The 143,392-nt window shown below is 41.8% G+C and overlaps 5 protein-coding genes across 5 annotated transcripts; 2 read left to right on the top strand and 3 right to left on the bottom strand.

Annotated features, from left to right (window-relative positions):
• Positions 1-644: 644 nt before the first annotated feature.
• Positions 645-7,919, top strand: ATP1B4 (ATPase Na+/K+ transporting family member beta 4). Its single transcript, XM_054169785.1, has 7 exons — positions 645-853; positions 3,777-3,905; positions 4,650-4,754; positions 5,018-5,214; positions 5,833-5,889; positions 6,570-6,665; positions 7,563-7,919. Exons 1-7 carry the CDS (start codon positions 754-756, stop codon positions 7,722-7,724), a joined length of 846 nt encoding a protein of 281 aa, XP_054025760.1. The 5' UTR covers positions 645-753; the 3' UTR covers positions 7,725-7,919.
• Positions 7,920-11,123: 3,204 nt separating this feature from the next.
• On the bottom strand, positions 11,124-23,750 carry LAMP2 (lysosomal associated membrane protein 2). The gene is made up of 9 exons (XM_054169802.1): positions 23,554-23,750; positions 22,573-22,702; positions 21,861-22,074; positions 21,099-21,260; positions 20,077-20,279; positions 19,465-19,584; positions 19,126-19,204; positions 18,224-18,391; positions 11,124-12,242 (listed from the first exon to the last, which is right to left on the bottom strand). The coding sequence occupies exons 1-9, from the start codon at positions 23,748-23,750 to the stop codon at positions 12,100-12,102; spliced, it is 1,416 nt and encodes a 471-aa protein (XP_054025777.1). The 3' UTR covers positions 11,124-12,099.
• An 8,168-nt stretch (positions 23,751-31,918) lies between these two features.
• Positions 31,919-56,248, bottom strand: CUL4B (cullin 4B). The gene is made up of 20 exons (XM_009901550.2): positions 55,082-56,248; positions 52,405-52,520; positions 47,547-47,650; positions 47,052-47,121; positions 46,512-46,585; positions 45,416-45,578; positions 45,230-45,319; positions 44,863-44,945; positions 43,728-43,795; positions 42,578-42,696; positions 41,506-41,698; positions 40,351-40,455; positions 39,940-40,050; positions 39,138-39,223; positions 38,219-38,326; positions 37,846-37,959; positions 36,817-36,922; positions 36,570-36,742; positions 35,914-36,066; positions 31,919-34,843 (listed from the first exon to the last, which is right to left on the bottom strand). The coding sequence occupies exons 1-20, from the start codon at positions 55,608-55,610 to the stop codon at positions 34,748-34,750; spliced, it is 2,661 nt and encodes an 886-aa protein (XP_009899852.2). The 5' UTR covers positions 55,611-56,248; the 3' UTR covers positions 31,919-34,747.
• A 5,888-nt stretch (positions 56,249-62,136) lies between these two features.
• MCTS1 (MCTS1 re-initiation and release factor) lies at positions 62,137-69,632 on the top strand. Its single transcript, XM_054169685.1, has 6 exons — positions 62,137-62,284; positions 63,202-63,354; positions 64,063-64,160; positions 65,234-65,367; positions 66,384-66,451; positions 68,477-69,632. Exons 1-6 carry the CDS (start codon positions 62,274-62,276, stop codon positions 68,556-68,558), a joined length of 546 nt encoding a protein of 181 aa, XP_054025660.1. The 5' UTR covers positions 62,137-62,273; the 3' UTR covers positions 68,559-69,632.
• Positions 69,633-71,579: 1,947 nt separating this feature from the next.
• Positions 71,580-73,346, bottom strand: C1GALT1C1 (C1GALT1 specific chaperone 1). The gene is made up of 2 exons (XM_054169584.1): positions 73,241-73,346; positions 71,580-72,650 (listed from the first exon to the last, which is right to left on the bottom strand). Exon 2 carries the CDS (start codon positions 72,642-72,644, stop codon positions 71,688-71,690), a length of 957 nt encoding a protein of 318 aa, XP_054025559.1. The 5' UTR covers positions 72,645-72,650; positions 73,241-73,346; the 3' UTR covers positions 71,580-71,687.
• Between the last annotated feature and the right edge of the window lie 70,046 nt (positions 73,347-143,392).

The raw sequence follows: 143,392 nt of genomic DNA on the forward strand, positions 1-143,392 counted from the left end.
GGTCTGCACCCTCTCCCACCTCACTGCCTGCTCTTGGAGATGCAGGGCCTGCCTAGATGCAAGGAGGATTAGGGACAGCTGCTGTGTCTCATCTCAAGCAGCTCTTGTCTAGGCGCAAGGACAGAGAGATTTGTGTTGCCAAGATCAGACAAATGAGTTTTCACTGCTGAGGCAAAAAGCAATTTCCCTGCCTGGAGAGATGCTTTTCCCTGAAACTCATTATAATTAAAAAAATAACAACCCAGGGATTTCTCCAAAGACTACACACTTGCTCACACGCCAAGAAAAACAAACTGGATGACCTCTTAAATAATGCCACCTGCTGTCAGCTGTGGTAGCACAGAAAATGTGCAGTTGAGCCCAGAGATGTTGCAGAAGCGTGGGAACAACCCTGACCCTCACAGCTCACAGGTTTTCTTTGGTCATGGTCGCACAGGTGGTAACAGATGAGTTTCTGTAAATGCCAGAACAAGGAGACAGTACCCAGTGTGCCACGGTGACGTACATGTTATGGAAAAATGGATGCTTGGATCTAAGAAATCTCAAGTCAGAACAGTCTCTCTAACTCAAGAGTGATGATGGGAAAATGGAAATTTGAACCATTTCCAGCTATTAAGTGCTTTTGTATTTATTTTTGGCCAATGAAATGTCCAGCTTGCATGTGGGGGTTGTGCTCTGTAACTCCTCCAGGAAAATAAGCATGAGGAGAAGGTCCAGAATCCCGACAGAGGGGAGAACGAGACCAAAGCAAACATGGGGAGCAAAACCTGGGCAGACCTGGCTGGGGAGATGAAGATGTTCCTTTGGAACCCAGAGGAGAGAACGTGCCTGGGGAGAACAGCCAAGAGCTGGGGTAGGTCCTTACTTGAGCCCTGCTTTAGGAATCGCTGCCTTTTCTCCTTCACAATGGATGTACTTGCCTGGGAACATCTTTGATAGCTTGGACTGACCACTACTGTCCCATGTTTTCAGGGTAGATGTTTCTAACCATCACAATAAAGGACTAGTGAGGAGGAAACGTTGGGAAAGTTGCCCTTGGTCTGGATGTTAATGTTTACTGAGAATGGCAAGCCAAAGATTTCAGGCTGCCTAGATTGTGTACTGGGCAGAAATTCAGAGCCCTAGCAAGTGCAGGGACTGCAGGTTGGGCTGCTGCAGACACCTATCTTTGCTGCTGCCAGCAACCCTGCTCTTAACCTGTACATGTTAGGAGCCCATGGGGAGGTGGCTTTGGTGGGGAAAAGAATGCCCAACTTGCGAGGCAGGCGTTTTGGGGAGGGTGCACGCCATGGGGCTCAGCAGCCCTCCTTGCCTGCATGTGTCCTGGCTCTGGGAGGGGAGAGGTTGGTCAGCACAATCACCTTGTGGCTTCCTGGAGTGTGACATGGTGCCCACAACTGAGCCTGCATGTGCTGTCAGGGCTGAAGTGAGCCAATAAGGGATTTGAGCACTGTCACTATTTCATCTGTATCCATGTGGTCTTCAAAAATCATCACTGAGCCTGGTGGTGCCCCAGATGGTTAAGAGCATGGCTCACAGCTCTAGGGCAAGCACTGCTGCAGGTTCAGTCTGAGACCAAGGTACATCATGTGATGCCATCTACCCTTGCAGTTCTGCACTCCTGACAGCTCACAGCCCCCACAGTGAGGTGAAAACCCCCAACTTTAGCACAGCATCACATGTGCATCTGCACCAGTGAAAGGCTGTGAATCGTTGGAGGCTGCTGCTCTGCTCATGAGCACCAGAGGATTATGAAAACCTGCAAGCATGAGTCTGGGCCAGGCCTTGAAATCCATAGTTGCTCCCCCATGCACTCTGCCAGCCATGGAGTCAGCCTGGTTTTGGTCCTTTGCTGGATGGGAAGGGGTAGACTGGAGTGTGGGAGCAGTATAGGGGTGACAGTCCCTAGAGATGTGGGTTTGGGTTTCTGGAGGCTCTTCCAAGTACTGTGAAAATCCTTGTGAGAGGACTTGCTCAGGTTTGTGTGGAAATTGTCCTGGCTGGCTACTGCTGGAAGTAATTTATTTACAGCCTTGGGGAGGGCGCAGTGTCCTCCTGCACCCCAGGAGCATCATGGTGTGTGCTCTTTGGACCCACAGCCCAGCACACACACGTACCCCTGGCTGCACAGGCTCATGTGCTGACATGCCCATACAGTGGGGCAGGAGAGAGTCACTGAAAATAATGGAACCATAGAATGGTTTGGATTGAAATGGACTTTACAGATCACCTAGCTCCACCCCCCTCTGCCATAGGCAGGCACACCTTACACAAGACAAAGCTGTTCATCTAGCCTGGCCTTGGACACCTCAAGGGAGGGTGTAACCGTAACTTCTTTGAGCAGTGTGTTCCAGTGTCTTACCACCTTCACAGTAAAGAATTTCTTCCTAATGCATAATCTAAATCTGCACATTTTAAGTTTAAAACTGTTACCCTTCATGGTATCACTACAGTCCCTGATAATGATCCCCTTCCCATCTTTCCTGTAGTCCCCTTTTAAGTACTGGAAAGCTGCTGTAAGGGCTCCCTGGAGCTGCCTCTTCTCCAGGCTGAACAACCCCACCTCTCTCAGCCTGTCCTCACAGGGATATTTTAAAATGAGAGCATTTGGAGGTGAATGGAGCTGAACTTTTCCCCTCTCATCTCATGGGTGAGAGTTTGTCCAACCTGGGGCTGCCCTTTCTCACTGGCCTCAAAGGTATTCCCTAGGGACAGGGAGCTCAGGATACCTGCCCTGCCAGAATGCAAGGAGCCTACTGGCCACAGGCTCAGTACTGGAGCCCCAGCCCCTGGGAAAGGCTCCACACCCAGCTCTGCTGGTGACAACATTTCCTGCTGCATTGCAGGAAAGAATGGGCACCATGTCCCAACAAGCATTAGCTCAGCACCCTGGCAGCAAATCTATCCCTGTCAGGATGGTGTAGAGGCACTGTCCCAGCATCATCATGGCAGGGCAGGATATTGTCCCTGCTGTGCCACCAGCAGCAGTGATGGTCCCACCTACCCTGGCTTGGCCTGCAGCAGGACATGGCCCCGCAGTGCTTCCCAGCCCCGTGAGCACAGCAGGAGCACACATCTGTGTTCCCAGGGCTCACTCCAAGCTGCCGGCACATTTCTCCTGGGAAATGTTTGCGTTAGGGCTTCACTTTGCTTTCTGAGCTGCTGGGTTTTATTCATAGGCCATGGCCTCTGGAGACATCCTCAACCATCAGCCTGGTCCGGAGGAAAACAAACCCTAGATGTCAGAGATACGCAACAGCCAACACACAACCCCTGAGTGATGCCACTGACTTCAGCCCCAGCACTGGGGTCACTGCTGTGCAGGTGACAGGAGTTGGGGCAGGAGCACCATCCCACAGCCCCCACTGGGAGTTTGGATGGTCTGAAGCCACTGAGTAACTTCATGTGTTGCCACATCAAGAGGACATGGGAAGGGCAAGAGCCAAGGTCAGGTCTGTCTGTTGGAAAGAACCGAGGCAGGTAGACACACAGACCTGGTCTTGACCCAGCTCTGGGAAGGGCCACAGAGCAAAAGGGGTTCAGAGTCAAACAGCAACTTCCTCACCCCTGTGGCTGGGCAGGGAGTGTGTCTGGCTGAGTCCTGCACCCCAAAATCATCAGGGTTTGTGTGCAGAGGGGGCTGCGAGCTCCCACCTCCACAATGGACTCAGACTGCAGAGGACGCCATGCTGAACACGGCTGTGCGTCCCTGTGAGACACAGCCCATGGGACATGCTCTGATTGCATTAACAGCAACATGCCCTCTCCCTTTGCAGGCCTGATCTTTCTGTTTTACTTCATTTTCTATACGTGCCTGGCGGGAATGTTTGCCTTCTGCCTCTACGTGATGCTGCTCACACTGAGCCCCTACACGCCCAGGCACCGCGACCGCGTGTCTCCACCAGGTATGTACCCCAGCCAGCCTGGTCCTGGGTGCCTCTGCCTGCACTTGCCTGGCAAAGTGCTACTGAAATGTGGTGGCAGGGACCTCAAGTAGAGCCCCACTGGAGCTGTATGCTCAGCCAGGCCTCCACAGCACTACTTGCCTCAGGGCACTGACAGTGCTGCAGGCGCACTACAGAGGATCAGTCATTTTAAACAGCCCCATGTGAAGCATTCATTCTAATTATACTAATTGTTGTTCTAATTTTGCTAATTATTAGGCTAAATATTCTCAAGGTACATGAGCAAGTTCAGGTATTTCATAGGTGATGCCCATTCATTTACACTACATATCTTCAAAATAGAATGCAAACCAAGAGTCCCTTCTACACATTATTAATTGGGAGAGTCCTGGCAAGGTAATGCTCAAAACCACCTTTCCCTATGACAAAAGTTTGCATGTCGGTGGGAAACACAAGGCCCCCTCACCCTGCTCCCTGACTGGATCTGGCTACATGGCTGAGAACATAGGAGACCCCTCAGCCTCTGTGTGCAGCCCAAAACTCATTTTTTTCCTTGCAGTGTTGCTGAGACCCTCCAGGTGTCCCATGTTTTGGGAGATATTTTGATGTGTGCATTGTTCTCTGAGTCTGAAATGGAGATGAGGCATCAGACCCAAGCCTGGTAACAGTGCAGCCAGAAACCAGCCTCAAGCCTGTGGCCAGTCTACCCATGTTGACTCTAACAGGGTCTGTTTCCTTCTCCAGGAGTCATGATCAGACCATACTTGAATGGGTTCACCATTGCCTTCAATGTCTCTCAGCCTAGCACGTGGCAACCCTATGTGGATAGCATGCATCGCTTCCTAGAAGGTAAGCTCTTAGACACCCCAGGAGTCATGTTGGCAAGTTGTTTGCATCCAGGCACACACTGCAGGGGTCTCCAGATAAGCCATTGACATCTCATGACCCCCATCTAGAAAGAAAGTCTCATAAGGTGGTCATGGGAGCTTCTGTGGGAGGGATCCTTGCCTTTCCAGGTGGGTCTTTCTAACTCCCTTGACATGCAGATGTACTGAGAGTATGGGTCTGTGCAGGCCTCAAGAAATGTTAACACGTTTCTTGGTCCCCACCAGCTTATGATGACAAAGTTCAAGAGGAGAAGAATATTGTGTGTGTCTCAGGACACTACTTCATCCAAGGGGGCAATGAAAGTGAGGAGAAGAAAGCCTGCCAGTTCAAGCGCTCGCTGCTGCAGAACTGCTCTGGCATCGAGGATTCAACATTTGGCTACTCTAAAGGCCAGCCCTGCATCCTGCTGAAGATGAACCGGGTACAGACAACACAAGTCATCCTTACTCCTTCCTTTGTTGCATCCCAGTGTGGAAAAGACCATGCAGGGACTGAAACTCCTCCACTTCTCAGGCCCAGGGAAAGAGGGAACTAGAATCCCCAAACCTGCTGGCTAATCAAAAATGAAAAAAGAAACACTACAAAACTTGCTTGATTTGATTTGATGAGGCTTGAGTGCTTGGAGGATCTTGTGCCAGGCCTCTGCACAGAAGGAACTAAGCTTTAGGGCTACACTCCAGACCCCTGTCTCGTTATCACAGAATTTCCATTGAAGTTTTATTTGAAATCTTCTAATAGCATGGAGTCTGGAAAAATAAGTCTGGGGGGGATGTAAACTGTGTGGGGAAGTGGCTATGTTATTCCAGGAGGTTTGGGCTTTCTGGGGTTCTCTGCTCTGCCTTGGCTCTCAGGCAATAATCCTGCACTTGGGCACAGACAAATTGCACTGCACAAGGTGGCAGACCCTGCTTCCAGGGGCATGTGACTCCTGTCCTGAGCAACATGGCCTGCATACAGAAGAACTTAAGCCCTGGGGGAGGGAGGCAGCATGCGTTTGACACTGCACTTCATAAAGGATGGATGTCTTTTGGTTTTGCAGATCATAGGCTACCGTCCTGGTGCTGGGGTTCCCGTGAGTGTGGACTGCAAAGTGCTGGTACCGCTTTCATTCATTCTGGGCAGAGTGGTGTATTGAAGGCCAAATGTCTCCCCCTGATGGACCCTACCAACGTCGATCCTTGTTTTAGCCCCAAACACTCATAGGCCCCACATGCCTCTGAACATAAAGGAAACCAGCCTGCTGAGGATCACAGAGGCCACTAGTCTTGCTTCCCACCTTGGTTCTTGCCCTCCAAGCTGTTAGCTCCTGCCATCCTCACCAGAACTGCTCTGCTTAGCCTTTGAGGGCAGGCCCACAGGGCTGGGTGCTGGGGTGCAGCTAGGCCTGGAGCTGAAGGTAAAGAGGCAGGAGCTGCTCACATCCAGCCCCACAGGCTCTGCAAGACTGGTCCTGGGGAGTAACCTGCAAGCCAGTAGCCGCAGGGTGGTCAAAGGGCTCCTGCAGCTTGGGCAGCAGCTGCCTCATATACTTAGACAGCAGTAAAGCAATAGGAAGCACAGAGAGGGACTGACTGGCAGCAAATTCACTGCCCCTCACTGGTGCCTTCATAGCACTGTTACCTTCTGGCTTGCTGCAGCACCAGCTGGTTCCCACAGTTCAGACCCCACTCAGATTTGCAGATGTTGGTATTCAAGCTCTCTCACTTACTCTGAAGGCAGCTGCATTTTGTGTCCCATATGCTAGGTACCTCCCTTTATTTTTTTTCCCAACCACAGAAAGGCAACGAGAGTGATCTCCGATCAGTGGACTTCTATCCTGGAAATGGGACATTCGATCTCATGTATTATCCCTACTATGGCAAGTTCACTCATGTAAGTAAGGAGTCATTTGTTATGCTTCCTTGGGAAGGGCAGGAGCTGCAGAGCACAGATGTGCTTTCTGGCTATTTTGAGTGGATGTGGGCAGCAGAGAGGCTATGGGCACCGGGATTACAGAGCTCTATTTCTGTCTCCAGCAAACTGCAGAAAATCCTTAGGGACTCCGGTTCCCTCTTGCCAGCAATGAGAATGATTACATATAGCAACTGGAGACCAAGACTAGGTTTGCTAACTCCCAGAGAATGTCTCAACACCAGCATTTTCCCAGGAGTTAGGCAAGTCAGAAGTTAGGTGATGCAAGGATGAGGCTTCTGTCAAAGCTATGAAAAAACACTTTTATGCTGGGTGGCTCAAACCAGCAGCAGTCCAGCACTGGGTGGCTATTTCTGAATATGCCAGCAAGCATGCTTTGATCTGTGTTGGGCTATACAGCATTAGGAGATAAAGACCCTTCACAAGAAAAGTGGAAATGGAAGATGAGACTGACACCTATAGTCATGCTGCTGCTGGCTGAGGATGAGCAACAGCCCTAGACAGCAGGTCTTGCATGTCTTTTGAGCACACAGACCTGAGGAACAGCAGGGATTCCTTATTACAAGCCACAGACTGTTTTTCTAGAATAGCAGAAAGTATTTGAGAGTCCCCTTATCCAGTGTCCTTGCTAATCAACCCAAGAGGCACAGTGGAGTGGAAAATTCTGAACATGATCCCATCCCTCTGAGGCCCAGGCACAGAAAAGCTCAGTTTCAGCAGCCCAAGGGACCAGGGTGGACATCAGGCAAATACACCTGGGAACCAGGAACCAATTACTGATGATTTTTACTGAACATGAAAACACTGCCTGCTTTTCTGCTCCCTCAGAAATTACAGTTAAATCTCCCTTCTTTTCAGGTGAACTATACATCCCCATTGGTGGCTATGCACTTTACAGATGTGAGGAGGAATTATTTGGTCCCCATTCAGTGCAGACTGAATGGGAAAGGTATTATCAATGACCTTAACAGCGACCGCTTCCTGGGCCGAATCATCTTCACACTCAACATTGGAAAGTAGCCACCACAAACACTGGGCACTTAGGTTAAGTCAATCAGAGGCTTTTTTTTTCCTTTTTAAAGCATAAAGTCAGTGTTTTTTCCCTGCTAGGAATAACAAGCACATGGAGATTACTGCTAATTTATTTTTGTTCATAGTTAGGAAACAGATGAGATGTAGGGGAGGGGGGAACCACATTTTCCATCACCTGCTGTCAATCATTATTAGTAAAAATTATCTCCTGGGCAGAGAACCTGCAGAAGCATTTCAGTTTTGATTAAAAAAAACACACCAAAACCTCTGGTATTTGATCACCAGTTTCATAAGGTCTTTTATGAGTGACCCTGTTAGACTGTTGTTTTCCTGACTAAATTTTAATCTCAAACATAGGTTTATGTGTATTTCTCGGGCAAAAGCATACAAGAAAGTAGTTTATTAACAGCATTCTTGTTAAAATAATAAACAGCAACATTTTTTGATTATGCTTGAAATGTCACAGCTAAAAAGCAAAAATGGCAGCTCTGAAAGCATCTCCCAGAATTTCCACACCAGGAGCACCTTGACTGCAGCATTCCACAGTTTGTTCAGCACACCCAAGGAATCAGAGCAAAGGCCAGGCACAAAATAATTTGTCCTTGAACCTTTCCAACTGTTCCTTTCTGAAAGGGCAGGATGAATGCATTTCTCCCTCCATCTCCTCACCCCAGTACTTCTCCCTGCCCTGGGAATCAAGTCTGAAAGGCAGGGATGAGTGAAAGCAGCTTTCCTCTCATCACGGTTTTCAGGTTGAGAGCTCCCCCTTCCCCTCTTCTGGCACAGAAGTGCCAGAGAAAGACGCTGGACCCTTCTAAATATTTCTGGCCTGTCCTTCCCTGATCCAGAGGTCACAGAGAGGTAATGCTGCAGAGAACTGCAGGGAAACACTCCATCGTTTCATTGTTAAGGTGTCAGTGCTGGTGTTACTGAAGTCAAAGGCCTGTGAAGCACACTTGCCCTTCTCAGCAGGGTGCTGCCAACCTGAGCAACCTCTGCCGTGTGTCAGCCAGACCCTCCCCAGCCTGTGAGCAGCAGCATACAGGCTTTGTACACGACAGAGTGTCTTACAAGCAGTAAGAACACAGCAGGAGAGGACACCTTAGGATAATGCACTAGTTGGAAAGCACACTTACTAAAATTACTGACTGAACAAGAGCATTATGGTATGTTTGTCCTACATCCTAGTCCAGGTACTTAATCTACCATAATTTCCTGATCTATAATAAGCCTCTAAGAAGTCATTTTTGTATTAAAATAAAGTGACTACAGAAAAATTAGCTCTGTGGTATGGCTCTTAAAACACTGGTGTAAGAGATGTGATTTGTGACTGTGCTGGGCAGCTTGGGTCTGAATCTCAAAGCAGCACGTAATGGGATCCTTGAATTCTGAGCACTTGGACTTTCTAAGGCCACAGAGTTCTGAAGCCCAGTACACTAAGACTCAAAATGTGCTGAGTATCACAACCAACTAACAGGCAAAAACTACTTCAGAACTGTTAAAAAAAAAAAAGGAACTGGAAGTAGTTAGGAACTAGTTTTGCTCAGATGTGGTTTTCATATGATAACAATAGAGCTAAGGCAACAATTATTCTGTCCGCACAGCTTATCTGAAGGAGCATTTTCTGATCAACATAAACCAGCTTCTGCCAAGGAAGACGCTGCTGTGGCAGTAGCTCTTCCTCTGACATCAGAAAAGTTAAACTCACAAATGCTTCCCTGCCTGCCAATTGCTTCAACACATCTATATTTCTGTAAAATACTAAAAGTAATCCAAACCCTCTGGGCTTCAAGCTACAAAACAACAGCTCTCCAGCTAGCACCAGGACAAAATTCTAGTTATAGCTATTTCCTAACTTCCTATTGAAAGGATTAATGAAACAGCTGCTCATTTAGCAGACATTGGACCCATGCTTTGATCCAATCAGCAAGGAAGATCAACAAATCGGGATGCAATTATGCAAACAGCCGAGAAGCTAAAATTCCGGTTTCTCCACCAACACCCAGATCCAGGCACACTGACAATCCCCTTGGAAAAGCTCTCAGAAATAGCATACATGTGTACTTACACTAAAACAAAGCTTTAAAAACACCACAGTTAACTTTATTTTCCATACACATATTCTGCTTTCAGCGTATTTGTACAGTCATACAAAGAGCTGGAGAATTGCACAGACCACTCTTCATGCTACAACCACCTTAAAGTGCTGGCTTTATTTTTTTCACTTCTATTGAAGGCCAGAATAATACTTCACATGTATCTATAAATAGATGCATGCATATATATATATATATGCATGCATCTAGGAAATTGCCACATTTTCCTAAAATAACCTAGCAAAAGTGATGCAACGTACTTTGCTCTGCAGTCTGAGCATGAAACCATGGATGGAATCCATCTGCTGGCAGCAGAGAAACAACACACTCTGAGAAGCAGCTGTTACTCAGAAATTGCCAGTTTCAGAATAATTCACTCTTTCCCACTCTGCAGGGAAAACAAGTATTGTGGGAGCAGAGGTACAGCACAAAAGCCCAAGACAACCAAAACCAAAAGCACATAGTGCAACTCAGCAGCATTAAATTACACTCCTAAAAGGACGGACCATTTAGTTCAAGAGCCCATTTTCAGTACAAAAGGAATTTCTGTCAGATTCAGGTAAAGCTTATCTTTGGTCAACGTGAGGACATACAGGTGTTTTTCTAACATGAAAATTAACTCTCCAGAAATCTCCCTTCCCTGGATATACAGCTACTGTGAGTTACTTAGTATTGACTGTCTCCTTTGTGCAGGTGAATAACTGACAGGTGCTTTCCATACAACACAGAGGCTCAATGTATATAGTGATTAAATACTAAAGTAGCTTTAGCAAACGCTTGCTGCAGAGGACAGAAACTTTATAGAGTGCTGTCAGTAGCTCTCTGCAGACCTGGCAGCTGAGCTGTCCCACAGTTGGAAACCAGGGTTCACTTGAGCTGTAAAAGGCTTTTTTACCAAGATGGATCAAAGAAGCTGAAAGAGCAAGAGGCTTCTTTCATCTCACCAATATGAACCGGACGGGAACAAAGTAGAACACAACCACAAACAACTAGCTTCTATTTTGGTACAGTTTAGATATAGAGCATAAAATTGCTAAGGGTATGGCACTAACACCACAAACAAGTCAGATGCTCTCCAATTGCTTTGGAAGTCACTTTCTTCACCATATATTAGTTGCTGCTTTATCATCAGCGTTTCTCATACTAGAAATTTTGTCCTCTCACTCTTCCAATGTTATTTGACAGAAATAATTGGGAAGTTAAATGCAGATTAATCCTATCAAAACAGGCTGGCTTTGTATCATCAGTTGCATTCCTAGATCACAGATTTTCAGTGATTCTGTTGACCTGTAAAAAACATCCAAAGGAACTGCAGGAGTCACTGAACAACCTGTGTTCTAAGAGTTTTTGAGGGCTCTCAAAATACTCTTGAGCCTCACACGGGCCAGTGCTGAAAGGCTGTGTAGTTTCTTTTATGTGCCCAGAATCAAAGCTGAGACAAACTACAGCTGGTGAAACTACAACCTCCCGCCCTCATTTCACAATTGAGCTCCGAACAAAAGAGAAAACACAGACAAACAAAAAAGCACAGGACATTTCCTTTAGCAGACTGTTGCCTTTTCTGAGTAGTGAAAGCTCCCTAGGACTCGGCCTTATCTTAATGAATAAAGACATGACAGACAAAGCAAAGCTGTTTAACATACATTAGCAGTCAACTCCTCCATACTGATTAACTTACTGGAAGAATGGGATGTTCTTCTTGTATTATGTTAGTTTATTGGTGAAATCAGGTACTACCTTTACATCCAGAAAGAACAGGAAATTCAGACGGATTCACAAGAACAAGCTGCTAATGGAAAAAGTCAACAGCCATACGCCAAGTTGCCAGTGGAAGCCCGGAAATAATTTGGTGTTTGTTTTCCCACAGCAGGTACAGTCCCTTTCGACATAGCAGCCACACCTTTAGTTGTGGTTTTAGCTTTAGCACTCTCCAAGATGGACACAGCTAGAAATTTTCTTGTATAAAAACATTAAACAACAAAGTTTGTTTTCTTTACTCAAAATAATCACATTTCTCACATGGACACACATCGACCTGGTCCTCAGAACACCTACTTTCTCCCAAAGCATACAGCAGCTTCAAATGATTCTGCAACTCATCTTCAGGCTCATGGCATGTTCCCCTGTCATGTTTTGCTGTTTGTTTGGTTTTTTTAAGTGAAGAAAATATGAATCAATTTTTATTTCTTCTTTTATAAGGAGCATGTCAGGGAATCTGGGAAAAGGAGAAGAGCAGGAAAGGTGGCAACAGAGATGGAATTAAGAGATTATACAGATTGATAGCCAGTACGACTTTTTCTTCTTCCAATGATGTAAGATATAAAGACAAGAATGATAAGGAAGCCAAGTGCCATGCCCACTACGATTGGAATAAGAAAGTTCAGGTCAGAATCAGCAAAGCATTCTTCAGCTGCAGAAAAAGGAAAAACAGAAGCAAGGGAGAATAAATTAGTAAAGGAAATTAAATGTTAGAAACAAAAGAAAGTAAGGAGCAAGCACTTTCAAGAACTTATACTGTATGAGATACAGTAATACATCTAAAGTGAAGTCAGTATTGAATAAAGAATTTATGAAAACATTAATTTCTTCACACATATACTACACCTGTCATTTGTATTGGCAATATACTACTTCCATTTGTATGTTTTAACTTCATCTTTCTCTACCAAGCAGTCCACCCAGATTAGAAGTGAGGAGAAAATGGCAGTCTGCACATATATCATCTGATCACTGCTCAGCTAACAGCAATACAGCAGCAAAGACAGGCAGACAGGTATATTACTGCCTTGTCCAAGTGATTTCCCAAACCCTCAAGTCACCAGCACTTCTCTAGGTTCTAGACATGAAGAGAAATGATAGTAAACCAAGTAACAAAGTAGGAAAACTACAAGATGGCCGAGATACATATGCTGAAAGCACAGAAACACCGAAAGACTGTCGTTGAGTAACTTCATTTTCAATTCAAATAAAGGGTTATGAATGTCAGCTCAGAGCTATGCAGATCTTACCCAAATCAACGGGGGGGGGGGAGAAAAAAAAAAGAGAGGCAGCTGTAATGCTACAGTGGATTTTAATAAACAGGTTGTGCAGTACGTGATGAACTCCTTGCTGATACAAACACTCATGCAAGGATTAGCAAACAACTCTGTGAAGTGACTCCAAACTCAGTGATACACCTTAGAGATGGAGGCAGGGCTCAGCCTTCCTCCTGTTTGTAAGGAAAGAAGAGCTCCAGTTGTGTGGTGCCAAGGTAAGATGTTTAGTGAGATATGCAGTTGTGTATACTGCTTCAACACTGCAAGGGTGCTGGGCTTACATGCCTGTAGTAAAGCTGAGCTCCCTATAAAACTTCTTTGCTTGAGCTTGTATCATAGGAGAGCAGAGCAAGCGCAGAGGACACATTCAGTGTTTTAACAAAAGCTATCTACTGTTTCAAGTGAGTATTCAAACCACTTGAGCCTCCAACTGAATCAGCCTTACTTAGGGGAAATTTACTGTTTTGATTTAGCTCACCATAGTCCAGTACACACTTGCCACTGCCCCTTCACAAAAGGCTATACAAAGCCTTTGGCTAAAAGGAAAGAAAACAACATGCAGAGGTTCAGCTGTTGAATACATTAAATTCAGACAATTTGAAGGCACCCACTGCTAAGTAGAGCTACAGTTATAAGGAAAATAAAGAGGAACTACATACCTTACACAGAGGAAGTGAGCTATTTCAAAATATTCTGACTGCCCAGAAACTATCTGAGAGCAGCAGCATTTGATATTTAGGTATCTGTTCACCAAAGATCAACGTACGCAACTGAACTACGTGCTGGGTAAGGGGCATTAATACTAAACATCAGTGGATTTGCCAAGGATGAAAGGTGCCCAGCAGGCAACAGAAATTCCCTTCCTCTCTTTGTTCAAGGAAGGAGATTGCTGCTGTACACACCACACTATAGCACTGTTACATGGAATTCCCAGGGTAAAAAGCACTTGACGTTTCATACCAGGAGCATTCCATCCTTTACCTCTGTCCAGTTTGTGACTGGTGCTGGCACAGATCTATCCAGGTATTGTCCTTGTACAATGGTTAGAAGCTTCAGAGAAGCGTCTTCAAATGCAGAATCGGGTCACTGTACACCACAACAAGCAGACTCCGTGTTCAGGCCAAAAGGAACAGCTTTTCTGACATACTGGGTTGAATGCATCTCCATTCAAAGATCACCAGAAATTTTGACCCCTGACATTTTTAGTCCCAGTATAAAAATCTATCTTCCCTTCTAGTTCAAATCAGGAGATGCAACTGACAGCCTAGAACTGTGTGGGTTTATTGGTGTATGCTACACATCAGAGAACACTGTGGTGAAGAATTTTTTTAGAAAAGCCCAGACAGGATCAACACAGCATCTCCCATAGAGGATGAAGCTACTACCCTATTCCCAGAAGGCTCTCTAATGATAGTCCACTTTTGCTGAATGCAGAGACTGATTTAGTTTTCCAGGAAGACTGCAAGAAGAAACTGAACTGTTCACAGCTGTACATCAATTTAAGATGGCTTGCAAAATCAACCATAAAACACGTCTGGATTTGGCTATGACTGGCAAAAAAGGCTTAGAAGAAAATTGCTACCAATGAACCAGATCTAAAGCATCTCTGTTAGCTCCCCAGCAACCTTTGCTGGCAGACTGTACCCAAGAACACTTCAGAATGTGCTGCAAAACAAAGCATTAAGACATAGACAGAAGCCTCTTCGAGGAACACTTCTACCTGCTATATAAGAGACTCTCAGATATAGACTGATGGAAGTTGACCTTAGTCATTTAGTTTATTTTCTTACAAAAAAAAAAAGGTACAAGATGTCTGTTTTCAAATCAGTTAAAAAATGTGAACAAGCTTCCTTAAGAAATAGAACAATCTTTATTATTTAAAGCACATTGAACAGGTTGACAGTTCCCTATGGAGCAATACATACAGGAAAATTAGTGGTTTTGTAAGAATAGGCAGTCAGGTGAAACGTGGATGTTTTTTGAACCAGTTACCTGCACACCAGTCTAGAAGTACTTCCATCTGGGCCAACATGGCTGCAAATGAAGATTAAGTTGCAGGTTTTTCCAAAAGTATTTCCAGTATTGTTCTGTTTTGGGAACAGTTTGTACTGATCTTCTCCACATTCACTTGGAAACCGTGCATAGCTCGAAAATCAGCATGGTCAGACGGATACAGCATGGCAACTACTCCCGAACAGAACTGCACTTGTAACTGGTGCCACTAAACATCGGTCAAGAAAATGCTAAGAATCTTTATGAACTTGTGCATTTGAGGATCTATTAATATGAAAGTCATTAGAGCAATTTATTAATAAAAATGGAAAGTCCTGAAGCCTGTTTCAGCATTAAACGTCTAGTGGTTCCCCACTGCCATTAAAATAAAATTTCAGGAATTGATGCAAAATTCAAGCTGTACACTACAATCTGTAGTAAGCATTACCCACCCATACTTGCTTCCTTGGCTAATGTCAAGATTAAAAAAAAAAATTAAAAAAAAATTACTGAAAGAAGTGTATTTTCTGATTTGTATACAAACATGCCACAGATCTCTACAACCCTAGAAAACACTAATAAAACACTAAACCAGCTTTGACACAGGTTAAACTTATTCTAAAGGGGGAGACAATGTTATATTCATTAAATAACTACCTTAGGCAGCTCATGTTATGCCATATGCAAAAAGCCACACTAACCTAAAAGTCTAAAAGACTTTTTTTTTTCCCCCCATGCAGTAAGAAATATGTATTACAGCACAAGGAAGTCAGAGAAAGTTGTGCAGCAAGGGTTAGTATCTACAGAGCTGCAGTTCAGGAACAGTCCAGTTGCACTGTAGTTTTTTAAGCTAATTATCCTTTCCATACAGCAAGGAAAGATAGGTGGTGTGGGTCCATCTCGGGCTTGTTTGGCTTTTGCATTCTTAAGACTAATAAATGCTACACAGCAATCAAACACAAAGTACATTAAACATTCAGAATGCCAATGGCAGGCGGTTCTAATGTGAATTTTGGTTGGCAGAGACCTATTCAAGATGAAGATTTAAAGACAGCTCAAGCTGCAACAATAGATACTGGCTCATTAAATGGAAGCATCTTTAAACAATGGCCATTCAAAGTAACAAGACAGACCAGTTCTGTGCAGAGATGGATATAAAGTTAAGTGCACTTTAAGATTCTGGAATATTCAGAAAGGTTATTCCCTTTAAACTGATGTCAGAAAAAAAGCTTGCATCAATTTAGCAGAACTCTGCCTCAGCTGAGTATTTCAGATGATTGCCAAAGTATAACAAGTGATGAAGAATTCAATGCCTAACAGTAATTTATTATTTTTTCTTTTTGCATGTGTGAAACTGCACTGTAGTCTTCCTACATATCCACCATTTGGCAAGTACAGGTTATCCACCTTCTTTGTACGGCCAGGATATAGGAATGATTCCTGCAACCACATCAAGGCAGGAGTAAACTACTCAAATGCTGCCAAAGCTAAGTTACTGCTGCCACTTCAAAAGATCACTTAATCACCAGCCTAAAGTTAATTCTATGAAAAACAAAGTTGTTACTGGGCATTGTACAATCCTTGTTAAATATGAGTCAACGTAGTGACTAATGCTGCCAGCTTAACCCACAGTTATGACAACAACTAAGGAACGCAGAGGAGAGAAGCACGTACAAATTCTATGCTATTGTGGGAGTTGCCCAATGCACATCAGTTTAGAATGTGTTCTTGTTTCAGGCTGCAATTTGTAAAAAGCAGAATGTAAATCCTAAATACTTTAGAGTTTTTGCAAGATGAAATCCTTAGCCTAGCAATTCATCCAAGATCTGACATCTTCAGAAAAGGTATGAAACCCACGTCGTCTTCTTACAGCAGGAAAACTAAAACCGTAGTTCTGCTTCATCTGAGATAAACATTCTCTGTTTCTCAGCTTCAATTAGCTGTGGCTAGTAATTACTCCTAAGTTTTAGGTCTTTTTTGGACTTCAGAACTTGCACTTGCTTTTAGAGTGAAATCAGAACAGGAATCACATCTAGATTCACAACGTTTGATATCCAGCATAACTTTTTCTTCTGCCAATTATGTAAGCAACCACTATGATGGCAATCAAGCCAGCAAGTGCAGCACCAACTATAATTGGGATTAGAATGCTGTCATCATCCACCGAACACTCCAGGGCTGTAGATGAAAAAAAGGTTGCAACAAGGAATAAATAAAGACAGAATACTTGCCAAGTGTGGTATTAAAATCTGTTTTCCTTAATATGGTGCTCAAAAATCAGGTATTGTTACATATTTCAACTAGAGACAGAGAACTGCAGAGGTCTCATTGGTACATCTAGCACACACTAAGCATTACAATCACTTGGAACATTTGATTAACTACAGTAACCTAAGGGTGTACAAGACTGTCAGTGCACAAGATCTGTACTAGACAAGGGAGAAGCCAGTCTTTCTTTTAAGACAGAACAAAGCTTATCTATTTCATGCTTAAAGCAAGTCTAGTGTTCTTACTCATTAAGAATAAAGTGACCTAGATTTGGTATCAAGAACCTATCCAGACTGGAGACATGTTACAGATATGCAGTAACTCTTAACAAGAAGGAAGGTAGCTGTAACTTGAACTATGGAGTGAAATGAGACAACTGTTTAGAGCCTATTATGATAAATCCTGATTACTCTGTATACATCTGGGGAGTTAACATACTGCTGCCTAAAAGAAAGTTCAAAAATCTGCACTCAATCTATTTGTAAACAGATTTTCTTGGTAAGACCATGCTGCAAATATTACCATGAAGTACACCAACCAGCTTGCACTAAAGATTAAGAGAAAGGTCATTTAAGCTGTTTCAGTTTTCCCCGGACAAGACCAGGATAATGCAGCAAACAAACATTTTGTAAACTTTCCTTACTTCTGGGTATTCAAGACCATTTCATAAAGAAGTTATGTTAGTTCATTTCCCCCTCAACACTCCTATTCTTTAGGCTGATAGGCAAAAAAGAAATGAAACACCTGATGGTATTACCGAAGTCCACTTCTGCTTCAGTTTTGTCCCATTTTCTTATACATTCAAGCTATAAAATGCTGTATATCAAGATGGTATCAACTTCTAACCTATTCTGCAAGGCAACGCTCAAGTACCTCTTCAGTGGCTCTAGCTAATTCAAGTTTAAAGAAGGAAAAACAATGTATCCAACAGACATTTTCTAAGTGAGAACAAAACTCCACTTGAACTTCAATGTCAGTCTGGGAACTTCATTTCACATGTAAATTAAAAATGAAGTGCTTGTTCCCTACACTGGTGCTTTTTAGCACGTAAGAATTTTTCAAGCATTAGAAGAATAAACAAAAAAAGAACTCTTACCTGCAGAGAACTTATTCTCTTTTACAAGGAATGGCTGAACCCAGAGATTGAAAGTATTTATTTGAAATTCTTCATTAATCTCAAGAGTTTGCTCTTTCCGGCACATGTACGAACTGCCAAGGAAAGCATCCCAATTGCTGAAATTGTTGTTATCTGCATGTGAAATGACTAAACAAAGAGGGGGAAAAACAAGAGTATTGTTAATACAATCATAAGGCTAAGGAGTTGAATCTACAAGGGCTAACTTTTCTACAGTGACAACTCTGAAAAACAAATTAGTCCAAAGTGTGATTGATCTGCTTAACCAAAAGAAGTTATTACTGTACTTAGCAGTAACCTATTCGCCACACACATGCCACACAGAGCTTTCCTTGTACCTACACTCAAACCAACACTGCAGAGTTGCAAGCAGTTTAGTTTTAGTGCCCTTTTAACCTCAATAGCTGTGGCAAAACTTTAAAAACAATCCTATACTCTTGATTTGGAAGGAAGAGTACTTCAGTTTTTGAAGGTGTGGTCTCTTTTCCCAGCAAGAGTTAAGTAACATCTTCAATCCAAGACAACAATGGTCTTAGGAAAACCAAAAAGCTCCAGAGTTGGTTCAATTGTATTTCACACTTCAAAAAAATGCTACTGAAAACACTTACAAAGAAGGCCTCTTTATTTATGTGTTTATCACAGAGACCTCATTACCAGAAGCTTCAGGGAATAAAAAAAACCCCAAACCAACACAATTCCACACTATTGTTTTCAGTGACTCTTACAGCCATTTCTGCTTATTACTTTTGTTCCTACCAACTTAAAGCAGGAAGTAACAGTGAGCATGAACAGCACTGAAAAATAGTCAGAAGTACTGAATACAGGCATTGAATAAAAGCCTTAAGGCAGATATTATTACTTACCAGAACCATTCAGATGGTTGAGCAGTGTAACATTCACTTCTTTCAGGTAAAATTTTTGTCCACCTCCACTTGCATTTTTCTGTTTAAGAAGCAATCAACTGTCAATGTGCAATTCTGCACTTTTACTATCAAGAACACACACTCTACAAAGGCTAAGGCATTTACCACAGTCATATTTTCTACAACTTTAACCCAGTTCTCCATTTGCCCTGAGGCAGCCCAGCTGGCCAGTTCAACTTTCCACATGGGAACAGCCTACCACCAGAAAGTGAAAGTACTATGGCTGATCATCATTCAATGCTGTTAAAGTGAAAACTTAGTATAAAGTAAGTTACTTACAACTACAAATGTGAAACCAATCAATGTGCTATTTCCATCATTCAGTTTCAGAGTAGCTGTTGTGTTACCACATGTACCATCTGCAACAGTTGTTTTTGGATTGATGTTGATCAGAAGAGGCTGAAATACAGACATGCCACATTAAAGACATTCAGCTGCCATTAGGAATCCGAATCAGTAGCAGTCTCAGGCTAGAAGAGCTTGTTATAAAATTGGCAGCAGAAAGACTAAGCCTGGCTACTATTACACCAAGGCTACCCGAGTTATACTGCTAGTTATACTGAAGCAAACATACTGCCCAGTGAAGTCTTATTTTGTTGATCTAATACAAAGTTAGCTTTGGCTCCCTCTATGGGGAAAGACAGGATCTGCAGGGACCAACAGCCTTAGCTACGAAAGTTCCAGGCTTTTAGAGATACTACACTCTGTAATGAGTTATGTTGAATCCATGTAAAGTTCTGAAGCTACGTATTATGTCACAAAACTATTCTGATGTCAGAGAGGTGCTACATATAATATTTAGAAACAGTTCTAGAGAGCCAGCAAATAACCCTGCACTCACTTTACATACTAAGTAACTACAACATTTCTACTCTTCTAAAATAGAACCACCTTGTCCTGGGAAACATTCAGCTGCAGCCCCACAGTAGCCAGAAGACAAGTTTTATTTCCACTTTTAAGAGAGTAGTTTCCGGTCTCTGGATTCTCCACAGGCTTGGGAGTGGTGGTTGGACCAGGTGATAAAGTGGTGGTAGAAGCAGTAGTAGGCAGAATAGTAGGTGCAGAAGTAGGCATATCCGCAGCACATCTAGACTCTGAAAAGAAACGTTGACCGCCATTTCAGTTCCGAAGCTTTATTAAAGCCTAATGACTCAGAGGTCAGCTCAATATCTGTTGAAACATGGGCTGATTTGGAGTCCGGTAATCACCCGGTCAGAAGTCTCAAACCAGCTCAATGGCACAGTGTTCCAAACTATTTACAGCTGCTACTTGTTCTCAAATTCTGCCCCAAATCAAATGCCCAGTCTTAAATCCACGTAGCATATGCAGTACTTGCCTCCAACACACAGAAGTGAAACACAAGGACAAAGATCACTAAGTGGTGTCATGGTTTAACCCCAGTTAACTCTGTCCCAGCCAAAACTGGCACAAGTGGTTATAAAAGCATGGTGTGGATTTGCTGTAGACAACATTAAGCAGCCCTGCTGAGCTTGTGTAGCAAGATAACATAGTCATCTTTTGAGTAGTTTTGAGACCAGACAACAAGCTCTGGACTATTTAAATTAAAAAGCAGAGGCTACCCCTGAAAACAGAAGGCAGTCAGTGAAAAACTATGAAGCTGAAATGATCTAATTAACAACAGCATTTCTGAAGCACTTATTTCTAATATTCCAATTACTGGAATATACTACTAGATGACTGCTTTGGCATGGAAAAATCTACTTTGCTATATACTACTAAATCAATTCTACTAATCTATTTTTCCAGCAACAAGGAAGGACATAATAAAGGATATTTACATGAACATTTTTCAGCATAGCCCATCTTAGAACCGGCGGGTTCTTCATTATGGGCCTTTACTCTGGCAGTGAGGTGTAACACAAAAAAGCTCATTCACAAACTGAAATGCTTACCTTTTTTACTGATTGTGCCATTCTGAACAAAAGCCTGCACAGTAACATTCCAGAAAATCTGTGTTACATTTTCTGCTTCAAGAAAGTCAGCATTATGACACACAAAGACGTTATTCAGTTGAACTGGTCGCATAGCATCCTTTACAACAATGGTAACTGGTCCTACAAACAAGCACAAATATTTCAACTCCTTATGAACTACAAAAACATTTATAGGTACTTATGTTTTCTATTAATTCCATAAGATGAAGCCTAAGAGGTAATTAAGTTTAACCCTAGTTTCTTTTGAATGTTTCACTTGTGTGTCCTGACTTAAGTGTTAAAGTAAAATCAAGGTACTAGAACCAGAGAAGCCATTAAAAAGGTGAATCCTTTTACTTAAGCTTTTATTTAAAGGGAAAAAAAACTCCAACACATCTATTATTAGTAGGTATGAGTACATGGAAAGCCTAACACTGTATTGTTTTGCTTGGTGGAAGGTCACTAAAATTAATCTTCCATATGCCTGTTGTCTTATTAGCAGCCCCTCTCTGAGCACAGCTGTTCAAACAGTTAACCTTCCCCTTCTGTTCCACTTAAAGGAATTACAAATTCAGTGAAGCTAACTAGTCTGTACTCTTATCTGGCAGACAGGCACGATGACCGGTTAGGCAGCATATGGCACAGTCCTAACTTTGAAAAAGCCAACCAAGGTCAGGCACACGAGATCCAACACCAGTGGCCAGGACTGTTTTGTAAGTAGGGCTCTGCGTTGAACATTACCTTTTCTTCTAGCGTCAGGAAATACAGCGGTGTCATTCGTGTTGTAGGTAAACGTGATGGAGTCCCCCTGGTAAGTTTCGTTGGTTTTTGTAAAGTTAATGCTCCAAGAGTGTCCTTCTCCAAACTGTACCGCCACAAGTGCAGCTTGTGTGTCATTGCCACAGATGCTTCCATTGTGTGTCACGTTAGGAGACAGATTCAAAGTTGTGTTTTTCTACAAGAAAAAGGTAATCTTAAATAGTTCCACAAATGGCAGCTCTCCCCCGTGACACTGTCATAATGCTGTTGGAGTTAGTTGGAACCTTGTAGGATGATAATGAGATTATTTCAGGTTATTCTACAAAATTATGAAAAAGGCTCCTTCATGTCTGACTTTTAAAGGACTCAAGTACAACAGCAGAAATCTAACTCGGCTGCAAAGCTGTAAATCTTGACCGTGCCGACCATTTACTATTTGGGCTAAGAACATTACTACACTGACACACAAAAGGCTGACCAGTATGCCACTTAAGTGCAACAGGCCACTATTTGTGCAATAGGCAGCTATTTGTATTATTAATTGAGGAACTTAGTTTTAAAATTAGGATTTAGAAATAATAACAACTGAGCTAGTAAGAACAAACACACAGAGTAAACTTGAGGTAAGAATATACTTAAACTTTTATCCAGGACAAAACACAGTTCTCAACAAATGCTATCTCCAAATACTCACATAATCGCTGCTGTTTGTTTCATAATTTATCAAGAAACTCATCATCCATTTTGCATACAGGCACGTAACATTAGAGGCATCCTTTACATCTACTTCCACGGCATATGACTGGAAAAAACCTACAAGATATGATTATTAGTCGTTAAGGCATCGCTTTTATTTAATTTTCTAGAACCACTTAAGAAGACAGCTCATTACAAAGCAGTAAATTATTTCAGGATTGGATTTGATTTGCCAGACACTGAAAGCATAGCTAGATTTCTAAAAAGCACTGGAACTAGGAAGCACAATGAGGTTATTGAAGCTAGATGAAAATTGAGAGAATGCTTTATAGTGCATTTACCTGACAAAAAATAGTCATCGTAGAATGGCTTGGGTTGGAAGGCATGTTGACAATCATCTAGTTCCAACTCCACTGCCAAGGGCAGGGACACTTTCCACTAGATCAGAATGCTCAAAGCCCCATCTGACCTGGCCCTGAACATTTCCACAACTTGTCTGCGCAACCTGTTCCAGTGTCTCACCACCCTTACAGTGACAACTTTCTCACAGCTATCTAATATAAATTTACCCCCTAGATTTAAATGGACATTTGCTCTCTGGTGAAAAACTGAGTAAGCTGAATTGCATGAGCATAGCACTTAACACACAGCCGAGTCTTCTGGCTCAGAAGACATGCATGCTGCATTCCCTCTAGGTATTTATAGACCTTTTTATAGTTCGACTGCTTAACCCAGTGACTTTCAACATAGACTTTCCCGCGAGGCCAGCCTGGATTTACATTGCTGTGACCGCTGACCCCACAAGGTGAGCAGGACTGAAAGGCCCCAGACGCACAAGTAACCCACTGCCCGGGAGCCTCGCTCAGGTGAGCCAGCAGCCGGCGGGCAGCCCTGACCAGCGGCGACACACCCTCGTCAGCCGCCTGGCTTCTGCCCCGGCCTGGAGAGGGCGCCCGGCCGGACACCACCACCCCTCTACCCCGGCAGCACCAACAGGGCCAGCGCGACGCACCCGGGCCCCGCTCCCCATCTGCGGGTGACAGCGCGGCGGCTTGCAGCACAGCACCGCCTCCGCCGCAGGCAAGCCGCCACCGGGCTGAGGCGGCCCCGGGCCTGGAGGTGCTGGGCGGCCCTGCAGCACCCCTGCGCGCGACCGCCCGTTGCCCAACGCCGCATCACGTGGGGAGGGGGGGGAAGGGGGGGGGCAGGGAGAACAGACCTGCCTGCTTCCCCCCACCCCCTCGGCACCAGCCGCCCGCAGGCCCTGGCACAGACACCGCTTCACTCACCGGAGGCGCCAAGGAGCAGCAGGAAGAGGAGGCAGGGGGCAGAGCAGCGCGGCCCCATGCTCGCGGCGGCCCCGAAAGACGGCGGGCAGCAAGCGGGCGAGGCGAGCTGCCGCGAGCGCAACCTCGCCATCGGTCATGTGAGGGGCGGGGCGGCGGCGCCCGCGCGCCGCCAATCGCCGCGCGGGAGTTCGATTCGATGTCTCGCGGATAGAGCGCGCGCCGGGAACCGCCTCGGGCGGGCGGCTGTCCCCACCTGCTCCGGGGCTCTGGGGGGTGGCACAGGGCCACCTGCCGCGGCTTTGCGAGGGCACTGCGGGCCTCTGCAGGAGTGGAGCACCGGTCGCTTGACTTGGTCCTTTGCGGTCTCTACTGGAGCTGCTGAATTTTGAAGAGGAAGCTGAGAGGAGGTATACGTCCAAAGAAATTTGATCTAGAAGTTTTCAGTTCCACAAAGTCAAGAACTGTGGTATTTTCCATGCTTACAGGAAATACAAAGGGAGAGAGGTGGCCCAAACTGACAATACTGAATACAAAGGTAGAGGCGCTGCTCTGGGTTACAGTGCAGGGTCATGGGGACCTCACAGGCCTGCCCTCAGCTCTCTAGCGCGGGGGCGGGCTTTGGGGTCTGACGGTGTCCCTCCGGGCTGACACGGCTGTCGCTGCCTCTGTTACCCAGAGCCGGCCGGAGGTGTGCTCGGGCTCTCTGGGGACTGTGCCGGTACAGTGACGGGGCTGAAGCTGTGCCAGTGATGTCTGCTGTAGAGCAGGGATGGACTGGCACCTGCACCCAGCTGTATCAGCTGGAACCTTTGCTTCAGGACATGTAGTTTTATGTATAAACATTGCTATGTTCAAAACACCCTCGTGCCCTGAGTGAAGAATCTTGAATATTTTGATTTCTTGCTTGCACATAGGAAATAGACTGTAAAATGACTAGATGTGAGATGGTCTGCATATATAAAAAGAAGACTGATTACCTTGCTTCCTTTATGCCAATTCATTGAAGCTTGAAATTAAATCAAGTGGTAGCTATCATAAAAATCAAATCAGTTTCTGTTTAATAGCAGAATAAAAGTAGCAGCCACTGTGGGATTAAAAGAACAGTATAGTTTATATAATTTGGCATCATTAAAAGTGTATTGTTTTGCAACAGAAATACCATAAGTAACATCAGAACACAGAAACACAGATTATTCTCTCTCTGTGTGCACCTGATTGTTTTGCCCTCCCTGTATCTCTACCCTGCCATACAGCTGTCCTTCAGGGGCACTTTGTGATATTACATCATTTACTGTGATCTCAGCAGGTGCACTTTACATTCAGAGGTTTACTTCTTGTTTGTTTTATCAGTCAAGATAAAGAAGACAGTTCCTCCCTGGGAGCTATGGCAAAACAATGCTTGAGCCAATCCTGCATTCAGTTCAGCCAATGCCAAACTGGCTGTAGGAGCAGCTTTTTCACAAGAAAGCTGAAGCTGTATGAACTTGGAGACTATGAACTCGTAGTTTATTGTGGTGTATGTCAAGGCTGACCCTACCAACAACATGGGAGACTATGAAGCAGCCACAAAGGCTGGCCAAAGGGTTCCTGTCCTTGTGTTGAGTCAAATTCCACCTGCAGGGAGCTGGTACTGGCACCTCACATTCATGTACAGGATGAAGTCTGACCAGCAAAACCCACATGCTCCAGCCATTTGAATGTATTAAAAGGTTGTTGAAAGCCATGTGCTCTTGCATTAGCACAGTGATAATCTCCTCTTGCCCAGCCAACTAACAGAAGCTTGCTTTTGGCCCTATTCTCCCTACATGGAGAATTGAGGGGTTCCCAAAACCTGTTGCCTGTCTCCTGTCTGTAGCGCTAGAAGGAGCAAGTGAAACTCCATTCCTCTTTTGTTCAACAAATCCTTTATCTTGGGGTCAGATGCTGTCCCATTACTCTTAAATTCCATGAAAAGCTAATATGGTCAGTACTTGTAGGATTCAACTTTTCACAAGTATCTGCTGCACCTTATTTATCATGAGTAATTAGTTTGTTGATTGTGGCAGCCTTAAAGAACAGTGACATCTATTTGATAGTCAGGTTTCAGTGACATAAGATCAAACTCATATGATCACCTGCTTTCCTTTAATGAGAGAAATGTGAATGATTATTACTGTGTCATGGAGAAAATGCCTTACCTTTTTGCTTCTGAGAAGGAAATAATTTTGCAGTTGGCATGATTTTGGGAGCCACTGATGGATGGCAGGCTGATACTGTTTTTTTCTAAGGCATTCCTTAGGTTTATTGCTGGATGTGATGAGGACTGTAATGTTTCTGTATGGCATCACATTTTTACTACATGTTTTATTTAGTCTCTTGTTTTAGCCTCTTAGTTTTAAGAAGGTATTGACATGTACTGAGAACAAATATGAAAATCCCTATGGTTTCTTTTTGAAGCTTTGTTTCATCAAGGAATACAAATTCAGGCCTAATTTCAAGTGTTCTGTGGCTTTCATTCACATCATCTTCTTGATGTCCAGCATGTGCCTAATCCTTTGCAAATCCTTTAGCAGCTTTAGCTGGTTAGATATGATGTATGTAATCAAACTTTCCTTAACCCCGTGACTTGCAAAAATTGCTGGATGCATGTGGTCAGAAGCTAAGTGTGCACTGTTTCATGAAACACCAAGTGACTTCATGTTTCTGATTTCTGGTGCAGAAGACACAGCTTGCGGTGAAATGAATAAAGAGGTAATACCCAGAACATGGAATAATCACTACCTTTCCCTGATGTGTTTTTATGAATTCCTTTAGATGTCTCTTTAAAGAAGAGGGCATTTTCTGTATTTGTTTGTTTGTTTGTTTTCTTTCCAGGGACAGGATTGCAGCAGACCAATTATTTCTTTCCAGGAGACAGAGGAACGATCTGGTACATTTCACATGGAAGGGGTGGAAAAAGACGGACATTAATGCTAGACAGAGAGATTCACCTAGTAGAGGCAGATGAGCCACAGGGACCTTCTTGGAACCATGCCAGCGACTGAGAGTTGCAGCTCTTCACAGAAGTTTTCCTTCTCACGCAGCCCCCTTGTCGCCTGGGGAATACAGATTTGCTGTTGACCTAGACACTGTAACGAAGACCATGCTTTGTCCAGCGTGGTGTGACATCTGCAGTGCTGCGGGTGCCAGCCTGCCCAGCGGTAGGAAAGGGATGGCTCCCGAGAGCTCTGCTGTGCTAGAGCTGAAAAAATTGCGGATGATCTAAGAGGTGCGAAAGCTGCGGTTTGCGCTGCTGTGAGCAGATGGCAGCGCTTGGGAGTTGTCAGGTTTCTGGAGGAGGTGGTGGTAGGAAACCAAACCATTAAAGTGCTGCGGGAAACTGCTGAGTCAAGACCGGGGCAATCACGTGAAACGCCAGAAAAAGAAACCTCGGTGGGGAGGTGAAGAGATCAGAGAACAGGTTGCAGCAGGCAGCTGCAAAACTTCCTGCCAAAGCTCCCTGTGATCTCCTGTTGTGACACAGCTGGAAAAACACCTCCCCGATTCAGCAGGAAGGCGGCACAGGCTCCGTCACCAGCCTGTTACACAAAAAGCTAGGTTACGTGCAGCCTGCTTCAATTACATACTGGCTGCACGGGAAGGCGAAGGCGAGCTGCGCTTTGACATGGTGCCCTCCCACCACGGGCATCCGTGATGCGGCGGGACGCAGGATGAGGTGCCGTTGGTGTTGGAGTGCCCACTCGTGCTTCAGCTGCTGCTGGATGGGACTAGAGTACAAGCATCTGGGTTAACATGTGGCAGCTGATGAGATTTATGTATTTTGTGAGTCATGCAAACTACTTCTAGCTGGGGATCTGTTTGATGTGGAAAAAATAATTCGCTGACAGCTCAAAATACTGCTTGGGCTTCTAACAGCAAAGTAGAAAAAAGTCAGTACTCTCACTTGTGTTTTTATCCACATACATTGCTAACTTGCTGAGGCTACAGCTGTCAGCTTCAGAGCAGAAATGACTTTGTGAAAATCTCTGTCTCTGCCTTTGAGGCACCTCCCACTTCCAACTCTTATGAAAGATGTGTTGACTGTAACTTTTCCTGAGAGATTTCAGCAGGAAAGGAAGTTGCATCTAAAACATGGTGTGGGAAGGAATACAGTCATGTTCATAGCTGCATATTTTAACTGCAGGACATCAGCACTACAAGATTCCTTGTGACCTAGGAGTAACATTATACCTCTTCTGCAGAGAGGTATATATCAGATGATATATGTTTAACTACTCTAGCTCTGTCAAACCCTAAGCTAATGCCTGTTCACTGTAACAAAACTCTTCCAGGGAATCATTTCTCTGCACTTTGAGGTTACATGCCTGCTTTTGGAACTAGGATTTTAAGCAGCTCCTGCTGCTGTACAAATAAAAAGGAAGGAATTCAAGGGATATGCAGGAGGTGCCAGTTCTGCAAGTGACAGAATCACAGCCTTTTGGTTGCCGAACCAGTTCTTGGGAGAAGCAAGCCTGACCTACTCCCTTGCTGCAGCCTACAAGCAAGCTCTATCTGCATGGCGACAAGGCTCCAACTCACCTCTGCGGAGGCTGCACATCGTAATCTTTGTTCCCATCTCCTTCCAGAAAGCTGTACCTGCTCCCTGGCCTGCACCTGGCAGACCTTGGGTCTGTAGTGTCTTGCCCAGTCTTCAGTAAAAAAATAGAGCAGCCTTGCTTTGAGCCTTAAACTAGTATCAACTGATTTTCTTGACCTAGTAAAGGGATTGCTTTTGAAGAAGCTATCTGTTTTTGGCCATGGTAACAAATTATTCTCAGATACACTTCAAGCTTCAGAGACTACCCAAGGGTAAACCAGAACATGCAGTGTGGCAATTTCATGGCAGGTTTGGTCTGGGAGGGGAAAAAGGCTATGTACGAAGTGAACATGCTCTTAATCCAGCACCAAAGTTTCATGCTGTGTTAAAATTACTTACTATCCTGAACAAAGTGGTAAAAGAAAATCCATTCCCTATAATTATGGATTCAGTTTACTTGCATACCAGCCCTTCTTTATATGTGAAGTCATAGTGACTAAGCTTTGCAAAGAAGCATCGTAACCTTTGAGCCCTGCAATGGCCTAAGCATTATCAGAACCTCTGATGCCTGACCCTCTGCGTGCCTTAACCGCATACAGCATCTAAATGGTTTATCTACTGGAGAGGCAGTTACTGCAACTTCCTTAATGCTGAAAACTTTGTTAAATGGAGCAGAATCTCTACATTTAGCCTTTTTTTGAAAAAGTAAAATCTTGTATCAAAAGTGTATTAAATCACTTGTAAATTGTAACATAGAAATACCTAACAACATCCCTGTTTTTCTCCACCTCTAAAATACAGGTGGCAAGTTGATAAACAGCTGATTGTTTCAAGGAATAATGTGTCATTAATATTATGGGAAAAAATTGATTAACTGTATTCTTCTCTAAAGTAGTCTCATTTAGCTTTAGTGGCTGAGCATCTCAGCTAAAGTAGCTGAAGCCTTAGGCCCTGAGAGGTGACGAAGTGTAAACTTTTCATAGAACTAATGCTGCTAAGAGCTCACTGAGTTCAGCAGGTATAAGCAGAAAGAAGATAAGGACCAGAGAGACAATTCCAAGAGGTCAAAGTAACTTCAACAGGCAGTAACTTCAGCCCAGCAACAGTGAAAACCAGGCAGAAATCAAGAAAACTCTGAGAAGAATTATGATTTGACTTGGGGTTGGACTTGCAAAGGAGGTGAGAGGTGGAACAGGTACATTTGAGGTGTCAGTTGGAGAAGCAGTCCCTCTCCAAAGGCACCCAACTCAAGCTATAACTGAAGAACTATTAAAAGACTATTTGGAAACCTTAATATAGACTTGGCATTCTCAGCAGGATCCTAGGGACAGACCCTGTTACAGTGGCCATTGTACCTAAATCTGTAACAAGCAATGAAAGTTCAGTATTTGTCAGATGTGAACTACTTCTCCTAAGCTTAAGGGGTTTATGTAGTGCTGCAATGTCTTACTGATCACAACCCCCCTAACTTTTTCATTTGTATCTTAATGCTTTTCTCATAAGCAGCAGCAAGAGTTCTAAAAGCCATTTTAAAGATGACCTTGTGTCAGCAAGCAGTTACTTAACCAGAAGAAAAACCTGCTCCATTGCAGGTCTATCAACATCCATTGCTCCTCTTTCCAATTAACTCCATGTCTTCCAAGACACCCTCTGCACAAAGTCCAGTGTCTCTCAAGCAGGTTTTGAGTTCTTTTCTAAGTACCACAGTCTGTCCGTCAGCCCTTGCCTCTTCAAGGGTGTGTGTGGGGGAAGCAAATCCAATGCTACTGTCTTAAATTTGATTTGGCACCAGTTTCTGTGAAAATCAAGAAAGTAACAGAAATTGGAAGTATTTATTGCATTGTTACTTTTCTCTGAAAAGACAGAAGCTCAACCTCCAAATAGCCATCTGCTTCTGTAGTGTGTGTATATATATACACACCCCACACCCCCCCAAAATTCTGCAGTATCGCAGAGAATGTAGGAATTACTCTCTTTAAGGAAAAATTCTTAGTAGAAAAACTGTCCCATGCATTTAGATTTCTCCAAGGTGTAACTGAGAAAGCAAGCACTGGAACAGTATTAGTGGAAGAGATTCACTGTAAAGCCACCACACCAGGAAGGTTTTGGGATTGCAGCAGTGCTATGCAGTATCAACCTCCCTGCAATATATGCAAGCCTTCAATGGAGATCAGTTTGGAAGACAGCACTTGCTTTGCTACAGCTGTGTCTCCCAACCACCTCTCTGGAACTCTGAAAGTAACATGAATCACTCTGCTTCCCTTCTCCATTAAGTCCACAGAGTGCCTGGACCAGGAAGGGTCAGCCTAAAAGACTAATATTCCTCTCAAATTCTGCTCAGATTTAGTCCAGCAGTTCCAAATGCCTAAAGAACAATTAAGAAATGCCCCAGCTGGCCATCATCAACAGCAGCAGCATGTTCCCTGTCCAGCCCTGTCCTTTGTACTTCAGTAATTGTACCAGAGCCGTTAAAACCACTAACTGTACTGGTAAACACGGAAGGAGTGGCCTCCTACTACCAATGACCCTTTGTTATTTTGAACCACTTCTGTCACTGCCATGGATTTTAATCCAAAGTCAGAGTTTCCAAGGATGTTCATACCCTGCCCCTCCAATAACCTTGTAGAAGACTCAGAAAAATAAAATCAGGAATGGAAACCACTTAGAAAACTCAAGGGATTTTAATGACTCAATGAAGAAGGAACTAGTAGTTATATTTAAGTAGCAAACAAGTATTTTTGCTATCAAAGCACAAGCTAAAGAATTTAAAGCCACAAACATCAGTAAGCCCAACATACAGAACTTCGAGTAAGAAGGCATTTTACACACGAGTTTATCAACACAAAACTGTTTAATATTTATTAAATGACACAAAATACCTAGAGAACAGACTCACTCTCCGAAAGGACATGTATTTACATTATTTACCAACTTAAGAAAGACTCTCTGTACCCATATCAGACTTATGAAACATAAAAAAGGTTTTGCTGCTTTTTGCATCGGAGGATGCAACGGTGATACATGCCCTGTTTGCAAGTCTGCATGAACTATAACTTTTTGATGCAGTGAAAAGCACAATTTTCATATTCTGGTAGACTGAGGGAAGAGGCTTCTGAAAAGTAACAGGGTTAGGTTTTCCCCCCACCCCCACTCCAGACATACTCTGAAGAACTGTTATACAAAAAGTATATTACATTTTTGAATGCTGCTGTACTCTCACAACTTTAGTGTAACGTTTCAAAGAAAATATTCTTCCTACTATATGAAATTGCTAAAAAAGTGGTATTTGAGCATTTCTTTAGATGCAGGTCTTTTTTTAAGTTTTTTTGTTTGTTTTTTTTTTTTTTTTAAAGAAAGCATTAGGGCAAATGATATGTCTAGGAAAAAATGACAGGCTGACCAGAAAAAACAAAACCAAACCAAACCAAAAAAGAGCAGAGACCAAAATAAGAAGAACAGCTAAAGCAACTTAACAATTTGCTAGGGTGTTGGGGTTTTTTTTTGTTTGCTTTTATTAACTATTTACTTTGGCACCTTTGTGTAAACTATAGAACAAAATGACGTTTACAACACATCTGCAATTACAGCATTTAAACAAAATGGTCACTTTTTAAACCAGCCAAGACAAAAAAATAGTCCATTTATGGGTATAAAGATTAAAAAACCTAAAATATATATTTCTAAGAATAAACTGCAATTTCTTATGAACAAGGTGCTATAAACTGCATGCAAGAGTCAAGATTAAAAATGTGTGGCCAAACAGACAAGCTGTGTTATAGCCAGATGAGTTGTGGTCCAAGCCCACTTTCATTTTTTCTTACAGAGATATATATGGCTCAATAGGCAGGCACATGATCCCAGCAAGAAGTTGCAGAGTTGTACGGCTGGACGATAAATCTTGGCTGCAGCTGTCATTAACCAGGAATGAACAAGACCTTAGCAGAAGAGATAAACAGGTTCTTGGGGAGACCCCGTGAACATACAAGGGGAAAGCCTTCTCCCCTCCCCCTCTCTTGCCCCCTCTTTCAGCCTGGTCAGGGTTCTCAAAGTCTATTCTTTGGGTTGCTTTAACTAGATCGCCACTTAGGGTCTGCCTCAGATCATGGAAGTCTGATGAGATGTGAGGATGTCTGCCAGATAGTATCTTCTGCATTTAAGTTACTGAAATGGATAGGCTAAAAATTCAATAGACCTTTCCAGTTAGACTGAATGCAACACACTTGTCTAATGAGGGAGGATTGTACCAGAACAGGAATTTCAAACATGTAGTGATGTTAGATTTATATGCTACAACAGACTGAATGGAACCAGTTCAACACCGATACTCATCACCTCCTGTCTTCTGAAGAGTTAAGTTTTATGCTCTTTCTCCAAAACACCTTTTTAAAAGGAATCATTTATTGGCTAAAGATACAAAACACATACAAGAAAAAGTAACATCAGATGCAAAAAACATCAGCTTTTTTTGGGAAGGGCATTTTTTTCCTTCTTCTCCAGTGGGTCTTTATTTGAACTAATACTTAAAAAGATTTGCAGGAGCAGTCTTCAAGTTTCTTATCAGATAACTCTATGGTTAGTATTTTTCTGATAGAGGCAAGGGTGGTCCTGGATGTCTACCAGTGGTTATGCTGCAACAGTGTCTAAGGATAAGGTAGATTTTCTGCAGATTACAAGAGCCGTATGACATTTAGTAGAGGGTGACAGCAAATAATTTAGTAGGAGAAATGAAACATCTGTCTCATCTGTCAGCTGAGGACTGCATATAAAAGCTTGAGAGAAAACACAGCTGCAGAAAATGTGGAATTAAAGATTGAAAAAGCAGCAAAGATGGGATGTGTCAGATACAAAACATGCATACACACACGCTCCCTCTCACACATGCACACCCCTGATTGTGGGATCACAGTGATAAAAGTTAGAGATCTAAGTTACACTGCCATTAAATAAAAGTAACATCTTACTTTCAGGTAATATCTGGTATTCCCCAGGACTATCAGTGCCTGAAAGAGCACACAGCTGATCATAGGTCTAAAGCTTGGCTGGGTAAGGAAGAACTGTTATGTGGAGGAGTTACCTTTCCTGCAGACACTTTTTTCCCATATACTCCTGGCACATGCTGCTATAGCAATAAGAAAAATGTATTTTGTTGAAACAAAGCTCTACATTCAAGTGACTTATTCTCCCATGTCTTATAAAGATGCAAGGAATGCTCTCTGGTCATCTAAGAAAATACATTTTAGATGCCTTGTAGCAGTACTTAACTTCCTATATGAGAGGTAGGCTTCTGGGTTCTAGGAGGCCTGCCACATCTAGGGCTGAGTTCTTAAAGCTTTAAGTTAAAGCAATCCAAAGCAGGGCAGTCTTTAAAAAGAGCTGCCCTGTCTAAACCTTGAGGTTAGTTCAAGTTTAGAATGTTGCAAAGCAAAACAAGTATTAAAATCCATTTGCAACTTTTGTTCTTACAGTGTTACCACAAGAACAGTGTGGCTTTTCATAGGTATCTGTAAATAGATGCTCTTTTCTAGAGTATTGCTGCCAAGAGGTGAAGGCCTCCTACCCATGACTAGTAAAAACTGTCACTTTTTCCATTATGGCTGTTTTATGCTTAGAATTCCCAAAGGTGTACACTTAAGTCTTATAGGCAAGCCATATAAATCTAATCTGAACTTCTTTTGTTGTAGCAGTTATTTAAGAATGGTGTTTGTATATACAGTATATATGCCCACACTACAAACTTTACACATCATTTTATATTGGTACCATTTTGTCTTAATTGCAACCAAGAGTATTTTCCATTAGATCAGCAATAAGCACAGCTTGGCTTATTCCCCATTTTCCCTCCCTCAAGGGAAAAATTCAAGTGTGGGCATCAATCAAACCAATGGTATGTTACTAACTCAAATGCATTCTGTACAGTAAATTAAAAGTTTGCATGCAGTTTAAGCATTTTAAAGGCTATTTTCTTACATTAATTAACCTTCTGTTTCCATTTAGAGGTGTGAAAGATCTGTCATATATCAAGGGACTCCTCTTTAGACCCAGAGACAAATGGAATCACAAAGACCAGGTACTTTCTTTCAGCTTTCTGCACATCTTACTAAATAACATGCAAAGAGTTCAACAGCATTCTTCTTAAAATGTAAATAGTACTCTTTAAATGGGCATGTTAACCACTGAAAGAAGTCCACTCTACTATACTTTTCCATTACACTGCTTTCATTCAATCATCGGTAGTATAAAAAGTCAATTAACAGGATCAACAGGCTAGTTTATTCACTGGCAACTGTGTATGACACCAAGGGTGCAGTAAAACAAAGGCCAACATATGTTTATGCAATATAGTTGTACTGATTTGGGTTTTCTTTATCTCGTTCCATGTAGTCCCTGTCAATTAAGGATTCTATTCTCTTCTTAAGGTCAGCAGGCTGTAAAATAAAGCAGATGGCAGCATTATTACTTTGCAGTTAGTGTTTCCTGGTTCTTTCTACTTAAGCCAAATATCCATACTGCTTAAGATGGCTGAAGAAGTAGAAATCACAGTTCAAAAATAAAAAAATCCCTTAAAGCATCAAAGCTTCTGAAATCTGCAATGCATGGTTGATTGAAGAGAAAGTTACAAAATTAGCTTGTCACCTGCAGCTAAGCATACTCTTTTTACAGCAGGGAAAGAGATTTGCTGCTGTTTGAACTCTAAAGAACTGCAATTCATGCATTATGTACCAAAGTGTTTCTATTTCTGACTTCTTCCTAGTAAAAGATGGTACAAGTTCCCTTTTATCTTGAGAACAGGGAATTTTGCAATAGTTTGGGAGCCCTATGATTTTGTTGGGTGAAGGACTTTCTAAAAGTGCCTCACAATAGAGTGAGGAAAAACATTTAAATCTTCTGTTATAAACCTGCAAAGCCCAACTGCAGTTTAGTCAATACTTACAGGCTTGCAGGGGCTTAACATGGTAACAAAATAGAATGAGATGGCAGTACTCAAACAGATGCATTACTGTTTGAAAGTACACAGTAAGTAAACTATTCATCTTACACTGCAGTCATGGACTAATCTAATTTTCATTCTGTATGTATGTGTTTCTACTTAACCAGTATAATCTGTCTAGAAAAAGACCTGTTACTAATATATGAAAAACTATTGAATTAAGAATCAAAGCCAATTCTGAATTATTTGGCTATGTAATTTTCCCCTGGTCCACAAGAACATGTTGCCAGAAAACTTAAAAGTGCAAGAATAGTGTACAAGGAGAGCTGGCTGTGCAGTTACTTGCTAACAGACTCTGCTTCTGAAAGCTTTTGGTAATAGGTTTAATTAACTTAAAGGCCTGAGGTAATATTCAGATAAATTAATGCAATTTGCATTTTAAGAAATCCTGAAATATTTGCCCTTCCCAATAGTAGAGAGGTGCATGTTTTGGACAGAAGGACTCTAACTGAGTAAGTCAGGGAGTAAAACCTAGTAGTTTTAGAAGAATAGAAGTCAGTACTACACCTTTACTGGGAATTTAAGCTGGTTGTAGACCTCTGACACGAGCAGGTTGTGACTCAGTGTCTTGCGCATCTTCATGATCCGTACAATTGCAGCGTCGATCTGGTATTGCCGGTCTTGGAATACTCTTTCTGTAGTGCTTGCCTGTTCCTCTACCTGAAGGATCCATTTAGATAAGTTTTGAGGGGAACATTAGAGATACAAAGGAGGATTGTTTTGACAGTCTAACAGTTCTCACCATAAAACAGTAAAATGTCAGTTGTCAAATGTTTGACATAAGTCCTTTACAAATACAAAGATCTATTGAAAATCACTGGTACAAGGAGTTAAAAATCTTTGCACAAAGTTTACAGCAGAGGGATGGCAGGGAAAATCCATGGGAACTTTGTGTTCACCAACCATTCGGAAAAGCTCCAAGGAAGGATCAAGGGTGAAAAGAATATTCAATAATTGGAACTTCTCCTAAGAGACACCTGGCATCACTGGTGTCAAACTATGGAAGCATTCACAGTGAGTGCTGTCATCCAAATTATGCACATAACTTTTACAAAGATGTCAGTATGCAAGTTACAACTAAGAGGGAGAAAAGCTTGTAGATGGGCAGGCAACAAGGTATTTAACCCAATAATGTAACTCCCAAAGGACTAAAAGGAACATACCGTTTCTTTCATCTGAATTTGGTTGATCTTTATCCTGAAGAGCTTATGTCTGAAATCATCATTACACGTGAATTTATCACCATCTTCCACATCTTTGCCTTTGGGGCTTTTAGTCAGTACTCTGGCTTTGCCACAAGCCAGAGACTGGAGTGTCCTTCTCAGCTCTCCATCCTCTAAAGCAGAAACAAGGTGTGTGTTTTTTTAAAGAATGAACACCTGGAAGAAGTCACCTGTTTTCAATACCAACCTATCCCAGTGGCTTGCTTTATCTCCTCTAAACTGAACTCCTCTCCTTCATTAAACATGAGCAACACCAGTGTCTGGAACAAGGAGACCTGAAGTTCTTTCTTGCCCTGTCACAAGGGAAATAAACATTACTAGGCTGTTGGTTTTCTTTTTGTGGGGTGGAGAGGAAGGACCAAGTCACTTTTCTATGTCCATTATTTCATTTAAAGTATTTGATTGCTATGTATTTGAGAATATGAAAGAAAAATTACTGGTCACCTTGTGTTTACTGTGAAATACAGAATGAATTTGAGGTCAGAAGGCTAGACTATTACATCCAGTGGCAAAACTCACCCCAGATATGAATCAAGACAAAACTCAGAGCACTGAGTTACAATCTGAAAGACCTTTAAGTCCAGGTGTAACACAACTATGAGTTTAGTTCCTAACACTGTGTTTCTTACAGAACCTTTGAAATAGCCAAGTTTGATAATAGTTGTTTCACACTGCTATTTTTCTGAAGTGTGGAATTGACATAAACATACACATTCTGAAAATCATCTTAAAATAGATTTGTGCCCATGAAGAAATGCTGAAGGAGAATGACTGGAATCCCTATAGAAACAATTGTATTCTCATAAACAATCCAGAACACTAGTAAATCAGTAGTAAAAAGCTTACTGTGAAGATGCTTAATGCTGTCAGATGAAGTAACATCATCTATGGAACATGGCTCCTTTGTTTTTTCTCTCCAGTGTAAAAATGAATGGCATTTTAATTATGGAACTAGACCCATTTCACATTTTCCCCAAGCAGTGACCAGTAACTTTTGCCATTGATACAGAAATCAGATGCACCTTCTTAGACACATTTAGTTCTGAAACTACCAACTCCAGAAATGATAACAAGAAGATGGAAGTAAAAAGTAACTGCAAAACCAGTGCTAAGTTTGCCATCACAGCATAAAAAAAACCTTCCAGACAGATCCCTAAGACACAACCCAGACTTGGCATCAGCTAAGTGGCAGGAATAAGAGCAATAATACACTCACCTCTTTAAATTCTGCTTTTAGTACGCAGTGCCCTAGTGTTGACTGCCACTGAAGTTTCCGACCACTATGTTTTCCCAAATAAAAGGTCTTGAATATCTCCTGTAGTTTTACCATCTACAAAAAAGTAAAAAAGAAAACTCAAAAGACTAAAACACAGTTTCTACTTTAAAAGCATCCTTCCAATCCTTCACAATCAAATAAGCCTTAAATAAAGGCTTAGAAAGACAAAAGGAACTGCAAGAACAGAGAAATCAAACTTCATTAAAGAGACATTTCTTTCTAGATATTCCATGTGTATTTAAAACCAAGCTAAGGTTGACATCAAGATACATTGACAGGCTGATACTTCATATACTATGTTTAAATTAGTTACCTCTGGGGGCAAATGGACCTCCATAGGCACATAGGTTGGCCAATAACCCATAGTCAGAATATTCACTGTTAGTTCAATGTTGCCAGGTACATTCTGATTTTGCATATACTGCAGAAAGAAACAGAGTAAATTGAAATAAGGCACCATTTACTAAACATATTTCAGGTAAAATGGAAAAGTTAGTTAGAACAGACATTACAAAGCACAGAAGGCAAGTGACATTATGATGTCTTTGCTATACAAACCAAGTTACATACAAGAAAATTTGGATAAGGAAAAGCATTTTTCTGAATTCCGAAGGCAAGTCCATAGATGAAGAAGAAAGTAGAAGAAATATTTCAGCAGGCTGAAGATATAACCAATTATGTGTGAATGGAAGAAAATGTTAAAGTTTGCTTGGAATCAAAACATTGCAGAACCACCAGAGCTAATGTGCAAAAGCTTTACAAGCCAATCCACCAGAACATAGTTAAAATACTTTATAACTGGTGTTAAAATGTTTTACAAGTTTACAGTTCCTCTTTTATTACTGCAGGTGGTAGCTTTGTCTGTGGGTTTTTTTTTTGTTTTTTTTTAAAGAAGCCCATTTCAGGTTTTTTGCTTTCTTGTTCAGGAAAGCCATTAACAAGTTCAATCAAAGTTTCAAAAGCACAGAATTAAGAATTCCAGATGATTTTCAGTGGAGACTTTCCCCAGCTGAGCCTCTGCCCAATCCTTTTGAAAGCAATCACCTACAAAGTCTTTTTCTCTGTAGTGAGAGAATATTACAGACAACTGGACTAATTTGTAAGGAACTTAACTTGATTACAATAGAAATGTTTGTAACCAAAGACATCCTGCACCTTCTTGTTAGGCTCTCAGGACAATTCATTCAAAAAGCAAGTAAATGAAGGAGCCGTGGCAGGCTTTCCCACAGTACCTGTTTAAATTGTATCATTATGTCTTTTGAAAGCTCCATGTCTTTAAACATTCCTTCAAGTTTGCTGGTGAAAGCAGCTCCACATTCTATGAAAGAGAAAAATGTAAATCTTAATCGTGTTTATTTTCAACACCATGGTTACTGCTAAATATCAGAAAGTACTTTGAAGAAAGAAGACCTGTTTCAGCAGATGTTCTTACATTAAGACCTGCATTCCATTTAAGTTACAGAATAAGGTTATAAACAAGAAGGGGATAGCTGTCTTAAAGTGACAGCTATTTTGCAACTCCATTGTTTTTCCTTTGGATATGACTGCTCATCCTAGGACTCCACTGGCAATCTGTCACTCAGACAACAATTCTAATCCTTGTTACCTGCCTGCCAAACTGTCCTTCAATGACAGAACAAGATCAAAATCTAAAGATCTTGCTCTAACCCCCAGAAGACTCCATCCTATGAAACAATGAAAACCAAACTAGAAGACTGCTAGTAGGCAGTTTCAAATTTCAGACCTTACATGGAGTGAATAACAAGCAGAAATTGTGCTCAGGTTTTCTGAGTACCTCACTGATATATTCATCAGAGAACCTCAACTCTATCCCATAGCCCAAGATACACCACACACTTTAAACTCCTACTTTTTGGTCATTATTGCTATTATTACAAAGGTAAAATCAAATTAACTTCCTCAAAACCTCAACATCTGCACGTCAAGGGCAAATACAGCACTTCTGGGAAGGCTGTCATTAGTTGTTAACACGACTATTTTAAAAAGAAAGCAAGGAGAGAGACAGATATTTACCATGTTTGAGTTTGGAAAGCATAGATTTTTCCGCATCTACTGATGCACTCTTCCCAACTAATAGTCTCTTTGCTAGATCTTTTTTATAAAAGGCCTCAAAGACATCTTTGCCTGTAAGAGATGAGATTTCACAATGATCACAAATCCTTGTTTATTTTCAGCAAACACTACCTACAAGAGGCCCAGTCTGAAGCTCAGGAAACATAACAAAGGCCTTCACATTAGGATTTACATTGACTTTAGAGTCAGGTCTTGTTATCGCTATTTGAACACACAAACTAAACAGCACAATTCCAACAAACTGCATCCACAGAGAATGAACACTTGAAAATGCAGACAGGCTGCAAAAATTTCAGAGTACCTTTAAGTTATTGATTAAACTACAGTAGCCTCATAAAGAAAGTTACTTACCATATATGAATCTAAATATGATCATAATTTTATCCAGCATTTTTTCAAGTTCTTCATCAGTAGCTTCTTTGTTGCCTGCACGAAGCTTTGAATCTACATATTTAGCTAGAAGAGTGTTCAGGAATAAAATGTTTAGCATATGCTTAGTATTGCAATAATGCATTAAAAAAAATTAATAAATCTAATATTGTGAAATCTTTTGGAAATGTAAAGGATCCTGAAATCACCTTCAAATCAGTTTCATTACAGCTACCTTATTTTCATAGAGGCTATAAAACCATAAAAACATTAGAACCTAATATTTTTTTTTTCAGATAGGCAATTACTACATCTTATTAGCAAACAATGTTAAAAGATTTGTGTGTGTGTGTAAAATCCTGGTCCATATAAAGACCTCAAGGTAGTAAGTTGCTATTGCTATAGACTGACACAATTGAAACAGAATTAAAAACCAGGTAAACCAATTATTTACATGTGTTGGTTATACTTTTGAATTTCTCTAGCAGATGACTGTTTAGTTTCAAATGGTTTGGTAAGCACATTACAGCTAGAGAAATTTTAAAAAGGAGGGTGGAAAGCATTACTCCACAGGCATGACAGCACAACAGACTGCAAAGCCTAGGTAAATGATTTGAGTAATCAAAAGTACAGAGAGACAGGCTGGTAATGTACAATCTGTAAACAACCTCCTGGGCAAACCGCAGTGGCTCTTTCCCCATAACACACTAGGAAGAGTGCATCCTCATCTCTTTGCTGCTGTACTTCAAAATGTAGACATCTATGTAAACACCCTAACAACTCTGTGCACAAGTTGGTGGCACAGTTAAGCAAGCTTCTGTAAAAAGTCAATTTATCAGCAATATTCTCACATCTGGACACCAGTCAATTGCTTGAATGCTTAGATTCCAATGTTCTTCACTTTTCTATACTCTAGCCAGTGAACTGATAAATGGAGCTTGTTCTTAATGTTTAATGCTATCCAGTCCAATAAGATAATTTCTGTAATAGAGCATAGTGGATCCCCAGGTTGACAATGCGAGGTGCATGATGTCTTTTAACAGAATTCCATCATAGTTCATCTGTAAGCTGCATCAGTAACTCACTCTTGATGCCCACCCACATTCTCACATGGGAAAACAGAAGAGAGAAAAATACCTATGAGTTCAGCTGGCTTATTTGGTCTTTTGTTAATGAATGTTTCAAAGGCTTCTTTCATGGCATTTACAAACTTCTCATTCTTGAGAAAGCAAACATCAATAATATGGTCAACTTTGTCTTTAAAATCAAGTAGTTCTTGGACCATGGTTTTGTCTTTTTCTGGATTAATTACTATGGTGCTGCCAAACGCCTGCAAAACAAAACATACTATTCAGGCTAACTGAAAGATTAGTTTAAATGACAAGATGTCTAAAAACCCAAGTTACCTTTGTACTGTCCTGATTTTGGTACTCATATTAGTTCCACTAATACAAGAGAAGTAAAAGCATTATGAAGTATTCACTATATAATAATTCCTGGACCTTGTCTGTTGATTCAAAGCCAATCAGAATAAGCAAACAGATTTAGAACTTGTTCTCTTCTGTCTAAAGAAGTAAACTTAGGTACTACAGAAGTAACACATCCTCTTTAAACACCTATGGCACACTCTGTAAACATCTATATCCTCGGGTTTCACACAAAGCTCCTACTAAACTCAATTTTATTTAACAATACTCCTATGCTATTACAGAGTCTACCTCCACAACTACCATAGTTTCTTCAGCAACATTTTCACTGAGTAATAAATTCAAACATCTTAATTGATATTAAAGTGCTTTTCCAACTTCCATCGGTTGTTAACTTAAGCTACCACTCACTGTGACAGGAAATTTCAGTAGGGAGAAGACAAACATTCTACCATTACTAAAATGCCTGTTGGAGAAAAACATTTGTCCCCCTACATCTAATTATAATCAAGATAAACCCTCCAAATTTACATGGAGTGCAATAATTCAACCCAACATTCAATACAGTTCCTGTTATTTTTCTTAGTAGGGTTTCAAAAGCTGTCTATTCCATACATATATGCAAGTAGTCTAATTCTTAGAGAAATGTAGTAGAGAAGACTCATATCTGTGTAGACAAACACGTCTATCACCTCATATATAAGCATCTATCTATATACACGTATATAAGCCTAAACCACTATTCAATAACGGAATCTGTTCCAGACTACTAGGAACAGTACCTTTATGTACTCAATCCAGTGCTGCAAGAGAACCTGTACTCCACCTCTCACACGACTGAACAACTGATACAGAAGAGACAGGTCTTGAATTCGGTTTTCATCAAGAAGGTGGTTTAAACCTGCAGATGAGAATTTCAGTAGAAATTAAACCCAGAGTAATACAAAGTGCAGCAAATCATTACAGTAAGGGAGCTCTTGAAGGCTAGTTTTTTACCAAATAGCAATTAAAAAAAATTTAAGATTCTTATTTTTTTAAAGCTACCTACTTTAAATGCAAGACCCAGAACACCTGATTGAACTGGCTTAAACCTTAAAAACCTTGTTATTGCCCTGGATAGCTTAGGTTACATGTACTTTACATTAACATACTTATCACAACACCTTTGCTTACTGTGTCTTTACTATTCCCTAAAGATTTGAAGTGTTTATGCTCTACTGATCTGTAGGAAAGGTTTCCTTGGAAGACAGAACTAAGTCACAGTTCCAGCTGTAAAATAAATTTTACAGATGTTTGAAGGCAAGCAGCTTCAAGAAACATCTTCACCTTTTTAACAGAGAAGGTGTGATGTTCCACAGCCATGTCTGTTACAGATGTGCAGGAAGATGCTCACATTCAGTTTCATCCAGAATCTGGCTAGTAAGGACTGACTTTATTATTCAACTCTTGTCATACCTATATCTATTTCTACACTATCCCTGAGAACAACAGAGGGTCACTTCACTCCACAAAGACTATTGCAGAACTAAGGTACTCCATGCTAATTTTTTGTAACAAATTGCTTTTGGTGAGCACTGAGCAGTCAACAGTTAGCCTTTCTGGTACAGTCATAATCTGAAGGCTACTCCTTTGCCTCTGAGTCTTGAAAATTCTGTTTAAACACACTGAACTCAGGAGTGCCCTATTCTAGTTTTCCTTCCACTTTGCTGTGTATCTGAAGGCAGCATTGCATGTCCTTGCTACTGACAAGAATGGTACTAGCCCTCTTGCAAAATGGTCAGTGCTATTTAATGACTTGAGAAGCAAAAGGCATTAAAGAATGATGCAGCTTGTGTCCTCCCCCAGCACCTGAATCTGTCACTTTCTTTTTTAGCACAGGAATTTAAAGCCCTGAAGCAGTAAATAAACATTTCTATAAAGAAGAAAGATTACCTTTCTGAAGAATGGCTGTTAAGTGTTCACCTAGAAGTTGTTTTTCTACAGTAGCAATTAGTGGCTTCCTACAGGAAAAAAGTAGTTTAGAATTATTTTTCCTTTTTTTATTACTGACAGTTGTAAATAATTTTTTGAGATGTTAACTACACTTGTCATAAGGAGTGCTCTAACTACCTGTGGCCAAGGACCTGAAATAATTATACATGTATTAATCCTTTTTCCTCCCCAGTAAACAATCTTTTTTGCCTTTTGCTGACTGAGAATTTAATTCACACAATAAGCCTCTTCTGCGTGACCTCTAAGGAAGCTGGACAATGATTCCATTAGTGAAGGAACTGGGCATAAGTGTCAAAGAATCTACCTTCTCCTATTTAGTGGGAGGAGATTCATGTCTTGGGAGACAAAGCAAGGAATTAAAACCAACATCACGTCAAGAGGTATTAAAACAGAACAGGGAGCTGGTCACTAATGAAGGTGTGGAAGAAGGAAGCCACTAAACAAGCTGAAAGGTTTTAACACCTGAACAAAAGAAATAAAATTGTAGAAATAAAACACCTTCCTCTCAGAGATCTTCTGTACCTGCTCTTTAGGAAGTTGCTACCATTTGCTCAAAGAGTTGTCTTGTATTAGTGACCTACATTCTCCCAGAAAAAAGCTGTTGCTTTATGTTTATGTCCTATCTATCATGGCTGCATTTGAGGAAATCCTAAGCAGAAAAGACTGAAGAGTGACATCAATTTTTCAGACTCCATTAAAAATATACAAATATCTTTGTGTAAATATTCGGGGCCTTTAGCTTGAGAATTCTCCATCCCAGGTCCTCTCTTTTTCAGGAAAGGATGACATCTGATTAATTGCATTTCAGCAAGAAAGATGTTTGGATTGGGAGTGGCAGCGGCAGCCTTTTTTCCCACTAACCAGACGCCCAACAATGTTTACGTCAAAGTAACTAGTGGCTTAGAAAAGGACATCAGTTGTGTGAACCATGACAATGCTTCATTATAAACAAGGAACTGTGGGAAGTGAGAAGCATTTGCTGGTCAGTAACTGAAAAAAATTGTAGCTATTAGACAGCCCTCAACAGAACAAAATCCAAACAGCTAACCGTCTCAGGCAGAGAGACTGCACTTACGTTGTGCTCTGATCCAAGTAAGTGATTATCCTGTCTGCTTCCTCTTCCAAGCGCTTGTTGACATGGTGAAGATATTCTGGAACCTGAAAACGCCAGAGCATGTTGTACATTTAAAAAAAACCAAACCCAATCAGGAGAAAAAAAAAGAAAGACAAAAAGAAGACAGTACTGGTCTGACAGCAGCAGCAGCAGCTCCAGTTTTAAGCAGAAATCATTAGCACTTTGACTGAAGGCAACTGCATGTGAATTTCCTTTTCCGAAGTACTATAAAACATGAAGGTCAGGTTATTGCCCTGCATGCTGGCTAAGGCAGCAGAACAGCTCCTTATCAACAGGCATCACAAATACTGTTAACCGTTCCAAATACCTCTCGTTCCTGCATGAGCCTCTGTCCCTCTGCTGCATACAGGCGGTTGGTCTCTTCCAAGAATCTATGTTCGAAAGAGTCTTGATAAATCTAGGGACACAAGATGACAGCCATCAGGTTAAAGCTTCTTGAGCACTAATTAGTTTCAGCTGCTTATTGGTTTAATGGTGAAATACATTTACTCACCTGCAAGTCAGAAAGCATACTTAGAAGGCTTCGCAGTAAACTCCTATCGATAGCCTCACCATTTCTTTCCCTCTCAATCAGCAGAAGAATGCCATCAATAGTTTTGTTCTGAACTTTCTGATCACTGATTATGTGAGTTCTGAACAATTCTAGCCCCATATCCCTGAAAAGAAAATACTGTTCAATAAATTGTGTAAGAATCCATCCCAAATATTCTCTATTAATAAAATCGTAACTAGATCAAGTGGAGAGCAAATAAATACCAGCATTCTTCAAATTCCTCATTCCTCTGCCCCCAGATCATTCAAGGTGAACAAACAAAAAACAAACTGTGACAAAGCATCATCTTTTTTCTCCTAAACAACCACCTAACTGTCACAGCACCTTTATTGTTCACTTGGTTGTCAGAAAGACTGCAAATGAACAACAGATAATGTAATCCTGGGAGGACCCAATTCCATGGTTAAGCTGCTGGACATCACTTGCTACTCCACAGTTCTTAGGCAGAGCTTACAACAACTCAGTGATGTGAAAGATACAGATCTCTGCTTTGGGCATCTCAGTTAAAGCTTTCCGTGAATTTGAAACTATGTGTCTAGACGCTTTCAGGAAAAGCCATGCAACACTCCTTCAGTCTCTGGCAAAGTAATTCAGGTGGTACCAAAAATCACGGCAGAGCATTTGCTAACTATTAAAGTAACAGTGCCTGTGTCTTCACAGGCAAGTCCAAAAGAGAGAAACTTGGTTTTGAGTAACTTTTTTCCTTCAGAAATACTTATAAGCCTTTGAATATTATGCATGTTGAAGCCAGTAACTGGGCAACCCAAGACCTTGCACTTCAGTTGCTGAACAGGCCCTCTTTTAACTTGCAAAGTGGAAGCTGATAGCTACACTTAGCTGAAATTTACTATTACAGCTGTTCTAGAAGAATCCTGCAATTTACAACAGAAAAATTAAAAGCAAAGTCTTCCTTTGCAACAAGCATGTATGCCTGCAGTCACCAACTAATTTAGAGGTCACTATACAGGTTATATAAAAAAACCCCCAACCCCCACACCAAAAAACCAGCAATGATTTTTGTTCTTTATGCCCTTACCAAATAGATGGCAGCATGGAATTCTGAAGTACGTAAGTTCGATCCAAGAACAAAAAGATACTTCTAATCATAATCTGTTAGAGAGGGAATAAAAACAGCCAGTCATTTTACTCTTGAAATTGAAGATTAACACAACTTATGCTCAACAAGGGAAAAAAACCCAACACACTGACAGGTTTTAGGCAGTGCTTTCTTAGACACTTGATTTGTTTAAAATACTCTGCCAGTCTCAGTGACATGCTCAATGCAACATTTAGCATCTCTCTATTTAAAAGAATAGCTCCTTCAACAATAGGTATAAAACAAGAAAGGTTTGCACAGAAACAACAGTTACAGATGTGTGTGTCTGCAATGTGTCAAGATGTATTTTCAAGGCTTGATTTCTAACCAACTACATATAGTTGTATTTCATGAAGAAACCTGATAGAAATTGAAGACAATACTTGAGAAGCACAGTATCTTTGCAAAGGAACAAAAGTGAAGCAAAACACAGGCTGGCTTGACAACTGCTTTTTTTTTTTTTAAACATAAAAAGCTTACCATTTGTCTGCAATGATCTTGCCAACATTTGTCTATTTTCTTTAGAAAAAGGACACTATCCAATGAATCCATGAAGACATTGTTAAGAAAACTGGAATAAGTAATGCCAGCAATGAAACAAACTACTATTTATTTAATACATTTAGCAGAGAACACAAAGTCACTCCCCAAAAGAACCAGTTAACTTCTTGCAATATTATTTTTAATGAGGGTTCTTGTGTTAATGAGAAATCAAAATGACATCTTTTGCAAGATGTCCAAGTAAATACTCACAAAACTTTCTCCCAAACTATTCAAATGGTTACAGACACAAAGAAGTCAGTAGGGCTCTCTGATACCCCACAAAAACCAAACCAACAGAAAACAGACCAAATTATGCAAAACTAAGGAATTCAGATTACCATGGTGTAGTATGACAGACTAGTCAAAGAAATCCATCACCACATACTATCAGATAAAAACATTCTGGCTTGTCAACAGCTTAAAAAAGGATATTCTCTGAATTGGTGAATTTGTGCTTTAATGTGGTCTTCACAGATCTGTCTCAGTTGTTTATACAAGTTTGCAGAAATCTTGTAGGAGCAGAGATTTTCAACAGCCTGAAATAAGGAAAAATGGATACTAAGAAATCTGTTTCCATTCTCACATGTGGTTTTACAAGGGAAGGGGGAAAAACCTCCCCCCAAAACAACCATGGAATTCTGCTTCTCACCCCAAAATCTACCAGGTTTTAATTGTAACATAGTTGACAGCTGCAGGCAAAACACAAGAGATAGGGCATTATAAACATTATATATGGCACTATAATGGTAATAGGAGAAAAGGCAGGCCATGCCCACAGCAGCTTGCAGTTTATTGATTTCAGCTGGAGTACCAGCACAACACAAGCAACTGTAGGACTTGCATCTCTGAGAAAAGTACATTAGTTTAGCATGTTCCAGCAGGTTGCTGGGTTTTATACTTCAAAGGAGACACTTAAGGTCTCAATTTTATTAACTGCTGTGCTCTGCAAGTCACACTGATGTTAGCAGAACAGCACTGCTAGTGTTACTTTCTTTTGCAGTCCTTTCCTTGATTAGGTTTCCCTCATCCCCAGAAGAACATATATACATATATATGTATATCTGTCCATCAACTCCTTGCCTAAGTTTAGCTACAATCCTGCACATTTTTTAGTAGTATGACTACATTCTGTGTTTAGTGACAAATCTCAGATTTCTAGATCATAATGAAGTATTAGAAGAATTGCTGCTGTACTTCACAGCAAGAGGCAAACCCCAGAAGTTTCATGGGTCCAGACATGTCTTGGTCACTGATCAAGCAAACAAGCTTCTTAACTCCAGAACATAGTCTAAAGCACAAGACTTTTCCATAATTTATACCAATTGTCCAGATTTGGAAAACAACTGAACTTTAACTGTCTGTGGACTGATGAAAACACATGATTTTTCTGTAAAATGTTTATGGAATCTACAAAGGACAGGTACATGATTTTTGACTAACACCTCTCTTGATTCTGTTACTTTAATAGAAAAATACTTCAGCTGCCAGTTCAACCAACATGTAGGAAAAAAAAAACAATGACTGGAAATTTGTTCCCCAGCAACTGCAGACAACCATGCAGGGTACCAGAAGTACATAGACTAGATCTACTCCATTAACACTGAAGTCACCCAGAATGTTTCCCCACAGTCCAAACAGAAGCACATCAATAATCAAAATAGCTAAATGAAGAGATCCTCAGTTTATCCTTAGATATCAACAGTAATTATTCTCAGTAAACAAGTCTCTGGAGCAAGTGCACTACAGCTCATACTGCCTCTAGCACAAATTTAAAAAAAAAAGAGCCAGCAAACAACAAAAAAGGACTCCCAAAACCCTCCACAAAAATCAAAACCACCCCATGCAGCAACGTAAGAAAACCAAACCTACATAAGCTTACTGTCAGAAACACACAGGTACAGCCAGAGGCTGAGTGTGTCAATTAAGACTGAACCAAGTGTGAATGATGATTATTAGCAAAGCCAGAATTACCACTGCAGTGTATGTATCTTGGTATTTGGAAATAGCAACAGATTCAGCCCTCAGCCTTAATGCTTAAGAATTCCCAGAGAAATAGAATGTAACAGGAAAACACGGTCTATGGTTTACTGCTCAGGAGGTTATGGATGCTCTCAACTCTATTCCACTGTTGTACCTGCAGAGTCAGACTCCAAACACAGAAAACCAGGAAATAACTACTGCTTTGATTTCAGAAGGAAAAGGAGAAAGCCAGGCTTGAAGAGCCTGGCCAGACCTTCAGCAAGTGCAATAAACATGTTTGAAGGTTTTTTAGGTTGTGTTTCCCCTCCTCTCCTCCCCCCACCCACCCCCCCAATCTCCTTTTCCCCCCTCCCCTCCTCTTACTTTGGAGAAAGCTGAGAGCTGGGAAGGTGACTGCTTTAGAAAGAACAAACTAATTACCTACATAACCTCAGTTCATCTTTCTTCTACCTACTAGCCTAAGATACCAGTGGCCATGCTGCTATACTTCTGGTCAGGTCATCCATCCCAACTACCAACCCTTCCATAACTGCTGCCTATTGAAACAAGTACTATAATAGAATCATACAATAGCTAAGCTTGGAAGGGACCTTAGAGATCATCTACTCCAACCTCCCTGCCATGGGCAACGACACCTCACAACTAGACTCAGCTGCTCAAGGCCTCATTGAACACTGCCAAGGACAAGGCATCCACAACCTCTATGGGCAACCTATTGCAGATTTTCACCAGTCTCCCTGTTTAACCAAGCTGCTCCAAATCCTTAAATGAACTGCCCTCTACAGATGGACAAACACACAGCATTAAATGAAATAAGCTAACATGCATTAATAGACACTTTTATGTAATGGTTGTATAAAGCTGTGTTTTGTATCAGAATTCTAAAGTGTTAACCACAGGTCAGCCAACATTGAACCTCAAGTACAGAACTTCTGCATGTTCATTAATAACAGCCATAAAAATGTTTTAATTAAAACTTATGAATTCTACTCAACTTGCCTTTTCTTTTAAGAGATTAAACTTTCTAAGCACACAAACACAAAAGCTTTTATTAAGATTTGCTCTGTGGAGCATAACATCACTACTGCTACATTGTGCTTTGCAAATTTAATTACTGGTGTTACACAACAATAATTGCAATGTACCAAAAATTCCCAACTTTAGGGGCTCTAGTTCACAAAATTATTTTGTTCTGAATTAGTGGAATTAAGCTTTCTGATCAGGGAATCTGTGCCCTGAAGATGATCAGAACATCCAAAGGGAAAATGCCCCATTGCCTTTGTGTAACATGTATTCTGCTGGATTTTTGTGGTTCATTACTTTTTCCAAATTGCTGCATCCACACCTGGGTTTGCATGCCAGGGGAAATTAGGCAAAAGAACTGAACATAGGCCTGATGGAAGAAAATCAGAACTTTCCAGAATTACTTAACTTGGATTAAAATCAAATTTCTGGTTATTGACATTTAGGTCTCTATTTTCTGGTACAAATTTAAGGAAAATTATTCTAATAAAGAAGGTTTTGATTCTGTAGTATTTCAGCTACTCAGATGTGTATCATTTCTCCAGCTGGGAAAGAACATAGCAAGTACAAAGCTAGTGCCCCACAAAGAAATAATGCCTCAGAAAATCTCACTGAGCAAACACTTAACATGGGCAAGTCAAACCAAACTCAGGAAGTTTAACTCCTTTAAAAAAAGAAAGATCTTATTTTGAGATGTGCAGCAGAACTTTTTCAGACTCTTTTGCAATGAATAATGGTGTCTGCCAAGGCATATTTGGCATCATCTCCATTTACCAAGCAGCTCTTCAGAACTGACATTAGTTTAGTTAGCATTTAAAAACACTAATGATTCCTTTTACTATTTTTAAATAAAGGTAATTATTTCTAGATCTATTAAAAAAGTAAATTCATAGTTGTTTGCACTCCATTTCACTGCAGAGCATCTAAGTTGCTAGAGTGTTAAAATTGAGAAAAAAAAAAGTATTTTTGGTGTTCTGAGTGAAAGCAACATTAAATTAAGCTTGTGATAAAAGTGAGCTGAAATTTCAGTGACAACTGTAGAGCAGAAGCAAGGATTTCCAATAGCACTTTGTATTTGTAAACAATTTTTGGATAACCTTCAAGTATTTAATTAACAGTCATTTGCTCTGTTGTTCAGCCTAAAGTAACTTGCAACACCAGCCAATACAGTGAGTTGTAATTTGTTATTAGTTTCATTATTAGTTTCACCAAGTTTCGCAGAAGTAGCAATGCTATTGTTATTTTAACAACACGACACACAACCCTGGCAAACCATGAAACCAGCCCTTTTTCTATTAGTTGGATTAATCTGTCTTTTACTAAAAGATAACGAGCTTAAAACTGCACTGGACTGTTGAACACGGGCCCTAGGGTTCTTGGTTCCACAAAGAATGGCAATTTATCCTTCCTGAAATCTCTCCCAAAAGCCTTTTACAAACAGGATTTCTCTCCCAAACTTCAGAGAAGTCACTCATACCTGAATGCCACTTTAATTGAACAGGTGAAGGAACGGGGGAGAAACAAATCAAACAACTGAACAAGCTTTAAAAGTACAGTAAAAAGTCTAAGTGCTTCTTAATATCCAGCTGAAGCAGTACTGCTGCTGGGTCACTAAAACCACAAGAACCATGATGTTAGTAGGAAAAGGTGAGTGGGGAGATCAGTCTCCCTAACACTTTCAGCTTAAAAAGCAGAAGTGGAGCTTATAAAAAAGTCAGGAAATGCAGTTCAAATCTGATCATTTCCGAAAACACTTAGGGCAAAACAATCAGAGCTGTTGCTGGGAAAAAAATTGGATTCTCACTTATTAGACAGGATGCTGACTGAGGAAAAAAAAATACAATAAATTCAAAACCCAATGAAAACAACAGAATCCTAGTTCCTGTTCAAAAGTCAAACAAAAAGTTTCAGTTTTTACATTATTTATGATAGTCAAATCATGAGCAGATACTGTATTCAGAGAAAGGATCATATTTTAATAGCTGTCTTCTTACCTAAACATGAGTGGTTTAGGATTTCACATGCCTCCTGTAACAGCTACACACCCCAAAACTGTAAAGGGAACACAGCTCCTTGCCTTAGTTAACAAGTTGCCTTGTCAACTATTACAAAGGAAACCACACCTTACATCATTAAAATTTGAGCAACTATTTGATGAAGTTTTCCAATGACAAAAGCCAGCATCAAGCAAAATGTCACATTCTTACCAATGTGTCGAAAGCCTTGATGGATTTGTTTGTTAAAAACAACCCCAAAAGCACAGCCACACCACTGACAAAGTACTTACCTGATAGAGCTCCTCTAAATTGTACTTAATTGAAGTACTGTTCTGTATAGCTTCTACAGCTTCTTTCAGTTTTTGCCAGGTTTCATCTGTGTAGTTTTCAGGCAATTTGGGTTTTTCTTTAAAAGAAATTGTATAGAGTTGGAGAAAGTATTTAGAACAAGCAAAACATTTTACCTTTTTACAGAAATGAAAAATGTAGCTTTAGGTGGAAGGAGAGATGGGCTGATACTCTAGATTTTAATTTAAACTTAAATGAAAATCAAGCATTTATGTAAATGTAGTAACTTATTTTACAATGGAAATAGTAATGCATTATAAGAACTCAGCACTGCTCTTTCCCTGCACATCACTGCATCTGCTGCCTGAACAGTGTGTGTGATTTATGAAAATCACAACACACTGCTTGAGCAGATCAAGAAGGGATAACAGTTAAGAACCAGCAACAACAAGCTATCTTCATTATGCTCTTTTTCACTACCAGGACAGCACAGCTGAAAAAAGTGAACATAAAAGCTGCAAATGATGGATTTAAAAAGACACAGAATTGGGCATCGCTGATTTTTATCAATTTACTGCTTATTAATTCTACTTTGCATTAACAGTTTAAAAGAAACATGCATGGAAATACTGTAATTTATTGTTGCAAGGAAAAACTTATCTTAAAATACTTTAAAGTAATCCATTTACATCTGTCTTGGATTTGGCCAGTGGATATGCCAGAGTTAAGCTTCCTTTCAGTATTCAAATAGCTTTGCAGATTTGAATCTTTCCATTTATTTTTTTTTCCTTTTCTAAAGGTGCCCCTGCTATGCAACGTCTTGAACAAGACTAAAGCATTTACAGCAGGCTGAGAGAGGTTCTCCAAGTCACATCCTCACAATACCAGGACTACTTTAAAATTCTGTATGGTCAGATAACAAGCTAAAATGGCCAGATCTGATCTAATAACCATGTTCCCAAAAGGAGAAGAGAGGAGCAGAAAATAACAGAAGACGCCCACAAAGCCATGCCACCAACAGGTGAAATTTGCTCACAGCTTATCTTCTGTTTAAATAAATTTTAACATACTTAAAGGCAAAAAAAAAAAAAAAAAAGAGGCAGATATAAAACTTCATGATTTCTCTAGAAATAAACAGGCAGAGGTAGTGTTTTTGTTTCCCCAAGCACTTCCCTACAATATTGGCAATATCTCAACATTAGTTACAGTGCAAGAATCTAGAGACAACCAAGTACAACTGAGACTTGCCTATCTTCTTCAGCAGCTAACAAGTATGCCACTCAGCAGTACAAAGATTTTAGGGGTTATTGAACTTGTAAAGGATGTTATTGCTATCACACCAATATAAATACAATAACCTTAGGATTATTATGGTAAAAAGCAAATCCAGCAAATCTCTGAGAAATCCTTTTTAAGCAAGCAATTCAAATACCAATTCATAAGCAATGATGATCAGAGCACCATGCAATCCATGACATTTAACAACTATTGTAAACATAAAAAGTTGACTTCCCTTAAACATATCAGTGTAGAAGCAACAGAAAAGTGGCATTTATGATGCACTATCATCCATCACAAGCATAAACTTTAAAACAATGAAATTAAATGATGACATGATGGGCAGAGATTTTTTTTTTTAAATTCAGGAGGACCTTAAAGCAAAAAATTACACTTTTTGATAATGAACTGATGCAAAACACTACAGTGACTAACTAGAAATTAGTTTTAATGTCAGTAGTATCTTCCCCCAAATGCATAGGTGAAAAGAGATGCAAGCCAAGAAAATAAGCTTTTTTACTCTATTAGAAGACAGCAAGGACTAAAAGCCCACGATTTCCCCATCTTTATAGAAGAAAAATACAGGACAGAATTTTATTGAAGCTTTCTGCCTAAATTTCCTCTTCCTACAAGATGAAGCATCACAAAATTTTAATTTCTCTGCATCAGCTGGTCTCCACACTACTCACAAATCCCAAACATCTCTTGAGAGAATTTATAAAATCATGCAAGCTTCTAAAGTGACAGTATCTTAAAACAGAAAAAAAGGCACTAAAGAGTTAAACAATAAAAATTACAGCTAAGATACCGCAAGGAAAACACTCAGCAAAAATCTGAACTACCTACTTTAGAGGCAAATGGGGAAACCAGAAGGGAAATCCACCATAATAGCCTGATAATCACCTTAGTTTCAAAATTTAAAACTAAGCACAGGCAGATTAACCTGTAAACAGGCAACATGGATAGAGGCAAGACATACAGATCCAGGCCCAGTTTAAAAATATGCATTCTGTGCCAAGACTTGGCATAAACCGAGCTAAAACACCAAGTCCTGAATTGGAAATATTAAGAAGAAATACCAAGTTTGAAGAAATGCAATTAACACACTTGTTTAGAAAGGCCTTTTGCCTAACAAGTTAAGGCCTTCTAAAGAGACAGCGTGAAAGAAGCCTGAAAAAAGTCCCAAGCCATGAAGTATAGCTCAGGACGTGTACATGACTGGGCAAGTATGCATCATAAAACATTATTCTCCCCTTACATAAGTATAGAAACATTCATCACAGAAAAGCATTTCCTGTATAACTTGGAGCTATCTGAAAGCCAACCGGCTTTCAGGTTGAAAACAAAACACAAACTTGAGCCTCAGCTCCCCATAGATTGTGACAAAGTATGGCCTGTTACCTTTAAAGTTCTTGATCACTAATTTCTTGGCAGAGCCAGGTTTACTGTTGGCGAAACTGGAAACAGTAGAGGAGGCAGCTTTGGTCAGACCATTTGCATGGTGCCCCACAGCCACTGACGAAATTAAAAGGTTTTTATTTTTGATCTGCTGTTGGTGCTGCTGTTGAGAAGAAGCAGCAGGAGAGGATGAAGACGACTCTTCAGCCATCTTCACATCGAGTCCAATAAAATCTACGGAGTCCTCAAAGCGCAGCTTCTTCTGGAGGTGATGGTTAGAGGAGGCAACCCCTGAGGAGGAGCACGAGGAGGTGGTGATGACAGAGGAAGAAGATGAGGAGGTGTTTTTGGAAGGAGAAGAGGAGCAGGAAGAAATTGAATCAAATTCTTCTCTTTCAGAATTGCTGTTACTGCTGTTATTTAACTTTCTCTTCTTGCAGGAGGAGCTGCTGCTGGTATTACCATCAGTGGCAGGTCTGACCTCCTGGGCTGCAGCTGGGGGGTTGGGGGAAGAGAAACCTGTGGGAAACATGAACACACAGAAGTGAACAGGCTGAGGGGCATCAAATCCTTATGGTGTGACAAAGGGAGAGAGATAGAGTTTGAGTCAGTCTCTCTGGTGTTTCTCGGAGAGGGGATCTTTCAACTCCTCTCTCTCATCAATGGTGTCCTTCTGTATTCCCCCTCCTTCGCTTTCTTCTTTCTCAGAGGAATCACTTTATCGGCTCTTCTCCTTTTATTAGTTTCTTCTCGTAGTTCGCCTGTTTTCCTGCTTTCTCAGAAGAGCGTCTCCGTTTCTGCCTCTCGCCACCCACCAGTTTCTTTCAATTCTTCTCTCCAATACCAGTGTCTCCCCACAGGTGCCCGTTCCCCCAGTTTTTCCTTCCGCTCCCCTCCTGCTCCGGCCGACTCGTCTCTGCCGAGCAGCAGCGGGGAGAGCTGAGCGCGACTCCCTCAAGCCTCAGCTCCAGCCCCTCGCCCCACACGCCTCCCTCTCCCTCGCCGCCGCCCGGCCCACTCTCCCCCCGCAGCCCGCTCTCCTCGGGCTCCCGCCTCCCCCCTCTCTGCCGCCTGCTCGCGTTTCCTGAGGGGGGACGGCCCGGCCCGGGGCTTGTTATTGTCAATACACGGCAGAGAGGGAGCCTAAAGATGGCGGCACATCCGGTCGCCGTGCATGCTGGGGCGCGGCCGCCCGGAAGCACAGCCTGGGCAGCGCGGGTAGGCGGCGAGCTCCACCTCCGGGCCCTGCTCCCGCCGGCACCCTCATCCCTTTCCACCGCCCCCTGACCCACCGGAAGTGATCATGACTGCCGGCCGCTCGCAGCGAGCACGCTCGTTAACCCCCTCACGCGCCACTTGTAGGCCGCTTCTTGTGGGAAGGGGGCGTGGCCGCCGGTCTCCGCGTGGCGGCCGCGCGGAGGGGGCGGGGCCGGGCGGGCTAGGGGCGCTGGGCTTGTCCCTCGTCGCGCCCCGTACCTGGGGTACGTATCGGGAGAGCGGTCTCTGCTGCCAAAAGGGGCTGGTGCTGTGCGCGGGGTGAACCCCGCAGGGACGCGTAGGAAGCCGGAGTCTTGCTTTTCAGTGGGCGCAGGCTTTTGTCTGAAGTAAAGGTGGTGCAAAATTGAGTCTAACTGGGGCTTGGGTTGAGGTATTTGACTGAACCAGCGGTCAAGGTGAAGGCTTCGGCCTGATAACTTATTTCGGAAATTATTTTTCCTTACGTTTATATATATACAATTATTTAGCGTCATTTACTGTGTATAGACTTCAACATGTGCTCGGGTCCCAACAGCCCCATGCAACGCTACAGGCATGGGGTATACTGTTAAGAAAACTGCCTGGAGCAAAAGGACCTGGGGGTGTTTGACAGCCGGCTGAACATGAGCCAGTGTGTGCCCAGGTGGCCAAGACGGCTAATGACATATTGAAATCAGAAATAGTGTGGCCAGCAGAATTAATTAGTGGATTTTCTCCTTTTAGTCAACACTGGCGAGGCTGCATCTCAAATACTGAATTCGGTTTTGAGCCCCTCACTACAAGAAAAACATTGAGGTGCTGGAACCTGTCCTGTAAAAGCAACAATGCTGATGAAAGTTCTAGAGCACAAGTCTTCTGAGGAGCAGCTGAGGGAAATGGGATTATTCAGCCTGGAGAAAAGAAGGCTGAGGGGAGACCTTATTGCTCTCTACAACTACCTGGAAAGAAGGTTGTGGCAAGGTGGGTGTTGGGTCTCTCCTCCCAAGTAACAAGGGATAGCACAATGAGGAAATGGCCTTAGGTTGCACCAGGGGAGATTTAGGTTGTGTATATTAGGAAAAATTCCAGAAGAGTTGTAAATCACTGGAACAGGCTGCCCAGTGAAATGGTGGAGTCGCCATCCCAGAAGGTATTTAAAAGTAGGTGTGGTGCTGAGGGACATGGTTGAATGGTGGACTTGCAGTGCTGGCTTAACTGTTGGACTTGACTATCTGAAGAGTATTTTCCAGCTTAAGTGATTCTACAACTTGCATTGGGCTAAAGCCTAGGATTGGTAGTGGTGGTTGTGTGGTGGTGTGTTTTCTGTTTTTTTAACATTTGGAAGGGAAAACAGGAATTGTGGACCTTTAGCAGCTCTTTTTGGTTTTTTTTTACTATCTGTTACCAAAGGAAATGTGAACTCTCCAAGAGTATTGTTATGATTCAGTCACTGTTGGGGAATAGCTGCAGAAGAGGTAAGAAAACAAGTGATGAGGTTTTGTTCCAGTAGACATTCTCCAAGGACTTCAGCTGAGAGCATACACCTGCCTTCCTGACAGCACAGCTCCTTGGGGGAAGGCTGTTGTCAGCTCTGTGTTTGATAGAAAAAGACACACTAACTTGTCCTGACAGAAACTGTGGTTCTTAGAGATATGAATCTAATTTTACTGAGGTTTTTCTGGAGCATGTTTTTTGTCTGAGTAACTGTCAAGACACCTCCCGAGGCCTGAAGCGTAATAAGTACTTTTCCCATACTAAAACAAGTCCACAAAGCTTCAGTCTCTTTTTGACTGGCTTCAGAACAGGTTGTATAGTTCCCAAGCATTAATAAGTTACATTTCAAGTCAGAGGTAATAGAAAGAAACACGTTTGCTAAGTAAATAAAACTTTTAAGATTATGCTGTCAGGTTTTCTTCTGTTCCCAGGAACTGTCATGTTCACTTAAGACAAATTAGGTAAGAGGTGTAGAGATTGTAGGAGATTTTAAAGCTCTACAGATTCTTGGTTTGTGAAAATTATTTGATTTATAAAAGAGGAAACATGAAAAATTGTCCCTCCTCCTGGAGAAGCAGGGGGATTATCCTGTCCATTCAGTTATTCCAGTGGAGAACAGTCAGTGACTGTGTCTCATCAGTTTGCAAAATACACAGCTCCTGACAGCTCACAGTCTGGGATACATGGGAGAAAAGGTGGAGGCAAGGTGAAGTGCTGGGTACTGAGGAGGCCAGGTGCAATGGATTTTGCCCTCTTCCCACTGAAACATGAGGAGAGGGAGATTCTAAAACCTTTCTAATTAGCATATGACCCTGAGGGGTGGTTTCTGCCAGGACTGGAGGGGTTGCAAGGCCATTTGCTGGATGCAGCTCTTGTTTTGTCAGTGTCATCCAGGTACCGTGCTTTTAAAATTCTGTTACTTCAGACTGAGACTGCAACCAGAACAAATGTCTCCAGCGTGTTGGTGGTGGGGCTGAAGAATAATACCAAATTCCAGTCTAGTTGCTCAGAGCCTTCTTCATATATCATTTGTACAAGCAAGATTGGGAAAGCAATTAGCGGCTCTTGAAGTATCTGTGGCTACACCAACAAAAGTCATTTAAGGCTGGGTTAGATGGGGCTTTGAGCAACCTGGTCTAGTGGAAGGTGCTCTCTGCCTGTGGCAGGAGGATTGGCTCTAGATGATCTTTAAGGTCTTTTCCAACCCAAACCACTTTATAATTCTGTGCTGAGATGAGACTCAAGGTTAGCTCAGCCCAGGAGGGAGCCAGTGATTCAGGTGCTTTAAGGTAGCAGAAGAATGGAGGTAAGAGCTTCCCATTGACAAAAGCCACTTTTGACATTTAGGAACTAATCTTGCTGGTTTAGGCGAGCCTGAAAACAGAGTTCAGATGGCTTCAGTGAGATGTGCCACATTTATCAGGAGTCATTGCAGGTAGAAGTTTACCTTATGTTGCTAATATTCAAGGTGGGAGTATGACAGATGTTTCATTAAGTTTTAAAAACCCTGAACACGTCTGCAAGGATTGTTTACTTGGCAAACTATTGTTCAATGAAGGTTGTCCCAAGCAGCACAAAATTGTATGAAGTACTTTGTTGGAGTGATAAACTGCTGTTCTCACTTTCTAATCTGGGCATGAGCAATGTCACTGTTACAGCTAAAACTGAATTCTTGATTACAGCTTAGTATTTTTAGTGATGCTACAAAGTAGATGGAGGTGGTGTTCATGACTTAAATGCCTGAATATTTATATCAAGCCACAGTTCATGCCTATCCTTTTAAAAAGTTATCAGTGTTCATGACTCTCACTACTTCAATAAATGATACCATGTATAAAGGCTTGATTTTACTTTGTATGACTGATGTCACTTTTAATTCACAGAACCAAAGAATCACAGAACATTAGGGGTTGGAAGGGACCTCAAAAGATCATCTAGTTCAACCTCCTGCCAGGGCAGGATCACCTAGACTAAGTCACACAGGATTGCATCCAGGTGGGTTTCAAATGTCTCCAAAGAGACTCCACAACTTCTGTGGGCAGCCTGTTCCAGTGTTTTGTCACCCTTACAGTGAAAAGACTTACGTTCACATGGAACCTTCTATGCTCCAGCTTGTACCCATTGCCCCTTGTCCTGTTATTGGGCATCTCTGAGAAGAACCTGCTCTGTCCTCCTGGCACTTGCCCTTCCCATATTTATATACATCAATGAGGTCACTTCTCAGTCTTCTCCTCTCCAAGCTAAAGGGACCCAAATCACTCAGCCTTTCCTCAGAAGGGAGATATTCCACTCCCTTAATCGTCTTTGTGGCTCTGTGCTAGACTTTTTCAAGCACTTCCATGGCCTTGAACTGAGGGGCCCAGAACCGCACACAATATTCCAGATGTGGCATCACCTGGGTAGAGTAGAGGGGGAGGAGAACTTCTCTTGACCTAATAACCATGATATTTCTAATACACCCCAGGATGCCATTGGCCTTCTTGGCCACTAGGGTTGTCCTTTCCCAGATGCAAGACTCTACACTTGCCCTTGTTGTCTTTCATTAAATTTCTCCCTGCCTAACTCTCCAGCCCATGCAGGTCCTGCTGAATGGCAGTACAGTCTTCAGGTGTGTCAGCCACTCCTCCCAGTTTTGTATCATCAGCAAACTTGCTGACAGTATTGTTCCCTCATCCAGGTCATTGATGAATATATTGAATAACACTGGTGCCAGTACTGACCCCTGAGGGACCCTACTAGACACAGGCTTCCAACTGGACTCTGTCCCATTAACCAAAACTCTCTGGCTTCTTCCCTTTGACCAGTTCACAATCCATACAACTACCTGATCATCCACACCACCTTAGCTGTGAGAATGCTGTGGGAGATGCTTATAGTATCAAAGCTGATAAATTCTTTTTGTGTGGGAAAAAGAATTTGATGCTTAGCATAAATGATGACCTGGTCTTTTTATGTCCTCTCTCTTCTCCACTTCATGCCAGTGGTAACATTTCCATTACTCTAAAAAGAAATAGAAGAGTCACCTCTATGTGTGCTTATATACCTGCTACCTGCCTAAAGAACAAACCCCTCCACTACTGCTCTTCAAAGAGCTAGAAATTCCATGATAAATTCCCTCTCTGCTATTCCTATGGGTATTTATGATTGCTGCAGCCATTGCCAAGCAAAACCTAGTTGCATTCCAATAAACATTATATGGCATAATCATCTTTACCAGAGCCCATCTTTCTGTCTGACAGCTGCAATCTTCTGAGTCAAGTTTCTTCTGCTTCTCTACCTTGAAGGACGTGAAACCATCCTCTGACCGATTCCTTGCATCAGCTCCAGTATCTGCTATTTGTCAAGAAACACCTTTTTTTTTTTTTTTAATAATTTTCTCTCTGCCCCACCCCAGGAACCCTGGGAGATCCCTGAAACAGTACCAGGGCAGAGGACACTGGCACCATGGAGCCTGGTCCTTGCTAGAAGTGAAAATGCTTTTGAGTATGCTGCTTTTGCCTGTTCACTGGGGACTGGTGCAGGCACCTTTTACCACTGTGCTTTATCTTTCCCACAGTGAGGCAGGAATCTCAAGCATGTTTGACAAGGTGCTTCTGAGTCTGACAGGCTTGTGCTATTTAAACCCTGAAGTTCTACTTCGCAAGCACACAAAGACAGAAAGTATATTTTTTGACACCCCAGTTGCAAGGCTCCTAGAACGTGTTCACAACCCTTCTCACCAATCTTCTTTTGTTTACCCGCAGTGGTTATGAGTGCTTTGATTTTTCTTTTAAAGGATTTTGGTGGAAAGTGATGCATTACCTGGGAAAACACCGCCGTGTCTGCAGGTAAAGAACTTCTAGTTGTTGTGAAAGCCTAATCGAGCCAGTCCCGTACAACGGGACAGTGCTGTGGCAGAAGTGCGCCGAAGATCTTAAAGCGAGGCAACTTCTGGCTCCGCGCCTCGTCTGTTCGCACGCTCTGACAGACGAGGGCTTTCCATGTGCCTCAGCAACCTGCGGGTAAAAGGTCTTTCACTAGTGCCAGTATTTTCAACCGGTTGTCTTGACTTCACTTTTGAATTCGGAGTTCGTCCTTCCTGGCAGCTTTGTGGTTCAGAATGACGTTGGGAGCCAGGAGGACAAGAACGGCAATGCCAGGTCAAACCGGAGGGGAGCGATTGGAAGGACCGGAAGGCACCACAAGCCACTGCGGAGCCGTACCGGGGAGAGGGACCCGCAGGCTGCCACCGGAATAGCCCCGGCCCGCGCGTATGCGCCGCCCCGCCTCAGTGACGCCACGCGCGTTCCGTTGTTATGGAGCGGCGCGACAGGCCGTAAAGTGCGCGGCGCTTCCGGCTGGCGCGGAGGGGAGAGTCGGGAGCCTCGTGTGAGGGAGCGCGGAGGCTGTGGGTGCCCGCGCCGCCGCTCGCCGGCCCCACGCCCGGCCCCAGGCATTCGGCCGCCCGGCGCCCACCGCCCCCAGGATGTTCAAGAAGTGAGTGGGGCCTCACTGCCTCCCGCCGCAAGGCCGGGGCTCGGGGGGTGGCGGGAGGGTTGGGGGAAGGGGTGCCGGGGACAGGCCCGGGGTGGGCCTGGCGTCTCTCGAACCCTGGGGCTGGGTCCTGCCGGCCCGAGCTCTGTGTTGCGCTCGCGCGACTAGCACGGCCAGACCTTGCTTGGGGGTTGGGGCCGAGGCTGTGGCAGAGCGGGAGCGACCGTTGCCTCTATCCCTAACCCCCACTGTCTCCTCGGCCTTCGGGGGCCGCAGCCCTCGGCCCGCGGAGCAGATATGCCCCGCAGCCGGCGGATTGGCCTTCGGGCGCGTTGGCCTGGGCTGTTCGGGTACTTGCTTGTTAAAGGAAAAAGTAAGCTGAGTCATTAACTTGATTGAACTTCGGGATAGTACAAAGCATGGTTCGCATCCCTGTGGTCGGGTTGAAGGAATCTTCTAAACACGTTCGAACGGGGCTTTAGGTGTTAGCGTTATCAGCAAAGTCTGCTCTGTGAGCCGAATGAATTAACGCTGTGTGCCAAGGTGTATCTGTGAGATTAAAACCACGGCTCAGGAATGTAGACGAAGTTTAGAATTACAAAATCCTAGAATGGTTTGTGCTGGAAAGGTGCTTAAAGAACATCTTGTTCCAATACCCCTGTCGTGGACAGGGACAATTTCCACTGGGGCGTCTAGATAAGGACAAAGACAGCCTACTAGCAGAGACTTCTCCCACCTTCCCCCGAGACCGGTATTTCCCGGGGACAGATTGAAGCATCATGAAATCCTAGCTTTGAAAATTGGATAGGTGTGGTACCACTAAGGTTTTATTGTGAATTTATAAACGCTTCTGAAGGAGAATGCTGCTGAGGTATGGCAGTATATTGTGCATTTCTGAAGTATCTTTACTCACTTGACAGATTTGATGAAAAGGAGAATGTATCAAACTGTATCCAGCTGAAGACTTCAGTTATTAAGGGTATTAAGAATCAGCTGATAGACCAGTTTCCTGTTATTGAACCATGGCTAAACCAAATTATGCCAAAGAAAGACCCAGTCAAAATAGTAAGATGGTAAGTTTTCTTTCCCTTAAACCTTGCTTCCAAGGTACTGTGATTGCTTCCTTTATGGGTTTGTGCAGTAGGTGAACCTAGTGTTTTTGAAAAGCATCTTCTCTGTCTTAATAGATAATAGTTTATATTGTAGCCAAAGCAGAATCTTTACATGTGCTCTTCAAACTGAGTCAAATGCTAGTAGGATGTTTGAGGAAAATTCTTCCTCCTTGTGGATGTGCTACATACCTGGGCTGATACCTGTTGTTTAAGGGATGCATTCAGCTTTATGATTATGGAATCTCAGAGTTGTGCCCCTGCTGCATTTGTTTGGATAACTTCCAGTAGCATTTTTTACTATTTTTTTACTTCTACCATGTAGTACCTGGATTTTTTCCCCCCCCCCCTTAAAATAGAGGGTAGTGTATTTTAGCTGATTCCTTTTTCTTTACTCTTTATATTGCATTTGAGAAAACCCAGAAAAATACAGTTCATGTGCAGCTGGATGCTTGTAGATTTCTCTTCTTTCTTTTCTTGAAGGGGAAGAAAGTGTGCAGGAGGACAGTGTTGAAGAACAAGCCATAAAAATAAAGCTTAAAAATATTTCTTGCTAATTGACGGTGTTAATTCTCAAAATGTGAGATAGACGAGACTCTGAAGTGATGTATTTAAATTATAAACGAGTTAAGTAGTGATTGGAGTACTTGTGGTTTTGTTTCAATCTTGCAGTCATGAACACATAGAAATCCTCACTGTGAATGGCGAGTTGCTGTTCTTCAGACAAAGAGAAGGGATTTTTTACCCAACGCTAAGGTTGCTTCACAAATGTAAGTTTCCTGGGGATAGTAGTGGCAGGGGAAGAGAGGTGAGCACATGAGTCCACAGATCTTTTAATTTGGCTCTGCAGGAGCACTTACTACTTACATGTGTGTGTGAGGGGTGTATATATATGTATATATTCCTGAACAGATCTTCAAAATACTGTATGCCTTCTCAGCTGTAACATACTGATTTGCTGTCTCAGGTGCTGATACATACTGCTTGCCCCATAGTTGTTGTAATGTTACATGTTAAGCAGTCTGATTTCTAAGAATTAAATTGTGCAATGTTAAGGAAAAGAGAGGTTTCTCTGTCCCAGAAGTCTTAATTTTCTGTTGTTGGTATCTTAGTTTTTTCAAGTCTTTCTTTAAACCCTTTTTGTTTCCTTCCTAATACTGTGTTACTGGAAAAATATTCTTTAATCATGAGTTTAATGATATAAAGTGTATTTGTTTCTTGTAAGGATTTATGTTGCTTGCTTTTTACTTTCTCAATTTTCACGCTCGTCTTCTGCTTGATTGTGTTACTCTGACTTGGATGAGTGTAGGTGTCTGTAAAAATGTCATTCAGTCAAATCTCAGCGTTTGGAATACTTCAGAAAGATGTGTGCACTGTGAAGAATGGCTCGGAGAGCTGAGAGCCTTAACAAATTTTGTCCAGACTTTGCCTTTTATGTCCTGATAACATCAAGTTGGTTTTGTTTCACGTAAGAGGTTATACACGTAACCTGGAACTTAAAACTTCTTGGTTTTAAGTCCAAGTATATGGGCATGTGTGATTGTTTTCACTGGGGCAACTCAGTAAAATTGTTACTTGGGTGGATATATGGGCCTGCAGGGGGCATAGCCTAGTGCTGAGTTACTCTTTGGTTTTCAGGTAAAAGATGTGGTCTGAGAGGACAGTACTTTAGTCCTTTTGGGACAGTACAGCCTGGCAGGAGCTCTGGCAATTGTTTCTTAAACTTCCTACCCTCGCAGCACACTGTGTATCTAATTGCCCCATATAAAAATTACTTGATAATGAGTTATGCATGTTGTCATCTTATTGTATTAATTGTGTTGCTTTGTCTTTCCCCTCCTAGACCCATTTATTCTACCACATCAGCAGGTTGATAAAGGCGCCATTAAATTTGTACTAAGTGGAGCTAATATAATGTGCCCTGGTTTGACGTCTCCTGGAGCAAAACTTTACCCTGCTGCTATTGATACTGTAGTTGTATCCTTCTTTAACTATGAGTTACTGCTTGCTGTAGAGTTAAATTTCTGTTCTTCTCAATTGATCATCATCTGAATTGCTTTGGATTAGAAATTTATTTCATGGAATAACTAGTAATTGGAAAGGAGCTGCAGAGGTTCTGATCTTATTTGGCAAGGTTGAAATTCTTCTTTTGTTCTTCTTTTTTCTCCTTAATCTGATCCTTTAAGCCAAATAACTATTGCTGCTGTGCTGTAGAGTAGGATGCTGTTCCATTTATTGAATTGATAAGTGGATCTTCCTTGAGATTTTATGCAGAACTGTAAAAATACTTGCATGGTGTAATTTGTTCTGCTTCATTAATCCAGGATCTCTGTTAGTTATGGAAGACTGCTCCTCTTCCTAGGGAATTTGGAAATATATTTAGGATCAGTTTTGTTATAACCAGGACTTGTTCTGTGTGTCTGAAGTCAGCATATGTAAAATGAGAAAAGTATGCTAATTCGATCCTCCGATTACCGAGGAAGGAACTCTTTGCAAATGCAGCATTAATAATACCAAGCTGTGCTGCTTTTATTGTCAGTTAGATGCTACATGAAAAGATCAGCAGTTAGCACCTCATGTTGCCAAACTTTGAAAGGATAAGTCTGACTTCAGTGCTTTTGGGTTTGCAAATTTATCTTGAGTCTTCTGTGCCTTGGAATCTAAAATGACCCTACAAACGTGCAGTTTTGTTCCAGAAAAGGTAGACTATCGTTGCGCAGTGTTAGGCACAAAGGAAGAAATGGAGTGTGGTGCTGAGATCTTCTTCTGTAATTGCTGTTTGAAGTTCTTAAATACCTCCTTTGTTCTGCATACTGTGATTGTTAAATGCAGTGCATTGTTTTGCTTATCTTAAAGAGCTAGAGCTCAAGAATTACTGAAAGGGTTAAAGTTCAGAATGGGATTTTGAAACTTTTTGCAAAGTCGTTTCCTCATATTGCTTTTACTTTTCTGAAATAGTTAAAAGAACTGTTTTCCTTAGTTGCAATTTGTAGGCAATAATGGCAGAGGGCAAACAACATGCATTATGTGTGGGAGTAATGAAGATGTCAGCTGAGGACATGTAAGTGTTCTAAAAATTGAAATTAATTAATCTGTCCCATGTTGTTATTCCTGTGTTAAGTTGGAATGTAAGCACCACTGTCAAGGTTACGTTGCAGCATATGTTGTGCAAGCATAGAATTTTTCTCACTTTTCATCTTGTTAATTAATATTCAGGCAAAGAGGAGGAGGCAGAAAATATCTTCCCTATTTGTTTATCAAAATGTAAATATGGATTTTAAGATGCACAACATTAGTACTGCTGAACACTAGCATTTCTTGCTCTCGGGTCCTACTTTCTCAAAGACCTTGCAGAACAAAGAAATATTTGTATAGAGTACTTACTGCCTGGGCTGGGAAGAGATGTCATTTGGATTTGAGGAGGCTGAAAATGTTGAAGTGATTTTTGTCTGCAAGCACAGCAGACACTGAAGTTCTGCTGGTACTTGATTGGCAAACGGTGTTCCTCTGTGGACTTCTTTCCTCACCTTGTACCCACGTATAGCATTCCTGCTTGAGGTGCTTACTAGTTAACTGAGCTTCTTGTGAAATGTAGAAGCTTGTTCAGGGAGGAAAAATCAACTAAAAACTATTTGAGAAGGAAAACAGAAAATGGAAAGGGATGTTAGTTAAAAGAGCAATGTGGCTTAGTATCTTATAAGTACTATAACATCTTGCAGGATATAAGGTGCACCAACCAGGTTTGGGCTGTGTTGATTCCAGCCCTGTCTAGCACTTCTGTGGGTGAGGAAGCTGATATTGGTGTCAAGAAGTCATTCTTTCATATGGGGTGGTTCTCAGCAGGATCACCCTCTCTGTACTGGATCATTCTCTGGCCTTCAGAGGATAAAGGAGAAAGGTGGGAATGTGTTGGAGGACAGGGATAGAGTGGGACTGCAACAACCTCGATTTGGACCTGTTGTTGGAGGAATTCATATTCCTCAGGATCCTTTGTAGTACCTTTGGAAGAGTCCAAGAGTAGGTGGAAAGAACAGCTACTTCTGTCCCAGTCATACATCTGCAGTGTTGTGCTCTGATCACTGCAAACCAAGACTTCTCTGTATTCTTAATCCTATTTTAAATTCAGAAGCCTTGGAGTTGAAAATTCTGTTCCTGTGTGAAGCAACATTAACTGGAGAGGAAAATAAAGTTATGCTGTTCTATGCAGGCTGCTAGTGTGATTTTTTTTTTCTTTAATGTTTTTGTATGTGTGATACACTGTTTAAACCAGAAAATGGTGAAGCAGCGTGATTCCAGTCACTTGGTGTGTTTGCAGTACACCATGTGTTAACGTCACAGTTAATGTAATTAATGTGGCAGTACTTTTCCTTCCTGATTACTTCTGGACAAGCTGTATAAGTAATGGAACACTTAATGTAAATACATTATATTTCCCCAGGAATGAAACTTGTCCTTGTTCCTAGAATGATGAAATTTGTCTTATAATGACAAAACTTTCCATGGAGTATTGCACTGGAAGAGAGGCAAACACAAACCAAATCATATAAAAAAGATGACAACTCAAAAGAGATAGAGGGATAGTATGTCTGTAACGTGCTGCAAGACTCTGGCACACAGATTAAACATTTCTAATTCTTCTATTAAGTGGGTAGATGCTCTGCAACAAGCAGTGAAACGGCTCACCTGCTAGTCAGTGGCACGCTTGGAACCAGAACTTTCAAATTCTGTGTTGCACCACCTCTTGTGCTAGAAGGGGGAAAGTCACAACTGCTGTGCTGTTTTGATAGAGAAATGATAAAATTAAGAAAAGTAGTAGATGTGTTGTCTGAAGAACTGCCTTCCACAAAGTAGTTACAAATGTTGTGGAAGGTTGGTAACAGAAGGCAAGTACTGCCTTTGTGTCATTCACCAGTGCTTGTTACTACATATACTGCTTGTCCACCTGCTGTTGAAGGTTTGACTTGGGAGATGATAGCTTCTCCTCTCCCAGTTGACAGATGCTGCATGTTTTACTTTAAACATTGTATTTTGTGCTGCTCCATTATATAACCTAGCCAATACTTCTGTACTTTGCTTCCTCCTACAGTGAGAAGGTCAACAAAGGGATTGGCATTGAAAATATCCATTATTTAAACGACGGCCTTTGGCATATGAAGACATACAAGTGAAAAAAAAGGAACTGTGTTACTCCAAAGGAATGCACTTAGATTAAATGTGGACTGCTTTGTAATTCCTTGTTTTTAATGTGACTGAATGTACAAATTACTTTTGTTCTGTGGCTCTGCTAAATAAATCAAGTGAATGCGAAAGTACTGTTAGGCTACTATAGTTTTCTAGATTTCTCTTTATTACAGTTCTTTTCTTTTGTCTTAAACCCAAGTCTTCAGTGACTGAAGATACCTGGTGGAAAGATCCTGCATGGACTGTGAGTAGACTATTTCAAACAAAAAGAAGGAAAAAGCCAAGAAATGTTTACATTTTTATGCTCTTCTAAAAGAGTAGTACAAAGTGTGTGGTTAATACAGTTTATAAAACCTCTGAAACATTTCAGAGTTGTTTTTTTTTCTTCTAATGAACATCTTGTTGGTCTACCTGTTTCTTGAATGTGGAGAAATCTGTTTGTTTTGACATTTATTTTTTAACTTAATTTATTAACAGCATTAACTTCAATATTTTACTTAAGGTTTTTCTCTTTTTAAGATACCTTTATCTGTATAGAATTTATGAAACTAGACTTACGTGGACTAAAAATTCTTTTCTGCTAGTTTGTATCTGAAGAGTGTATCTACATTCAGATTTCTACCTGCCAACACTTCAATGCCACTCTCCTTGTAGTGGAGTTTAAAGTAGTGGTGTGCATGCTCCATATGGAGTGTGTGCCAACTTGGTGCCTGATGCTCTACTCCCTGTTTGCCTTCTTATTTTAGGAGCAGAAACAGAAATCACAGTTTAACAAATGAATGGTAGCAAAACATACTTATCAGTATAAGCAGGAGCAACTTCTTCAGGTGGAACTTCCAAAAGATCTCAGCTTGTGCACACTGCCACATGTATATCCACCTACAGAATGGGTTAAAGAGCACTGTATTTGTCTGGATAATCCAACTCTTTGTTCAGCAACTGCATACCCAAAGCTATGCCTATGGAAAACAGCCTGTGCCATGGAATCATTAAATAAACTAAGGAAACTTAAGGTCTACCACACATAACTGTCTCTGGAAGCATTTATTAATATTTCATGTCTCCATTCTAACACTTGTATTTTATGATGGCAGAATGTAATTTTGTATGCAAGTGCCTTGTCTTGGTTCTGGTTTCCTCACCCTGAGACCTTTACAGAAGACAGTGGCAGGGGTGTCCTGTCTGATTGTAAACGCAAATGAAGACATGGGAGATGTGTTACATAAGAGGTGCTACATATGTATCTGCAAAATTACTCATGAAATTATTCTTTTTTTAAATGACAGCATAGATCTGAAATGATTTACCACTGTAGGATGACAAATGAAGGTGATTACAGCAGTGTTGCAGAAAAGCTTGCTTATACCTCAGCCCTTCCCTTCTGAATCCTAAGGGACTTTTACAGCAGTCTTTAAGATGTATGAAAATGTACTAATTTCTTGTTGGTGCTATGGGGATTGAACTTGTTTCAGCAGTCGTGAGCTCTGTGGCTTGCCTTTTCTCCTTCCCTCTTGTCTCATGGTGTATTCCAGTACTTGTCAAATCTGAAAAATTAGGATGTATTCTGGTTTGAATTATTGACTCTCCAGGAATTGGTGGTTTGGTGTTCTTATTTTTCATTGTTGCACTGGGGTATCAGAAATGCCACTGAAATAAAACTTAAACTTTCTTGGCTTTGCCAGAGTATTCCCCAGTGTGAATCTAACCTTTTAAAAATGATTCTGTAAGAGAAGAAGCTGAATTACACTTGAATTTATTTGCATGCTCGTTTGGCAGAACATCCACACTACTAAAGGTGCCTGGGTCTTGCCAGCAATCATGTACGTGGTTGTTGAGCTGAGTCACACAAAGTGAGACAAGCTGAGCTGGGATACCTTGCTTAGAGGGGTTCTTAGCAGTTGTGTGACTCTTGTCAAAATTGAAGGACCTGATGCTTAAACCAGAAAAAGATGGGGATATTTTCAGCATCTCTGAAGCACCTGTTTCACTTCTCCAGCTGCAGTTCTGCTCTTGCATTTCAGGATAAGACGCAATATTATAAATGGACTACTAAGGAAAAGTGAAATAAAGTATCTTCATGGATATCTTATGGATAGTGTAGGACCAGCAAAGCCTGTCAGTCCTACATGCATGTAGTACCTTCCTTAAGTTCTGAACGATCCAGCTCACCTAATCCTAAAAACAAACAGCCCCCAAACCCCCACACCCCAACTCCCTCAATCCACCTTAACTCAGTGCTGCATGTTGCTTTGTTGTGCATGTAACCATGTTTACAGGATACTCAAGGTTTGGAGTAAAAGCATGTGTTGCTCTTTGTGCATCTTGGTGTTAAAAGCATCCATCAACAACACCATACTATACTAGTAGTGACAGTTAATCTTCCTTGTGAATGCTATTAGCACCACTAACATGAGTGAAAACAACACTGAACCTTTGTTCTATTGTACTGCTCTATGAAGTGAAATTTTAAATGAGCAATACTCTTCTCCTAAGGGGCTACCTGACCATATTAATGCTGATTAAAACACAGTATTTCTTGTCTGCTTAAAAACAGCAGTAGTATTCTGTCCTGACTCCTAAGAGCTCTCTTATCAGCTTGCTTCCTGCTAGGAGGCTGCACATGAAGTGATAGGTGCTCTGTAAACAGCAGAGCTGCAGCTGTGATATAGTTGAGTGTAAAGGAAATACCTTCAAGTTAGTCTCTGGGACTGAATCTGTGGTCAGTTTTATTGGTACATTTTAGAAAGATATAAAGACATTCTAGAAATGCCTGGAAGAATGGAAAGAATCAAGTCTTGTAAAAATATATTTATAACAGTAGACTAAAGTTGAGTTTTCATTAATAAATATTTACATGTACAAACCCCCCATATAAACTTAATTTCCTTTTATCATAAACATTAACTTTATCATTTCATTCCAGAGCTGTCAAAAGCCAGAGGTGTTTCTGTATAAAAGATTTAGAAAAAAAGTTCTTGTTCCACAAACCTCAATATGCAAAAAAAAAAAAAAGAAATTGTACAGCAGTACCACCAGATACTAAAATTGAATCTGTCAGTATAAATGTGTCACAACAGCAGCTACTCCCATGATTCCAGGTTTTCTCTGAAGTGCTGTCAGTCATTGTCTGAGCCTGCAGGGGGCAAGAAGACAAGTGCATCATTGTATGTGTGGCCGTAGGGTCTCAGTCTGTACACGCCATACATCATCACGTGCATGTGGTTCGGGGCCAGGCCGCTGAAGGTGATGGCCATGTCGGAGCAGCAGCCGTCCACCACCTGCTGAGGGTGAGTAGACATCGCTTCCTTAATGAGAGCACCGACTGGCTTAGTGTTAAAGACATCTTTTCCTTCTGAGTCTTCTGCATTTTCTGCAAACACTCCAGTGTACTTCAGGCAGATAGCCAGCTGTTTGTCCTCATCAAGTTTCCAAATCATACTTCCCTGCTCTGGACATTTGTCAGAGTCTTCAAGAACACGGGAGAGTCGTCTTAGTGATTCAACGCTCAACACAATTCCTCCCTTACCATCAACATACTCAAGGTCACCAGATTTCATGGTGTGGCCTATATAAAAAGGCTGTGAGGGGTCTTTTTTCAGTAAGAAGTACTTGAGGTTTTCAATAATAGCAAATGTTGTTGGATATGCAAGGAAGAACCAGCTGAATTCATCTTTATAGCGTTCGTATGTCATCTTGTAAGCTTTTCTCATCATTACCCATATATCATTTGTGTTGACAGCTACAGAATCAAACACTTTGACATTTTCAGAGCTGTAGAATTCTGCCTTGTCGCAGTGCTTGCTCCATGTCTCTTTCACTGCAGCCCAGTGCCCCAGATCTTTGGGTTTCACAAGGATGATACAATAAACACGGACACTTTTACTAAGCTCCATGCGTTCACCTTCTGAAAGGTTTAAGACATCTTCTTTGTTGGGAGCCTGGATGTGATGGTGCTCATGGTTATGTGCTTTAGTCCCGTGGCCCACCTTGATGTGTCCAAGGAGCGTAACCAACATGCAGAATACTCCTCCAAGCACCACACCCTTCATGAAAGAGCTGCTTTCAGAAATCATTTTTTCCTGGAAAGGAAAGACACTGTAAGAACTCGCAGAAACAAGTTTACTACTGCAGATTCCCTAGAGTTTTAACACGTCCAGTTTATGAACCAAGCTGCAGTTCCCTTAAACCACACAACAGGACAACGCTGGTGAACAAGCGGTGGCAGAAACAAAAGTTCCCAATCTCGACTCCCTTTACCGCCAGCGGTACGAGAGACCTCGGTAGAAGGGCTTTTGTACCCTAGGCCTGCTCTACAGCCGTGACCGCACGTCCCCCCGCTGATGGTCTGCGCCAGCCCTGTTACTTGCCCACCCAGAGCACCGCGACGCCACCGCATCGGCTCGGGCGCTGCCGCGGCCACGTCACAGCTCGAGCGCAGCGGCGCTTCCTCAGGGGAGCTCTCCCGGAGGCCAGGTCCCGTTAATCCCACTCTTCGCCACCCTCCCACCCTGCCGTCCGGGACCCCGCTAACGGCGGCCCAGCCCTCCCCACCGTTCGCAGTGCCCTGAAACACCCGGAGCGCCGGGTGAGTCTTGCAACGGGTGAAGCTAGCCCTGCCTTCCCTTCCCACATACGGCCCCGGTGACAGGGCCGACCGACAGTCGCTTACCGCTGCCGCCAGAGCCGCACGCACCAGGTGACTGGCACCTGCCACCCCCCTCCAGCCTCACAACCGCCCCGCGCCGCCGCCGCCGCCACTTCCTTCTTCCCGCCGGAAGCGCGGCGCGCGAATCTGCCAGGCGTCGCCCATTGCGTGGTGTGGAGGCGCCTCCTATCGGCGCGGATGCCACTTCGCAGTGAACTTCGGTCCCGCCGCCCTCAGCCCTCGCCCGCGGGCTGACGCACCCAGCCTGGCATGTCCCCCCCTTCCTTCACCGCGTCCTGCGCGGCTTTGCCTCTTGCCTGTGGCGGCTCTTGCCCGCGCGGCGCCTTCGGCGGCCGCCCCTCACCACGGGTGGCTGTCCTCAGGGCTGGCGGAACAGGTGATCCCGGAGGCTCCCGTCAGGGAGAAGCGGGAGAGGACTTGAGAAAAGGGCGAGACTGCCCGAGCGCTCTTGGCGTTCCAGGAGCGGGGCCGTGTGCTGCCGGCTCCCCCTTCTGCAGAGGCACGTCGGCGTTTCGTGACGCGCGGTTGCCGGCCGCCGTGGCGGGGCAGCCCTGCCATCTTGCGGGGAGCCGCCGCCCGCAGCTGCTGCCGCCGGAGCCGTGTTATCTTTGACAAAAAGATCTGCAAGAACGTCGACTGCTTGACTCTTCTGAGCCTGGGGGAAAAAAAATTTACAAACCAGTGATTTTGGTTGGATCAGTTATGCGCAGGGTGGCTCCGTTCAGTGGAACTAAACCCCGGTTATACACCGTGCTAGGTTTGGGTAGGACACTAGAGGAACATGATTCTTCCTACCTTTCCCCACTTGGCTGCTATTGAGTTACCAAATAGGTGAACACTCAGGTTGTTACCACATACCAGAGACACTAGATCAGACTGACAAACTGACTAATGTAGCTACAGATCTTGACCGTCACTTTAATGTGTTTTCAACATTGCTTTTAACCAGCAACAGGTGAGTGGAGAGAAAGTTTTGAGCAATGTGTGGAGCATGTCATAAACCTGAAGAGACTCTTCTGGCTTCCGTGTTGCTTGAAATTGTTGCTTGGTGTTAAACAGATTCATATGGCATGGCAACGCATAAGATCTCATGACAGCTGTTGCTAGGTATTCTGGAGTTCTATTAGAGCTCATTTAGATGCACCTGTACTCCTGCAAAATATCCATCTCAAATTATTATAGCAACTTGTATTTCAGAACTGGTCATTTCACCATGGGCTGGAAACCAGTCACATGGGATAACCAAAAAAGGGCCAGCCCTAAGATTGAAGTTAAGTGAGGAGAGCCAAGGGAGATGCTCAGTCACACAGAGTAGGAATGAACCAGAACTGACTCCTCAAAGATCACTGCAAATGGCTGTGCATTAGAATAGAATAGAATAGAATAAACCAGGTTGGAAGAGACCTTCAAGATCATCACGCCCAACCCACCAACCAAACCAACCCGCCTAAACAAAGGTGTGCACACAGAGTTCAGCCAGATTTCAGTTTTTCAGTACTGACTATGCCCATTGGCATGTTCATTAGCTGCAGCTTCACCCTGTTCTTCCTAGTGATCCTTCATATTGTCTCTACTGCATTCTCAAGCAATAGTTGCTTTTGAAACCTACAGACCTGTGCCAGAGTCTAAACTGCTGACAGAGCTGAAAAGCCCCACAGCTTGTATCCACAGACAGCTGATCCCCTGCTGTTTGTCTTTCCTCCCTCCCTGCAGCTGCATTTGCCTTCTGATGCTCTTTCTTGCCTCCAAGGAAAGACATCAAACATTATGTTCTCACCATGTGGTACAAAATGTCCATGAGATATTGGCTATTATCAAAACATATTTGATAAGGACTTTGTTCCAATTAATGTGAAATGTTTCAGCTGACACCTGAGTTGTCATCTTTTACAGTGACTGCTTGTTAATGATCACAAATGACTGTCCAGTCTCTTGGAAACAGACTCATCTGTCTCTGTTATGTAAGTGTGCAGCAGAGTGGCTGGGCTAGAGCAGTGCAGGAACATTCAGAACAGGTAATCAAAGCTGGAGGTGAGCTATTGCAGATATTTCTGGGCAGTTAAACACCACATGAGCTATATGTGCCATGCAGAGAGAACCCCTCATCAGGAGATACTGTTGAAATTGTGAGAAACACAGAGGTATGGTTGAACTGGGAGAGCTGACTTTGTTGTCATGTCACCCATATATTTATAATGTTGAAGCTACTGGAAAACACACAAATTTTAGCCGTCCACCTGGCACCATCAGAAGATGGTGTTAAGTGTGGTTCTAGTCTGAAGGTTGCTAACTCATCCCGAACAGCTAAACTCCCATTGAAGCCAACAGGCAGTGCAGGAAAAGGGCTTTCATGAGCCCTGTGACATACCTGGTGCTTCCATTGTTTCATTCAGTCCATAAAACACATAACTGAGCAAATATGTCTACTGAGGTCTTCAATTCTGCTGTTGGAAAAGGGTTGGAAATCCCTGTTCTAAAGGCATAAAATAGTGAGGTAGAGATTTTAGTTGGCTGTAGGTAAAGCCAGATTTCTTCATTCACTTCACAAAGAGCTGCTCAGCACTTGTTTTGGAGGGGGATGGATTCTAGAGTGAAACTTCAATCTCCTCTTCTGAAAATTTTGCCCTGCATCCTCTTCTTAACTTTAGTTTCACACTGAAAATCTGGAATCTGGAAAGATGTGGACTCTCCATAGCTCATGTGCATCTTGAGCAAGTGTGCACAGCCACATTTGACATGACACAAGGATAGGCACTGTACAAAGGAAGAAGGTTTTAAAGTTAGCAAGAGAGATGGTGTTACATATTTAATACTAGTTTCAAAACTCCAGTTGAAGTATCTCTGAAAATTTGTTCTCTCCAGTTGGACAAAATGCTGTAGTTACAGGACAGAATTGTATGGCCCTCATTTTTATAGGAGATAATGCATAATACAATCTTCTAGCCTTGAAATCTGTTAAATTGATTAACTGTGCTAAACAATAGTTTCAAATAATTTTTCTCTCCTCTTCAATCCATGAGCACTGCCAAGGAAGGACTTGGCATTGAAACAGCCATTATTTAAATGGTACCCTCAAGCACAGGAAGATGTATGGAAAGCAAAAGATATGTGACTCTGAAAGAACTTGCCACCTTTGGACTGCATTATCATTTCTTCATATTTTTAATGTGTGTAGCTGAATGAAAAACCTATCTTATTCTCTCAGTATGCTAAATCAATCAAGTGAATGCTAATGTCCTGCTAGCTCCAGCAATTCATCTGGAATTGAACTAGCAGAGACAATGCCTAGAGCTGAGCTGACATCATTGTGAATGGCCCCGATGCACAAATACAACAGAAAGAGGATAGGGATGAGATGTTTTAATGTCAACTCTCTTAGAGGCACAGGGAAAAAAAAAATCATCATTGATCAAGTAGAAACAGACAGGAAAAAAGAAAAAACAAACAAACAAAACCAGAAAACAAACAAATCATCAAGAGATAGAAAAAGCTTATTTTTCAAGCTCCTAAAGAAAAAAAAAAAGGTGGAAATGAGAATAGAATTCTGTCAGAAAGAATAGGTTCTTAATAGTGCTTTAACATAAAATGCACTAAGCAGTGATGAAGTGATTTTGCTGCATCTTTAAGCAGCTTGCTTTTGTCAGACTGAAGCTATTTGAAAAAGGGCCTCTGGAGAAAATTACGGTCGCAAATTACGGGTGTTCAGTCTCAGACTGTATAGGTAAGAAGCACCATTGTGAGCAACAGTGACAAAGACAGCCCTGTGGCATACAGAGGAGTCAGGCAGCTCTTTGGGTGCTGCCTTGACATGTTTTATAGACAGTTTGTGGAGCCTAATCCCAGGGTTAGCTTTGTGTTTTGGTTTACAGGAGTTTTGGTCCAGTGTCGGAGAAAATTTTTAGGCATTGCCTCATTTTAGCTACCTGCAACCTGGTGATGCACAAAAGCTTCTGACATGGTATTTATTGTAAAAAGGGTTGTGGTGAGTAAATAGTTATTGTTACTAGATGGAAAAATCTGTGAATTTCTGTTGACATTAGCCCATTAAGAGAAGAGTAGGAAGAGGAAGGATGGAAATAGCAGAGCATTTGACAGGCTGAAATGTCAGTAGCTTCCATGAGATGCTTTCTTGTACCAAATGGTGGAATCCTTTTGTTTTGCCAAGGAAATCGAGGTTTTGAGCTATCAGATTCTCCAAGTAGACATTTGCTTTCCTATACTGATATTGAAACAGGAGAATTCCAAGCCGTATGTGCAGAGGCAAAGCAAAAATGTGTGCTAGATATGTGCTTGTGACAAACTGAAATTATTGAAGATGTTAGAGCAGCAGCTCAGAGCTCTGTATTGCAACTGTATATCTGTGATTCAGCAGAGGTGAGCATGAACATTATATGCCTGGTCCTAGGGTGAGAGAACTGTTTCATCTTTACCCATGAAAGAGAGAGCTTGTTCTGTGTAAGAGTGGATGCTGTCATTCTGGTGTTGTGATCAGATGCAGAATCTTTGTGCTCTCTGGTGAAGCAGGGGTGGAAGTGGTGCTGATAGCATTCATGCATGAGCGGGGAGTAGCACAGACTGCAGGCAAAAGCGGAGAGCACATAGGGTCTGCAGTTGTTGCATTTGAGATCAGTCTATGTGACAGATTTTAGCCTCTTTCTCTTCCAAACAGATGCTTACAGTGTTGTATTGTCTCACTGGGGTTCAGATTGGCCAGTCCTAGTGTTTCTCTTGGTTGGGTTTGTAAACAGCAGGCTGTTTTTAGGCTCTTGTCTTGCACAAGCTCTGTTACTGCAGCTACTGTACTGCAGCATGTAGCAGAGGCACTGCTGTCAACATCTAAACCACAGCATTCCTGCACTCTGCCTTTTATTGGCCTTGATGGACCCCTTTACCAGATACAGAAATGCAAAGGTGCCACTGCTCCTTAGTACTATGGTAGTATCTAGAGTGTGCCAGGGGCTTAGTTGTATGTGAGGAGGCAGCAGGAGAAAGGCACCTGGAGGGGAGGCCCTGCCACACTTGGTGTTGCTCCTGCCTGCCTGCATTGAGGGTGGTAGTGGTGTGAAGTGAATATTGGTTCTGTTCACACCAGCCACACCTCCCAGCAGTCTTTTGGTGACAGGAAGCAAGCCATTGCTACCGCTGCTTGAGGCAGCAGGTACAGGTAAGATGTCACACGTCCTAATTCCCAAGGAAAAGAGGTCCCAGGTGGTAAATATAGTGGGGTCTCTTGAGGGCCAAGGGAGAGGATGCTACATGCTCTCTTCCCTCCTCATTTCTACAGAGCTTTCATGTACTTCATGCACTAAGTAGGATCTTTTTTTTTTTTCCATAGGTGCAAAATTTAACATGCTCATAATTTTGAGATCACACTGATCATTTCAAATGTTGATATGCTGACACACAGATACTGGTGCCCCAGTTGCCATCCATGTCTAAACATCTGCCTTAAGGTAAGAATAAAATGTTGTCATACTTTCTTTCGTCTGGGCTTCATTTTGCTAGCTCAGTATTCTGAGGAGTTTTTCTTGAGAAAAAAATTATAGATGTTTGGGTCAGTTATATCAGTACAAGAGGCTGCAAAGCTGCTGAGAAGGAACAGAAAAATCTCTGTAGGAGTGTGAACTGTCAGTGATGTACAGTATCTATTCACATTCTAAAAGATTGAATTAGAAGTGATAATTATGTGCTGTTTTTGCTGCTTAAGTGGTTTAATGCCATTATGACTGTGCTGCTTAATGGAAAAGCTTAGACTAGCATGGGAATTCTGAAAATTTTAATGGATTTCTGCTCAAGTCATTTTTTCTATGTGGAAACAAACCCACCAAAATATATAACTAGGTCTTTGGATTCAATTATTAATTCTCTCTCCTAATTTGAAGAACAAAATTATCACTTAACAGCAGTTTGCTGAAATAGAATTTTAATGACACTAGTCATCTCGTAGCTGAACATGGTTTTTCCTGATCAGAACAAAGTTAGAAGATTCTCAGTGCTGAATCAGTTTTAATTATTAATCCTAAGCAGTTAAAAAAAAAATATACTATCAACAGTGTGCCTTCAACATCTGTCAAAGAAGCTGTCAGAAATGTTTTCAGTGGGTTCTTGTGTGTTACCTGGCTTCTCTGCTGGAGGAAGATGCTTTAGAACATGATCATTGGAATGGGATTGCAGAAATAATGCATAGGAAGACAACTGTGTCCCACATTTCACAGGATTCATATGGCCTGATCCTGAAATTTTATCGTTCTAAAACACATCTGATGGCCTTCATTGTAATGTGATCCCGTCTCACCAAGGAAATTTGCAGTAATTTAGGTGAAGTGCTTGTTTTGACCATGAAATGAGAATGGAAAGTAAGCAGAAGTCTGAACAGTTGTGGGTCATTCTTTCATAGGTTGGTGTTAAAGCAAATGGCTTGAACTACTGGAGTGCTGTAATTTGTGCTGTGTGAATGTGGATGGAAGTATTCATGCCTTATAAGGAGGTGCTGTTGGTTGCAGCTCCTATTGCAAATTCAAAATCAGAAATAATCCTTTGTAGAAGCTCTGCAAAACTTCTCTAGGAGGATACAGGTAAAGGTAGGAAGACTAAGTTCAGAAAACCCTTCTCTTTAATGATTAGCTACATGCTCCCAGCTGTTCATGCATCTGGTTATTGCCTGGCATTTTTTACATCCTGTCTGAAGACTATAGAAACTCAGGGGAGAATTTTTCTCTGTGGTGTTAACTGCCAAAACTGCTTTGTTCCCAACATCTCATGGTTTCTATTTGTGCTTTTTGATTCCTCTCCTGGAAAGCTAAAGTTAGGAATTCTTTAGGCCAGCAAGATGTCAGTCTCTTTTCTCTCTGCTATTGTTTTGGTGTTTTATACAAGGTAAGAAGCTTGTTTGGCTTGTTAGTAAATTTCTGGGTGTTCATGACAGAATCCTTAATGTTACAGCCTGCCAATCTCTTTATATCCTTATCTGTCTTTACTTTTCCATGTATTTGTATTTTGTTTTACCTCTTCCCATGCTTTAATGACAAATTAAGAAATGTGGTTGACTCATATTGTATGTTCTCAAGGTCTTTCTGATGGAAGTATTGGGACTTCTTTACAGTTGCCTTTTCCTGACTTCACAGCAGGACAACAAAGCAGAGTCTTTCAACTCTGAGAAAATACTGTAAGGTGGAATTTCTTTCCCTTTTGAAATGGAGAAATTGATACAAGTTAGCAAAAATGCTTATCTGCAAATGAATATCTTGAAAGGCTGACTCTGAGGTTCACAATGGAAATAATGCTTCTTCATTTTCTGCTATGATCCCAAATTATCTGTTAGCAGGAGCTAGGCCAATTGTGGTGTTATTTCTAGTTGGAAGTCCATAGGGAATACCACCATGATCAACATTAATATGGGTCTTAATGCCACCCCCTCTCCACAATTTGAAGTGAAAGGGAAGTTGGAGTGCAGGATCAAGCCCTTAATTTGTTACTTACATTTGATTTGAAGCGTAGTGTCCAAGGTCAGGCTAAAAGGGTAACGGAATAACTCAGGCCTGTGAACAACTCATCGTGTTAGACAGAAAGCAATTTGGTCCAAGGCGCAGCCTGTTGGAAGGTTGCCACTTCTTTTCTCTTTCAGTACTGTTCTGCATTCTCACTCCTGTAAAGAGTCTCTTCATCCCTTTATGTGGGCAACTGGGCTTCCTTCCTGAAACCTTCCCAAATTCAAAATGCATTTGGCAATAATTTTATATTTATGTTTGATACAAAAGTTTTCAAAGGAGCTCCACAGACACTAATCAGGGTAAAAATGCAACCCTAAAATCTGTCTTATTATAATGTTTTCTTTGGAAACCATTTAATTTCTTACAAGCACGCTTTGGCAGATGATGTGGCCCTTATAGTAATAAATCACAGGAACATAAGACACTTCACTGCAGCTGCAATGTGGCTAGTTAGGATCCTATTCAAGAAAAAGGCTTAGGCAGTGTATTTTCTTTCCTATACTCTGCTGTACCATTTCTCCCCCTTATAGATCAAGTGAAAGGACTCTCAGAATGCTCTTATAATTGTCTCCTTAGAGTTATAATCTGCAAATGCTTTCTTTCTAAAAGATAAAAATACCCAAATCTTAATGGAGCCCTTTTAAATGGCACATCATTAACTCTCCAACCTCCTTCACGCTTTTGTAAATCTCTTTAATAAGGGCAAGAAGAAGCTCAGAAAGGTCTCTTTGATGAAAGGTTTGACCTGGAATTACTTTGAATTCGTATTATGGAGTCAGCAGGTTTACTGTAGTAGTCTTAACGGAGAATCTTTTGTAGTGCTTTGCAGGTAGAGCTGTAAAGAGAGTAACTATTATATAAAACTTGCTAAAACCACAGCAGAGCCAGTTTGGCAACAGGGCACTGTGTTGAAAAGCCATATCCATAGAGCACTGTGAACAGGTTAAGCTCTCTTGCTAGTTTAAACTCTGAAGTTGGGATTATATGGCAGAATTTCAAGGAAAGGAAACTGGATTCCTTGATCCATGAGGTGCCTTCAGCCCTATGCCCATGGTTCCTGCCAGTGTATAATCATCAGAATGCATCAGTTCTAAGAAATGACTCAAATCGTCAAGAAATACAGTCAGAGCAGAGAGTTTCATGGACCTTAACGTGCTCAGTGCGTCATCACTACGCATGACTTGGCTCAAAGAAGTGACCAAGGATACAAAAACTTGCAAGACTTTTTAACCCCACTAATTTTGAGTCTTAAGATTAATAGAAATGCTTCTCTGTAGGATTTCTGGCCTCTCACTTCTCCCTTGTGTACGATGGGACATTGTGGCTGAGTGTAAACAGTTTTATCTGCAAGATGTTCAGTGATTTTTATCCCTTCTGAGGTTGAGGACAGAGGAATCTTCAGCTCTTATCAGAAGCCCTTAACTCCTGTAAGACAGGCTGAGAAAGTTGGGATTGTTCAGCCTGGAGAGGAGAAGGCTTCAAGGAGACCTTATATCAGTATTTCAGTACCTAAAGAGGGTTGACAGGAAAGCTGAGACTTTTCACAAGGGCATGTAGCAATAGGACAAGGGGTAACAACTTTAAAGTGAAAGAGGGTAGATTTAGATTAAATGTAAGGAAGAAATTCTTCACTGTGAGGGTGGTGAGGCACCGGAACAAGCTGTCCAGGGAGGTTGTGGATGCTGCCTTCCTGAACATTCAAGGCCAGACTGGATGGAGCTTTGAGCAACCTGGTCTGGTGAACAGTGTCCCTGCCCATGGCAATGAGGTTGGAACTAGATGATCTTTAAACTCCCTTCCAGCCCAAACCGTTCTATGATTTCCTTAGAATGAGCTCTATTTCTACAGCCTGTGGGGCAGCTGAGTGCCGATCTGTTTAGCCTAATTAGGCAGCAGGAGGTTGAAGGCAGCATTGCTGCAGAGCTGCTTGAACAAGGAAAATATATAAGCTGATCCCATAGGTAGCTGATATTCAAAACTCAGCTTTGTTGAGTACACCCAAGACTTCATGGCACAGTGTAGAGGTGTGGCGGTTTAGGCTGGGTGCCTCCTGTTAGTGCTACATAAGGCACACCTCTGGTGTCCCGAGTGTCCAACCCAGTAGGTGGACACAGGAAATGGTGTATTTCATACCCATAATATCCTGCACCCTATAAATCCATCTGCAAAATCATCTCTTCCTCTTTCTTCCCTCTCTGCCCCATGGGAGATGCTCCCTATCAGGTACTGGTGGGGGAGTATCTCAAGGCCTCTTGGCTAGGCCTAATGCCAGGAGGAAATGGGGGGGGGGGAGCAGTCTCAGACTTGGCCAGCCTGGGACTAGCCTAGTAGTGGGGGGGAGGGAGGGGAGAGGGAGGAGAAAGAGCCCTGAGGGTTTTGGGTATACCCTCAGGTGGGGAGAAGGGCAGTGTTGGGAGGCTTTTGGGTGTGCTATAGGGGACTCTGTATGCTTTGGGATTCTTTTGTTGCTGTGCTCGTAGCTTCTGTAAAACACTTAACTGCTTTTCTATTTAAACTTTCCATCACTTTCGCAAGCCATTTGTGTGAGTGTCATTCTTTTGCCCCTTTCGGGTGGTAAGAGAGGATCTGCCTGGCCTGAAACCAGGACAAGAGGACACTACAGAGCACTAGCAGTGCTATACTCAGAGACCAGTGCCAGATTCACTGTAGGCTTCCTGAATGCCTCAGAGTTTTTGGATATTTGAAGTTTTGTTACTGTTTCTTTTGAAGAAAGATGGTTGATATAAATTTCTTAAAGAGCAGTAGCATAGTGCCTGCCTCCATATGTGGCCAAATAGGATGATTCAACAAGCTGAACAATGTAAAGCATTTCATTGATTTTTGTTGTAGTTCTGGGACAGCAATCTGCATATATCACAGAGAGAGAAGCAGATATTCCTGCCTGTGACAGCCTAGCTCTGTTTGGAAATAGTACTGAGGCATTTAAGCCTACTCAGATGCTGGATGACCTTAGCCTTTGTGCAGTGCTGATGTAACTGGTGGAATGGTCTGATGGTAATGAGGGGAAAGGGCTCCAGGTCACTGTTGTCCTTTGATTCTGAGGAATATACTGTCCTGCGTCCTGGACTTGATCCAGCTCCAATTAGATCATGCAACTGCAAACTTTTCTATTATAATATAAATTTCTATAAAGAAATATCAGATCCTTAGTGTTTGTTACTGAAGTATGTGGTGCTACTTGTGCATTATATTCACAGACACTGGTAAGAGCAGAAGAGGATCACATCCTGTTAGGAAAAATTCAGTGTCTGGAGAAATGTATGTTATGTGACTTGTGCTCCACAGCTCTAGCATATTTCTTGTGTGGACCAGCCAAATGATAATTGATCCATCCCATAGTCTTCAGCTGCCTGTGAGATCAAGCTTGTGTAAGGAGGAGTATGTGAACCCATGGGTATGACACTGCTGCAGGGCATTATGAGTGTGTGATGACAGGCTGGGGATAAGCAGGCATGGTTTTTCCCATGCTGCACATAGGAAGAGTTCCTTCTGCTAATCTTTATTTAATTTTTGTTATGGAATTTCAAATCAGTAGCAGGGTATTTAGAGGGCTGCTGCTAAGGCAAGTCCAGCTTCTCTCCAGGTGAGGGGATTATTCACTGATTCCCTGCTTTAGACACCTGATGTTTTGATCCTCTGAATCATCATCTCTGTTGGAAACACCCTTTTCTTTCACCTTGTACTCTCCTAGGGGAAATAAAAGCTCCTACCTTTGGATACTGTGTTGAAAACCAAAGCAAGTTTGTGCCCCTTCATACACTCAAAGCTGGAAATAAGAAAAATAAAAATACAGCCTTCTATTCCTTGGAACTCTTACATCTGTCTCCTAGTCTCTGATTTTCATACTATGCCATTTCCTCATCTATTTTACTGAGTGCGTAGGAGCCTTTATTGCTTCCAGTATTTAGATGGAATGAAAACTATTGCTTAAATGAATAGCTCCTGAAATTGTTTCCTTGCTGGAAATCATTAATATGCCATATGGATTGAACTCATGTAGCTGAGCTAATATTGCACCCAGAATTGCTAAAACTGTTTCTTTTGAGCCCTTAACTCTTCATTGGATAGGAAAGAATGATTCTCTGTTCTTTTAATCACTGAGGTTTCAAATGTATATATGCTGCAGTCATTCAAGATTTCATATATGGGCATCTCCTTCTCCTGGAGTGTTTTACATCTTATTCTCTCACCAAGGATCTGAGGATATTTTGCAAAGTTGTTCCCAATTCAGATATGGGGAAAAGGAGGCATAAAAAATGTCAAAATATCTCTTGCAGAGCTGAGAATAGAGCTGCCCTCTGGCATCCTAGGGCACAAGGCAAGCCTTTCCACTTTCCTTTGCTGTGGTCCAGAAACCTGTATTGCTCAGGAATACATGTCACTGTCCAGCACTCAGAGGTCAGTGCAAAATTCAGCAGGAACTGGATGGAGTAACCACGGTTGGGAGCCTTGGAAAAGGAAATTTAGAGTGAGGGCAGGATTTGAAGGCAAGTGACTGTTAGTGCTCTCTCAGCCTGCTGCAAATGCAGCATTAAACATACTGGCTTTAATCACCTTCCTCAAGCCTCTGTGTTTACCTGCTACAGGCAAGTAAATAGTCACTCTGGTTCAGCTGATAAATGGTAGTTCATTAGGATATGGTAATTGAATTGCTTGTGATTGTCTTTGTCTGCTCTTAGTATCTGAGAAAGAAGAGTATTCTAAATTGTAAGGGAAATAACCCATCCTGATTTATGCCACCAAAAAAAAAAAGAAAGAAAAGAAAAGGTCCCAGAGGAAGATTAATTTCAAGAAATAAAAGTGTCTATTAACAGAAATGACTGTTAGCTATAGTGAACATTAAACATAAACAGCTCTCTTCTCTCCATGTGTTGCCACAGTTTTTAGTGTAGAGGCTAAGTGCTGCAGCTGAGTAAGGAGCAGTGGAAGCTTTATAGCTCAGCTAGGCATTGACATGGTACTGGTTGGGAAAGCTTGACAGATGAGACAGCCTTGAGAAAAATAGGTGTATCAAAGTTGTAGTTAGAAAACCAACTCAGCCCCAGTACACCCATTTCTCCTATGGCTTAGTAACGACGCTTCTGTTGATTTACTTGCCTCACCTTGTCTCAGGAGATGAGATCTATAACAATGACAGAAAGCTGCCTTTTGAACTTATGTGAACTCATTCAACAAAGGGATTAAAATTGGATTTCAGCTTAGTAGCTCTCATGTTGTCTAGCATCAGGAAGCGTGTTGCTTGCAGGAGAAATATTTTGCCTGGTGTGTGCCTGTTTGTCCACAAGTATTAAAGCACTGCATAGAAGCTTCCCATATTTAGAGGAGCATTGCTCAGACTGCTGCTTGAAGACCTGTTGTGGCTGAGACTATCCCTCTGTGAGCTGTTCTCAGACCAAATGGGTTGTGCTGGTATCGGCATGCTCCTGCTCTCTGTCTTCGCTGTGGAGCTGCTGTCTCGGCTGTGGGAGGACAGTGCTGTGCATTTGCAGTCACCATTCTGCACATTGGCAGACAGCCTCAGAATTTGTGACTGCACTGCTTCAGCTCTGCAGTAAGTCCAGCACGTTTTCCTCAGCTGAAGAAGCTACTTCTCTGCACTGGCAGAGCAAAACATGTTTGCCTAGGAGGTGTCAGGGCTGTGTGTATGCACAGTCAGCCCAACATGGTGGGAGGAGATATTGCTGTGGTCCCTGGCCTTTCTTGGGTTGAAAGTGGACAACTGAGCCAGCTACCCAAAGATGGAGTATTTCTGTTCATGGTGTAAGGTGGAGCAGGCTTTCAAGGGGGCTGTGCATGCTGAGCTCTGCTCCCTCCGTTTACTTTTCTCTGGCACATTGTGCTCATGCTGCCTTGATGACTGCTCAGTCAGATATCAGGGATTCTTGCCCTGTTGCAATACTGTCATTAGTGTTAAAAAAAAAGGGGAAAGCAACAAAATTACTTGAGATAAGCAGATGCAATAATGCAATACTAATCTAGACAGTGCCAAAAGAATTGACTTCCACAGTTAGCCAACCTCCATTTTTAAGGGGGAGGGAGTCAAACCTTTTTGCAGATCTGTTCTGAAAAGGGTGCTGGAGAGACAAGGATACAAAGGTGTCCACAGTAAGAAGTTAAAGCCTGGTAGAAAAGTCTAAACCCCACAGCAGCTGTTTTAACAGGCAGCTGTTGGAGGAAACTGAGAGCTGAAGACAATTTCTGGTATGATGAAATAGAGCCCTCCTTCAGGATTAACTTTCTGGAGGCAAGCAGGGTTTCTTCCTCTGGCTGCTACAAAATCTTCAGCAAGATGGTTACCTCATTTGTCAATCCTGGACCAAATAAGAAGCTTTTTTTTTTTTTTTTAATATATATTTTTCTTTTAACCCAAAGTGTCCTTTGTCTTCATATAAAATACATGTTAAAATAAGCCCTTTCATTCTGCCTCCTTGCAAACTGCTGTTGAAAGACTGGTGATAAAACCTCATGCGTTAAATTACACTGGAAAACTATCAGCATGATGCAGAATAAACTGCAGTGTTGTATGCATATGACTCTTGGCACAATATTAGTCTTGGTCTGTGAGGAGGATTCCCACAAAGTAAATTAAAGAACTGCACAAAATTTCAAAGCACTTGTTCTACTTCTGTCAGCTCTGCTGTGCTTTCTAAAAGACCCCAAACCAGCTGTACAGGGCACAGCTGAACAAAAGCAGCCATGGGGAGACCTCATCTGTAAGAAAAGACTGGCTCTGTGAAGCCTTTGCTTTAGTGCTTGACTGCAGAGTAGATAAAAGGTTTGGGAGTAAAAGGAGAAACAATGTTTTTCACTTGGCTGCTTTTTCCTGTATGATCACTAGAGGCAGAAGTGAATGATCCAGATCCAGCCTCCAGCATGGTGAGGCACAAATAGGTAAGTGATAACTCCTAGTTAGCCATTCTGTCCCTTCTGAATTAGAAGATGACTCTACTGCTGTACTGCAGGAAGGGAAGAACTCCTTTTGCTCTGAAGGACTTGTGCTATTCCTCCAATTTCCTAATCAGGCAATTAGAGAGCTGCTATTGGACCTATGTCTCTGGGCCTAGCCTAATCTATGCCTTAAAATGATGGCTTGGAAGTAGAAAGGACTGGGGCTGATTTTCCTGCTGTAAGACATTTATCTTACTTCTAGAGGCTGAGTTGCAAGTTGCATGCATAGAGAGGCTGTACAGGACAAAGATTGACCCTACTGGTGAAACTTTATGTATGTTTGGCAAGCAGAGCTACTGCAATTAACTTCCAGGACTCTGCTGTCTCCTGCTGGTCTGATTTGATCTGGGAGGGTTGGGAGGGTGATGGAAATGATGTCCACTCACAAGTGGATGCAGTATTCTATTTCAAAAACAAAAGACAAAATTTTCTAAGTATGGAGGGAATGTTTGATGTAGAGCCCACAGAGGTCACTCAGTGAAGCTGAAATAATGAGCCCTAATCCTTATCAGCTTCTCCATTTGATAGTGGCTCTGGAAATAAAAATCTGTCTTTTTGAGTTCTAGTGAGTGTCAAGCTGTGTGCTGTGTGCTCTCACACCCCCTAGTACTAGAACAAATGCTCTTTGGCAATGAGATAGGTGTTAGTCAGTAAAAAGGATGGGTAGGAAACCTCTCTTGGCCCTTGCTTCTTTTCTTGTCAGATCAAGTGACCCATCTTCTACAGATGAGTTATTTTGTTTCAGCTCCAGTTATATTCACATCTGCTTCTCAACAGAGCTGTTTGTTTTTATACCTGGGAGCTCAGGCTTTTTGTAGAAGATGAGTTATAAAGTACTTAATTAGGAAGGTGGAGAGCAGTTTGAAATGAAACCTACGCCTTCCCCGTGAGAGTGGCATTGTGCTTCTCAGTTGTAGAGGCTGTATTGATTAATTCATGCTGCCTTGAAGTGCTATTGTGCTAGTCACCTTAGCTCTGGCAAATGGTGTTTTTATAATGAGGCAGAAAGGGTTTGAAATAATGAGACACAAAAATAATCACTGTGGTGGAGCAATAGGAAACTCCATCTTCTCAAAAAATGTACAAAGCACCTTTTACTGTGCAATGGCAGGTAGCAGAGCACAGTGACTGCTCTGCTTTCTTCCACCAGAGATGATGGGGAGAAGGCAATCTCTGACATGAAAGCAAGAACACAATGAGGATACTTAAACTACTGCAGAATCCTTGATCAATGTGATGAATAATCTTAGAGCGTGTACAATATACCAGAAAAGCATACAGCTCATGCTCTGCTTGAAGAGGGAAGGCAGCCTTTGCTTTTGCCCTGCAAAAACCCACACCAAAACCAAGCCCAAAAAAACTGTTGGGCTACTTCTTGGCTATTTTGAAAGCAAGCAACCTAGCTCCTATAGGCTGTTTTCTAAGAGGAAGGGAAACCAAATCTCTTAGTATTAGTGGAATAGTACCATGGGCATCTTTATCTTCTGGCATGTTCTTTGTAGGAAGAAACTGGGGAAGGAAAGCAGAAACAATAAGAGAATTTTGTCCTCGAGAATATTCTGTCTGCTTGTGTTTGAAAATATTTATCTGAACTGAATACAAGAAAGACTCAACCCTTTTGTATCACAGTCTGTGAGTAAAGAGTGAAGAAAGAGTGTTTATGCACAAAATCTCATTGCCTTTGGAACAGCACTTCCTATAGCAGCAGAAATTGTCAGCTGCTAGACAGAGTTCTTATTTGCTTTTATATAAAGCAGACAAAATCTCTACCATTTTAATGGATCACAATATTTATATATCATTCTCTATTTCATGCCCACCAAGTACTTCAAGAAGCTCCAATTAAGGTGGCAAAACACCAAAAAGTAGCTAATATTTGCTCCTTACAAATGGGATGGTCTCAAGACCAGTTAATTTTCAATTGTAATCCTCAGAGCCATTGCCTTCTGACATTCCAGTTGAAGGAACGTAGCTGGAGGAGTTTCCTACAAGAGAGGATACAACTGGATTAGATTGGGTGTGATGCTGTGCTGACACAGGTACAGCCTCCAGTAGTGGAATTAGTGAGCTGAGAGCAGGGGTAAGAGGCTTTGCCTCTGTCTGCACCTGCCTTTTCCAGAAAGCCCTAAATGACTTGCCAGGAATAGAAACAGGTCTGCACTGGTAGTAATCACAGAATGTTAAGGCCCTGAAGGGACCTCAAAAAAATCACCCAATCCAATCCCCTGCCAGGGCAGGATCTCCTCTACCAGATCACACAGGAATGCATCCAGGCAGGTCTTGAATATCTCCAGAGAAGGGGACTCAATAACCCAAACCCAGGCAGCATGTTCCAGTGTTTTGTAACCCTCACAGTGAAAATTTTTTTCCACGTTTCCATGGAACTTCCTATGCCTCAACTTCCACCATTGCTCCTTGTGCTGTCCTTGGGCATCACTGAGAAGAGCCTGACTCCATCCTCTTTACATCTTTATAAACATGAGGTCACCCCTTAGTCTCCTCTTCTCCAAACTAAAGAGCCTCAGCTCCCTCAGTATCTCCTTGTAAGGAAGATGTTCCACTCTCACTGGAATGGGCTGCCTGAGGAGGTGGTGGGGTCGCCGTCGCTGGGGGTGTTCAGGGCGAGGCTTGACAGGATGCTTGGTTGTATGGTTTAGTTGATTGGGTAGTGTTGGATGATAGGTTGGACACGATGATCTTGAAGGTCTCTTCCAACCTGGTTTATTCTATTCTATTCTATTCTTAATCATTTTTGTGGCTCTGTGCTGGACTGTGTCGCAAGAAGGGGTCGACAATGATCAATATGATCCACGAAATCCAACTTTATTGTTCCACACTTCCTTATTTATAGCCTTATCTTATACATAGTTAATTCTATTCTAATTTAACACACACTATTGGTTACTTTCTAAAAGGGTTACATCGTTTGCACTACTCTATGGAATTTCCTAATTGCTCTTTTTCCCAGCTCTTGTCCACTTCTTATCTTGTTTGCCTTCCTTCTCAGGGGCAGCTTGACTTCAGCATACCAAGCATCAGAACTTTTCCACAACTCCTACCCCATTGCTACATAAATAACAGAAAGCCCTTCAAGGCCGAACTGGCACAGATGTTCAAAACTGTTTCCCAACAGGACTGTTCTTCTTGAGCTGAGGGGCCCAGAACTGGACACAATATTCCAGATGTGGCCTCATCAGGGCAGAGTAGAGGGCGAGGGAAGAACCTCTCTTGACCTTCTAACCACATCCCTTCTAATACACCCTAGAATGGCATTGGCCTTCCTGGCTACAAGAGCACACCGCTGGCTCATGGTCAACCTTTCATCCACTAGGACCCCCAGGTCCTTTTCCCCTTTCCTGCTCTCCAGCAGGTCAGTCCCCAACCTATCCTGGTCCATGGGGTTGTTCTTTTCCCAGGTGCAAGACTCTGTACTTGCCCTTGTTGAACTTCATTAAATTTCTCCCTGCCCAACTCTCCAGTCTGCCTAACCATATCTTTCTGTTCTTTGTGTGTATTTTTGAGATGAATACATGCTAAAACTAATCTAGCAGCCATAAAAATCAGTAAGAATTTCCCTGCTTGAAATAAAAATGTCATACCCACTTGTGATTATTTGAGAGGGAAAAGCCATCATGTGCTGCATTAGAGATGAGGCCTGTGCAGAAGAGACTTGAGAGATTCTCCATATTCTGCCTCAGTGCAGCTCTGATGGCTACTCTGGAGCTATTTAAAACAACATTTGGATGACTTCATTAGACTGTTAGATTTCTCCAATACAAAGTATAGTCCAGAGAGAAGTTTTTAAACATACATTCTTAAGAATTCAACAGTTCATCCCTTCCTGATCTATATCCTTGACTGGGATCAAATGGTGCTGTAAGTAGGCTGAGTCCCATCCTTGTTCAAAGAAGCAAAGTATTTCTCTGATTAAAAAACACAACAACCCCAAACCCTGGGATTACTTGTCTAAACTTTCCTGTGTAACCTGAATTAGAGAACTGTGGATTTGGGTCCCAGTGTAATATGGATGCAACTGCAAAAATCAATGCATAAACCAGAGCCCAGAAGAGAATTATATTTAACGGGAGACAGAAAATCAAACCAGATTTCAAACAAATTAGAAATTAGAACTGCAGCATCTTGAGCTGAGCTGGCCTTATGGGGAAAGCTTATTAATGTAACTATGGTGATTTGCTTCTTTTTCTTTGCCAGAACTTCCCATCAATAGTATTGGCCCATGTCATGCCTCCGTTCTGTGACTTAGTACAGTGTCATGGGTAGCAGGCCAACAACACTTAAATGACAAGAAGATAATTAAAGCTTTACTTTACAACTTGTTGGAACTTGAAAGATATTGGAAGGTGCTGATATGAATTCTGAGCACCTGAGCTGTAACACTATCACAGGGTGGAGGCAGTATAGCTTTTAGTCTAGAGAAATACCCTGTATTTCCCAGATCTAATAAAGTATATTGGATCCTTAATTTGTTTTAGAAAAAGATCCAAGCACTTTGCATTTGTTTACCCTAATCCAGTCTTTACCACTGCTAAAATGAAAGGGCTCTGCCTTGCGTGTCACACAGAGAAAAATCTGCTGAATTTGTAGCTTTTGGAAGAGAATGGTCACTTGTGTTTGCAATAGTGACCAAACCAATGAGAAGACTGCCCTTTCCCACATAGGTTCATGTAGTTTAAAAAGCACTGGAAGTCTTATAACTATTCACTCAACTGAAATACTTGTAGGAAGAGAAAGTTCAGGGGAGACCTTATTGCTGCCTGCAATTGCCTGATGGAATTATGTGGAGGAGACTGAATAAAATTCTTCTTATAGGCACACAGGGACGAGGTGAGAGGCAATGGATGCAAGCTGGAACGTAGGAAATGATGATTAATTATAAGGAAAATATTTTTTACCACAGTGGTGCCTAGAGAGGTTGTGGGATCTCAGTCCTTGGTGGTGTTCAAGCCTCCCTGAGCAAATTGTTCTAGTTGACCCTACTATGAGAAGGACCTCAGGACCAACCCTTCCAACTCAAATTATTCTGTAATGATTTTTGAGACTGGAGCTGGGCCTGTAACTGTTGAACTAATGTTTATTATCTCTAGTAGGACTCATACAGATAACAAATCTCTTGATATCTGGGGCAGCTGACAAGACCTGAAGGCATTTAACTTGAGAGTAGGTGTGGCAGAATCATTTGCACCTGGGTCAGTGTGTGTCAGGCTGTTTTACATGGAGTCTGGAAGTGAAGAAACAGCCATGGGATTACTTCTGTATTTCACAGTGTCAACACAGTTGAAAATAATGGGAGTTAAATGCTGACTTCTGGGACTTAAAAATGATAACTGGGAAGGTAAGCCTGTTTTACATTAACACAACACCCCCCTCCCCCCCCCCCCCAAAAAAAAAAGAAGGAAAAAAGGTTCTAATTCAGGATATGTCAGCATGAGATGAAGTTGTTTATGTGTCACGGCTATGGTAAGGGTAAAAACAACTTCTATGTTACAGATTGACAGTGAAATATATTTTACCTTCACTTTACACTGGATTCCAACACAGATCTCAGCATGTTCCCAGTGCTTTCCTTCAGGTAACCTGTGTTGTAATGGCAAGAGTTTTTATGGACTGCTCTGTCCCTGTGCCCAGTTCTGCTGCTCACCTTCCTGATCCTGTACCATTTCTGGGTGCTAATGTCAATTACTGACAAGCATGTGCTTTTTGTGTCTTTACTGACAGAGGTTTTTCTGTCTGAAGCAGCTGAAGAAGCTTGTACAAGGTCAGCTGGTTATTTACAGCTGTCCAGCAGTCCATTAAATGTTTGCTCTGGATAACTGAGGTCCATGGGTCCATTTAGATAGATAATTCGCAGTGTATTTAGTGCACTTAAGCACCATCATCCCTTTTCTCCCTTGAGTTACTGCAGCATTCCTTATGCCTCTGTTTTGCTTAATCAGTCTTCCAAAGGAAAATGTTTAATGAGTCCCACTTGCGATTTTCCAACTGTTTGTCTGGCCGCAGTCATTTCCAAGAGGCTATATTAATGGTGCTGTTTGCTCTTGATCATGTCAATGTTAATGCATGTATGTGCTGTTTCTGCCTCATCTCCACATAATTAGCCTGTGCTTGGTAAATGAGGATATGTTTGCCTTCTTGATTAAGAAGGGTCTAAGAAATCTTTGCATGCTTGCTAGGACATAACTTATGAAAAGAGCTACTTTAGAAGAGCAGCCCAGCAGTAGAGATTCCTAGCATTTCCCTAATACTTTGCTGGCTAGAGAGCAGTTTGTGAATGCTAATGAAATCAGCTTTGCATGACCCCAGTGAAGTAGCTGTACATTATTCCCATGAGAAGATGGAGGCACAGCATGATTAAGTGACCTGTCTCATTTCATATGGCTGCTGGGATTCCAGCATTTGCTCAGGTGCTGGCTTTCAGCACTACACCCAAGGGCCAAACTGGGATAAAATACAGGATTGGTACAGTGTGTGGTTTTGGTTTTTTCCCTTTTTCCTTCTGGAAACTGCTATTTTATGTCCTGAAAGCTAAACTCTTGTTTAAACTAAAGTGTCTCTATAGCTGCAAAGTTAATATTCAAAACATGAATGGCCTGTAATCAATGCCTTCTTCCTGCAGTCAGCCTGTAATAATAAACATTAGAGAGAAATGGACTGCAGGCATTTCTCCCATGATAAGTTAGTTCAAAAGTTTGTCATGAAGACTTGGATGATGCCAATCAACTGTTTCTCCTCCAGTTGAATGAGACAAGAAAGGAGTAGGGTGAGTGCATTAATGTGCTAGAAGAGTCTGTACACATCACATCTTCTGCATGAGAGGGAACAGATGTTGGGTTGTACGAGAATCCCCTTTTACTTCCACTCTGATCCCTGCTAGGATCACAAAGGGAGGACCTGTCGCTTAGAGCTGATCAGTGGTGCCCCATCATTCAAATTCACCTGGTGGAGGCAAGAATTTAGTATCTTTTTCCAGTGAGCTTTTCATGTCCCTTCATAGCTCTGGCCTGGTCAAGATTGTGTGTTTCAGACTAGTTGCTTCTACTGTAGCATTTAAAAGGAGCCACCACAGTGGATTTTGTCTTCCTGCATGTTGCTGATTATTTTTTACAGAAGTTGGTTTAGTAACTATTGTAGGAGGAGGAACCAGAAAAGTTGGAGAGTTGTCTGTGGAGGGCCTCAGCCATTTCTTGATGTATTCATGCACTCCAATGTTTAAAATGAAGTAAGTCAGTGAAATCTGGTCAGGCAGTTTTGTCCACACATGGGGACTGGAATATGTACATGGATCTGTTGGCTAGGTGCATGTTCAGTTCAGGCAAGCTGCTGAGATCATCCATTGGGTGAAATGAAGCCACTCTTTGAATCAGTGGTATTGCAGCTGCTTAACCAGTGCTGAATCCCAGCCAGATTCAGAGCTGCCACTCCTTTATATGCTGCCCTGCAGAGAATGGGATAAATTAGAACTTGTGCAAGGAGGCCAATCAACAGTTTTATTTAGTGGTTGGTAAGTGCTCCTGATTCCCAGGATCTAATTCTCTAAGCACCTGTGTCAATGAAATTGCTGTTAACCCTGAGTTCACTGGCAGTGCTGCTGTACCTAGTAACTTGGGGATTTAGCAGCAGAGAGGTGCTTGTGATCTCAGGTGTTTTTGAATGGAAAGAAACAATCCATGGAATGAGAGCCTGGAGTGCAATGCACAGTGGGCCGTTGTGTGCTAAGCCCAGAGTGAGAAATGAAAGCATGTTTGAAAGAACCAGCATGCCAGCAAGCAGCAACAGGAGTGTGTCTAATGCTGGATGGCCTGCTGTGGGACAAAAAGACTGGTCTGTTTGATTAGGTGCTGCTGACCCCTGACAGCAGGATCTCTGCAACCAAAGTTACTGATGCTTTATCCAGACAAGGGGAAAGTGAGCAGCTTTTGTAAGAGTTAGTAAAGTATCTGCCTGAGATAGTGGAATGAAGCTGGCTGGTTTATTGGAGTAGTGCTCTGTGGTTCCTTGTCTTAAGGTGGGAATGCACGTAGTGATCAGAGCCTGTGGCCCAGTGGCTGGCATGCCAACTTCATCCATGCTGGATCCTGGGTTTCCCTGTGGCTGCTCACTACTCCACTGTCCTTCCACCCCACTGAGTCCAGTAGTTTTTATATGAAACAGTGCCCAGGGCACTCTGTTAGTTACTCATCTGAAAATGGTATTAACAGGTGAGCATGTGCTTGTGTGTGGGCATGTGCTGGGACCTGGAGAGTAAACAGTCCCAGCACCAGCTTTTGTTTAGGCTTTGGGGATGTAAATGTGCTTTTTGTGATGGATAAGCAGCGAGATACATTTGTTTGGCAACTATTATGACACATGATAGAGACTGGGGACAGTACTATTTTTTCCCCCTTGAAAGGCAGCAAGCTCTATGTTGCACAGAAAGAGCTGGGAAATTTAGCAATAATCTTCCATGGATGTAAGTTTATTTGTGGCATAAGCTTCTCCTCCTGTTGCCTGATCTGCTGACTTTAAAATTTTAGGTCAGTTTCTGGAGGCTTAGCTAATGAGAACATGTGCACACAGAAACATTTGACAGAAATTGGGTCATGTCAGTCTTCTTGCCATTGTAAAAAAAAAAGCCTTAGTAATATTAGTGAAAATTGCCCTCATTTTTGTGGCAGAAGGGAGGCAAAGAGTACTTTGCTGTCTTAACAGCCTCACCTCTAGCAGAATCAGTTAAAATGGGAAGTTATTGCAGCGTGAAGATCAGAGGAAAGACTCTGACAGAGGGCAGCTAGTTCAAATCAGCCTTGATTAATCCATCATCCATGATTGAAAATTGGTGGTGTAAGGTTTTCAAGGTCACTGCATAGAGGACAAAACTGATGGTGGTTATTCCTTAAGGGGCTCAGCTTTCACCCACATTTACACCAAGCCCTAAATGAATAGTACTTCAAAAATGAAAGGAGACAGTGGTGCCTAGAAAAGGTTTATTCCCTTCTTTCTGAATTTACTTGGGCTTAGATTCTCAAGGAGGCAGTTATGTGACAAGCTACTACTTTTGGGATCTGCAAGTCCAAAGTTAAGAGCCTTGTAACTCTAACTCTGGAGAAGCTCATGTCTTCAGGTGTAGTTGGTTTTTGTCACTGGATTGCCCCAGTGCTCTGTCTCATAGACCACATGCCCTTGGGAGAGGGGAGTGGCTGGCTGCTGTATGATGTTTTCACTTTGGAATTTGAGGACATTGGCAGAGGGAGGACCTGGGAATCCCAGATTATATGAAACTGCAATAAATAGGGGGAGGTGGAGTGGGCTGCAAACCAGGTTGTTTTCCTCTGATAGTGTACTGTGTTCCTCTCATCATCAATTGTGTACCTATTCAGCAGATCTGTCTTGGTTTGTGCAAGTGCAAGCTTTGCTTTCTCTCCTTTCTCCCAAGTAGCCAGAACATCCTCCTTGGAACAGTGTGCTTGAATTTCATCAGGCAAGGAGGGATATGAACCTGTGACTTTCTGTGTACTTGATCCTGGGCTTTTTTTACAGCAGAGCTTAATGACAGCGTGCTCCCAGTGAACCTGCAATTGCCATTCGCTGGCCAGGTCAACAGCTTTTGTGTATCAGTAGAAAAGCTGTTGCAGGTAGCAATAATAGCTGGGGGAAAAGTATTGATTATCACAGAGAAGGGGAGGGGGAAACAACCAAACTGGAACAGTGGTTCAATAAGGCTTCTTTTTGTTCCTAAAGTTTAGGAGGCTTTTCAAGACATATGAGGAGGTGCATCTCTACAGCTGAAAGAGAAAGTGCTTTGGAGAAATGGGCTCTCTGTCTTCCCAACACTTCTTGCTGATAACCTTAAAAGGCTACTCTTGTGTTCTTGAGAATCCCCATTAATTACCAAGTGGAAGCAGACTTGTGACAGTACAGAGCCCTGAACATCACAGATTACTAATACACCACCGAAGGAGGAACATGGGAGGGAGTGGTGGTGGTAGTTTTCCTCTGGGCTCCATACTGAGCAGTGACACTAGTCCCAGTGTGCCTTACAATTGGGTTGTGTTTCAGCTGAAGCCTTATAAAGGACTCCGTGTTTAGTGAATGGGCCTTTGTGGTTCTCTGCAGTGCACTGCAGTGTCTGTGTGGTGTGTAGGGACTCTGGGAGCATAATTCAGATGCCACAGGCTCCTTCACAGGGCAAAGCAACATTAAAATACAGAGCTCTGTTGAGACATTTTGTGGCTGCAGAGTTTTTTAAAATGGCAAACTTCTGTATTGTGTTGAAAGAGGATTGTAATTAGGTGAGCCTTATTTTTCTCATGACTGCTTAAACGTTGCCACGCTTTTCAGGATATTATTTTTCTCTCAAAAAGGAAGGTTTATGGCCTGTGTTGCCATAGACATTCATCCTTAAGGAGAAATGACTCATTGCATACAGTGAATTTCTAGAATGTTTTTCAAGTACTTATATGCTTTAATAGCATCATTAATACTGCAATTACTCAAAACCAGAAACAAAAGACGAGCAGAAAAATGCAGGTCTTAGGCTGTTTATATGTGTAATGCTGCTGCATACTTTAGAAGCAAGGAGATCTGGTATCATGTAAATAATCTTAAGGCTTCCATAAAGCAGGGCTTTGGGATGGTCAGTTCCTACTAAAGATCTAACTGCTATTTGCTGGCATAATCAACATCTTTCAGATCTCAATAGAACACTGAAGCCCAGGGCAAAACTGCTCTCCAAATACAGTTGCAAACAATAATAATAATGATAATGATAATGATAATAATAATAATAATAATAATAATAATAATAATAATAATAATAAAAAACAACAGCAACCAGGTTGGAAGAGACCTTCAAGATCATCATGTCCAACCCCTCAACCAATCCAACACCACCTAAACAACTAACCCATGGCACCAAGCACCCCATCAAGTCTCCTCCCGAACACCTCCAATGATGGTGACTCCACCACCTCCCCAGGCAGCCCATTCCAATGGGCAATCACTCTCTCTGTATAGAACTTCTTTCTAACATCTAACCTAAACCTCCCCTCTACCTCTACCCTCTACCTCACCCTCTACCTCTCCTCCATCCCCATGTCACAAATAGCTAAAGGAGGAAAACATCTCCTGTTGAACAAGAATATTCCTAAGGGATGGACATCAGTAATTTAGCCAATTATAATTTATTTATTCCTTGATTGCTCATTGCACTATGACTAAAATGAATGTTTTTATGCTTTGTTCTTTTCTAGCAGTGTTATTACATGGAGAGGGTTCTTTTTTAGTTCCTGCACATTCAGTTCATCCACAACCCACGATTTATCTCAGTGGAATGAACTAGTGTAGACAAAGAGTGGCAGGCTGAGAATTAGTCTGCTTACAAAAAACATGGGCAGACAATTGCTAGAGTGCTCAGGATGAGTAATTACACTAGCCACCAGGAGTTTTATTTTGCAGGTGTTTTTCCATCTCTGAACTAGCTGACCAGAGGTTTATACCTAATTCTGAAGAAAACCTGTGCAGCTTGCATGCTTTCCTGTGAATATGGTTACCCAGCTCGAAAGGTGTCATTGTGACAGTTGCCATGGAGGAGGGGCAACCTTGCTTCAGGAAGTTTCTGCACTGTTTGGACAGTCTGTTCAATGCAGTTTAGTACTGGCTAAGCTCTAATTTATTTTGTCAGAAGCTGGACACTTTAAGAAACCCTCAGTTTAGGAAAGATGTTGACTTGCTGGAGTGTGTCCAGAGAAGGGCAACAAAACTGCGGAGGGGTTTGGAGCACAAACCCTTTGAGGAGAGGCTGAGGGAGCTGGGGTTGCTTAGCCTGGAGAAGAGGAGGCTCAGGGGAGACCTTCTTGCTCTCCACAACTACCTGAAGGGAGGTTGTGGCCAGGTGGGGGTTGGTCTCTTCTCCCATGCAACCAGCACCAGAACAAGAGGACACAGTCTCAAGCTGCACCAGGGGAGGTTTAGGCTGGATGTTAGGAAGAAGTTCTTCATAGAAAGAGTGATTGCCCATTGGAATGTGCTGCCCAGGGAGGTGGTGAAGTCACCATCACTGGTGGTGTTTAGGAAGAGACTGGATGGGGTGCTTGGTGCCATGGTTTAGTTGATTAGATAGTGTTGGATGATAGGTTGGACTCAAAGGTCTCTTCCAACCTGGTTAATTCTATCCTATCCTATCCTATCCTATCCTATCCTATCCTATCCTATCCTATCCTATCCTATCCTATCCTATCCTGTCCCTGAAGACAGGTTGTTTTTCACCGTGTTTAGGTTTCCATATTGCATAGAGTATATAAAAGCACAGGTCCTGCTCTTGAGGTATTAACTAGTGCTGTTCTAAGATAATGTGGGTTGGGAGGGATCTGTGGAGGTCATCTGTTCAGAAATGCTCTGCTTGAAGTGGGGCCAGCTTGGGTCAGGTGGCTTAGAGTTTTATTTGGTTGAGTTTTAAATACCTTCAAGGATAAAGCTTCCTGACCAACCTGGCCCCTGTTCTGGTGTTTGATCAGCTGCATGGTGGGGAGAACAAAAAAGCCAAAATAATGCAAATATATAATCAGAATTTCAGGCACTGGTCTCAGTTTGATGATGTCTGCAAACTTGTGGAGGATGTTATCCAGGTCATTTTAAAGAACACTCTAAATAGTGTTGACTCTAATATCTGTCTTTAAGGGATGCTGCTAGTGGCACCAGTTGGACTTTGTGCTGTTGATCACAAGACTGGGGTTTTTACTTAAACCAGTTATGCTGTCCTTATAGGATTAGGGTGGTAGCTGAGGCATTTCACAGTGTTGCATGTAGTGTGCCTGGATGTACTTTCTCTCTTGTTGGCTAGCATCCTTTGTTCCCTCCTCATTTAAAAAGAAAATGAAGTGTTGTGACTAGTGTAGCCACATAGTCATGACTGATGTTGATATTTCAGAGAGCAGCCTCTGGAGTTCAGTAGAGCAGGTCTTAAGGGCCCTTTTTGAATTGTTTTGTGCCCCCCTCACCCCCCTTCCCCCATCCCTCCTTTTTGCAAAGCACTCATGAGAACATTCCCTTCTGTGCCTTGTGTATCCTGTACTTCAGGAATGGCTGATCTAGTTGGGGATGTCCCTGCTTACTGCTTATTACTGGACTGGATGACCTCTAGAGGTCCCTTCCAACCCCATGCATTCTATGATTCTCAACACTTCCAGCTTTTATGGCTTTGTGAGTAGTGTCACAAGGCTGCTGCTTTGTTGTGTGTACAGCACCAGTGGGTCATGATGAGTGTGAGGCAGGCAGCATGTCCAGGATATCAGCAGTGATACACACCAGAGCTCTTGTTTTGACTCATTGCCTTGACTGTTTCCTGCCTGAGTTCAACTACCAGGGGTGGCCCTGTGGCCAGTGTTGGTTATATATTCCCAAATGCTGGTTTAAGAGTATTTTGTATTAGCAATAACGTGCTTTAATTGCAAATGAGTGGAGGTTACTTAACTCCTCTTAAGGGAAGCATAACTTTGAATACGAGGTACCCTATGCTTGTGGTGGATAAACAAGTTAGATGTCAATGAGGTTGAGCTGCTCTGCAAGGGCAGGTGAGATGGGAGCCAAGGATGATGCTGAGCCTGGCAGAGCATTGGCCTCCCTGAGCTTACAGATACCTCCCAAACCGAGGATGAGAGTCTGTGACCATGATATCTCCTGTATCTTTCCTCTCTGTGGCTCTCCCCAACAGTTGGATTGTCTCTTACCACTGTGCCAGGTCAGAGCAGGCCTTGAGCCACCAAACCCTGTCAGGGAGAGGTTGCAGAGAATCTTGATTCACTTGGACCCTTATGTTACAGTAGGAGATAGAAATGTCCTTAATTTATACGTCAGATACCTTGTAGGTACTACTGAAGATTAACACTATGCCTTGTTATTTTATGGTGTGTTTTCTTATAGTTGCTAAAGGGAATTAGGACCTGAAATTTAATGTGCTTTATCTGGTAACCTAATCAGCTGTGAGACTGGTTCTGCAAACTGGATCATATGCTGTTAATGAAGGTTCCTCTGGTATGTGTAAGACCTGAGAGTAGACAGAAATGAAAGGAAAATCTGTGTATTTCAGCTCCAGACTTGACAGAAGGTGAATTAGAGAGCAGTAAAGTAAGCCTGAGTGTTATGTCTGGACTATATTATATTATGGGAACCTTAGTTACAGATTAATATAATGCAAGAGAAAGGAGATAGTATTTACAGATCAAGAGACTTGAATCCGTAGCCTTGTCTCCCTGACCGAGAGCAGGACCATCTGTTTCTTGCTAGTGTTTGCACGTGTCAGCTTTTATTACATTCCATCTTCCTTCCTGATCAGAGAAAATCACTTGCTGACTAGTGAGGAAACTCTCCCAGGATATAACAGAGAACTTTCTTTAAACCTTTCTGACTTTCCTGGGATCTGTCTAGTCTTCAGATGGCCAGCTCTCGCCAAATGATGGTACACTTCGTAAACAGCTGTCATATCCCCTGTGACCTTACCTACTCTGCTCAGGAGAGTGACAACTTGTTTGTAAAACATGTGACCTTAAGTCACGGTTCTGCCACTCTGCTGGCCAAATGGCAAGGCATCTCTTTTGCTTTTACTGCTTTCCCACTATTTTTCTTGCTGTGATGTTTTCATAACAATTTAAATTGTTATGGGTTTGGCGCATTGCAATAGGTTGTGTGGCTGTACTTGCAATTCTAACTGGCTCCTCTTTGTTCTAAGCAATGCTACTCAGACATTTAATGTGCTACTTATTTGCTCTTCCAGATGCTTCAGTAAAAATATTGTGTGAAATGGAGTCTAATGCTAATCCCTGTGGAAGCACACTCACAAATGCCTTTCTTGTTCAAAACACTGCTGCCCAGTGCTGCTCTCTGTTTGTGATTTCCAGTTAACTTTCAAACCATCTGACAGTGCTTCTGTCCAAACCAATTTCATTCAAACATTTTAGTGATTTTGGTGAGGCACTGTAGTGGATGTTTGATGAAAGTTGAGATATTACATCTCCTGCGTTCCCTTTGGCTACTGTTTTAACAAATTTAATCATTCAAAGCAATCAATCTTCCTTGGCCCAATTTGTTTTATTTGCTATAGTGCCATTGCAAGCAACAGCACACAGTGTGGGATCTGCCTCCTACTTTGAAGCTGGAATATTTCAGTGACGGTTACTGAAGTCGCTATTATTTCTGCCTAGACAGACAGGCATTATCGTGTAGGTGATGAAAACACAAAAGACATGTAGGTGATGAAAATGTAAAACACATGTGCATGACAGAAATGCAGCAATCTGTAGAGTGTTAGTAGGAAAAGCACTGTTTTGGTTCTGTTCCAAAGCTGCTGAGCAGATGCTAAGGTAGTGCTAACAATACGGTGGCTCAAACAGGTGCCCTCAACCTCCTGTTTGTTGGGCTCGCCTGTATAGGCTCTTTATGTCTATTTCTCTTTGAGCTGTGCTGACCAAGCTTCTCTTAATGGCTCTTGCACTTGGAAATCTGTCTAAAAGCTCTTGCAGTCACTGCTGTTCAACTTGCTGCCTCACAGCCATGGCCAGGCTGGAGCTCTGTGCATGTGTCTGAAATGTCTCCTACTGGGATGCAAAGCAAACTGCTTTAAGTGGTGTAATGCCCTGGCTTTGTGGGGAATCACAGCACTGTTGAGGTGGTATGCCAGAGTGTGTGTGTATATATATATACATGTATATATATAATATATGTATTTTTTCCCCTCAGTGTCTCTGGAAAGATGAAGATTCCTGCTTGTCTTGTGTGTGTGTGCTGCATGGCAACCTGTCTGCAGCTCACCTGCATCACCTATAGAATTTGTAACTGCAGGTGAGGGATGTATTGGTTTTGCATACTGTACCCCTCTTCATCTCTTTGGGGATCAGGATCATCACAGCTGTGCTGAGAGCTCCTGAGTTCTTCACTGGCTAAATCACCTTAATATGCACAGTTTCCTGGAAAATTGGGAAATAGTGTGGGAAAAATAGCATGTGCTCAGGAGTGTGTCACCCAAATAAATGAAATGGGTAATGTTGCCCTGAGCAAATAGGATTTATAGCCATTTCAATATGTGGGTGTGGGGAAGAAATACAGACAAGTGTGATAAAAGAAATATTGGTTGGTTTTTTCCCAAGAAATTGCTGTGTGAAATATCATCCTTGGCACAGAAAAGTTACCTTGATGTTGAAATAACGCACTCAGCCTCTACCTGTCAGTGTTATATCAAAGCCTCAGTAAATTTTTCATCCCCCCAGGCATTATTTTACAGCTATTGTTCTCCATACCAAACTCCATTCATAACATGTATTTATAGCTGGAGTGATCTTTGAGATTCTACATAATATATAAAACCGAGGAAGCTGCCACAAATTGGCTTTTGCTTTCCTCTGAGGCTTGCAAAATAGATGTTAAAAGCAGATGATTTAAACCAGCAATTTCATTAAAAAATGTACTATTGTCATTTGTAGCTTTCACAGCTATTCTCCAGAACTGCCACGCTTTTCCAAGGAGGAAGTGTGAAGCTTTGAATCTACAGCTTTGTTTTTAGTTTATTTTAAGCTTTGAGGCAACAAATCTGCTGGACCAAATGTGTGCCAGATAAATGTGTGCCAGACTTATGCCAGTAGAGCTTCTGGTTCAGACTGTCTCTCTTTCAATGTATATGTATATATTTAACTTTTGTTTCATTTCAGTGGGAGACAGTCAAGACAGGGAGAAACTCAGGACTGGCTATATTCAGATACTTGGTGCTGCAGAGGTGTATGTCCATGGAGGCTAAGTTTTGCCTTGCCACTGACTTTGAGCCATCTGCTTAGGCCTGCCTGAAAATAAATAAGTAAATACCTATGTACCATTTTGGAAAATCACCCATGGGTCAAATGTATTTTTTCTAATCACACAGAAGCTGGGATGGAGCAGGCATTTCTACCTGGATTTTCACGTCCCAGCTGGTGCCTGCCTTCATTTGGAGGCCAGGCTCTTCAGCTCTGCTTTGCCGATCTGGGGTCAGAATTTGCATATTGATCCAGGTCTCCTTTAGCTTTTTATTTACTTCCAAATGATCAGCATGTAGCAGGCTGAATTTCAATAGTAAGTATGTTAAAGTGCTTACAGTGGTGGTGTTTAATGAAGACGGATTAAAAAGGCCAGATAATACAGTCAGCAAGGTACATAATTCAACATGATGATCAAGAATCTCTGAAAGAAGTAGAAACCTACCCAGTGTTATCAGTAAGAGGAGCAGTAAGCTTTTGTGAGGGTTAAGTTCCAAAAGTGACAGGAGAAGACTGACTCTAAGCAAAATACATGTCCATTTGAGGTGTAGGATATTTGGCAAATGGGGATACTTGGTAAACATGGATGATAGTTTCACAAATTCTGTGATTTCAGTGTTGTTTTTGTGTACCTGTGTTGGTCTGTATGCACATAATGAATCATTTCATGCAGAGGTCTTGAGCCAGAGGTGAAACAGACCTTCATCCATGGTAGATAAAAGGGTTTCTTCAGTGCAGAAGAACTGAAAGGAATAACATTGTCTCCTGCTTTTGCTGGAAGCGTGTGGGGTTGGGTGAAATTGTTCCTGTCCTGGTGATCCATCCTTGCAGGCTGCAGGAGAATGTGTTTTTTTGCAGTGTTTAGCTTTATGTTGGTTTAGGTAGCTCATTTTTCCTTCATCTCTAACTGTTGAAGACCAAGATAAAATATAAGTGTAGGGAAGCCTCTGACAGTTGAGCATAACCTATTGATTAAGCTGACATTAAGTTGACAGCAGTAGTGGAGGAAATTCAGCTCCAGGTAGAGGGTAATGCCTGTGCTGCAAACCTTACTTTGTGAGCCTGTTTAGTGTGAGAAAATGTTTTGTTATCTCTTGAAAAACAAAGAAGATCTTCACTGCTATATTATGACACCAAGAAATTACATCATAAATTGCTATTTTTGTCATTAAAACTGTTGGGCTTCCCCCCCCTCTTTTTAAACCTAAGCCTTCATAAACAAAACAAGAGACATTAAAGCAGACAGGATATACTTCAAGGTACCAACTAAATCACTGCTTTCCCACCTCCTGTTTTTATTATTCTTTGCTTCTGATAATAGCTTCTTTAGAGGAGGTTTTAAAAATGGATTGTCCATGATGTTCTTCAGTGTCAGATATAAATAAAGGAAAACTGCTGCATGTTATGTTATTGAAAGCTTCTTGTAGAGCTATGTAATCAGGGCAATTATAACCTTGCCTGTGGTTTGTCTTGTGGGTTTGCTGTGCATACTAATTAAATCAGTCAAGAATTCAACATAATCGCCTGGACTCCTTCTACATCTGGAAACTTGCTCAGAGCTTAGTGGTTTCTAAGACTGATTCCCCTGGATCCTACATTTTTAATGATAGCAGTTTTTCTTATCTCTTCAAATCTATTTTGAGGGTGTTTTGGACCCCCCGCTTTTTTTTTTCCTCCCCATTTTTCTGCATTTCTCATTTCTTCAATGTGTGGATCAGTCAGTGGTGAATGATGTACATCTGAAAAGCCCAGAGCTACTGCTTTTCTGTTAATGGAAGGAAATGAGAAGAAAGAGAAAGTAGAAGCTGGCCAGAGGAGGGGGCAAAAAAAGATGCCCACCTGGAAAAGCTACAATGCTTGGAACTTCCTGGAAAGGCCTGTATTCTGGTAGAGTGAGACTGCTGGCATGGGTTCATGTACTTGGATGGTGAGGAGTGAGACCTGGTGTCTTCAGATAGTAGCTTACTCTGGCTTTTTTTCTCCAAACTATTTACCATCTTGATTTTGTGAGTGCTCTTGTAATCCTCTGGCTCTTGGCATAAAGTTATACATGGACTTTGTATCTTCCTTTGTGCATGCAAACTTGGTTCTCCTTTCCAAACATTTCCTTTGGTGGGGGGGGGTGGGAATAGAATTTATTTTATATGTTGTCTTGGAAACACAGTCTGTCTTGCTCTGTAGAATGGAAACTCTTAATTTCCAAGCAATGCACCTTAATGAATCACCTGTTGTTTCTCTTGCACTCTCAAGGTTTTCTATCCTGATGTGAAGGAATTAGTCACTGAGCTTCAGATAGGAAACTGCCTCCTCAGGCTTGTGCCTCATCCCACCTGCCTTGTGCTGTAGCCATCCCCACGTGCACCAGAGCACTGTGACAGAGAGCATGCCAGGCTGTGGATAGTGATAGATGGACAGTCTGAGTAATGTAGTGAATTCAGTTTTGGAAGGGATGCTTGAGGCTCTTGACAATTATAAAATATAATGACAGAAAAAATTAGGGAAGCCAACACTGCATTGTTGAGGGAACATTAATTTCTGAACTGAAAGCCTGAATTATTCAAAAGGCCCCCATACAAATGAAAGAACAAATGATTGTGGATTCTAAGGAGTTCCCTATGTTGCTATCCTCTAGCACTGTGATTATAGGGGTAATGAAGAAAATGAGTGTCTCTCTGTGTAAAATATGTATGAATTGATTAATAATGATAAAGGACAAAGTCTTTGGAGAATTATCCAAGTTTGTTGTGTGGTAGCCAATGAGTGTTCAAGCTGGCATTTGTCAGGTTCATTGCTATGACTCTAAAAGCAGTGGAACTTCTTCTTCTTCTTCCTTTTTTTTGTTTTAATAAGTAATTAGTTTAGTTGATTTGATGGCTTATAAACACAGGATTTTTGCCAGGGGAGAATAGGAATGAGTGGCTTGTTTGGGTACCTTATGAGATCAGCAAATGGATTTCTCTCTTTGTTCTACCCTTATCTTCAGTTTTGTTTCCCGATTGTGGGGATTTGTTCAGTATCTTATCCAAGGCAAAATTATCATTAGAGGTCTCAAAATGGTGAAGTGGGGAAGATGGATTTTATGATAGAAATTGTTTTGGTACTGTGGAATATAGGCATTTTGAACAGCATACAGCCTCTTTAATGCCAACTTGTGTTGTGCTATTGTATTGAATATTAAATACTCAGAAATTAGTTACATAATTACATAGGTTTTGGATGATATGGCTACAGCTCCTTACACACTTATGGCTCAAAATCTAAGTAGAATCATAAAATGATGAATAACCTGAGAAATATGTAACACTTTTGCAGTTCTTTAGTCTTCAGTAATCACAGAATCAACCAGGTTGGAAGAGACGTCCAAGATCAAGTCCAACTGATCACCCAACTCTATCTAATCAACTAAACCATGGCACTAAGTGCCCCATGCAGTCTTTTCTTAAACCCTTCCAGGGGTGTTGACCCCACCAGCTCCCTGGGCAGCACATTCCAATGGGCAATCACTCTTTCTGTGAAGAACTTTTTTCTAAGATCAAACCCCTTGCACAGCTTGAGACTGTGTCCTCTTGTTCTGTTGCTGGTTGCCCAGGAGAAGAGACCAATCCCCACTGAGTTGAACTAGATACTTGTTATTTTTCTGAATATATTATTACTGGATAGGACTTAAGGAGGAGACAGCCTTTGTGTTTCTGCCTGACTTCTAATTTATAGACTATAGCCTCCACGTATCTGGATTTTTGATGCGGTCAGTCCTCTGTGCTGAAGAAAAGTGGGGTTTGTGTGTGTGTTATGTGAGAAATCTCTTTTTTTTTTACCACTAGTAAATTAAAAGACATGCTCAAATATAAGAGATGGAGACCTTATCTTTGAAATAGATGCTAAAAGGAATGTCTGAGTCATAACATATTTGGGAGACATTTGGTAAGTTTAGGGCTGTGAGTCTGTTTGCTCATAACAAGTTTTGAAGCCGTACTTATGAAAATAATCCCTGTAAAATGTGATCACTGTATGGTGTTTAACTGGATTTGATGCATCTGCACAGGAAAACTTTATTACTTTTGCTTTACTGTGAGAGGTGTTCTGAAAAGGCTTTTATTTATATAAATTACTAGTGTGAGGAGAAACCAGGGAAAATGCCAGTGACCTTTCTCAGCAGAGGGGGAGAGAGAAAAACCTCAGGTCTGCAGAGGGTAGCCATCGAGGAGCACATAGAACGTGGAAGGCCAAAATGGGCTCTGAAGTAGTGAGGAAGGGTTGGTGACTTGATCCAAGGAAGATGTTGTAATCCTGCCTGGCAGATTGCTTGTGTCCCAGGATTAACCTCTCATGATTGTAGTCAAGGGAAACTCTAAAAACTGATTCAGCCTCTGAGTTGTTTTTTGACTAGATGTAGCAGTCATGGTGATGATAGTAATAGCGATCATTGCTCCCAAATATGCCTGCCACTTTTAAAGAAATACACATATGAGCCAGTAGATGACTTTCCATCATCATTATGCCACTGGTTTACTGAAACTAAACGTTTAATTGAGATAGAGAAGCTATTAATGATCCGTGTGACTCCATTAAAAGAACAGGCTTTTTATGGCACTATTAGAAAATAATTGGTCTTGTTTTTAATACTAGGCCAAGTTACAACTCCATTGTCAGCAAAATCTTGGAGATGACTGTTTTGTGAGGTGAACTCTAGCAGTTGTGCCTGTGGGGTGCAGCTGGTTGGAACTGGGTGGCTGTCCTGGGCAGCTCCACCATCCAGCCCTGGGGTGGCAGCTTCCCAGGAAGAGTGGGAAGGGCTTGAGGATCTTTAGAGCCCCAGTAATCTCAGCATTTGTCTCTTCCAGAGTTTTGGAAAAACAGCAATGGATTTATAGTTTAAAAGGGTTTAAAATAGTAAAAGAAGTACCATACAGCATGCAGGCAAAGCTGTTTGTTTGTTTTCCTCCCCACTGTTATTGATCTCTGTGTTTAATAAATGCTATTAGAATATCAATGGGATGTGCAATATCCTATTGACAGTCATGGGTGATGTTGCCTTCTGAGATGATACCCTGACCACTGATTATACCCTTGTACTGGATTGAGATGCTTCTGAACTTGGGTGCAGGCAGAGAGAGTTTCTCAGATAAACATCCTGAAGAAACACAACCTGGTAACCCTTCTTAGGACTTGTTTTTGTGACCAAGTCTGATGAGTTTCCCCTAAAGTATTCCTTGTGGTAATTGCTTTCCTATGGGTTGCATTTGTTTGTGCTCTTACTGACAATGTAACCCCCACCAGCACTCTAAAGGAAGCAATATGGAGAGACTAATACAGCTACTAAATCAATCATTCTCTGAAAAATCACAGCATATGCATCTATCTGGGCCAAATAATGAAAACTCTGTCAGCAGAGATCAATCTCCACAAGTGTGTGCTATCCACATGAGAGTAACCTGTGATCTTAAAGCCTCTCTTATGACATAATGATAAGATAATATCAATAATTCATCTAGCATGATTTACTGACTTTTAGAGATGATTTAAACCAATTATGATTTATGGAAATATCAGGAACAGCAGTTTCTAAAATCTCCCACAACCTTGTGTTAATTTATGATTGACAATGGGTATTTTTGAAAACATTCAGATTTTTGCAATTGTGTTTGAACAGCCAATTAAACTCAAGATTCAGTAAAATACAAATAGTTTTGGACCTCTTGTCTTCTATAAAGTACCTGAAAAAGTTTTGCAAGGAAAGATGTGTGCTCCTGTGTTGCCAGCAGGAGCAGGAAAGTCATTCTGCCCCTGTACTCAGCACTGGTTAGGCCACACCTTGAGTACTGTGTCCAGTTCTGGGCCCCTCAATTTAAGAAGGGTATTGAGACACTTGAACGTGTCCAGAGAAGGGCACTGAGGCTGATGAGAGGTCTCAAGCATAAGCCTTATGAGGAGAGGCTGAGGGAGCTGGGGTTTAGCCTGGGGAAGAGGAGGCTCAGAGGAGACCTTATTGCTGTCTACAACTACCTGAAAGGAGGTTGTAGCCAGGAGGGGGTTGGTATCTTCTCCCAGGCAACCAAGCACCAGAACAAGAGAACACAGTCTCAAACTGCACCAGGGGAGGTTTAGGCTGGAGGTGAGGAGAAAGCTCTTCACAGAGAGTTATTTGCCATTGGAATGTGCTGCCCAGGGAGGTGGTGGAGTCACCGTCCCTGGAGATGTTCAAAAAAGGATTGGATGTGGCACTTGAAGCCATGGTTTAGTTAGTCATGAAGTGTTGGGAGATAGGTTGGAATTGATGATCTCTGAGGTCTTTTCCAACCTTGTTGATTCTATGATGAAATGTCTCTTACCAGTAAGCTGGAAAAGCTGCTTTTTTGGAAGGAGGATGTGGGGTGGTGTCAAAATTCTTTTGCAAGGTATAGCACTGCATCCTATCTCTTTTCCTTGCTGCCATTGGTATCGATGAGGGGGTTTTGTGTCTGACTTGATGTGTTGGAAAAAATGAGAAGGGATGTAATAAGAGGCTTGAGATCACTCGTTCCAAGAAGGTTTGAGTGCTGTCATGGTCTCTTGAAACTTACCTTGTGTATACTTTTGCTGAAGAGCAACACAGCATTGTATAATTAGGAGTATAAAAATGTAAAGCATGCTATCCCTCTGAATAAATTATAGTGATGTATAAACACCCAGACACATGTTTTGTTTCTTTGAGTCATGATAGCGGTAGTCTAGGGATTTGCAGTTAAGAGTTTTCCTTCTCTCATCCTTTGATTGCATTCCCTATCTACTGGCCTTAGCTGACAGTTTTTGTTTTCAAGGAGAAACTGAAAAATAGCTTTCTCTGTGACAAGATATGGTTTCGTATTAATACTGAAAAGAAAATTGCCTTTCAGCTAGTGGTCTGGTGAGCTTGCATAGCTTCCTTTAATAAAGTGAATCCAGCACAAATCTTTAAAGAACCAATATTCCAATACTTAAAATTTAAATAAACCAAATGTTTGAGCTTTTTAATCCACAGTAGTCCATCACTGGTAGTTTAAAAGCAGTAATCTGCTTTTCTGGCAAACCAGAAGTCTTGCATAAAACCTGTTCAGTGCTACCATAACTGGATTTTACAGGCAGCTATTTGCATCACCCATCATTTGCACATGTGATCCAAGGGTATACTTGGCTCCTGTTTGAGGGTAAAAGGATTGGGGAGGAGCTGTACAGAAATGGCTTCTCCACTGCAGGGTTTCTTTCAGTGGAAGAGGATTCATGTGTGGAGGCTGGGCAGTAAGGTGATCAAGGCTGGCAACTGGGGTGAGAAACCATAGTATATTGCAAAGAATTTTTTAAGAGATGCCATTTAAAAATTTGGTTTCTCTTCTCTATGTTATCTTTTCTGCCTGTGATTTCCTGCAGAAGACATAAGGGAAATTGGTTAATTTTTTGAGGTAAAGAACTGAAAACAGAATCAAATGTGAATTCTATTCTGCATTCCTGTTTTGAATTAATCCTGAAACAAAGCATAAACAGCATGGTCTGTCCCTTACTGATCTCAGAGGACCTGATGTGCCCAGTCCCCAGGACAAAAGATGAGAGCAGGTGCAAAGCAAGGTTTAGGATTGCACCCCTGAACAGCAGGAGCTGTGTAGTAAAGGTCATGGAAATGTTGCTCATATATTTATGGGAGAACAGGAGAATACATGGATTTGTATCTCAGTGGTTTTACAACCTTCTGCAGATCACATCCAAATTCTGCTTGCTTTGTGAACACAGGACTCTGAAGCTATTTACCCAGGAGCTTTCCTGACATCCCTGCAAATCCATTGCTTGCCATCCAAAGACTGCTGCCTCTTAACTATCCCAGATGTTACAGCGGCTGGTATGTAGGACAAAACCCTGTGCAGAGCACAGTGGATGCTAACTGAATAGCAATGCTGTGATATGTGGGTAGACAGGATATAATCATCTTGGGTGACAACTGGCAAGACCCTTGGTTGTAAGGGCAAAAAATGTGAATGGAAAATCACTTAAGTTGTGAGGCAGAGTTTTCAGACAAGGTGTTTATGAATCCAGATCTATTATCAGGTAATAAAAGTAGGATGACTGGAGAGATAATGGTGAGCCTGGACAGAGGTTGCAAGTTTAAGCACTTCTGAGAAAAGGAAGAGCTGGCTCTAAACTGAAACATCTAGGTATTTCTGATGCTGGTTGACCTGACTGTGACTTGCTCTACTAAGAAGAGTGCAAATTGCCCGTGGAACAGTAGTTGTCCTGTGTCTAGTCAGTGGTCATAAGGGCAATGTGGAATAGCACCAGTATGAAAAGAGTGGTAAAAGAATATTTCCTGACTGTTTTAGTCCGGAAAATCCAGCCCATCAACTGTGAGAAAATTAAGGGAATAAACCCTACTCTGACTAGGAGGCAAGAGAAGAACAAAAAAGCTCAGGGGCTGACAGCTGCATTTTTAATGGAACCTTCCCTGATGGCATGAATATTACCTGAGAGTTAGATGAGTGCTCTCCAGTTTGGCAGACGTTAAGGGCTTAAGCTCCTGGTGTTAAGAGGCCGCTTCTAACAACTTTGTTCATCCATTCATCCATGCATTTTTTCCTTCTCTCCTGGCCTTCATGCTTATCCTTTGATCTCTTATGTCATGTTTCCACATACGAATTACAGCTTTGTCCTTTTCAGATAGGAAATATGGACTCCAGTACATGGGGTGACTTTTTCATTCCTTTCCCTGCTAGTGACTGTTTTGTATGTGTATCCCTCTGTGTGTGGCAGGGATAGCTTAACTATTCCCCCCAGCTGTGTGTGCCAAGATTTCTCTTCAGGTGAGTGTTGAAGAGAGCATAATAAAATGAGTTTAAGTCACTTTGAAGAAGTGGATCTCTGAAGGTTTAAAATTATCCTTGTTGATCCCTTCAATGTGAGTGAGCATCAGTTGATAAAATCAATCTTATAATGGTTTGAGTGTGTGTAGACCATGGATGAACGGCAGCAGTACAGTGTTGGCTACCAGAGTTTAGCAGGAGGGAATTTCTGAGATGTGTGATCCTTCCAGTAGTATGCTGGAGTGACAAGAGCTGTGGGCACAGCAGCCAGTGATGTGGCAGTGGAGTAAAGATACAGCAGGGGGTGAATACACAGTGCCTGGGTGTAGCTGTTGCTGTACTACTTAGAGCTTTGTATTTCTTGGATATTTTAGGAAATTGAGAGCTTGTTCTATAGTAGTTAGAACAAGACATGCAGCTAGGAAGGACTTGTGCAGATTCAGGCATCTAGTCCCACCTGAGGAAAAGTCAAAAGCAAGGCAATGCTAAGTATGCACTCTGACAGTGAATGTTATTAACTCTGCTTTTTTTTTAGCATGGCATTTTATTAAATTTTAGCTGCTGTCCATTTTTGTTGGTAGTGTGTGGTCAGGTATTATAAAAGTTATCAAATTAACTTTGTTTTTTCTTTTTAAGTTGCAATTACTGGTCTACTTAATAGCGTAACTAAAACCCCCACTACCTGGGAGCAGTAGAAACTTCAAGGTGTTTCCTTCTCTTGTCAGAGTGCCAGCACAGATCAAACCTCAGCTGAAATTAGGGAAGTTCAAATGGCACTGAAAAACCAAGCCATGGGCCTGGTTTTAGATTCTGTGTTTATTTCCTGCCTCCTGATAGCAGTGTTGCTCTTCTGCATCTGTCTATCCTTTCATTGTCAATAAGAAATAGTAATTCTGGCAGGTCTGATATAATAGCATCATCACTAATCTGCACAGTGAGTTTCACATCAGGTAGTTATGAAGGGGATGTCCCTGTTGAGTGTGAGTGTGGGACAGTGCTTTCCAAATGATGCTGGAGACTGTTGGATCCTACTCCAGAGACAATCTTTTTCCCAAGACACGACTGTAGATGTCAGTGTTTAACTAGCACAGTGTTACTGACTGCCCTGCTGCATTAATTTAAGTCAGTGTTGGATTCTGGCTTTTCACTGCAATGGGAAAAAGTGCTTTCTAAACTGGGGCTTGGTATCTGAAAAGAGCTGTCTCCTTCAGTGAAATAGAGCTTGATTTAAAAGCCTTTTCCTCATTCATAATGAAATTCCCTCTGTGACCTTGCATCTTCCCACAAAAAAAATCAGAAATCTGAATTACAGACTTGTAAATATGTGCTGTTGATTTGAAGCTCTGGGGGTTTTTGTGCTTTGGTGGTTTTCCTTTTTTATAATTTTGTGTGATGCAATGCCACAGAGTATTGCCAAGTGCTGTTCATGAGAAGCATAGAACACTTCTGCATGCTTTTCAGTATTTCCTGAGGTTTTTACCAAGGACTTCTGTAGTTCAATTAACATGGGACGACTGAAGCACAGTGAAGGCTTCCATTGACAGCAGAAGATTTTAGCTGTAGAACACAGCATTTTTTGCACCATACATGCATATTTTAGCAGCTTTAATTGCATAATCTTATTAAATCCTGATTTTTTAACAATTATTTTTAAAGTCTGATTTGAGGGGCACTGAGCATTTTAAATTAGACTCCTTTTTGTCAACCTCAAAATGCCTTTTGAAGAGGAAAATGGGGTAAGAGGTATCAAGTTTTGGAGCATCTGCTGTACTGAGAAGTTGAATTTTGTGTTATGTGGGGGCTACTGGTTGCAAAAAAATGTGACAAGTATATATTGAAGTCAGATTAGGCATGCTGCATGTATTACAGTATGAAACACAGTTAATTTATTTATACTTCTGTGTGTGATTTTCAGGATAACAGGCATTGCATATTACAATGGGCTTCCAGACAACTGCATCTGTCACTACCCAGTGCAATCTTTCAGCTAATAGAACCATGTGTAAATAGGACTTGAATTCAGCATGTGCTGACTGTCCAGTGCCAGAAGTAAAGCCTCTAGAGTGCTTGTTGCTGCATACTCATTTTGGAGTGCCTCTTCAACATTCTGGTTAAAATTTAAACAAGTGAATAATATCAGTTCAAGTTTGTAATTGAAGAAGATGAAGCATTCCAATAAAAAACTATAGGGAAGATTTCTCAGGAAAGAAATGTGGTAGTTGTCTTCTCCAAAAATGCTGTAGGTGGGACAGGTAGGGCAGTCCTTTAGTGTGCTTTGGTATTTCGGTGCCTAGGGAGGGGAAAGGTAAAAAGTAGACAATATGGTTGCAATTTTCTTGTCCAGGTTCCTAGCTGTGCTCTCAAACCTTGTAAAATTTCACCTGGGACAGGACTCTACCACCTGTCTAATGTTCCAGTTATTGCAGGATAGGAAATGCTGACTGGGTGTTGCTTCCCCTAAGAACTTGGCTCTGCAGAATCCTGTGCCTTGGGTGTGGAAGTGGCAGCTGCTGGCTTTGCATTTGTAGGGACAGGAATGACAGGAGAGAAGAAAATAGGAGTAGACATCCTGTGGGAGACAGAGCGGTTGAAGTGGAGAGAGTTGCAGTGTGTGTGAGAGCAAGTTCCAGTGGAGAGCAAGCTACTTAACAAGGATCTGAATTGATCTCTTCTAGGATATTGTATACAGTTCTGATGACCCGTGTCCAAGGAAAATAAACTGGTGCGAAGAAAGCTTGCTAGTGTGATAAGGAAAATAGAGAGCTTACTTTATGAGAGGAGACTGGAAGAGGTTGGCTTGCTTGCTTAGCATAGTATAACAAAGGCCAAGAGGGGACATGCTTGCCTATAAATATATCAAGGAGATAAATAACAGACAGGGAGAAGGCTTCAGCTGGAGTCCAGCTAGTGTTTAATTCCTAGTAAAGGCTGTTGCTGGCATGAGGCTGAGAGTATAAAACACCTGTTCTTTTGCTGGTTGTGAAAGTGAAGGCCCTGGTGCCACTGTCCAGTGGGGATGGTGGGAGATGAACCACGGTGTTGAATGTGGTGATCAATCAGCCAAAGACTGACAAATCAAGGGTCCCATGATCCCTCAGAGCAGGTTTTGGGGGAAGAGAGCAGACCAGTGCTTTGGCTAGACTGGCTATGATGCACAAAGATCCTTCCAGTCTCGGACAAAGGGGAGTATTTTACTTGATCTTGCACTCTTTTTTTCTGTTAACATTTGTGAGCTTCAGCACAGCTTCCTACAGGCAGGAGTGGCTGCCCAGAACCTTTTAACAGGAAGGTTTCTCAATGTTTGCTTCAAGGCAGCTTGCCATTTCTAACTAAATTTGAGCTGGGTGGGTTTTCTGCAGTATGGGAAGGCTTTGGGGTAAAGCTGGAAATAACAATTTTCCAATTAAGGCACTGATTTGGCATACTGCAGGCTCAACTTTTATTCATCCTGAACTGGACTAGAGAACTTCAACTTGACATCTCATGTCTCTGGCTGGGTGTGTTTCTCCCAGTGGAGTTTTATTTTGTCCTTTCTCCTAAACAGTTACAAAAAGTTTTGCAGGAAATGTAAGTGTGAACCTATACTGGAAACAGGGATATCCTAACCAGAGTCTTCTGTGTAGGCGTGCTAGAGGCAAGAACCGAGAATAGCATGTGCTGTGGTAGCTGTGCAGTGGGATTTTCCTAGAGTCCAGGTGTTTATTAAAAGCTCTTAGGCTACCACATCCATCTCCATTAGTGAAAGGTGCAGACAGTTTCCATATCATGCAGAGCTGCACGTGTTTACTTAGAGGAGAAGGCAGTTTGTGGTGGCTTTCCTAGATTAGCTCGTGCTCAACATCCTTTAAAGTCAGTTCAAATGTCATTGTACTAGCTGGACATAAAATGCTGTATTTCATAATATATCCAGGACCTTACAGCATGTTGTGGGAAACAGGAACTTTTGCTGGCCATTTAGTTAACTTCAAAGATTAATTTTTATTCTTTATGTACTTTCTCATTCAAATGTCTGCTAGGAAGTGCCAGGTTAAAGCCTGAAGCCTTATTAATGTAAAACTCATAATTAAATCTGCTAGCAGAAGAGATTTGTCATCATTTATATGCCGTCATTGAAATATTTAGCTTTGGAAGAATAAACTTGTAGGGTCCAATCTTGCTGTCTAAACATGGGCAGCTCAAGGATTTGTAAAGCAGATGCATGTCTTTCAAAATGGACCATGGAAGACCCCTGGGTTTTTAACACTGTGCAGAGGCTGTTCTCTTTCCATGCCACTAATTGCCAATAATTTAACTGGAGTGGCTGTGCCCTCAGAGAGGGCTGTCGGCACACAGACACAGAGCTCTGCCTGCACCAAGATTCTGGCACTGGGAGCTTTTTAAATTGAAAGCTGACTTAGAGCTTTGTACAGAGCAGCACTCAGGGGAAATGCAAAGAGAACAATAAAGAGAAAAGACTTCCCTCTGGGAAGATTTTTCTGAATTATCTCCAAGCTTTGGACCACTGAACGTCCTGTTCCCTACAGGAAGCATGTGTCCAATTTTCCATGTTGGACAGAGATTTAATTTTAACCTTAGCTTGAAGGTCTTGTGTACTTCACCTTGTGGAATGATCTTTTTACTTTGCAAAGACCTTGCTGTGATAACTATATTACTGGAAGATATATCTTGATCCCAAAACATTATCTGCATCCTGTTTGCCTTAAAGGATTTGTTCTGCTTTTGTGAATTGTCTCTGAAAGATGGTTATGATTCAGCACCTTCTACAATCAAATCCAATTAGGCCTTCTTTTGCACAGTCTCCATGGCTGTCTCTCAGCAGAAACAGGGTCTCCTCTACTGGGGTCTCAGTTCTGTAGCCCAGAAGAAATTTGTTAGGAGAGTCAAAACCTGTGGCTCCTTGGAGAACTTGGAGGCTCAAGAACCCCATCATCTCTGTACTTATCCTACCTCTTGCATGAGTTGGTATCCAAAGTTCAGACAGGCTGCATAATTTGTAAGTGTGCAGCAGGGAGAGCAAATGCTCTCTCTACATTAGCATTTTAGCTTGGATTAGAATTGTGGCTTTGAACTGTCCTCAGAGTACCTTGGTTTGTGTCATGGGGCCGTCTTGAAACATATAATCTGGATTTCTTGCAGATGAAACTGAACTGCAGAATACAATCTAGTTCATGTTGGTCTTTGGGACCAATTAGATATTATCTGAAGGGAAATCTCTCAGAAATGTGCATAATGCAAATATTGAGTCTTTAGTGCCACCTGTTTACTCTGTAGATCTACTCCCACTGTGCTGTGTTACTTCTCAAGTAAATATATAACCCTAACCCTTCAGAGCTGATGGTAAAGAACTTATCTGAGCCAAGAGTTGGATCAGTGTCAGGAAGGTAATCCTATGAAACATATGAAGATTGTCTGTACACAACCATTCTTTACAACTCCATGACTTCTAGTTAAGATTTGGATTTAACTTGGTATTACTGACATAACTCATGCCTGTAACTCAAGTTAGAACTTCAATATGTCTTTGATTTGCCTAACTTCAAAAGCCAAACACTTCAACGCAACTAACCTGATTTTGGAGCAGTCCCAATGGAAACAGTACAAGTAGTTGTCTTGGGAAGCTAGATGTTTTAGGTAGTGAGGTGCTCAGTGAAAGGCAGACACAGAAATCTCTAATGACATGGAAATGCAATTGTGCTGCAGCAGTTTGTAGAAGGGGGCTTCCCTTCTGCTGACATACAGCTCTTCTGGGAGGACTGCCCTGCTCTTGAAGTTAGTGGGGAAAATTCCACTGGATTCCATTGAGCAAGGCTTCTGTATTTGTCAGTCTTTGTCTGACATGTCTGTGTTGCAGGGTAAAGGGAAGCTTTGTACAGGCCTGCATGTGTTGCATACAGACCTGAATATTTTTCCCCTAATGTACTGTACACCTTCACAAGTTTAGATGTTTGTTCATTTTATTTTCTCAGAGCAAAGCAGAGCATTCCTGGGGACAACAGAAATTGATGCTCTGCTGATTTGAGGCTTTGTACTGCACAGTTAAATGTAAAAGTATCTCATGCTCTGGCAGTGGGAGTAGGGGAGGAATCTTGAGTCCTATCCATTTATGTGGGGCTTAGGGTTGTTCTGGGCAGAGTATTTCCTTTAATGCGATTTAAATCATACCAAATCCTTAGAGTCTGGGGAGAAGAGGTGAGATTGTATAATTGCAGAGTGTTAAAATCCTCAAAAAAGGTTAGTTCAGAATAAGAGAACTCAGTTGCTTTCTCTGGCAGTTACTGAGACATCACAGACTTTCATGCTGCACACCACACAGTTTAAGGGTAATTTTTTAAGTTCACAGCATGCTCCAGCCTTAGTCATCCTAACCTGCATTCAGCAGGCTTATAAGAACAACCCTACTTCCATTAACTGGAATAGTTTGCATTAGTCTCCACCTGTAGTACTGAGATGTCAACCATAGAGGTTGCACAATATGACATTTTTAGCAGAATGATGTTTAGATGAAGGCAATCTATTGCATTGCTGGTCCAGAGTAAGCCATGAGGATAATTAGGGGACTGGAGCACCTTCTCTGTGACTGCAGCTTGAGAAACCTGGGGTTGCTCAGCCTACAGCAGTGAAGGTTCCAGGGAGATGTTAAGTGGTATTCCAGTACTGAAAGGAGGCTGATATGAAAGCTGGGGAAGGACTCCATCAGAGAGTGTAGTGATAGAACAAGGGGTAATGGTTTCAAACTGAGAGGGTAGGCTTAGATTAGGTATTAGGAAAAAATTCTCCACTGTGATGGTGGCAAGACACTGGAACAGGTTCCCCATAGAAGCTGTGGATGTCCCATCCCTAGAAGCGTTCAAGGCTAGGTTGGATGAGGCTTTGAGCAAGCTGGTCTAATAGGTGTCTGAGCTCATGGCATGGAATATTAGAACTAGATGGTCTTAAAGATCCCTTCCAACTCAAGCATTCTATGGTTCTATGATACTGAGTCAGCAGTGGTTGCATAGAACTTTTTCAGGGTTTCTTAGGGAATTGTAAAGGGTGGCAGTAGGATGCTCAGCAGAATGCAACTCTTCAGCTTACAGGGTTTAATGGCTATGGTAATGTTAGGTCAACATCTGGACTTTTCCATCTGAAACAATTCTATGTTTCCATACCACACAAGTGGAAACTGTAAGATCTAGTTGCAAACCTGTCATTAATGTGAACACCCACATGACCTTGGGCTATTGCTGCTCCTTGCTCCTGTTTCTGTTCGTATCTTTTCTGCTTTCACTGCCAGCACAGAGTACCTGATGAGAACTGTCTGTTTCATGGTCTCTAGTAGAAGAAGAATTTGCACGTGGTTCACATCCCTGGATGTTTCTGCAGTGTAAGTCAAAACAAAAGCTTTCACAGAACAGTATAATGATAATCTTTCTAATATCCATTGAGTTATTTTACAGAACATTCAAGAGAAGACTCTGGGCAGCTGTCTGGAAAGCAGTGGGCATATTGCTAAGTGGTACAATGAAACATGTTCAAAGGGATAACCACTCTACAGGCCATAGAGAGGGGATAAGATTTTCTGGTAAGAATTAAATTAAGAAAAACTGTAGTGATCTTTTCAGCTTATTTGTTGTGAATTCATTGATGGAATATCTTTTTAAACTCCACATGGTTTCTTGTTGCTATCTATCCATTTAAAATCAGGGCTAAATCTGACCCTCTGCTTACATGGCAAGAGATGACAGTCTGCAAGTGAGTTGCCTGACATGGGTTTCTAGGAGGGAGTTTGAGAGCTGTTTAGGGCTTCATAGCTTTGCTGCTGTATTCCTTGGTAGCAATGGACCTGCTTTGTAGGGGCATTGAGAAGCTTAATGATTGTCAGGCTCTCTTTGACAAGAGATCCTTGGGCAAAAGGCAGTCTGAGTACAATACCTATCTTCAGAATGACTTCAACCTTTAGCAGTTTGGCAGCAGGTTGAATGAGGATCTCAGTGACTGACAGTAGTGAAGTGCCTGCAAGCAATTCTTTCTTGTTATATGAATTTTGAAATCTCCAGTCATCTGCTGGAGTATAATCAGTCCCAAAGGCAGGGAGAAGAGCCTCTGAACTCATCGTCCTCTTTTCTTTTAGTGTTCGGGTGCTCTCTGTTGCAACAAGTATGCTCAAATGTCTCAGCACATGTGGTGCCAGTGCTTAGCTGCTTCTGCAGTGAAAGACTTCATCCTGAGGTGACAGCTGCAGTGGCACACAGGCTGTTTAAACCATCCTCTTCCAGGTACTGCTGTCCTCTGAGCGGCTCAATAGATGTTTATTTTCAGGTTGTTTATCTGCAGGAAAGAAGTTGTGCCATCATTCAGATTATCCTCACCCTGCAGATCTTGATAGTGGGTAAAGATCTTCCTTCTGGATTTAATCTTTCTGAATCCCAAGGATGATTTGTCCTTTCCAAGTGACAGGGACAGGCCTGAAATACAGCCTTAACCTGACTTACACTGCTGGGTCAACTCTCTGGTAAGCAGAACAGTATGATGCAAAGCAGTGTTGACTTGACATCGCATAACATTTTTGTCTTGGCTAAGCCTGGACAGTGCTCTTGAAATATTCACATACAATCTCCCTGGCTTTCTAAAGACCTGGAACAGCAGTATTAAAAGTTAAGCTAGCGGAAAACTTTAGAGATATGATGCTGATTTCCATAAAAAGGGCTCCTAGTGACAGAAATAATGCCTTGGCTTGACTCTGTAGATGAACCTAGTAATTTCATGTGGCTTGCTCCTAGTTACCTTAGAATTACTTTTATTTTTCATTTATTTTTTCCTCAGTGGACATATATTTGATATTATTAGACTTGCTTGCAGCAATCTTTAAGGGTGTATAGTATGTCTTCCATGAGATCAACAACACTGTCCTACTAAAGTGCTTTTGTGAAGGATAGTCATTCCAAATATGGTACTCCCAGTATAAAACTTTGTAACTGTTAATTAAAACAGATTTAGGTTTGCACCTTCTGTTATATAGTCATATTTGGAATGATGGAAAATGAGACATTCTGTATGGGAAAGCTTTTGCTCAGGCATCACCAATATCTCATCAACCACTGATTTCCAAAGAGTGATACAAGATACCTGTTTTCCTCTGTGTTTGTAGCTGGCAATAGATGTGCTGTGTGTCAGAAATTATTAATATTCTAATGACTGGTCTGGTGATTGAGAACAAATGCCAGCATCATTGGAGTGCAGGATGATGTGTGTACAGAAAGGTCCAGTTTAGGCAGAAAGGCCCTGTTAGTCATTGGAATGCATCCATGTGCTTCTGAGTTTGCTGCTGGTCATTGGCCAGTAATATTGTAGTGGTGATGTTTATATTGAAAAAACAGTGTGTGCAGGGCCAGGAGTTATTAACTCACCACGTTACTGTCACAGTAATTCTCTTTAGAAGCTCCCTACTAGAACTTCAGGATCTTTGATCATGTAGCTAGTAACATACATGCATGAAAAGCATGATAGAAAACTGTTGCAAAAGATTGACTGTCAGAAGAGCATAAGGAATATGGCTTCAGTGTGCAGCAATGCAGGCTTTAGCAGCAGCTCTGTGAAGAGTTGGTCTTCTGGAGGCTGAACAGAAATCTAGAGATGCTTCACAGTCTTCTGAGTTTTAAAAGCTTTGTTCCTTGCCAAAGTGATAATCCTGAGCTGCTTTCCCTCTAACATATTGTCCCTTCAATATTCAGCTTTTTGATGATTTTTTAAAAGAGTTTAAATATTTTGACACATTTATTTTTGCTGATAAGTGGGGTTTGAATTTGGGTGTTTACCATAAAGCTGAATCACTAGTTCACGTAACTTTCTGACCCATCTCTAGTCCCCAGATCTCAGAAGGTCATGCATGGATGGCACAGACAGTCTGATCATCTTCACTTCCATCTGTCACTCTGTGATACGATGAGTTACAAGTTCAGACGAAGTAGTTATTTTAAATTGAACTTCCCCTCTAAAACAGGGTGCTAAGTCTATTAAAAACACTGACAAAGAATATTGTGCTGCTCTTACCACTTCACTGGTTGCTTCTTTTGATACAAGTATTTACTTTAAATTTTTGTCCTTTTGACAGTACTCTGCTCTTAACCTCAGTCTTTCAGTCATTCTTTATTGTGGTTTTTAAAACAGGCCATCAGAGGGATCATGCTCTTACATCTTTGCATGTTTTAGGAACCTGCAGTGTATTCTTCTGTGTCCAATTTGTGTGTTTCTCCATGTGCAAAGAACTCACTTCTAAGGTTAACTGTAAAGCTGTGGGTGAAATGAAGGTTTGCGTGGTGGTAGAGGTAGATACATTGTGGAGTGCCTATTAGGCACAGCGTGACAGGTGGAATGGTCCAGCAGGAAATATATTATGTAGGGCAAAACTCTGAGGATTGTAGCTTGTTCTTTGTAATAGTAAGTGAAAATGGGTCAGGACTAAGCTCTTACTGTCAAAAAGGACAAATTAAATAACTGTAAGGCTTGCAAAAATACATCTTTGTTTTTTTATCCCACCAATTTGATTTGATGATTATTTGGTTACGTGCAAAATAACTTCAGGTTTTCAGAGGGTTCAATAAATGCTAGTACCTCTTTCTGTACATGCACTCATTAAATGCTTTTGTCTCTAAAATCTTTGAAATATCTTGATTTCTATGCAGTGGTCATGTTAGCACCAGAGTTCAGCTTCTACCTACTGCAGGGATTAAAAAAATATTTCTTCCCTGCCTGTGTACAGAGGAAGAGCTCCTGCTGATCTCTTTGATTGCTTTCCTTGTCTTGTTAGTTGTAGTGTGTTATAAGAACAACAAAAAGCTCTTGTTTCATTAATATACTCCTCTCTGCTATTGGTCTTGTAGGTGAATAGATTTTGGGACTGCACCCTGTGGGCCAGGGCTTGCACACAGAGGAGCAGGGTGTGAAGCTGTGCTGCAGCCTGCTGTGGTCATCTCACGGCTGGACACCCCCATCAGATGATTTGTATTCACTTACAGAAGCAAAAGCAGCTGGAAAGTTGATTTTTGTTTCCTGTTTGGAGATTTTTCCAGCATAAGATTATTCCTGGGTGGCAAAAACACAGCATAGCTGAGTGAGCACAGGCTCTGCTGGGAGCTCTCCTGCTTGCTGGCTCCGGGCATGCAGAGAGGAGAGTGGAGAGAGATGGGTGGGACTGTAAGGCTGTTGTGCTCCGAGTCCAGGCTACTGGAATAGCCCCTCAGAGCTGAAGCAAGTCGGTCAGACGGTAAATCCTTTGGGATATCACAAATTTGGCATGATGTGATTTTTCCTTTCTTTTATTTTTTTTTCCTTCTTCTTTGCTAACACTGAAGGTAATCTATCTCCATCTCCCCTCTTCCCAACAAAACAAAACTGGTTAGCACAACCTTTTCTTGAGCATGGAGATGATTTGCTTCTGTTGCTCGATCTGATAACTTTCTTTGCTGAAGGGATACCTGCCATGGTATATTTTCAATTAGAGAGGGAAGTAATACTGGGGAGTTGTAGGTTTGAGGGCTATGTGTCATGAAGGACTGCCATGGTGTTCGCTTTAGAGGAAAGAGCATCCCCACTTGCCCTCTTCATCCTCCTTCATATACAAGTTCACTCCTATAAAGAAAACAAATTGCAGAGAACTTAGTTAAACCCATCCTGCTCTTAGTAATGTTTTATCTTGCTTCTCGTGACCACCAGGAAGGGGACATACACATTCTTGTAGTTACACTGCACCTTTTAGATGTCTGATGGCATAGACAAATGAGCAGTACCTATGGCTACATGGGGCAGACTCTCTGATCAGACATCTCTGACTTTGCAGTCTGTAAAGAGACCAAAGTAGTTTCTTCCCAGGAAAGCTGTTCATTTGTGTGGTTACTATTTAGGAATTGCCTCTAAGTTTTTGTCTTTACACTGCCAACTGAGGGCAGCTTTGCTAGTACTGCATGTCCTCTGTGGCTGCTAAAAAAAGAGAAAAGGCCTGATCTGTGGAGAGGCACTTAAACATCAGAGGAAGGTACTGGTCTCAGTTGTTCGTAATTGATGGTAAGCTCGCTCTTTCCAATCCTGACTGTGTCATGGAAGTGGAATGGGGTTTGCAGCATGGTACTTCCTCAGGATTCTGGCTGCAGTGGACAGTTCAGTCAGTCCTTTCCCTCCGGGCTACAGTTAGTGTGACACAACAGGTACTCTGCTGCGAGACCCACATGCAGCTCCACATGTTTAATCTCGTTTAAAGCCAAGGCAGGTTTTTTGCCACTGATCATAAAATAAAGATGATGTTTACTGGACTTGCAGTTTGCCCAAAGCCACCATTTACAGAACAATGTTATTAGAATGTTTTTAAATTGTAAAAGCAGGATGTGTGCTCCTGGTGCCCTACTCTGCTACTTGAATTTTGGGATGCAAAATCAATGACATAATATTGTTGGTTCTTCAGATGTGAGAAATGTGGTCACCCAGAAGTCATGAGGAAGGCTGGTGTTCAAGAGTTGTGCTCTAAGGGCTTCATTTTTGTTTGATGCCTCTCTTTTTAAGTACCTGTGAATCCAGTGCTAACTTCCTTTTCCAGCACCCAAGAATTATGCATACTTATTCTAGAGCATGAACACAGCTTGCAGTGGGACAAACTCTTCTCTGATGCAAACTTTACATGCTGAGTAGCCTGTCTGGGGATGATACAGTGTGTGCATCATAAAAAGGTTAAAAGGAGTAAATGCTCTGAACTGTGGCTTCAGCCCTCTTTTGAGTTCTGGTCTTTGAGATGAAAGGCTGCCTCATGAAACACCACCTCCTGACTTGTTCCACCCTCCATCCTGCACATGATTACTGTACCCTGTTGACACAGTATTGAATTTCTTCATGATGTTCAATGTATTTATCTGCTTAATGTGCTGTGAGAGGCACTGCTGCTGATGTCCCCGGGAGTGGGCTGGTGCTGCACAGAGAAAGTCCGTCTGCTTTGACTGAGAGCAGCAGTCCTTAGTGCATTAAGGATTGAAATCTGAGGCTCCCAGTAGGTTAGTGCCCAAACCGTGCAGCTTCTTGTCTTCCTTGCTGTGCCTCTAAATCCAGATTTCACAGCGCCACAGGTGTTTAATTATTTCTTGGTCATTGCTGACCTCAGTAGTTGTGTGGAAGACTTCTGAAAGAAAAATAGCATCTTTAAGCCATTAAAAAAAAAAGTGGTGTGTTTTTTTTTTTCCCATTAGTCAATTCTCTGAGCCTCAGAGACTTTGCTACCTCTTCCTTAGTGGCCTGTTGGCAAGCTACCAGGGGATTTTTGGGGCTCTTTTAGCTTACATTGTCCCTCAGGCCCTTGTACAAGATAGTACAAACATTCTGCTCTTGATTGTTGGAATGGGTAATGTTGAAAATACAGGTTTTAGCAAGAGATGGTGCTATTTTATGAAGGAAACAAGGTATTGTAAGCATGTTTCTGAACTTTTCTTTGCTCTGATAGTGGAAAGCCATTTGGTCTAAGTTCAGAGGCTCAACAATAAACTGGTTAAATTTCTCTCAATGTTGACATGTACTCCTAAACTACATGCCTCCTGAGGGATGTTTTTGACTATAATAAATACTAAGTAGTGTGCTAACATAACAGCATCTTAATATGCTGTTTTCCTGACCTACTAAGCTCTTTCTTTTCAATTTCCTGATGGTAACACTGGGGAATCTTATGTAATACTCACATGTATGTACATATATTCTTTCTAAAAGGGCTTCTTGTGACACAGTTGCAATAATAAAAGTGGTAGGAAGCTTTTGATTGTGATTACAGTGTTATTTTAATCTCTTTGTGGAGCTGAATGTAGAAAACCAACCTCTTCCTTACAATATAGCCACATTTCACCTACTGTAGTAGGATTTTAACCTTTGATTGTTATGGATCACAGATTTGTATTCAGATTCTTCTAGGGCTCCAAATGAAGGTGGCTGACAAGAATTCACTGGTGAAGGAGAGTGCCTGAATCCCTACAGCAGCATTAATTACTGCCTGGAGCAATGCAGAAGACAGAGAAGCTGGCATGTTTCTGAAACACTCGTGTTGTAGCTTGATTTCTGTGGAAGGAACAGAAGGAGAATACAGTCTTTTTTTTTATATAACATTCCATTGTTTACTTCTAATTAGGAAGGATCATGCTAAAATGACAGTTTATTTTCATATTTACTTTTAATTTTCCTGTTCTTCAACTGCTTGAGATTTCTATTATGCCTTTTAGGGATTTTTTAAGTGTAAGTACTCATGTCAAAGGAAAAGAATGTGTTATTGTTGTATACTGTTGTTTTCTTATCAGGGAGATGTGAAATATTTCTGGCAATTCATTACAAATACACTGGAGCTGTCCTCTGTGCTCAGTAGTGGTGATTCATGCTATTAGCAGAATTGCATCCTTAATTTCTCTTTCGTTCAGTAGCAGTTGAATATCAACTGTACTTAAACATCCTGAATATATATGTAACTTTTCTTAACCACGAACAGTTAAATCTGCAACTGAAATGTTACTGTGCATGAAGCAATGGTAGATAGCACTGGATGAAGAACACTGGCATGGCTATGACTGTGCTCTCAAAATGGGCCCCTCCAACTCCCCCAGTATGACACAAATCATGGTACTTTGTGCTTGCATTGCACAGTTATGTTCAGTGTCATACAGACATTAGCTATAACTAATCCTCATGACACCCCTGTGGGAAAGATAAGTACTATTACTTAGTCCTGTGACAGCACTGGCAACTATCACAGGTGGGCTACCACTGACTGATTATTGTTGTAATCTTCATGCAAAAATCTGCAGCAAATGTCATTTTAATTTGTACCAGAATGTCATCAGAAAAGTACTATGTGTCTCCAGCTAGTGCCTAATTTTGTGTGTCTTTTTAACTACATGGCGTCTTGAACATGGATAGCCTTACAGCTATGAATTAGGCAATGTCCCTTTCCTACTGATAGTTTCTGGGTTGATACAGTTTGCCTCTTGTGTTTCTACCTTGCAGCTCACCTTCCCCTTGTGTTCCCAAAAGACAGTTGAACAGGAAAGTCTGTTGGATAAAAAAGTCTGTGTTGGATAGAGTCATGTACAGCGGTGATGTCTGGGTTGAGTTGTTTTTCTGGGCTTGTTTCTATATTATTTCTATATACCATATAGCTGTTAAGATTTACTTTGATCACTAAATACCAATGCTATTATAACTTCACACTGGGGTACTTAACCAAATTTTAAGCAACCTGGGGAAACAATGATCACCCTCCTAGTGGTGCACCTGACTTGCACTCAGAACTTTGTGTCCTTATGTTCATGAGAACTCTTGCTGTAAATATCCAGTTGTCTTTTGCAGTGTTTCTGTTTGTTCAGGGCACCTACATGGTGTGCTCCACAAAGATGTCTTGTTATTATGGGGCAAGTTATTCTCAAGTTGTCTTGTCAGCTCCTGCAGTTTAATCATGAATCTGTTTAACTTTTAGGCTTACTGCCTATGGGTAAGTAACACACAAATATTGCTTATTTTTTAACTTGCTGCAGAAAATGCTAAAAACTGATTTGGAAAAAAAAAGTTGAAAATTCTCAAGAGGTTAAAAGACATGCCTCTGTAAAGACTGAAATTAAAATGGAGTTTTCAGGATCTCTTTTTTTCTTTGGAGGACAGATAGAGATTTTATTTTGGTGGCACTGAACGAGAACAGAGCTCTTGACATCAGGAAGCTCAGTATTTCCTGCCTCTTCCCAGCTTGGGAATGTGCCTGCTTCCTGCTGTGAAGAGGCAAGAATACATAATGCTCAGCCTTTATATAGGCTGTTTATTTTTTCTTTCTTTCTTTTTTTTTTCCTTCACATTTGCTGAGGACACTGAGGTACCAGAAGAGTATTTACATGTATAATATAGTGGTCAAAATAATATTTGTTGTTTAAAGTTGGAAGAGGAGTGTGTTTTATACCAAGTCATCCTGCAGATGCAAGTGGGAGTTGCTGGTGGTTAGCAGAGCTGGGCTCAGGTTTTAGAATGAACTTGAATATGTAAAGCTGTCTTGAGATTTATGTTTTAACAGTGGAGCAGTTCAACAGGGAAGTTCTTGATGTAAAGACTTTTTTTATTGTAAGAGCTCCCTTATTCTCTTTACAGCTTCTGCCCAGGTTTTAACATGCTGGGCCATATCACACTGAATGGTGTGCAGTGCTTGCTTTCCTTCTGATCTGCTCAAGGAAAAGTGATAACATAGAGATGTGTATCACTGGGTGCTGTTTCTGCTGATATACCTGCCTTAACAATGCAGTATTTTCAGAATATTACTGTCTTTAATCTATTTCTGTTGATGTCACTCTCATGGCTCAAAATGAGCTTTAAAAATGGTCTTGCTATAAAGGGAATAATAGGGGCTAAAGACCAGTAGCTTGTGCATGTTGTTGGATGATTATATTTGCACTTGAATTAATGCAAGTATGTGAGGCAGGGTCTTTTCATCCTGCATGAGTGTCATCCGTTGCTGAAGCTGTGATGGATTTGAAGTAGTTTGATTTTTTTTTTTCTGTTTCCCCCCCCACAGTCACACAAATGTTTGGATGCTTGTTTCAACTGTCTTTGTGTTTGTTTGTTTGATTTGGTTTTGTTTGTCTCTCCTTGGTGGCTTTGGAGATCATGCACTAAAGGAGAGGAAATGCTAACCAAGCTCTTCTACCAAGTTAATTGGAAGAGGCTGTCGCTTTTATCAAATTGCATAAATGAGAAAGAGGCCCACAGGAAAAGGCTGTGGCTAGGAGGAGAAGAAAATCATCAGCCTGATTTCAGAGAGGGGAAGTAACTAAAATATTTATTTCTACTAGGTTGGAGAACAACACATGTTAGGCAAGTTTGACTTTTTCCAAGCACAGACTTTCCTGTGACATGCTCTGCTACGCACAGCAACAAACACTCCCTAAAGCAGAACATCAGATGGAGCATTCAGTGAGCACAGGGTAGCAGATTCAGGACGGTGTTTGTCTAAAAAGAAGCTGGCATTTGTCAGAGCTGTGGCAAATATGCCATTATTTTTTATTTTCCACACAACCTGTGAGATATCAGACATGTTCTAATGAGATTCTGAAATATCAAGCTTATAAATATTGATAAGGAAGGTTTGTTCTCATCCATGGAGAGAGATTGCATTTTGCAATTATACAACTTCACTCGTGTGAACTGTGTTGCAATTTGTTCTTCTGTCTCCTTCACAGGAGAAACTGTTCAGAGTTATAGTTCAATCTCTGTTCTCAATCCACCTTCTTTTGCCACCTGTATTTCCTAGCTGATGAGATACTTAAAATTGCTTGGTGGTCAGAGGATGCCAAACAGGGAGGTTTGAAAGGCTTATGTGCAAAACTCACCAGGCGGCAGCAGCTGTTTTCTGTTAGAACAATGTGAAAGTTGGGCACGAGTTGTCATTTTAAAGAAAAATATGTGTTTCTAACCAAAGTTGATGAAAAATATTGACCTAGTAATTAATTTATGGATTTATTTAAACAAATGATTCTTGAAATTCTGTACAATGTCCTCTGGGATAAGTCATGGCACGTTCTGGGTATTAACATGCCATTGTGCAACACTGAGCTGTAACCCAGCAGCATGCTGTGGTTCTTGTATCAATTGCAGTGAAATTTTTGCATCAGTCTTCATCACAGTAAAACCCACTAGAATTTTCCAGGCCGTATTTAACTTCAGACTTAAAAGCAAAACAAAACAATCCTGGCCCCCAAGTCCCTCAAATGAACCAACACAAACCTTAACAGGACAAGAGGTCATGGCCACAAACTTTACCATAGGAAGCTCTGTCCAAACATGAGGAGGAACTCCTTTATGTTGAGGGAGGTAGAGCACTGGAACAGGCTGCCTGGAGAGATGGTGGAATCTCTGTCTCTGAAGTCATTCAAAGCCCACCTGGACACGTTTCTGTGCAGTCTACTCTAGGTGACTGTGCTCTGGTGGGGGGCTTGGACCAGATTCTTCAGAGGTCCCTTCCAACCCTTATCATTCTGTGATTCTGTGATTTCCTGGTTAATATATTGCCCCACTGGTAATGTTTCATCAGTTGGGCTTAATTTTGAAGTCTGTATCAAGACTGGACCACCTTTCATTGTGGAGATCTAAGTCTCTCTCCTTATGTCTAAGTGGCCCATTGATTTGTGGGCAATATGTTACTGCAGAGATTGCATTTCATACTTTTTAGTCTTTACTGAGGTATTTTCATTGCTGTATCTGAATAACACCCTCTGTGAATGATGGCTGACAGCTACATAGTCTCTTGTAAACTGCATAAACTGTGCACTTAATCTTATGCTGTTTGTTTAGTGTCTTTGAAGCTGAAGACAAAGCCTTTGAACCTGCCTCGAAATAGAAAATACATTAAACAAATGCTTCCATGGAAAATTAACTGACGTTAGCTGCTCACATGTAACCATAGACAGAGAAACTGAACTTTGTGTTCCCCATTTTGAAACATATATGGTAAGACTGTGTAATGGCAAAGCTGGTTGCAGTACACCTCACACCCAGAGGCATTTTTGTAAGGGCATGTAGGGCTCTTCCAGCTGGTTGTTCCTTGGCTGTCTGCAGCACTGTCCCTGGAGCTGCTGGGCAGGAAGGTGTGTGTGCCCCTGAGCATTGCTCAGAACCCTGTTTCTCTTCTCTTCTCTGTACTTGCTTGGTCTTTTTCTTCTCTACTGCATAGAAATGCTAGTGCTATGTAACCAAGGGGGCTCCTTTCAAGGGTTCTTGCTGGGGTCCATCAGGCCAAAACATTCATGGGGACTGGCCTCCTTGTCAAGATAGGATGGAAAGGGAAGAATCCAGTGGCTTTTCAGAGCTACTTCTTTTCTGTGCCAGGCACAGGGTTTTCACCTGGTATCCCACAGCTGATTGTATTTTCAAATCTGTTGACTATAATTTTCTATTCTTTGTTCTTTAAACAGAAAATTGGGATAGGTCACACAGTGAATAGATCAAAGCTGCTTCAGTAGCAGCTTTTTGTCAAATGTACATACCCACAGCTGAGCTGTATTCAAACTGAATGCTGTTAAGCTTTTATTGGTATCCACTGAGAGCATGTAAATATGAAATATATTGAAGTAAAATTACATCTTGAAGTTCTTGCCCTCAGAATTATGCAAGCATTGATTTTCAGTATATATTGCAGCTCCTTCATGCAGAACTGTAATGTATTTACTTGCTATCTGGTAGAAGTGCTTGTAAAATTACCTGCTTCTGGGAGCATGAATCCATGTCAGGAATGCACCAAAATCAAACACAAGCAAAAGTCCAGATCTCTGAGTGCCTGAAGCTAGGCTGTGAGTTGTCAAAAGAAGCAGGGTCATCTCAGTTGAGTGCTTGTATTTGACCCCCTGTAAAAATAAGTACCTTGTTGCTGAAAGGGACATCTCTTCAGGTGCCCCTTTTCCCTCAGATGATAGCATTAAGACTAAACAACACGCTCTTCCTGTCACTCTGCCTGGAGACCTCTCTGGAGGTGAAGTGAGCAGCTTCATGTGACTGCCAGGGGTGAATAACACAGCCGTGTTGTGGAGGGAAAAATCCTCACAGAAGGAATGAGGCAGAGGAAGATGAATCTTGCTTCTCCATCTTAGCTGAGCATATCTGCATGGTCACTGCAGCATGAGGTGAAGTTAAAGCAACACAAACTTAGAAATTGTTTTTATGACATGAAACTGTGATGATAAATGTACTGTGAGGGAGAAACTTGTGGTGGATGGGAGCTCCTCTGGGCTTTGTGCCAACCAAAAGTCTTATGGCTGTGGCAGGGGTTGTGCTGAAGCGGCACTAACAAATTCTGGCAAGAGGCTGAACAAATGTTATTTGGCAAGAATCTAGGGAACTCAGATTCAGCAGTGTGTGAATTGATTGTATATGTTTTGTTCCTTTTGGATCTATGCTTTATCAGGTGGACATCCCCCAGACCTGGGCTCTGATCTGTGGGTTTGGTTTGAACTTTTCCTTGTAATAGTTTTCCTACCACCATTCAAGTCAGGACAGTATGATGGAACAGCTATGTGGCAAGAGGGTTTGCCCACTTGTGGCTTTTTCAACTGGTACAGCAGGTCTTGCAACAACAAGTACAGATACAACATCCTTATTATTTAGTTATTAAAATTTGCATTGGCAATTGCATGCTCTGTGTGTGTGTCTCTTCTTTGTCCCCTCTGTTGCCAGTACAGCTGCCTTTCCCCGGTAGCTGTGGTAGCCTGACGGATAATCACTCCGAGGCTGTGTTCCTTGCTTTGAACTGTCCTTCATGGCAGTACTGGTTCTTTATGCAGATGATTTCAGTATAAGGCCCAAGGCTTTTAAGGAGCCTTCAAACTCACCGAATGAAAGTACTGTGAAGTGTAATTAGCTTGAATTTAGAGTAAACTTTAGTCCCCTTGAAGTAAATGTGTGTAAAACTCACTTTTAGCTTCTGATGGAGAAAAGACCATGGTGTTCAGTCATGGATATAAACCTCAGCAATCTTTCAGGCTAGTGCTGTGGTTCGTGGTGGTTATAGATAAATGACAAATGTGAAACTCTGCCCACTGCAAAGAAGCAGCAATGCAAAGCTCTCTGTACTTTTAAAGTCACTTAGTATAAAGAGAGCTCTTCCAACAGCAGGCTGTGATAAGACTGACTGCAGTCTTTGGATGTTCCCCTTATGCACTGCAGCATGTATGGAAAAGTTCAATGCTTTAGAATGCGTGAAATTTTAGTAGAATATAAGAAATGTTAGTAGAATATCTGTAGTGAGTGTTTCCTGCTGATATTAAGGGATAGTGACAAGCACAGAATATGTGCTAAAATGCATGATACTCCCTCATCAGGGAAGGTTGCAAACACAGATTTCTCATTGAAATGTGGTGTCATGGTGTGCCTCAAGGACAAATGCAGATGTGTCCTCCGGGTACTTACCTGTGAAGATGTTTCACAAGCTGATGCATGAGCTGGCTTGCGTTTGTTCAAGGAGAGTTCATGTGCAGAAGGAGAGGAACTTGAACAGCCCCGGGTGGTGCTTTTATTATAATTCAAAATGAGAAGGACTGTATTTTTCATAATTAGGGAGAAAAGCAGGAGCAGCTGACTGACTTCTTGTTATGAAAGAATAACTGAATATTCCTGGCAGATATGTGAATATGAATGTGGATTATGCTTTGGGATTGTTAGCAATAAGGTAGCGAATCTTTCTTGCTAATGCAGGAGATACTTCCCTAAAATTGTTTGCTTACTTGCAGTGCAATTGCTGGGACACGAAAAATTAACATTGTGCATCACTATTTTCTCCCCATCTTTTTGTACCCAATTACAGCTCACAAATTCATAAATTCTGATACATTTTGGTACAATACAAGTGGAACAGGCAGATCACCTGCTTAGTTTTGTTACTGTTATTAGCAGTGCAGCCCATGAATAAAAACACAGAGGAATGGAAAAATCAATGGAACAATAACTCCTAATACAATTGGGCAGCAAAGTTGGCCAGTAGAGAAAGGGAAAATTGTTAGTAAGTATACTGAATGATTTCCTAAGGAATTATGTCCTTAATGAGATCCTTCCTACCTTTCTTGGGATGTAAAGCTGCCTGGTTTTGAATTTCACGTATTTTTTGAATACCCAGCTCAGGTGTAGAGTAATGGAACTGCAATGTGCTGGAAGAGAGCTGAGCTCCTGCTGCTGATGGTGCTGGGTCTGCAAAGTTGGGGGTGGTTTGCAGAGTCAGAGTGGTTTTCCTGGTCCATGACATATAGTAAAGCTGTCAGGACCAGGACTTTTTTTCAGATTTCGAGTTCATAAAATACTCTTGATTTAGAAAGCATCCACCACACATGTGCCTGTTACTCTTTACTGTCCAGGATCTGAGTCTTTCTCCTCCAGGAGTTTTCACCAAGAGTGTTGCTTGGCTAGAAGTTGATTCATCACCAGCCACTTCAAAATTGCATTGTGTGGCTTGAGTAGAAGAAAGCATGTTTTGTAGATGGATGATCTAGAGAGGAGAACTTTGCTGGCTAGTACAGCGTGTTTCACTTGCTAACACAGTATCCATTAGGCATTTGTGCTCTTTTCTGCTCTGATTTTGATAATTCTCATGTGGGGATTTTTTGGTTGTATCCCCTGAGAGGGTCTGACTTGCTGCTCTTTCCACAGGAACATTGCTGCTGTGGGAATGAGCCATCCATAAGCCATCAGATGGGAATGTCTGTTAAGTATGCTCCTAATGTAGCACAAACAGCATGTATGTTCTCTGCTGCCTTGAGTCAGTTTCATAATCATGAGATTTTTAGTTTTATCCAGGCAAAGCTGTTGTAAAGCAGAATTGGATGTTTGGTATTTGCATTCTTATGTTGGACTGTTTTAAAATTTGTTTTGAATGTCATCACTAAGATAAAGACCTCACTAAGATGCCAAAGAGTAAGCATAATGCATGACTTTTATCATCTCAATTCACTGCACACCACAGGCTGCACTGTAAGTACATTTAACAGTCTTGTTTAACCCTGTTTATCAAGCAACAGTTTAGTAAGTGGATAACAGAGTTGAGAGGAAAATGTTACCATCACTCTTTCTGCTGGAGTGAGTTGTGCAGCACGATGCACTTCATGTGCATAGGAGGAGTGGGCGAGGTGGAAAAAAGTACATGTGATGTGTTGAAGCAACGAGGCTGCAATGTGCTGCCTTATGGCAGTTGGTTTTCACCCCTGCTTTTTGATTATTGATTCTGAGGCTATGATGGGGATGTATTTTCATATTGTGCTTAACAAATTGTATATATTAAACTGTATTTAAAACAAATGGGCCTTCACCCCTTTGTGCTTAGGTAGGGATAAGAAAGGCAAATTTCAAAGGCAGAACAGCTTTGTGAAAGGTGTCTGATGGATTTGAATGATGCAAGAAAGGGATAAAACATCCTTTCTCGAGGACAAAATGTACGAAAGAGAGCAAGATTGTGTTAAAAGGAGCTTGTGGCTATGTTTGTTTGTGGTTTGTTGCTAATTGTATAAATTTAGCAGTGATACACAGGTTTAACCAGTCACTGGCTGTGAAGATGACAGTGCAGCTAGGCTGGCATGGGGATGTTCTCAGGGAAAGCTGTGATAGCTGCTGAATGGAGCAACAGTTGAAATTAGCTGGTTTTACCTTTATGCTTATGGCATGTGCTCTTTTATCAGTGCTGTTTGATTTGCATGGCAGCTAGGATGCTGTCCAGGACTGGCATGGACATACTTCATCTGTAAGCGTTGGCAAGCTCTTGTGTATGAAAGGGAGAGGAGAGCCTATTCTGTATGTCTGGGTTGTTCTGCATGTGGACTCCATCAGGATGCCCATCTGCAGCACAGTCCTTGCCCTGGCTCCTGCCTGGAGCACACAAGCATCACTGAATCTGCAAGTAGATAGCAAGGGGTCCTGCTATGATTTTCTGGAGTGCTTCAGCAAGGGCCCAAGTACAGATGGGGGACCTAGGAAGGGGTGAAGGGGTAGGAACATCATTGGGTAGAACTAAGTGGATGACAGCTCACTTCTGTGTCTGAAGCCTAAGGGTGAGAAGTGATGGGAGTGTTGTAGGATGGGAGAGGGAGTAGCCTGGCAAAGCTGCAACATGGGCAGAGGCACTGGTGAGGATCATGCTGTTCAGAGTGAGGGGCAGGCTACAGCTGCTGTAGCTGTGGTCCATGTGAAGGCTTTCCTAATTTTTCTCAAATGGGTGGTATCAGAACACAAACTTAGTCAGGGCACTCTCTGAGGAAAACTAAGTTGGCCTGACACAAACCAAGGGGGGAGATTGTGTTGGTACTGCTGTCTACTGTGCCTTCAGGTTATTTGAAGTATAAACAATCTCCTTACCTGAAGTATAAGAATATATGTATTTCCTGTCCCCTCCCCACTCCACTAGATGCTTCCAGTGTTTATATTGCTTACCTTTCTATTAATCTTCACTGATGAGAGGAATAAAAACACTTGGCCTGGCCCAAGCCAAATGCTGCATATATGCAGCACATTCACCATCTTAAAGCTTACTTGCAGTGCTGTTAGCAAAAATATCCCCTGGGTGCATCATTCCTTGCTTTGGTTAACCCATTTGTATGGCTTTGGTTTTTTCTTTTTTCTTTTTTCTTTTTTCTTTTTTCTTTTTTCTTTTTTCTTTTTTCTTTTTTCTTTTTTCCTTTTCCTTTTCCTTTTCCTTTTCCTTTTCCTTTTCCTTTTCCTTTTCCTTTTCCTTTTCCTTTTCCTTTTCCTTTTCCTTTTCCTTTTCCTTTTCCTTTTCCTTTTCCTTTTCCTTTTCCTTTTCCTTTTCCTTTTCCTTTTCCTTTTCCTTTTCCTTTTCCTTTTCCTTTTCCTTTTCCTTTTCCTTTTCTTGAAAAAGAAAGCTATTTTCCTTTCATATTGCTAAACCCATGTCCTCTCTGCCTCTGCAGAGCTGTGCCCCACTCAGGTGGGAGCTGACAATCCCTGCTACCTTGCTGGCATTTGGTATAAATAGATTCTGAAAAGGTGAAGCAGGTTTAGCAGCTGGAGATAAGGACAGTGAAGGGAACTCAGTCAGGATGAAATGATGATGTTGCATGACTGAAAATTTCTTGCTGAAGTTTCACTGGCTGTGAAGTGGTGAGACTTGACAAGTATTGCATGACACCTCCTAGAGATCTTTGAGCAGATTTGACTTTGCTTTTCACTAGCTGTTTAGGTAAAGACAATTAAAAAATGGAGAAAGGGGATAATCACACTGCTTTATTTATTTAAAATATTGTTGATGAATTATTAATTTCACTGAAAGGAGAAACAAGTATTTGATTTGGGCAGGTTTGTGGCTTTAATGTTGTTTTCTGATGTTTGCCTCATGTAATCTTAAATTATCATTCAGGTTTATATTGATATGTGATACAATTCTGTCTTGATTACTTTAGTGCATTGAAACATAAAACATCTGTGGACTGGAAGGATAAAATAGAGGAGTCTAGTCTCATTACAGGAGAGCGGTAACATAAATGAACTTTTGTGTGTACGTAAATCCTTCCACATAGTTCTTATTTTCTGTTTAGCACAGCAGCCTGTCTGTGACTGGTCAAAAGAGAATGCCTGGGGAAAGAATGCATGGAACAAAGCAAATATACTCCAGTCATCTGCCTATTGCAAATGCCAGTGCTGGAGGGCCTTTGAAAGTTGACTTTGGCCCATGGCCACTTGCAGGGTACAGGTAGGCTCTTGTGCCAAGGTAGCAGCAGATTAAATATTTGCACTGTTTGTGTATGAGGCATGGGTGCAAAGATGCAACCCCTCAGTCCTTGTTAATGTAGTTTTCTACCAATGACACTGGAATTTGGCACATTTCTGTCCTCCACAAATGTCACTGCAAGCACATGGCATCACACAGTCTGTGATAATAGTTGTCCCTTATAGTATGCAAAATATTAGTGACAGTTAAGTTCTGTTTTCCTAATTCATTAAATACCCCTAATACTTTGTGACATCCAAAATAACGCTGTCCAGAAGCTCTAGTCTGTACTGAAAACAACACTGTCTAAAAAGAGCAAAGGAACTGAATTACTTGGGAACTTGCACTGTGTGATCTTTATCCATCTTTTGTTCTGTGTAGCTACTCTTTAATCAACCCATACAACGAAACTAGCCAAGATCTGTAACAGAATCTCCCTAGAACCCAGAAGTATTGAGTTACCTGATTCTTGGTTTAAGGTTTTGATTTAGCTGTTTAATTAGTTAGGAATGAGCTGTGAACAACTTAGTTTGGAGTTACCATATCTAGGAGTGTTGATTCAAGTCTTCTTTCCTGTTAGAACCATGAAGTTAGAGTAATCAAGTATTTTTGCCTCATGAGTTTTGTCTTAAGTGGAAACTCAGTTAGAAGCTCTCTGGCTGCAATCTCAGATGCTTAGTGTTGAGATGAGAATGGCTTAATTGGCTTTTGCTATAAATCCCAAGCCCTTTCTTCCTGACATTCACTAACTGACATTCCATTTTATGTGTCTTTACTGAATGATGGACATTATGTTTGAGGTCTCACAGCTGAGACCAAAGCTGTACAATTTCTTCCCTAATTTAAATCTTCTCCAGATCATGTCAGTCTGAGTAGTTCCTGGCTGAGTCTTGGCTCTGTCAAATTCTGTCTTTTACAAGCATCTGGAGAAATCAGTACAGAGTAAGACAGAAGATGTAGTCAGATCTCTTCCTTTCTGCTTCTTTTCTGACTCTGCTCTTTTAAAAGAGCAGTATGTGGCCCAGCACTAGCTACAGTTACCTAGAAGAATGTGAATTCTTTTCCCTGTAGTCCCTTCTACTTTCAGCCAAGGAATTTGTGTGTGTGTGTGTGTGGGGGGGGGGTTTCAGATGAAGGTAAACGTGATGGCTATTCCAGAAGTGACAGCCATCTCATTTAGGTGATAGGTTCTTCACAAGCTTGTAGAAGTTTGTCAGTGATGGTTCTGATCTTGACATGGTTCCTAAATATTTGTGCCATTTGGTTTTTAGGTGGGCATGTTCTCCTGAGTGACAGAGCTACAGAATTCTCACAACTTGGAGTTGACTCTGTTGAATAAGGAACTGTATTTCCTTCACCAACCATAAAAGAATTGATTTCCTGTTGGAGATTAGAGATCTTTGCAGAGCTCAGTTTGGATTTTCCTGTATGTGAGATGTTTCTGCAGCAATATATAAGATAAAAAGGTATCTCTATAGATTGCTTTTGGAGGGGGGGAAATACTTGGTGGAATATAGGACATACCGAGTTGGTAAAGAACCAAAAGCTCATATCTCTCTTTCCCAGCCTTTTGCATTCCAAATACCTGAGCATGGGCTGAATAGATGAATCCCAGAGCTTATGACTCAACACTATCATTTAAGCTCATAGAATCACATTCCAAAAATACATTGAAAAATAAAGCTGTTCAGCTGATCTTTTCCAACAGCAGAAAAGCAGGCTTCCTGTGATGTAGCACTAGTTATTGTTTGATGATTTAGTAAGCATTTTAAGCATCCATTTATTCAGGTCTAGAGTTAGACATTTCTGTCCTGAGCAGCATCTTGTTTTATTGAAGCCAGGAACTGCTGACAGCAGGGGGTACTTAGAGTCTGCAGGACTAATTCAGTGGGTTTATGTTAACAGTAAGTATTCTTCCTTCAGTGTTCATAGGGAAGGTCCTGTAAATGCATGTTGCTAATTCTAGTAATAATTTTTGTTAACCAGCTGGTCAGTGGTGATATGCCTTTCCCAGCTTACCTGAGCCAGTTCCTCTTACTGTCTTCTGTGAAACTCTTCTACCCGGGGCTGATTGTCTCTATGTGCCAGTTGCTGTGTTTCAGTGAATCACTCTGCTGAGGAGATTGCTCCACACCTCTGCTTCTTAGCAAATTGCCATCTGAGCCCTGGCACCAAAATGCAATTGGTTATGCTTCATTATCTCATTCAATAGAAATTCAGTCTCCTGAAGACTGCAATTAAGTTTACTCTTTGTCTGAAAGACAGAGAATTTAGCTGCAATCTTGTTGGTTTTCTCTGAAGCAGAGGAAGGAGGAGAAGGCAGAAAAACACTGAACCAAACCAGAGACATCATACTTGGACAGGCTGTTTTTTCATTCGGTATTTTATTTGCTTTCTTCTGTGTAACTTGGACCTGGCAGCTGAGAGTGCTGTGGATGAGACAGCTTGCCCAGCGGTGAGGGAGGCAGATTGGGCTGCTGGTGACATCTATGAGGTTTTGGTGACTTTAGGCCACTCAGTTATCTTCAAGGCCTGACGTTTTGGCCCACATGATTCCTGCTGCTCATACCACCTGTAAACTCTGTATTCACCAAGCAGATCCCTGGTATTTATCTTGGTTTGACTTTATTAGAGGGGCTCTACAGGTATCATGTTTTCTGCTTGGTGAGGATGAGGGTCTGATGACAAGCTACAAAAGTAGTTCAAGCATTCTTAACTGGAGGTGTTTATTATTGCCCAAATGGAGGGTATATGTTTTACTGACAGTAAAAGGGATCACTGGTTTACTGCCCCAAATCCTTTTCCTGTCTTAAGACAAGCTAAATGCATGAGAGAGGCTTCTAGTTTTAGTTTCTGATGCTTGACCTCCTGCTGGGACAAGGGCTGTGACTAATAGTGGAAGAAATGACTCAATGGTAGGGATATTTGGCAGAGCAGGAGGTACCTTGTGTGCAAAACTGTCCAAAATTCTGGATCTGTCAAGTTTTAGCTGCTGCTGGTTCCAACCATTGTTCCTCCCAGTTCTTCTCGTCAGGTCTGCCTCATGCTGCCCACTGTCCCCAGGCTTGCTGAGTTATTCCATGCCACTCTGCTAAGCTCAAAGTGATGCCTTTATTTTTTCTCTGTTTTTTTCACAATTCTGCTGAACTGCCCTGCAGCAAAATGCATTTAGGTATGAGCTCTCACAAGTCCCTCTAGGAATAAGTCACTGCTTCGTTTCTCATCTGTATAAGGGCAGCAATAGCTTCCTCTCTCTCATGTGATATAGGAATAAAGTTCATTTGTTAGGTATGGGATGTAGGGACTCTATAGACACAGGGCTGTCCAAGATTTTAGGAGGATTGTAGATGTTAATTGTCCAAGGCATTTCCTTCTTTTTTCCCCCTTTTCTTTCTGTATGATAGTCCTGTTTTGGCAAAGAATAATAACACCATTGTTGTTCAGAGAAGAAAATAGTATAACAATCATCCCACCTGCTTTAGCACTGTGGCTATTAGCTTCTGTTGGATGAAAGTGAATAACAGCTTGTACTTCCTAGTTGTATTAAAATTTTCCTAGGCTGTTTTTTAAGTTCATCAGTGGAGTTCACCAGTGGGGTTCCCAGGGCTCAACTTTAGGGACAGTGCTCTTTAACATTTTTATAAAGGATCTGGATGCAGGAATCAAATGCACATCGAGTATGTTTGCTCATGATGCTAAACTAGGAGCTGTGGTCTTCCTTGAGGATAGAGAGGCCTCACAGAGAGGCCTGGGCCATCATCAACTGCAGGAAAGACAAGAGTAAGTGCTGAATTCTCAGCCTGGGATGGAGTAATCCTGGTTATACATACAAACTGAGGGATGTGAGGCTGGAGAGGAGGCCCATGGAAAGAGGTTTGAGGGTTTGGGTTGATGGTAAGTTGAATATGAATCAACAGTGTGCCCTGGCAGTAACAAGGGCCAACTGTGTCCTGGGGTGCATCAAACACATATATAGCTAGTCAGATGAAGGAGGTGATTGTCATGCTGGGGTAGCCTCACCTCAAGTACTGTATGCAGTTTTGGGTGCTTTAATATAAGAAGCACATTGAACTATTAGAATGTGTCTGGAAGAGGGTGAAAGGCCTCAAGGACAAGATTTCTGAGGAGCAGCTGAGGTCACAGTGCTTGTTCACCTTGGAGAAGAGAGGGCTGAGGGGCAATCTCATCACAGTCCACAACTTCATCAAGGTGGACAGAAGAGGGTGAGGTGCTGACCTCCTCTCTTTGGTGACCTGAGATAAGACATGAGGAAATTGAGTGAAGCTGCATGAGGGGAAGCTCAGATTGGACATTAGGAAAAGGCTCTTAACTGAGAATGTGGTAGGTCGCAGGAACAGGCTCCTCAGGACAGTGGTCATGGCACCAAGCCTATCAAAGTTCAGGAAGCACATGGACAAAGCTCTTAGTCATATGATTTAGGTTTAGGTAGTCCTGTGGGGAGCAGGAAGTTGGATTTGATGATCCTTATAGGTCCCTTTCAACTTGAGATATTCTGCATTTCTATGCTTTCTTTGCTAGCAGTGTCCTTGCTGAAGTTTGCGTTTGGCTGAGTAGCAGTCAGTTAATTTGTCCTCAGGATATTTAGATGATGTCGGTTATTACAGCACATGACAGCAATGATATTTCCTGACAGATTTCATCACTCCAACGAGATTCCCTTTAGACTTAGCTTTTCTCAGTTAGCCTTTTGTGGCCATCTCAGCTTGTAACACACCTTTAGATCCCTGGGAAAAAAAATAATAGTTCAGCTATAATGATACTTTGTCCCTTATGTGGCCAGTTTCCACTGCTAGAAGCACCATCTCCCTGGAGAGGGCACGTAGCAGATGTGAGTTGCTCAATTCAGACATCTTCCCTAGTGAAACAGAATTTTTATTTATTTATTT

Source organism: Dryobates pubescens, chromosome 18, assembly GCF_014839835.1.
Source record: "Dryobates pubescens isolate bDryPub1 chromosome 18, bDryPub1.pri, whole genome shotgun sequence".
Lineage (NCBI taxonomy): Eukaryota > Metazoa > Chordata > Aves > Piciformes > Picidae > Dryobates > Dryobates pubescens.

Coding starts and splice junctions, on each gene's coding strand:
- ATP1B4 (XM_054169785.1), top strand. CDS start 754: ATGGGGAGCAAAACCTGGGCAGACCTGGCTGGGGAGATGAAGATGTTC. Junction 3,906..4,649: donor CGACCGCGTGTCTCCACCAG/GTATGTACCCCA, acceptor TTCCTTCTCCAG/GAGTCATGATCAGACCATAC. Junction 5,890..6,569: donor GTGTGGACTGCAAAGTGCTG/GTACCGCTTTCA, acceptor TCCCAACCACAG/AAAGGCAACGAGAGTGATCT.
- LAMP2 (XM_054169802.1), bottom strand. CDS start 23,750: ATGCGGCGTTGGGCAACGGGCGGTCGCGCGCAGGGGTGCTGCAGGGCC. Junction 21,261..21,860: donor TCCTGACGCTAGAAGAAAAG/GTAATGTTCAAC, acceptor GCTTGTTTGTAG/GACCAGTTACCATTGTTGTA. Junction 20,280..21,098: donor TGGCACAATCAGTAAAAAAG/GTAAGCATTTCA, acceptor GTTTCTTTTCAG/AGTCTAGATGTGCTGCGGAT.
- CUL4B (XM_009901550.2), bottom strand. CDS start 55,610: ATGTTTCCCACAGGTTTCTCTTCCCCCAACCCCCCAGCTGCAGCCCAG. Junction 47,651..52,404: donor ATTTAGAGGAGCTCTATCAG/GTAAGTACTTTG, acceptor TCCTTATTTCAG/GCTGTTGAAAATCTCTGCTC. Junction 47,122..47,546: donor CAAATTCACCAATTCAGAGA/ATATCCTTTTTT, acceptor CAATGTCTTCAT/GGATTCATTGGATAGTGTCC.
- MCTS1 (XM_054169685.1), top strand. Junction 64,161..65,233: donor GCTAAGGTTGCTTCACAAAT/GTAAGTTTCCTG, acceptor TTCCCCTCCTAG/ACCCATTTATTCTACCACAT. Junction 66,452..68,476: donor AAGATGTCAGCTGAGGACAT/GTAAGTGTTCTA, acceptor TTCCTCCTACAG/TGAGAAGGTCAACAAAGGGA.
- C1GALT1C1 (XM_054169584.1), bottom strand. CDS start 72,644: ATGATTTCTGAAAGCAGCTCTTTCATGAAGGGTGTGGTGCTTGGAGGA.